General features: G+C 41.9%; 1 protein-coding gene across 1 annotated transcript; it reads right to left on the bottom strand.

Moving 5' to 3' along the window:
• Window positions 1–32,346: 32,346 nt before the first annotated feature.
• FBXW11 (F-box and WD repeat domain containing 11) lies at window positions 32,347–100,004 on the bottom strand. Its single transcript, XM_065409227.1, has 13 exons — window positions 99,961–100,004; window positions 95,602–95,664; window positions 92,683–92,908; window positions 66,620–66,806; window positions 65,477–65,567; window positions 48,644–48,781; window positions 47,884–48,002; window positions 46,601–46,850; window positions 45,215–45,333; window positions 44,387–44,497; window positions 43,007–43,085; window positions 41,229–41,417; window positions 32,347–32,401 (listed from the first exon to the last, which is right to left on the bottom strand). The coding sequence occupies exons 1-12, from the start codon at window positions 99,970–99,972 to the stop codon at window positions 41,256–41,258; spliced, it is 1,557 nt and encodes a 518-aa protein (XP_065265299.1). The 5' UTR covers window positions 99,973–100,004; the 3' UTR covers window positions 32,347–32,401; window positions 41,229–41,255.
• Window positions 100,005–144,179: the final 44,175 nt, after the last annotated feature.

The following is a 144,179-nucleotide window of genomic DNA, read 5'->3' as shown; positions in this document are numbered from 1 at the left end:
ACTTCTCAAAGACAGTACATGGCTCGCACAATGCTCACAATGGCTTCTTTCAAATCCCAACTCACTCGTTTGGAAGAGGGACTGAATTACTCTAACTTTTTAAAGACAGGCAGCCCTCAAGAATATTCCCCTTTGTAGCATCTGATGAACTGGCATGAATGAGGGGTTCAAGGACTCCAAATTAAATCGCCACTTCTTGCCATGGAGAGCAATGGGAAGTAGCCAGCCACCCACATTTGAGAACCTACACATTCCCCATGGTTTGAAACAGTAGCAAGTGATGCAAGCTTTAGAGATGAGCTAACTCAAGCACAAGTTGTTAGGCTGAATGTGGGACACTGAGCAAAATTCCATGACCTGTGTTATGCAGGAGGTCAAACTAGATGATTGCAGTGATCCCTCTTGGCCTTAATATCTATGAAATTTAAAGCACCCCACTGTTAAGAGGCACTCAGATCTGGCCCCACCAGATCCCACTTTGGCCCTCTGCTCTTCCTATCCAACTCTTTCAACAGAGAAAGCTTCCTTCATTATCAAATCGCAAAAGCAATAGAGAGCGAGTTTACGTTCAATTCCACCATAATGGGTAGTTCCAGCTCCTGTCTCAACAGAAGAATTATAGAAGGAATTCACTTTTCTTATGAGCATTATGTTCCAACAAATTAAAATAAATACCCCAAGCTTTCTCCAAAAAATAAAAAAAAATAAAAAAAATAAAATCTAAGACTGTGGAAAAAATAGACACAAGAGATACAGACGTCTCATTTTATTTGCACTACACTTTGCCAAGAAAAAGATGAAACTGCAATTCTTCTACGGGTTCAGACAAGAAAAGCTGTTTCTACTAAGAAACTTCCATCTGAAATCTGTCTGAAGATAAAAGGCCACCCAGTTAGTGGGCAGATTTACCATACTGGCTACTGCAAGGGATCAGAGGATAGTTTATGGAGCTTGGCAGGCAAGCCACCTTGTTTGCATTGCTGTATGAAAGGGAAGTTATTAATAGATTGATACATTTCACATGAACGTGCTGGAGCTAAGGAACTTCACCCACCTACTAGAAGAATCTATAAACAAGTAGTGGGAACATGTTTTACAGCTTGTTCTCCAAGTCCAGAAGGGAAAACCTTCTACATTCTCTCTGTCTTCTTCCCCTCATTGGCAAGGTCAGCCAATTCTTGAAGTCATTGCTATGGATGGGACCTTAAGATGGGCACCAAGGATAAGTTTCCAAGGATACACATCGCTTTCATTTCTCCTTCAAAATTACTGTTCATTGCTCTTCCAATGGCCATATGTCTGAATTCTTGGCACCAAGAACCTATACTCTCACTTAAAGAAGCTCTTTAAAGGTGAACTGAAAAGTTGATAAAATGCAAAGTAATGCACATTGGAAAACATAATCCCAAGTATACATATAAAACGATGGGGTCTAAATTAGCTGTTACCACTCAGGAGAGATCTTGGAGTCATTGTGGATAGTTCTCTGAAAACATCCACTCAATGTGCAGCAGCAGTCAAAAAAGCTACCAGAATGTTGGGAATCATCAAGAAAAGGATCGATAAGAAGACAGAAAATATCATATTGCCTCTATATAAATCCATGTTATGTCCACATCTTGAATACTGTGTGCAGATGTGGTCGGCCCACCACAAAAAAGATATATTGGAATTGGAAAAGGTTCAGAAAAGGGCAACAAAAATTATTAGGGTATGGAACAGCTTTCTTATGAGGAAAGATTAAAAAGATTGGGACTGTACAGCTTGGAAAAGATACAACTAACTAGGGATATGATAGAGGTCTATAAAATCATGACTGGTGTGGAGAAAGTAAATAAGGAAGTGTTATTTACTCCTCATAACACAAGAACTAGGTGGTCACCAAATGAAATTAATAGGCAGCAGGTTTAAAAACAAACAAAAGGAAGAATTTCTTCACACAATGCACAGTCAACCTGTGGAACTCCTTGCCAGAGGATGTTGTGAAGGCCAAGACTATAACAGGGTTAAAAAAAACAGGGTGGATAAAAATCAATAATTTTTTTTTAATGGATTTTTTTTATTTAAATCGGATTTTTTTGATAAAATGCTTTTTGAGGAAAAAACTATCTAAAGATACATTATAGCTCAAAGATATCTCATCATGGAATAGGGATTATAAATTATAATTCTATAGTATGAGACAATATATTCATATAATGTTTAAGAAAAGTTTTGTAAATGAGTTCCAATAGTTCATGGATTAGGGACACAATTTTATGGAGTTCCAGGGGCTTCTTTATAGATTATTTAGGTTAATCTTTCTATCTACCCAATGGGACTCAGTGCTCAGTCTAGAACAGGGATCGGCAACCTCAGGGAAATCCGCTGGCAGGCCGGGCCAGTCTGTTTACCTGCAGCGTCCGCAGATTCAGCCAATCGCAGCTCCCACTGGCCACGGTTCCCTGTTCCAGGCCAATGGGGGCTGCGGGAAGCAGCGCAGGACGAGGGATCGCAAAATGTGGATTTGTATCTCCAGAGATAACATGCTTGCTAACAGCAAAAATGTTTTTAAATAAATAAATATATAGAGGTGAGAAATAACAGACCGCAACCCTATTGTCCCTCTGCAGATTTGTGTACACAGAGTCAAACCCTTACTGCTCTCTAAAAGTGCAAAGTTTCAAAAAGTTCAATGAATAGAAGATTGTTGGGGGCGGAATAGATCTGGACAAGGAGAAAAAGTCTGGAGATAAATGTGAGAAGGGAGGGACAGGCAGTAGAAACAAAAGTGAAACTGTTTGAGCAGCCTATTCCAGAAGTCTTGAGGTCTTTCTGAGTGTAGCCTTCACTGATTTTGAGATCTACCATACCATTCATTCTCTCACTAGAAAGGAAAACCTGTAATGGCAGCAGGCGGTAAGAGAGACCCAGTTTGGGAATATTTTAATGAAGTTCCTCTACCTGTGGGTAAGACAGGCATGCGTGCAAAATGCAAACAGTGCAACAAAGAAATGCAAGGCCTGGTTGCCCGAATGAAACAACATCATGAGAAGTGTTCCTTCTCAGGAGGAAGCTGCGTTGAAGACAATGAAAGGAACATGTCTGAACATGCAGCATCTTCAGGTTGGTAAACTTTTTTATTTCATATTTCTTTCTTAAGGACTGCCCGTCTTCCTTCTGGACTATTCTTGAATTCTCATGTTTGAGCAAAAAATATAGTTGTTACTCTATGCATTTTAGATGCAGTTGTGATAAAAAAATAAATAGTTGAAATAGGCAGATCTTCCTTTTACAATTTCACCTTTAAAGTAGTACTGAGTGTCAGTAAATGCAATGAGTAATACTAAATGAGCAGTATGGTAATAATAATTAAATAATTGCATTGACTTGTTTTGTTTAGGAGAATCCATCCTCAACATACAGGATTCTGAAGACTATCCACCTTCAAGATCACCATCATTTTCTATAGTTTCAGAGTTATCTGCCAATGATAGCGTTTCAGTCACATCATGTATGTCACATAGCCACAGTAAATCACTTGTAGCAAAAAGAAAAAATATCTCTATCATCCAGAAACAACCATCGATAAATTTGTGATAAAAAACAGCAGATTACAAAAAGAGGTAATTGATGAAAAAACTGCCCGGTTTGTTTATGCAACTAACTCTCCTTTCCCTATGATTGAGAACCCACACTTCATTAACATGGTTCAGTCATTAAGACAAGGATACAGTCCACCCAACAGAGCAGATGTCGCAGGCACTTGGATTCAGAGACTGTTGAAGTGATAATCTCACTTTTAACAGCAGTAGCTTCATCTGCCGGTGTAGAAAGAATATTTTCTTCCTTTGGACTAATTCATTCCAAATTGAGAAATTGTTTGGGACCTGAAAAAGCAGGAATGCTTGTTTTTCTTTTCCAGATTATGAACAAACAGGAAAATGAAGGTGAAGACGACCGAGTTAGCTGCAGAAGCCAATATTTTAAGTTTCTCATGTTGACCTGGCTGACAATCGATTTAATTTTTGTTTTGTTTTTTAAAAAAATTTCATTTAACTAGTTTATTTTAAAACAATTTTAACCAAAAACAAACCTGATTTTAAAAAACTTGAATGTTTAACTAAATTCAAAAATTCATATGCTTGGTTTGTTAAAATATTATGTTTGCTGTTGAAGAAAAAAATCCAGAATACATAACGTTTTAGTTAAATAAAACAATTTAAATGTCTGTCTGGTGATGTTCTCGTCCTAATACAGCATGGCAAGAAAATCCTCCAAATATTAATGATTAACCTGTTGAATTGGAGATAGTTCATCTCCCAATGACTTCATAAATATCTGCTTCAATTACCTTTGGTAAATGAAATAACCAATCATTCATTTTCTGATATAGCTGTAAAACTAATCTGAAAAGTTTTCAAAATAAATCTCTTTAAAAATGTATAGTGTGTACCTTCTAAAAATGAAACCTGCATCTATCTCTGAATTGTGAAGAATATGTATTAAGGTTATAACAACCAACAAGAATGTACTTTTATGTAGAAATGCATGATTAAATTGAGTCTTCCTGACTAGTGATTTAAATCAATTTGATTTAAATCAAATCCACCCTGAAAAAGAACTAGATAAATTAATGGCAGATAGATCCATCAATGGCTATTAAGTAGGATGGGCAGGGATGGTGTCCCTAGCCTCTGTTTGCCAGAAGCTGGTAATTGGAGATAGGGGATGGATCTCTTGATGATCACCTGTTCTGTTAATTCCCTCTGAAGCACCTGGCATTGGCCACTGTCAGAAGACAGGATACTGGGCTAGATGGACCTTTGGTCTGGCCCAGTATGGCCGTTTTTATGTTGATGTTGCATAGGACTTTAATTTTGGGCAAGTTGAACCTGGGTTTGCTAGATCTAAAAAGCATTAACCTCTACTGCTTGAGCTAAACAACCAGACTCCTTACTTTCAAGGCTGTAGCAGACTTAAAAATCTCTAAGTACTCTAGCCAATTGAGGGAGACAAAGAGCCACATTTGGTTCAGAATACAGGATGTTTTTTAGGATTTCTGCTTGTATTGTATTTTTATTATTTAAAGAGATCTGATGGGTTGGGGGGAAAGGTTTGAAGAAGAATTTGCAGGAGTCTGAGGTGCAGGGCGCACAGAATCAGAGAGAAGATTCCAGGTGTGGTGACAGCATGAAGACACTTGTAGAAGAATAGAACTAAGGGTCATAGAAGGAGGTGGAATAGCCAGAGTGTAAGGTCCAAACAGGAAGTTGGCAAGAGATCAGTGCTAAGACACAAGCAGAGCTGCGCAGAGCCTTGGCTGCCATTGGTAATTTCTCCTCACTTTACCTCGTAGTCACTTATCAAGTTCAATATTCCTGTCTCTCCAATTCCTTGTCATCTCTTATTAATCCCTAGGTATGAATGGGTCAGTACAGTAAAATAGTGGTATGAACTCATATGCTCTGCCCATCAGCTGAGAAGAATGAATCATTGAGCATGCACCAGAGGTGGTGGAGGAAGTGCTTGCAAGTACTGTCAGAAGAGATCCTGGATACGATGAATAGTAGAGCCTGGCAAAATTCCTGTCATTCAGGAAATTCCAATATTTTGACTTCTTTTTGGTCCCAAACTGGGACAAAGTTGAAATATTGAACTATTCTGCAGAACTATAAGCTCTGAAAAAAATTGATTCCATTTCATTTTGGCTTAGTTCAGCATTAATCTGTGTCCCCTTGAGCTGCCACAAAGCCCCATTGGAGGTGTAGTTCAATTACCTCAAGCCCTCATTTTCTTCTATGAGTGAGGCTCCTCAGCCAGACTACATCTCCCAAAATGCACTGTGGTCACATGACTCCCATGAGCCACTGATGAGTTCAGCCAGAAAGGAGACTGTGGTGCATCATGGGAGATGTAGTCCAAGCAGGGAGTCCTGGTCATAGAGGAGAATGGGGCATGAGACAGCAGAGGAATCACAGTTCAAAGCAAAATATTCCATTTTGATTTTATCAACAGTCGAATTTTGGGCAAAACTGAAATTTTCCTGCAGAACATTTTGATACTGTGAAAACTGCATTTTCCACTGGAAAAAAGACAGAAAATTCCCCACCAGCTGTGACAAACAGGCAGTAGCCTCCATGTCCAGTCATTGTGTACAAACTTGCTGCAATACCCTCAAGCAAAGCAGGGACCAGAGCATTCCTGTTCTGGAGCTACATTGGCTTTTCTCAGCCCAGCTGCACTTCCCAGGTGTTTTCCATTAGATCCCTGAAATAGTTTCTAAAGCTTTCCCCACATCTCTTATAAAACTAACTGGCCTGTAATTTCCTGTTGGGGATCTGGCCCCTTTTTCAGAATAGTATCATTATGTCAGCCACTTAGCCATGCTTCGGGGTGAGCTCCTAAAGAGTGTGGATTTATGAGAATATGCCTGTCCATCTGTCACTCCATCCCCTTAGCACTCCTGCCTGTATTAGACAAAGCCATTTGCCTTGCCCAGTTGTCAAGAGTCCCCAATGGGGTAACAGTCAATTCCTATACTGTGCTTCCTTCCCAGACCTGAAGAGCTCTACAAAGCTCAAAACCTTGTACCTTCCACCCACAGAACTTGGTGCAGTAAAAGATCTTCACTCACCCACCTTGTGTCTCTCATATCCTGGGACCAACATGGCTACAGCAACACTTCCGACAATTCCTACATTGTCCTCTTCCACCCACAGCAAGCAAGCCACAAAATTCATGTTAATACCCACCCTTTGCATGGCCAAGAACTGGAATGGTTGCATCTCTTGTTGCTCACCCTTACCACTGAGACTGGAGGCAATCGAACTCTTCGTTTCCAATATTATTTGTTATAGATTAAGTTCTTTTGGGGGCTTGCAATTTCTTCATAAACTGATCCTGCTTTTCTTGTCACATTGACTACTTGTAGGTAGCTGCCAGGATTTAGAAGAAAAGTTTTCAGAACATGGGTCTCTTCACAAAATTGTTTGCTTTGATACAATGCCAGCCACTGCCTAAATCACCTGGTATTGCTTCTGTTCCCTAATTGGATGTCAGAAACATTTTAAAACAGACCAATAAAATGGCAAGTCACACACTCTCCAGTATGAATTGTTTCAGAGCAATAATTTTTGCCAAGTATTTGTGAGACAAAAGCTAAGTTAAGTTACTGTATGATGAAGAAAGGTGAACAGTCAAGGGGGGGCATGGCGGAAAGGGTTACAGGTTACAGCACCAGCAAGCAGTCGATTTGGCTGATGAGGGACAGGTCCTGATGGGTTTGGAACAGTACCATGACCATGAGGGGGAAGACAAGTGTTCAAAGGCCATGTAGAAGATGTGTGCATTGATGAGGAACTTGGAGATGAGTGTAGGAAAGGGGATCCACTGGGGTTCTCCAGAGCCTGAGGAGAATGACAGCCTCTCACTTCCCCTCCAAGCACCTCAGCAAATCAACAGGCCAAAAATCCTTTCAGCCGGTGGCAATTCCAGTCCCTTGGCTCATAGCTGACTGTCTCCTCAGGTTCTAGCGAGATAGAGAATCGGTAGCTTGAATCCAAAGTGGTTCAGTGATTGGGATGCAGCCTTTACAGCACAGGTCTCTTGGTCCTAGTCAATCACCACTGAATGCACAGATCTGTCACCAGCTTCTTTATACACCTCCCACTCTGGAGCTCTGATTGGCTCAGCTCTCAGATCGTGAATGTGTAGAACCTGCAGGACTGCTTGCGTTTAATGGAAACTTTCTGTATAGCTTGAGGAAAGGTACTCCGCATATCTTGCAACGGCCACACCCCTCCTCCTAGAACAGGGGTGGCCAACCTGAGCCTGAGAAGGAGCCAGAATTTACCAATGTACATTGCCAAAGAGCCACAGTAATACGTCAGCAGTCCCCAATCAGCTCCCCCACCCTGCTCCCAGTGCCTACCACCTACCGACAACCCTGCCAATCAGCGCCTCCTCCTCCCTCCCCGTACCTCCCCATCAGCTGTTTTGTGGCGTGCAAGAGGCTTGAGGGGAGGGGGAGAAGCGAGGGCATGGCAGACTCAGGGGAGGGCACGGAAAGGGGTGGAGCGGGGGCAGGGCCTGTGGCAGAGCAGGGAGCACTCCCCGGCACATTGGCAAGTTGGCACTTGTAGCTCCAGCCCCAGAGGCGGTGCCTATTCAAGGAGCTGCATATTAATTTCTGACGAGCCGCATGCGGCTCCGGAGCCACAGGTTGCCCACCCCTGTTCTAGAAGTCTCTGGGCCCTTCTTACTATGTTGCTGCACCCTGCTCTCTGCCTGCACATGTGCTGGGTAAGATTCAACTACATTCCATGTCTCCTCCCTACTGCTTCTTTCCTTTTCTTTCAGCTTAAAAACAAATTCAGTGCTGCAAGATAACATGTGGGTTATATCACCACGCAGCTTCCAAATTAGGGTTACCATCCGTCCGGGTTTCCCCGGACATGTCCGGCTTTTTCAGCTTTAAATGGCCGTCCGGGGGGGATTTCTAATAAAGTGGAAATGTCCGGGATTTCCCCCTTCCCCTCATGCAGAGTGCGGCGCGGCTGATTGGACGGCTGGGCCTGATTGAAAGCTGCTCGCAGCCACTGGGGCCTCTAGCAGCCAGAGTCCCTCCCCCTCCCCTGCTCCCTCCTCCCCCGCAGAGCAGCGCCTTATTTGTTTGGCTGTACATGGAGCCTGCAGCTCTCCCTCGGCCTGGTAGGGGGGGGGGGCAGGCAAGAGACAGGGAATGGGGGGGTTAGATTGGATGGGGGTTCTGGGGGGGGCCGTCAGGAGAAGGGGTGTAGAGCGCGGTTGGGGCAGGGAACAGGGGGGTTAGATTGGTCGGGGGTTCTGGGGGGGCTGTCGGGAGAAGGGGGTGTAGAGAGCGGTTGGGGCAGGCAGGGGACAGGGAACGGGGGGGTTAGATTGGTCAGGGGTTCTGGGGGGGCTGTCAGGAAAAGGGGTGTAGAGAGCGGTTGGGGGTAGTCAGGGGACAGGGAGCAGGGAGACTTAGATGGGGGTGAGGTCCTGGGGGCAGTTAGGGTCGGGGGGGACAGGTATGGGGTAGGGGGATTCTGAGGGGGGCGGGAAGTGGGAGGGGGCGGGGCTTGGGCAGCACCCCATGTCCTCTTTTTTGATTGTTGAAATATGGTAACCCTATTCCAAATGGTATTGACCACTCTTGGTCTCAACAAACCTGGAGTGGAGTAGCACACTCAAATCTAGAGCTAAAAGACTGCATCCCATTCTCAGTCCCCTGCACTGGAGTTGCCCAGGGAGTCTCACTCTTACCTTAACTTTATTCATCTTTAGGGCCGCCCCTTCATTTATTTTTGAAAATCCCAGTGATGCCTCTGAACGCATGTCATGGGCATGATTGTCAAGAGGATTAGAAAGAGACCATCCTGCCCTGGTATATGACTATGCTCCGACATCATACAGTCACCATGGCATCTCCACTAATATGCTCATTGCAAGACCAGTGGCTAATGAAGAGATGTGCATCCAGTTTCAGTGAACACCACAGCAGAGCCCTCCTTCGCCTCACCTCTGGGACATTTTATAAATTATTTTTTAATTCTAATGTGCAACTGTGAAGCACCTAGTTCTGGAACAGCCCTACTGTTCTCCTCTCCCACCTCCCTGTACCAGGAGGTTCTTTTATGAGGTACCAAACTAAGTCTGTTTCCTCACCCCATGTAGCAATGGAATGCATTTGTCAGTGTGAACACACTTACCCCGGTTTAAATATACTGCTTGGCTGTTTCTCATTAGCATTCCTTTTGCCCAAAGTGACACTGTACCTCCTGTCCAATCGATGCCATACTACAATCTTCTCCTCCAAGAATCTGTTGTCTGGGCCACTCCTTCCTCAGCACTGACGTGCAGCCTAGTAACACAACACTCTTAAAGGGAGGCACATGTAATAGTGGAGAGACATGCTGGACCATTATGACAGACATTGCACCATGCATTACTTCTCATGAACCCACAAGAGTCACCCTTCATCGAGCAGCTCACTATGTACCATTTTGGTTCTGAAGCACATACTAGAGGTTAGAGGTTGGGATACACCTCAGAGAAGCTGGTGGGTAGTTTAAGGTGGTAGAAACAGTTGAGCTCCTTTAAGGAATAATTGCGGTCTCCAATCCAAACCAAAAGGTGCAGGTCACTGCCCAAAACAAAGGCACGCTCAGGAACTTGAACTATGGGCTTGTCTACACTTAAAACGCTATGGCGACACAGCTATGCTGATGCTGCTGTAGTACTTCAGTGTAGACGTTACCCACACCAATGGAAGGGGTTTCTCCCATTGGCGTAGGTAATTCATTTCCCCAAGAGGTGATAGCTAAGTCTATGGCAGAATTTGTCCATCAACCTAACGCTATCTACATGGGGACTTAGGTCGTCTTAACAACGCCCAACATAGTTCAACTGACCTAATTTTCTAGTGTAGACAAGGCCTGTGCGTGAAAGAGGCTTGGAGAGGTGAGCAAGGAAACTCTCCTGTTTGATGCTTCCTGTGTTCAGGGAAACAGGACTTTGTACATTTTTTGTAAATAAAATTGCATGAAGGGTACACCTTCCTTCCTGACCAATTTCTCCTCCCAACTGGAACCCCCTGCTGCCCCCCCCCCCACACACACAAATACCTCCAACTTTGTAGCTAGCTGCTCAGGTCAAAAGAGGTAACACTTTTCTCTGGGGTTTCTTACGTTGTTGGCATAAGGGAGAAGACCATGCATGCCAGTGTCCCCTTTACTCCTGGCCCACCCTTAGCATTCCGATTGCCATATTTCAACTACTTTGTGCCTGAACAAGGGATCCAGAAGATTGTAGCCCAACAGAAACAACTGAGGTGAACTCAAACAGCGTTTGCCCCCTAACGTGAACCAATTGCAACAGGGATGAGATAAAGCTATGCTGACAAATACATGAAAAGCAACATACAGAGGAAGAGCATAGAGCAGCCTGGACGCAGCAGCTTGAGTTTCACACTTAGCGCTGCAAATCTGCGCTGCTTTCTTCCAAACCTTTCATTGTCTATGCAGCCTCCTCCTGTTTGCAGTACGAATGAAGGGCAGCTGGCTGAACTGGAATCCAGAGCACATGCTGGCAGGGAAAGAGGAAAGCACTTTGAAGAACCTGCCACCTGCATCAAGGTTTCTGGATAAACAGATAGGTATTGTCCCCAGAAGTGTCCTTATGCTAGACCAGGAGACAGCACCCCTCCTGCTACAGTCAGACTTGGCCACAGTGATCTGCCCATTCACAATCTCCAGGCTCCATCACTAATACACTGTACCTAGAAATTAAACCTTTGGAAAACAATCTCCAGTTGATTCAGAACCCAACAGCTGGCTTGCTGAGTAGCACAGGATGCCAAGACCACATCACCCCAGTGTTCTGCTCTCTTCACTGGCTTCCTGTGGAATACCGGGTCAGAGTCCAGGTTTCAGTCCTCATCTGCCAAGCTCTCCATGGGTTTTGCCCAAGTCACCCAAGGGACTGCTTCACTCACTGTGATCACAGCCTCCCACGATAGTCACAACCTGCCAGCCAGGAGAGAGGTAGGCTTGTGCAAGGAAGAGGCAGAACTGTGTAGGCGCAAATGAACTCAGAGTAATGATTGATAAAAAACAGACTACAACCCCTGCCTAGATATTCTCTTATTACTAACACATTCCAAAACTTTTACACTCTGTGTACAGGAGTTAAGGGAGTTCACATTTGCAAGTTACTGAAGGAAATTTGCTCTCAGCCTGACCCTATACATTTTCCTCTCGTCACAGCATTTCCAGAGCTAGGAGTAAAAGGACTGATCTCTGTTTACAAAGGGGGATAGGTTGACAGATAAAAGTCCTGTAGATCCTTTCAGCGCAGGAAGATTCTGTAATGTTTCCTGTAAGCTTGTTTGCATGCTTTTCTATGCAATTTAGGGAGGAAGAGACAAACAGGTTGTTCCAGATGCTTCCTTAATTTAGTACATGAAATGACTGAGATGTGCTTTTTTACTTTAAGCAGTGTTTGTTCATGAAAGATGGCAACTGCTTCTGAAGCCAGTTTGCTGTATCCAATCTACTTCAATTGGATTAGGGAACAGTTATTTTTACAGTATCATATTTGCCTCTGATAGGCTGGCTTGGTATGAATGTACGGTGAAAGCCAGATAAAGAATTGATTGATGCCTAAACAATGCTTCTATTTCAAGAGTATCTGCTATGAACAAGGAAGAAAGGAAGAATGAAAAGAACCATCAAGTTATGGCCAAATCTAGCAGTATTTACTCCAGCTGAACTCCCACCAATGTCCATGTGATTTTTATCTGCATAGTTGGGAAGTGCAGTTCAGTTAAAGATAAACAGGATATCCAGGAAAAGAGAAGTCAGCAAAGGGTTAACACATCTAAATGGGAAATGGTTAGCTGTAAATTCCTCTTCTCAAATAGCACATCTGGCTAGCAAGGCCTGCTAGGGAGAGGAAGGTCAGAAGAGCTAAGAAGCAGGTAGCACCTGCTACCTGTCTGCTTACACATATCCAGAATGGTACTTGCATGGTTGAAACACATTAAATAAATATTAACACAACCGCCTATGCACTAGAAACCAGAAAAGCTTTGTAACCACTGTCACGTTCTGGGGTGCAATCCAGATGAGCATGGGGTTGTGTCACCATCTGCCTTTTAGCCCTGGGTGTCTTAAATGCTCTGTGGCTGTGGCTCACAGCCTGAACACTGACGGCCCGCAGACACGCATGCACTGAGTGTCTGTGTATTAAGCAGCGCTGAGTCAGCAACTCTGACTCCAACCATTGACTTGTTACACCCCATTCAAACTCTGGCATACACCAGCCCTGGTTACATCTGGCAAGAGGACCCCAGTGCTCTTCCAGTCCCAGATTTCCCCCACATTGTCTGCCCTGATGTGTCCTGCCCTCTCCTGGAACACTCAGAGAAATAAGGTTTGTTTGCACCTCTAGAGCAGTAGTTCCCAACCTTTTCTCTGCTGCGGCACACCATAATACCTTTAATTATTTAAAGGCATGCCACCATCACCTGGATCGATCCGTCTTCAGCTGTCGTTAAGACTGCACCGATCACAACACATCTGCCATTCTTGCCTTTCTTCTCCACGTTCATCTGAAACGTTTTACAATGTCATCTTCCCACCTTCTTGGAGGCCGACCAGGTGGTCTTTTCTGTTCGCGCGGGTACCACTCAGTAATGATTGCGTCCACCTATTGTCCATGAACCGTGCTATGTGGCCCGCCCATCGTATCTTATTATATTTGCTTTCCACAACAATATCTTTCACACCACTGCGTTCTCTAATCGTTTCATTTGGGATACGATCCAGAAGGGAAATTCCCAACATAGCTCGTTCCATTGCCCTTTCAGCTACCGACAGCCGCATGCCACCATATTGTCTCCAAATGACCTCACATCCTCTTACTGCCTCAGTTTAAGCTGTTTACCACCCTTGCCATTCACAATTAATAACGCTGGTTTATCAATAACATTATTGTACAGACAGTAAGAAGTATTTTCAGTTGAATTACACATTCACACCAAGACACTAAATAAAAAATTGTTTTATTATTTGTTGTTTATTATGTAATACAAAGTTGTACCAATCAAGAAACATCAACTAACAACATTATTATGTATCAAGATTTATGGTATTACCTTTTCCTCTTTGAGGCATCGCTTCTTCTTTTTTTATGGCTTTGGAAGTGAGCAACATCAAATGCCAAACTCCACGTCAGGTATCCAAGCTTAGCACTATCTGACACAGAATGGAACTCCAAAATGCTGCCCTGAATTTGATGAACAGAGCAGTGCTGCACACCGTGAGTCACAGGCTGTGATGAATGATCACAAAGTATATTAAAAAAGTTAAAAATAAACAAAAAAAACCTGCAACGAAACATCTGAGCTTGTCTTGATGCACAGAGTCATTTAATCCTGGGAAGAAATGCTGACAGTGCCACTCTGAGCTTTCGCTTCACGATCCTCAGACACTCTGTTTGTTCTTGATGTAAGTCAGGCTTGAAAAAACTTAACTCACACAGGAATGTTGTTGAAAAGGGCAACAGAATGGAGAAAGCATGGTCAGAGATTAGAGATATCTGCCTCACACCTTCAACCCAAAAGAGTCCAACAGCGTATCATCAAGCTTTGTTTTCAAAGTGCCATCCATCCTTAATTCAGCAAGCTGGCCTGGAACAATTATTGTAACTTCTTAGCGCTTTGCATTGCAGAGGAACTTCAAAGATCCCAGACCCAGTCTAAATCTATATTAATTGAAGGAAAATATTAACTGAATTTTTCTTCCAGATTTTTTAAGTTCTCAGAACTGATTTAGACCAACATACTGCTAGCAGGATCTGCTGCATTTGCCAAGAGGACCATTTCTATTGTTCCTTTTGCTACTTTTTCACACCATAGGGGTAATTTAGACCTAAACCCGTGCAGTTTATCTGTGCTGGCGAGAACATACTCATTTCTACCTTGCATTTTCCTTTTCATTTCACTGATGTAGCAGAATATATCAGCCAGGTAAGCAAGCTTTGCGCACCATGTCATATCAGCAATGAAGTCTATGTACATGATTTCTCCAACGTTAGGAACATTTTGATCTCCTCTCTCAACTCATACAAGCATGAGATAACTTTTCCACAGGAAAGCCAGCATACTTCAGTGTGCAAAAGTAAACTCTGGTGCTCTGTTCCTGTTTCCTTATACAGAAAGGAAAAAAGGCGTGATTTTAAGAGCCATGATTTTATGAAGTTCACTATCTTTACTGCTCTAACACTAAAGACAGTTCATCTGGTAGTGTTTTGGCAACGAGAGCTTCATGGTGCAGCAAACAGTGGGTCACCAACATATCTGGGTTTTGTTCACTTACCTTGCTTACAAACCCCTCCATTTTGTCTTCAGCTGGCTAAAGAGAGGACCTCTCCACCCCCAAAGATATCTGAAAGAAACTGGAACAAAGGACAGTGATTGCAAGGGGTGTGAGTGATTGCTGGACCCAGCCTAAAAGGAGATTAGTCTGTAAAAGGAAGCATTCTGGAACTGGTGAGGATCTTATCTGTACTCAATTGTATTACTGTATTAGGCTTAGATTTGCGTGTTTCATTTTATTTCACTTGGTAATTCACTTTGTTCTGTCTGTTACTACTTGGAACCACTTAAATCCTACTTTCTGTATTTAATAAAATCACTTTTTACTTATTAATTAACCCAGAGTATGTGTTAATACCTGGGGGGGGGAGGGGAAACAGCTGTGCATCTCTCTCTATCCGTGTTATAGAGGATGAACAATTTATGAGTTTATCCTGTAAAAGCTTTATACAGTGTAAAATGGATTTGCTTCTTACTCTAGCAACACCATCAGAGGACCCAACCGCATCAGCCACACCATCAAGGGCTCATTCACCTGCACGTCTACTAATGTTATATATGCCATCATGTGCCAGCAATGCCCCTCTGCCATGTACCTTGGCCAAACCGGACAGTCCCTACATAAAAGAATAAATGGACACAAATTGGACATCAGGAACGGTAACATACAAAAGCCAGTAGGTGAACACTTCAATCTCCCTGGACATTCTATAACAGATTTAAAAGTCACTATTCTTGAACAAAAATACTTCAGAAACAGACTTCAAAGAGAAACAGCAGAACTAAAATGAATTTGCAAATTTAACACCATTAATTTGGGCTTGAATAGGGACTGGGAGTGGCTGGCTCATTACAAAAGCAGCTTTGTCTCTCCTGGAATTGACACGCCTCATCTATTATTGGGAGTGGACTACATCCACCCTGATTGAATTGGCCCTGTCAACACTGGTTCTCCACTTGTGAGGTAACTCCCTTCTCTTCATGTGTCATTATATAATGCCTGCATCTGTAACTTTCACTCCAGGCATCTGAAGAAGTGATTTTTTTACCCATGAAAGCTTATGCCCAAATAAATGTTAGTCTTTAAGGTGCCACCGGACTCCTTGTTGTTTTTGTGGATACAGACTAACACGGCTACCCCCGGATACTCCACAGTGTGACCTTGCATGCATCATACCTATGAGATCACACTGCGCAGAGGACACCATTTTTTCCTCCATTCGGTGTGACCTCACACGTATGGTGCGTGTGAGGTCACGTTGAGCAGAGGATGCCATTTTGCTCTTCAAAATGGGGTTCTCCATGCTGTCTAGGGTCTTGACAGGAAAGATTTCATTAAAATGGGGCCATACCAGCAAAACGTTTGGAAAACCCCTGCTCTAGCTACATTATACATCAGTGTCCTTAAGTGCCCCACTGATTCTTCAGCTCATACCCATCTCCAGCAACCTAATACACTACTCCACCCTGTAGAACAGGATTCTAGACATCCCACTGATTGAGAATGATAAAGTTAAACCACACAATTATATCTAATTGGGTGAGTAATTAGATCTAATTGGCACCCATTCCTAAAGTTAAACCCATTGATAGAGCTCTGGTTTGGAGAGGGTGACCAACCAAACCAAAATGGTGTGTGATTTAATCTGACCATAAACACAATCAACCTTTTTGTAGAGTGGCTGTTTTTCTAGCTATCGCACATGCTTATGCAGCTGAATTTTGCTTTGAATAACTTGTTTATGTTTACACACACATTAGTGCCTAAGTAGATGTTCCTACCCTCACTCTGCCTTTCCAACAAGCTAGTTACAATTCTTTATTTTTGGTTATTTCTCAGCACACGCTCTGTGCCAAAATATTCAAGACATGTTAGCATAAGGACTCTGAGCAAGCAGTTCTCATTCCATATTCCATGCCACCATGTGTCACCTTCACAAGACAACGGAGCTCCAATAAAGCAAGACCTGCAGCACCATCATGGTTCTAGGGGAGGGAGTCTCAAGTGCCTTGCCCTTCCCATGCTGTCAAATGAATGTGTGTGGGGAGGAGAGGGGCTGGTATGGAAAAGGTTGAGAAGCACCTATTTTAGGGTATAAGGAGGATTGTAATTAAATATGAGAAACAGATAGACCCAACAAAGCAGTTTCTTACGCGGCATTACATAGAATCAACGCTGGCTCAGAAGCCAATTTTCTGTTGCATATAAAATTTAGACCCTAATTCTCTACAAAACCTTGTTCATGTGCAGGCCATATCTACACTATGGAATTGTAGAAACAATCCACCTCAGTGCTACCATCTGTTCAGCGGGACTTCCCAGGAAAGACATATGGTGCAAGGAATCTAGTGAATTCTCCATCACTTGAAATGTTTAAATCAAGACAGGATGTGCTTGTAAAAAAAAAAAAAAAAACACCAGTTACCTACCTTTTGTAACTGTTGTACTTCGAGATGTGTTGCTCATGTCCATTCCATTCTAGGTGTGTGCACGCCCACATGCACAGTTGTCGGAGACTTTTGCCTTAGCAGTATCTGTAGGGTCGGCTGTGGTGCCCCCTTGTATGCCGCACTCATGTGTTGGTATATTAGGTGCCGCTGACCCTATGCCCTCTCAGTTCCTTATTGCCGGCAACTCCAACAGAGGGGTAAGAGGGCAGATAATGGAATGGACATGAGCAGCACATCTCAAAGAACAACAGTTATGAAAGGTAGGCAACCGTTTTTTCTTCTTCGAGGGCTTGCTCATGTCGATTCCATTCTAGGTGACTCACAAGCAGTATCCTCGGAGGTGGGCTCAGAGTTCACAGTTTAGTGGCTTGTAATATTGCCCTACTGAAACCAGCATTGTCCCTGCTGGGTAAGCGCGTAATGGGATGTAAAAGTGTGGACAGATGACCAGGTGGCCGCTCTACAGATGTCCTGGATAGGCACTTGGGCCAGAAAAGCTGCCTTAGGAGGCCTGGGCCCTGGTCGAGTGGGCCGTGACAATCGCTGGGGGTGGCACCTTTGCCTGATTATAGCAGTAGCAAATAAAGGCGGTGATCCAAAAAAAAATTTGAGCGAACACCGGACGACCTTTCATCCTGTCGGCCACCGCGACAAACAATTGTGTTGACTTGTAGAATGGCTTGGTCCTTTCAACGTAGAAGGCTAGTGCCCTCCTGATGTCTAGGGAATGCAGCCTACGCCCCTTCTCCGACTTACGTGGCTTTGGAAAAAAGACAGGTAAGAAAATGCCCTGACTTGTATGAAACTGAGAGACCACCTTGGACAGTTGGGTGCGGCCGCAGCTTGACCTTGTCTTTGTAAAAGACCATACACAGGGCGGTTCCGAGGTGAGCACCCTAATCTCAGAGACCCAGCGAGCGGATGTTACTGTGACCAGCAACACGACATTCCAGGACAGAAGAAGGAGACAGCAGGAAGCCAGAGGCTCGAAGGGGGGGGTTCCATGAGCCGCGACAGCACCAGATTCGGGTCCCACAGAGGAACAGGGTCCTTGACGTGCAGGTAGAGGCGCTCAAGGCCCTTGAGGAACCAGGCCATCATGTCCTGGGCAAAAACGGATACCCTCGAGTGGCGGATGAAAGGCCAAAATAGCAGCCAAGTGGACCTTGATAGATGAAAGGGACAGGCCTTGGAGCTTGAGATTCAGCAGGTAGTCCAGGATTAACTGCAGTGAGGCCCTCTCAGGCCAAATGCCTTTATCCAAGGTCCAGCAGGCGAACCACTTCCATTTGGCCAGGTAGGTCACTCTGGTAGAGGGCTTTCTGCTGCCCAACAGGACCTGTTGGACATCAGTCGAGCATTGCTGCTCCTGCTCATTCAACCATGCAGCAGTCAATCCATCAGGTGCAGCATTGCCAGGTTCAGATGCAGAAGACTGCCATGGTTTTGAGACAGCAGGTCCGGCCAGAGCAGGAGCTGTAACGGAGCAGCCACCGAGAGCTCCAGCAGTGTGCCAAACCAGTGCTGGTGCAGCCAAGCCGGCGCTATGAGGATCACCTTCGCCCTGTCCTACTTGATCTTCATGAGGACTCTGAATTAACAATACTGGGGGGAAGGCATAAAACAGAGCCGCCAACCACGGGAGCAGAAAAGCATCTGAGAGAGCCTCTGCTGATCCCCTGAATTGAGGGGAAAACGTGGCATTCCCTGTTCTGTCTGGACGCAAACAGGTCCACTTGGGGAGTTCCCCCACTTGTGGAAGATGAAGCTGACCACTTCCGGTTGGAGGGACCACTCGTGATGAGATGAGATGGTGCATGATCAGCTTGCCCTTAGATGCTGGGGTCTTAGCCAAGTCTGCTGCCTGGTGCGGTGCCGGTTGGCCTACTTGTTCTTTAGCTGCCAGGGCCGCTTCACACAATGAAGGCCCTTGGAGAGACCAGGATCCCTGGAGCCAGATCCCTGGTCAGGCTGGAGGAGTCTGGCGTCCGCGGTACCCCCGTGAAGCTCTGGGGCGGGCACATGGCCTGACATCAGTCCTTTGCCCAAAGCCCTTTTTCCTTCTGGTGCCAGGGAGCTCTTCTTTTGCTGCTTCTTAGGCACCAGCGAGGGGGAACAGTATCGGGTGGAGCCCGGTGCCAGTGGTGCACTCCGCACCAAAGCTGAAGTGCTTGGCATAGGGTCCAAGTGGGAGGGCTCCGATGGAGGACAAAACACAGCCTCCATGAGGGCGGCCCTCAAGCGGATATCCCGCTCCTTTTGGATTCTAGGTCGAAAGCTTTTATAGATTTGACACTTGTCCTTTCTATGGGAATACCCGCAAACACCTGCAGCTGTCATGGGGGTCACTGATGTCAAGCATAGTTTGAAGCCAGGAGAGCAGGGCTTGCCCAGCTCCAGGATTAAGTCCCAGTCGGGATTCTAACTACCAACTAACCTAACACTTAACTTAATGGCTGGCTAAGTACCTACAAACTATATACAAAGAAGATAAAGGCTGTAAAGAACCACTAATGCTCTGCAAGACAAAGTGCTCGTCATGGGCGGTAAGAAAGACCTGAGAAGGTGTAGGGTCAGCGGCGCCTAACATACCGACACATGAGCACAGCATTCAAGGGGGCACCATAGCTGACCCTACGGATACCGCTAAGACAAACGCCTCTGACAACTGTGCACATGGGCACACACATGCCTAGAATGGGATCGACTTGTGCAAGCACTCAAAGAAGAAAAATATAGCTCAAATAGAAGTTATGGGCAAAATTACTGGGTGATTACTCAGTGAATCCGTGGCTTATGGGATGCAGGTATGTGATCTCACTGGTCCTTTCTGGCCTCAAAATTTATGAATCTATACGAACACTTGAGATCTTCCATGTACATATGCAACACTAGACCAATTTATTAGACCTAGAAGAGTTTGAGGAGGCAGCCCTGGCTGTGGGTTCCCCCTCTGAAATTTATCATCTCCCAAAATCCCACATGCAGATGTAGCCTGAGTGCTGGCTTTAGTTTATTTAGTTCTGATAAGAAAGGGGGTCACATTAAATACATTGATCAAATTCTATACAAAGACTTGATGCTGTTTTAGCACAGATCAAACTGATGGGTTAGGGACAGGGCCATGTTAACGAGCAGGAAGGACTATCAGGCAGGCACTGAATAATTTACCCCTTCCCACTTTACAGTAAATATTCATACACAAGTTGCCCTGAACATCTCACTGGATCCCCAGCTCCTCTCCCACATGAAAATAAGCACTGTAAGTGACCTCCGGATGTGATGGATCTTTTCCTTTGTCTTTGGTCCCAGTAGAGCTTTCCTGGGAAATGGACAACATTCTGAGCGCTACATTTATACCCCCTGCCCTTTAAAAAAAACAAACAAACAAAAAAAAGTCACTGAGAGACCTGACCTATTTAAATCTGCATTGCCTACAGTTCCAATTCACAACCCCATCAGACTAGACACAGAGGGCACTATGTTTTCACCTGCAAGTTTCAAAAATTTCTTGGGTCGCAATACAATTTTAATATAATTCACATATACACAGCACCTTTCATCTCTAAATTCTTTACAAACTATGTACATAAACCGCCTCTGAATGCAGCCAATTCCAGGGTGCCTGTCTGCTGATCAGCAGATAAATTAGTGCACAGCACACTTGAGGTAGAAAAGAAGGAGAACAGGGAAACCCCCTTGGTCTTCAGGCATCAGAAGATCTTTAATATGTACACACAGCAGATGGGACTTTGTTTTCAAGATTAAACCCACACCATCATCCTAGAACTCTCACAGTAAACTGCACATTACCCATCTTTTCCCTTGTGGAACAATGGTGTTTCTTACATTGGACTAATCAGGAGCTCTGAAAAAACCTTCCAGCAAAGAACAGATGGATCTAACAGTGATCTAGTTATGAAAACAGATCAACAGTTGAGACAAAACGGTTACTTACCTTCTGTAACTGTTGTTCTTCGAGATGTGTTGTTCACATCCATTACACATTAGGTGTGCGCGCGCCGCGTGCACGAACGTCGGAAACTTTTTCCCTCAGCGGCTCCCGTCGGGCCGGCAGGGTCCCCCCTCCCGCCAGAGCGGCGCCCCGCTCTAGCGTATATATATCCCTGCGGGCCCGACCCTCCCTCGGTTCCTTCTTGCCGGTGACTCCGACAGAGGGGAAGGAGGGTGGGAAGTGTAATGGACATGAACAACACATCTCGAAGAACAACAGTTACAGAAGGTAAGTAACTGTTTTTTCTTCTTCGAGTGATTGTCCACGTCCATTACACATTAGGTGACTCACAAGCTTACCATTGGAGGTGGGTAGGAGTCAAGGAATAATTGATTGAAGCTCAGCCCTGCCGACCACCGCGTCCTCTCTGGTCTGATGATGGATCGCGTAGTGGGCTGTGAACGTATGCACCGACGACCAGGTGGCCGCTTTACAGATTTCCTGGAGTGGAACCTGTGCCAAGAAAGCCGCCAAGGACGCTTGGGCCCTAGTTGAGTGAGCCCTGATCTCCGGGGCTGGTACGTTGGCGAGCTCATAGCATGTGCGTATGCAAAGCACAAACCATGCTGACAAGCGTTGCGTCGAGATAGGTTGGCCTCTCATTCGCTCCGCAATGGCAATAAACAGTTGAGTCGATTTGCGGAATGGCCTGGTCCGTTCTAGATAAAATGCCAAGGCTCTACGGACATCGAGGGTATGCAGGCTGCAGTGGCTTGGGTCCGTATGGGGCTTAGGGAAGAACACCGGTAAACAAATGTCCTGTTCCATATGAAAATGCGTGACCACCTTTGGAAGGAACTTAGGGTGCGGCCTCAGTTGCACCTTATCTTTATAAAAAACTGTATAAGGAGGTTCCGAAGTGAGGGCTCTCAATTCCGATACCCTCCTAGCCGACGTGATGGCCACGAGAAACGCTACCTTCCATGAGAGGTGCATGAGGGAGCAAGAGGCTAGGGGTTCAAAGGGCGGCCCCGTGAGTTTAGTCAGGACCAGATTGAGATTCCACGCAGGGACCGGCGGGCGCGAGTAGGGAAACACCCTCTCCAGCCCCTTGACGAATCGAACTACTGTGGGGTTGGAGAACACCGAAACCCCCAACTCCCCAGGGTGGAACGCCGATATGGCAGCCAGATGCACTTTAATTGAGGCGGGGGCGAGCCCTTGATGCTTGAGGTATAGCAAGTAGTCCAGAATTGATGGGACTGAGGCCTGCAGAGGCTGTATGTGATGAGGCTCACACCAGTGGAAGAACCTTTTCCATTTGGCAAGGTAGGTCGCTCTTGTGGAGGGCTTCCTACTACCAAGGAGAATTTGCTGGACCTGGTGGGAGCACCTGTGCTCCGTATCGTTTAGCCAGAGAGATACCATGCCGTGAGATGTAGCGATGGTAGGTTCGGGTGGAGTAGGCGACCCCGATCTTGTGAGATGAGGTCGCGATGGAGGGGTAGGGCGATCGGGGTGGTCACGGACAGTTCCAGCAGGGTCGTGAACCAGTGCTGGCGTGGCCACGCCGGGGCGATGAGGATGACTGTCGCCTTGTCCCTGCGGGTCTTGAGGAGGACCCTGTGGATGAGCGGGAATGGAGGGAAGGCATACATCAGGCTCCCGCCCCAGGGAATCGCGAAGGCATCTGCCAACGAGCCCGGGCTGAGGTTCTGGAATGAACAAAACTGAGGGCATTGGCTGTTGCTCTTGTTGGCAAAGAGATCCACCTGGGGAAACCCCCACCTCTGGAAGATTAAATGCAGGACGTCCTGTCTCAACGTCCACTCGTGCATGTGGTAGGACTGGCTGAGGCGGTCTGCTAACCCGTTTTGGGCCCCCGGGAGATATGTCGTGAGTAGATGGACTGAATGGGCTATGCAGAAGTCCCATAGGAGGAGCGCCTCGTGACAGAGGGGAGAGGATCGGGACCCGCCCTGCTTGTTTATGTAGAACATGGCGGTAGTGTTGTCCATCAGAACTGACACGCTGTGGCCTTCTATGGTAGCGTGAAAGGTCTGGCAGGCGAGGCGAACCGCCCTTAACTCCTTCAGATTGATGTGAAGCAACTTTTCTTCCCTGGACCGTAAGCCCTGGGTCCGCAGGTCCCCCAGGTGCGCCCCGCAATCCAGGTCCGACGCGTCGTTAGTAACGTCAGAGTGGGTTGCGGGGTGGCGAAAGGGACCCCTTCGCAAACCTGCTGCCGATCGAGCCACCAGCGGAGGGAGTTCGACACCCGAGCTGGGATTGTCACCACCAGGTCTAAGGGGTCTCTGTTGGGGCGATATGTTTGGGCCAGCCACAACTGTAATGGCCTGAGTCTTAGGCGGGCATGTCCGACTACACGTGTGCAGGCCGCCATGTGCCCCAAGAGTTGCATGCAGCATCTGGCCGTGGTCGTGGGGAATTGTTGGATGGAGCTTACGGCCCTTTGAATGGCCAAGAACCGTGATACTGGAAGACTTGCCCGTGCCGCCACCGAGTCCAGGACTGCCCCTATGAAGTCCAGTCTCTGCGTGGGGATCAGTGATGACTTCGGCACATTGACCAGTAGACCGAGCCTGCGGAACACCTGTAGTGCCAGCGTCACGTGGGAGCGGACCTCGGCCTCCGACCTGCCCGCAAGGAGCCAGTCGTCCAAGTATGGGTATACGTGCATCTTTCTTTTCCGAAGAAAAGCTGCCACCACGGACATGCATTTTGTGAACACTCGCGGGGCCGTCGCCAGGCTGAAGGGCAAGACCGTAAATTGAAAATGGTGTTGGTTGATGGTGAAGCGCAGGAACCACCGGTGGGCCGGGCGGATGGCGATGTGAAAGTACGCATCTTTCATATCGAGGGCAGCATACCAATCCCCCGGATCCAGGGATGGGATAATAGCGCCAAGGGAGACCATACGGAAACGTGCCTTGACCAAAAATTTGTTTAGTCTGCGTAGGTCCAAAATGGGACGGAAGCCCCCTTTTGCTTTGGGAATGAGGAAGTATCTGGAGTAGAACCCTTTCCCCCTTAGGTCCGGAGGAACCTCTTCCACTGCTCCTACTGTGAGGAGGGTCCGCACCTCCTGCATAAGGAGTTGCTCGTGACAGGGGTCCCTGAAGAGGGATGGGGGTGGGGGATGGGAGGGAGGGGGCGAGGAGAACTGAAGGGTGTAGCCCGCCTCCACCGTGCGCAGGACCCAGCAGTCCGATGTTATATGTGACCAAGCACGGTAAAAATGGGACAGGCGGTCCCTGAAACACAGAGGGGGATCCGGAATAGAGTTTGGTACGCTGTCCTCGATCGCATCTTCAAAACCCTTGCTTGTTTCCCGGTTGCGGCTTGCCTTGGCCATGATTCTGGCCCTGGTTAGGCGTGTTGTTACGTCTACGCCTGTTATCCCTGCCCCTTCTGCGGTACGGTTCCTGTCTAGGACGAGGGTGGTACTGCCTCTGCGATGGTTGGGGCTTAAAGGGTTTCCTCTGTGTCACTGGGGTATGCATTCCCAACGACTTGAGGGTAGCTCAAGAGTCTTTGAGGCTATGTAGTCTGGCATCCGTCTGGTCCGAAAACAAGCCTGACCCCTCGAACGGAAGGTCTTGGAGGGTGTTTTGCACCTCTGGGGGAAGGCTGGAAGCCTATAGCCATGCCGAGCGTCTCATTACCACTCCTGACGCGATTGTCCTAGCAGCTGCGTCCGCGGAGTCAAGGGAGGCCTGTAGAGAGGTTTTGGCTACTGCCTTCCCTTCATCTACTATCGCCACAAACTCGGGTTGTGAGCCCTGAGGCAGGGATTCCTTAAACTTGGAGACTGATGCCCAAGAATTGAAGTTGTGTCTGTTCAGAATCGCTTGCTGGTTAGCGATCCTCAACTGGAGGCCCCCGGACGAGTAGACCTTTCTCCCAAATAAGTCCAAGCATTTTGCCTCCTTGGCCTTGGGGGCCGGGGCTTGCTGACCATGTCGCTCTCGTTCGTTGACCGCAGAGACGACCAGCAAACAGGGTGTTGGGTGAGAGAAGAGGAAGTCGAACCCTTTAGATGGGGCGAAGTATTTCCTCTCCACGCCTTTCGCAGCTGGTGCACTGGAGGCCGGTGTTTGCCATACTATTTTGTAGTTGGACTGGACCGTTTCTATGAGCGGGAGCGCGATCCTGGAGGGGCCCTCCGGGCTTAGAATGTCGACCATGGGGGAGGGCCGGACACTGTTGTGCCCGCCACAGCTTCGTTTGGCGAGGAGGAAGAGGTCAGGGCCTTTTGCGCATCTTCCTCCTCCTGCAACTCCTCATCGGCTGGGCGCTCCTCTGGAGTCCGCTCTATGACGTGGGTCTGAGACGGTGCCGGGCTCGGTGCCGAGTCCGCCCTTTCTCGTTCCGGCAGTCTGGAGACCGTGGCCTCCTTGCGAGAGAATCGCTTGCTGGTTAGCGATCCTCAACTGGAGGCCCCCGGACGAGTAGACCTTTCTCCCAAATAAGTCCAAGCATTTTGCCTCCTTGGCCTTGGGGGCCGGGGCTTGCTGGCCATGTCGCTCTCGTTCGTTGACCGCAGAGACGACCAGTGAACAGGGTGTTGGGTGAGAGAAGAGGAAGTCGAACCCTTTAGATGGGGCGAAGTATTTCCTCTCCACGCCTTTCGCAGTTGCCATACTGTTTTGTAGTTGGACTGGACCGTTTTTATGAGCGGGAGCGCGATCCTGGAGGGGCCCTCCGGGCTTAGAATGTCGACCATGGGGTCCTCCTGCTCTACCGTCTCCTCCGCCTGCAACCCCAGATTGAGGGCTACTCGGCGGAGCAGTTCCTGGTGCGCCCAATGGTCAATCGGGGGAGGGCCGGACACTGTTGTGCCCGCCACGGCTTCGTCTGGCGAGGAGGAAGAGGTCAGGGCCTTTTGCGCGTCTTCCTCCTCCTGCAACTCCTCATCGGCTGGGCGCTCCTCTGGAGTCCGCTCTATGACGTGGGTCTGAGACGGTGCCGGGCTCGGTGCCGAGTCCGCCCTTTCTCGTTCCGGCGGTCTGGAGACCGTGGCCTCCTTGCGAGAGAGTGGGCGCCACTGCGGAGAGCGGAACCGGTGTCCCGAGGGGCCAGATCTCGAGGTCCTGGACGGGGGGCCTTGCTGGTGGTAGGCCCAAGGGGTCCAGAATGGCCATTGTCCTGGCTGGCCCCATTGTGGGTGCCAAGTGGCTTCGTGTTCCCTACTGGCCTGTGCCCTTTGGGCATATCTGTTGGAGCGGCCCGAGTCTGCATCCGAAACGACGGACGGTGATCTGGAAGGCCACGGCGGTGCCGTGGAACGGTGCCGGTCCGGGGTCGGAGAGTAGTGCCTCCGTGACCGGGACCGGGAGTAGCGTCTTGCCGACCTGGACCTGGATCGGTACCGGTGACCTCGGGACCGGGAACGACTGTGGGTGGTCGGTCTCGGGGATCGCGTAACGGACACGTCCCGGTGCCAACTCGAGCAGGGCTGCTGGGTCGGTGCCGGGCACTTATTGGGGCCCGACGGCTGTGCGGCTCTCTGCGCGGAGGGAAGCCGGGAGTCGACCGGGACCGGTGCCGTGAACGGTGCCGAGATGGTGACCGTGATGGGCGCACCATTGCCGGCTTGCCTCTGGATGGCAGTCTCGGCGGATTGTCCTTAGCGTGGAGGGGGCCCTCAGCGAACAATTCAATGTGGTCCTTTGCTGCCTCAAATGTGTCCGGGGTGGAGGACTGTTCCAAAAGCTCCTCCAGCCCTTCCTCCTCACTCGACGCGTCTATCCCGGGGCTCGACGGGCCTTTCGGCGCCGTAGCCACTGTCACTGGGATCTGTGCTGGGGCCGCAATAGCCTTAGGCGCACTTGAGGTCTTCGCGGGCGCTACCCTCTTATGCGGGGAACGTCCTCGGGCCTTGGGTTGGCCCTTCGATTTTGCCGGCTAAGACGACCGGTGCCGGAGGCGTTCCCGCTGATTCGGTGCCGTGGGCTTAGGATGCCCCGCCGGCGTCGGATCACGGACCGATGCCGGGGCACTCCGCACCGAGGTTGACGGTGCCGTCGAAGTGGAGGGCTGTAACGCCGTCTCCCTGAGCAGCTGCTTAAGGTGAAAGTCTCTCTCTTTCTTAGTCCTGGGCTTGAAAGCCTTACAGATCTTGCAGCGCTCCTTTTGGTGTGCTTCCCCCAGGCAACGGAGACACGAGTCGTGTGGATTGCTTAATGGCATATAGGCTTGCGGCACGTGGCACAAGCCTTGAAGCCTTGGGTGTGCGGCATGCCCCGCCGCCCAGGGCCGGTGCCGGGGTTGACCAAACACCTAACACAAAGAAGTTTAAGTCTTTCTAAAGAACTGATAACTGCTAAGCTTAACACTAGCTACTAAAGAACTGATAACTGTAAAGATAACACTAATTAGTACGCTAAGGGACACTCTCAGACGAGAGATAGAGTTGTTCCAACGTCGCCACGGACGGTAAGAAGGAACTGAGGGAGGGTCGGGCCCGCAGGGATATATATACGCTAGAGCGGGGTGCCGCTCTGGCGGGAGGGGGGACCCTGCAGGCCCGACGGGAGCCGCTGAGGGAAAAAGTTTCCGATGTTCATGCACGCGGCGCGCGCACACCTAATGTGTAATGGACGTGAACAATCACTCGAAGAATTGTTTTTTCCCAGAGGTTATCAAGGGGCAACTATACACAGTGCCCAGTAACACTGAAATTTGACAAAGGAACAAGTGGGGAAGAAGCGGAGGGGGAAGAATTGAGACCACATCTACTATGAAGTGTTTGATTGTTTGTGTTTGTTTTAATATACAAGGCTATCTCAGACCTTGAAACTGGATTATATTCAGTCTCCTTTCCACCCATTTCCAGATGTTCCTCATTTTTGGCTGCAGGATGCCCTGTGCTCTGAGCCTGATATTTTGGGCCACTATTGCTGCATCATGCATAGCACAACATATCACTCTCAATTATGGTAAGAAAAAGAAATCAAGAGGAATCCTGAGATCATACAAGGGTGTGAGCACGCCAAGCAAAGATGATGTCTTGACTAATTTAGTACAAAATTCCACTGGGAACAAGGCAGAAATATCTGATGTTATTTTGTATCACAAATAGTGCTGACTGCAGAGAAAATCAAAGGCCACCCTAGTAAGAACAAGATATAAAACTTTTTGAAGTTTAGTCTGAGTGCATCTAGACCTAGAAAGTCTTACATTCTAGGATTTTTAAAAAACAAAACAAGAAATCTCACAAGCTTAAAAGGCTTAGTCAGATAAGGCGACTCATTGAGACTTTCAGACTGATTTAGAAAAATTAGTGTTTTGTAACCTTTTACTTAGAATCTCTAATCTAGAATGAGCTAAAAACATTCAAAATTATATACATAGGGATCACTTCCCTTTCATTGAAACACATCCATATTCAGAGTGAAAGTCAAGAGTTATTTTGAACAACATTATCCAATAGTCACCAGGATGAGACATGAAGAATCAAGTTACCCAACTGAAGTTATAGGGGGTAATTTAGGGAGATGGTATGTAATTAGCGAAACTGGGATCTAGCCAGGACACTAGTTTTAGGAAAAGGTTCATGGTACCTTTAATAACCACTGAGGTTATGGCTTCTCCTTTTCAGTCTTACCCAAAAAATGGCACCACCCGCAGAAAAGTGATCCCCAGTATAGGTAGGAAGCTTGTACAGAATTATGCCAACTGCACAGATAGTTAATTCACCACTGACAGAGGTGAATTAACTAACACCTAATATTGACCAGCCATACAGGTTACATTTCCAACTTTCCACAACTTTGTATATAATTTCTTCCAGGTTTCTCTTCTCTCCCCACACCTTCTCGCTCACACCAAACCGCACAGCTAATTTACAAGGTTCACAGCAGGACAAGGCTTCTGTGTTGTTTTTGGCCACAGTGCCACCACAATTGGACAATGTGAATTGGCAGTAAGCAAACTCCTCTCTCTACACTGATGTCATAGCTTTAGTAGAATGTGCTACAGATTAGAGTCCCTGATTGTCACCACGGATCCACCAACTGCTTGGAGGACCCATCAGAACTCAGTTGACAATTCTGTCAATCCATGAGGCAGAGTAGAATCTTAGTAAAGCAGATATGTTGAGTCACTTTTCTGATCATGAGCACACTTTAAGCGCTGCTTGTGAAACAGTTTGGGCAAGGAATAAACATGTTGAGCTAGGTAAGACTCTGATCTGTAGCTAGTAAACAACTAAAAGCAATTAAGACAAACATTTTAGAAATGTTTTACAACGTTCCAGGCCATGCAGTTGTGCCCCCCCCATACGCATGTTTCAAATTCTAAAGTATTTGGCCTTCGGTCTTATGCGTCACACCACTCCCAAACCAGCACTGAATTACTACACATTACTGTATTATTGGTTAGAAGCATTGATGTGCTAGAAAAGTTTTTATAAGATAATACAGTAAAGTATAGGAACATTGTATTAAGAGCATTAGCTTTGAATTAGCATTTGAAGGAACTGTGCATTAAGCTTGGATTAATTAATGCATAATACTGACATTGGGTTAGATGACGTTACTTAGCAATTTATTGGACAAATGAAGTTCAATTTTTTTTATTAAGCACATTCCACGGTACAAAGCTTTAGATCATGAACAATATCTGTACAATTTAACAGTTTCAATCAGCTGTTCATACACAAACTTTCCAAACGGGTCATTGGCAAACATAATTACAAGTTAGAATTAGACTATCCCAGTGCTTTGAAACATTAATATAGCAGTAATGTACAATTGCTCAATTATGGTTAGCAAAACAAAGTCCAGAGTGCAGCCAGGAGTCCCAGGAGCCAAGTTCCTTGGGTGCCAATCACAAAGTCCACTGCTATGTTACACAAAGCACAATCAAAGAAGGTGAGACTGCATGTTCAAACACCATAATCTCCCAAGGAAAAACATGAATTTAATCTTACACATGCATAAAAAAGGACTCCATTCTTCATAAACAAATAGCTGTTTCTTCAGGGCTGCAACTGATGTCTTTTTTTAAAAACAGTTTAATATTAAAGCTATTAGATGAAAAGGGTAAAGTAAGCCACTTTCACAAACTACTGTCAAGCTTACCAAAAGGTGATCTTACAGATGCTTATCGAAACATGATATCTTCTGTACTTCATGAGGTTTGATCATCTCGAAGAAATAAATATCTTTGTAGTAACAAGTTAAAGGGAATTTCCTAACAAACACTGATCCCAACACCTCTCTCTCAATGGAATCGAGGACTAACTGTAAGTTGCACTTTTCTAACATTTCAGTAACGTCTGATGTGCGCTTCATTCTGAATTTGCCCGACATGAAGGTGGATGACATCTAACCATAGCTGTTGCACTGGAAGTTTAGTATTAAATCACTGGTCATCTAAAGTGTTACCGACATTCTTTAACTCCCCTCGACCAAAAAAGGGAAAATCTGAAACCAAAAAGTGCTGCCAACAGAAGACGAAATATACAACAAATGACGACAGAGAAATGACTGGCTACATATCCGTGACAACATATTTCTCCCCCAGGACAATAGGTATATCTTACACACTCTTGGTTTTAGTGCATTTTCAAACTAAGCATTAAAGAAAACTACTGAAAACTGTAGTCATACATGGCAACTTAATAGGACAATACTATAAAGATGGTATTTATCTGGGTCTTGCTTTTACAAAGAAAAATATGATTAAATAAATGTGACTGTATAAATTAGAGACAGGAGAACCACAACAATGTAAGAAGGAACTACTAAGACATTTCCTAATAAGGACATGCTAACGAAGAGAACATTGACCATGGCATCACAACAAGGTCATAGTGTAACAGCTATGGGTAAGTGATCTTAAATTCAACTTTAAGTCTGGTCATCATAGTACTACCTTCATAGCCTCTACCCCGCCTCAATTGTTACAAGTTACATATTTAAATAAATGTAACTTTGGCTGATGGCATTTTTTCCATTGAGCAGCCAAACTAATGCTATGGAAGGACATTTGTAGGCATGTGTGGCAACCTACTAATTAAAAAAAATTGTTTTGTAAATACTGCGGCACAAAATATAAGATACAGAACATAAATTAAACTTTTTTTAATTTTTAAAAAGTTTAGAAATTACATTTTAAAATATGTAGTTCCCATTAAAAAAATCCTAATGAATACTGAAAACTTCCTTTTGCAGAGAAATATTTCTATGTAATTCATATTAATCCCTTCAGTGCCAGTAGTTAGAATGTCCTGCTGCCAAGTGCTAACACATTTTGTATTAGTGTGTAGTGTCAGGAGATCCTGACTTCTAGCACCTGGAGGTTAAACTGTTATGTACATTATATCGACATGCTTATACAGTATTTGAAATTATGAGGCAAGCACACATGGAAAAATTTTACTATACCAAACATTAGGAAGAGTAGGACGGTTGTATTACAGGGCACAGTTAAAGGAAAAGAAGACGGTGCTATACAACTAGTTTAGATAATCTAGCCTGATTTACAGGTAATGTTTAAATTAAAAGAAATTATTGGTGCAGAAACAAGTAAACTGTAATCCAAAAATATTACTGATCCATTCAGAAATATTTCTAAAAGTCCAACGTACACCCCTATCAAACAAAACAGGCTCTGAATTTGTCATGAAGTCTAAAGGAGCATGGTGACTTTGAAAGCAAAACTCTGTACATTCTGGGTATGTGTTTGGCACCCAAATTTCACTGGAGAATATTTTTCTTTAAAGTCAGACAAAAGTGCAAAGCAATATAAATTAGGCCAAGTCCTTTCTTGACTTCTGATTTATTTCTGGAAAACAAGCCATCATAGTTCAGTTTATATGGACAATTTACACATGAAGCTTTGGATTTTTCACTGCAGTGAAGGGCAGGCTTCTGATTTTCATCTACTTGAAGTCAGTGAATTTGTAGTAAATTCCTTAGAGGAGACCACTGGGGACTGAAGGGGAGCAGGAAAGATTAAGAGAGAGACAGAATTGCGCTGCTTTGCATCTACACAGCATCTATCACCAATTCTGACTTTAGCTGTGAATCAACATCTTCAGGCATGTAGTAGCCGGATATCCAGTAGTTCAAGATTGTGGAACCCTGAAAAAGATAAAGACAAGCTGAAACAATGGAAACTATAATCAGGCCAAGTATAATCTATTATTTGTAGACATATGGCAGAAGTTAGTTGGTATTCATCACAGAACACACCGCCCCCCCCCCCCCCATGCACTCTGAGCGCACATGAAGGCATTAGCCCGCTAAAATAAGGCGTCTAAATATGCCAATCAGTATAGCACAGACTCCTTAGAACAAAAGTGTTAAAGGAACCAGGGTTCCTTTAGAATGATGCGATCAGTACACGGTATGTCTACACTGCAATTAGACACCCACAGTCGGCCCATCGATCAGGGTCCCAGGCGCCTACATCACAATTAAAGAGACCCTTAGCCTGAGTCCTGCAAGCCAGAGTCAGCTGGCATGGCCAGACACAGGCGTCTAATTGCAAAGTAGACATATCCTTAGAGGCTCAAGAGGTGACAATACCACCACTATAGGGCATCATTTTAATTCTATTGATTGTGGAACCTGGACCATACTTTAAATCAGATTTGTATGCGGATTGGGATTTGCACCTTTTTAAGCTTTTGAAAATTCAGCCCTATAAACATAGCAACTTTGAATTAAACTGACCTTTTCCTTACATGTGATATAAAACAAAAGTCTTTGCTAGGTCTTTAGGGACGGACTGGCAGGGGAGGAGGAGGAAGTGTAGTAGTTGGCACAACAGGCTTCGTTCCAGGTTGAAACTTATCTAATGGAATTTCAACCTACTCTTAACACCCCTCAGGAAAAAACCCTCCTCTTCTACACACCACACAACACTACACAGAAGTGACCTAAATGTTATCCATTTTCATTAAAAATATGCATAGGTTATATCTGGTTGGACTGAATTTTTAATCATAGGTCTAAACAGTTGCATTGGGAAAATTGGCTTGTGAAACCATTCACCTTTTTGTTTAAATCAATCCTTTATTCTATTTTTAATAGGACTATTAAGTTCAGTTACTTGTTATATTTATATATGAAAATGAGACTTAATGATCTTGAGAAATGAGCCCACAAATCAGATAATTAGAATATTTCCACAAGAGCTACCTTTTCACACAGTTATATGATTACACTATTTGATTAAATAGCTTTTCCAAACTGAAAATTCTTACTGTAATTAAGCTTAAAATAATTAAATCTAAGGTTAAATTTCACTTTCCATGCCCCAGAAACATGCTGCAGACTTTGATGAACTGCTCTATTCATGAGACTTTCATAGTTGAAAGTTTAAAACATCTTTTTCCCCCCAGTGCTTAAATAGAAGAATATTAGACTATCATATGGTAACAATTTTTATCATGTTACAATAAACAAAAGGAATTCAACAGAAGGCAATAAAACTTTCTTATAACCCCCTGCCAGGTCTGTCAAAAATGATCCACTTTGAAGAGGCATATACATTCGGAGACTTGTAAAAATGGGTACAAAGCTTCTTTTGAGAATGCAGAGACGTACAGTGTTTGGGAGCATATACAATTGTTCCATTAAATATCATAATAAAATACTGGATATTTTACAGTGATATTTTATGTAGATTTATGTTTTTGAATTCTGATTATGAAAAAAATTCAGGAAAATGACTGTGTGGTTCCTTCTATCCAAGAAATAATTACATAACTACCAAGACCAGTTAACTACAAGGATATGCAGCTTTGCATGTTTTCAGTTCTCTGCATAATATGACAAGTCAGAAATATAAACTGCTCCAAACTGTGTCAAATGTATGGAATCTGCAAGGAAGTTGCTAAGTGCCAAAAAACATTTCATTTTGCACCAACAAATCTTAACATAATCAAAGTGAGTTTGCAAGTGAGGGGGCAAGAGAAAGAGTGAAAATAAGTCATGAGGCTGGTACACTGCTGACCAAATGGAGTAAAATGCCTAGGAGTGGATTGAAATAAACTAGAGTGGACTTTTAGATGCCTATGTAGTTATACTTCTGACTGGCATGAAAAATAGGATAATGCTTCCATGATTGGAAGGTAATACAATATAACCCTCCCAATCATATTTCTGCACAACCTTTAAGCCATTCAAAACTATCTATACCTTGTTGGGGGGAAAATATGTAATTGGTACATGTCAGCTGGTGGATTGTTTTATTTTGTCACTAAGAAAGTGTGGTTTTCCCACCAGGTGGCTTGATCTAAAGGCTTCAATCAATCAGAAAAAAGGAAATTGTTTGGGCAGGGTGTAAATCACATGGTTAGCATTTGCTGTCTCCCAAATACTGACCCATGAAACCTGTAATATGGAAGTTGCCCTGTTTATGGTGAATGCAATTCCTTTAGGCTTGATACAACTCCCATTAAAGCCAATGGTAGTCTTTATCCATTTTAATAGGCGTTGGATCACATCCTTAGAGGCACAACCAGTGGCAACTTTAGGTAGGCCAACACCATTACTGAAGACACTGCAGTAATATTGCAGCAATTCAAACAAATCTGAATTTTTAAACACCGTAAGCCACAGGTGGGCAGTGCTGAAGGAACTAGCTAATAGGGGCTCTGAAACTGTCCATTCTCCTGCCCAGGCTGACATTTCTTTTAAGCTTGTTGCCTACCTGGTATACATAATGAATTTAGCAGACAGAGAAAACTAAAAGTCATTTTCAGACCTCTGGTCTTCTCCTTTAAGGAGAGTGTAAACAGCCAATAAGGGAGTTTTATGCATGCCAACCTTTAACTGTCTTGCAGCAGAATTCTTAATTTCTCAAAGCTTGTTCATGAACTTCTATAGTTTCCTTTAACCCACACTTAACTTTTTCTATATTACAGTGTTTAGATGATGAATATTAATTTAGAGTGGAAGTTAATAGAAGATAGATGTACTCAAATTAATGAATGGTGTAGAAAAGGTAAATTAGGCACTCCCATTTAGAGACCGCATAATTAAAGACTGTGGCAAGCATAAAACTGACATTTCTTAATTCGAGTGTCTGATTTGCAACCTAATTTTCTAACCTTTTTAAAAAAAAATTTTGGTCATTTCTTTAGGGATTTGTGTTTTCTTTTTTTTTAAGAAAAAAGGTAAAAAATTAATAGCCATGCATAGTTAGCGGATTTGAACACTGAGCCTTCAGCATTGCAGCACACACTGCTATCACTTGAGCTACAGGTCTGTAACAGGAAGCAGGAGACGGCTGTTATCCTATGGGGATGGAATGCTGGGTCCTGGGTGTTGAGGAAGCCCAGCCTGCCATGGCCCTCTTTCTGTCCTTCCCCACTCAGGCGATTGAGAGAGCTCCAGACCAATGTGGTACCCCCAGAGGAAGGGAAATGGGTCACTGGGTTCAGATGGATGGAAGAAACCAGCCTCTCTCTCTTTGGCATGTTCATGAGATCTGTTATTAGTTTAATAAGCTGCCCACATTTTCCTGAGGCATGCAAGTGAGAACTGCAATTTATAATGATTTACTTCTCAACAAAAGCAAAATGGAATTTCATTAGGCAAAGAAAAGAGATTTCACTGACAAGAAGGCTACCCCCTAGAAAATATCAAAGGTCTTCTGCAAACAATGAAATAATTTGTGGAACTCACGGTTACAAAATATCGAGGCCATGAGCTTAACAAGACTTAAAGAAGAAATAGACATTTATATGGAATGCAGTGTTGTTGCAGTCGTGTTCGTCCCAGGATATTAGAGAAACAAGGTGGGTGAGGTAATTTTTTTTATTGGACCAACTTCTGTTGTGTAGCTTGAAAGCTTGTCTTTCTCATCAACAGAAGGTTGGTCCAATAAAAGTTATTATCTCACCCCCCTTGTCTCTCTCATTTATATGGACAATGAGACTATCCAGTTACATTTGATAGGAAAACACTTTTTAAGAGAGATAAAACCTCATGATTTTGGGCATAAGCCACACTACTACAAATTGCCTCTGGTAAGAAAAAAAAAAAAAATGTCCTATGGGCAAGCTTACTCCATAATTGTACTCTGTGAGGTGCCTGACCTTCCTCTAAAGTATCTGGTACTGGCCACTGTCAGAGACAGGATACTGGACTGTATGGGTTTCAGGTCTGACCCAGTAAGGCAACCTCTGTTTCCAAGTCTCAACATTCACTGCTATATATAGTATGAAGTGCAACTGTTGGCAACAACAAGAATGACATAAGAAAAAGACTCCACTGATGTAGCAAAAGGATCTACAGCAGAGTTTTTAGTTGTCTAAATATATATTGACTGTTGCAGAGAAATGGAAACAGTCAAACTTCATGTGAGTCTCTTCTGATGGCTTCAAACTCATTTTTCCTAACATGATGTATTTTTTCCTTTTGAAAACTTTTTTTGTTACTGATGGCTATCACAGGGAATTGTCATTTATGATGAACATTAGTCAAAATGGCATACATCTCAGTTTCCTGGAGACCGATGGGCAGTGCTGGCTAGTCCCAGAAACAGAAAGATAAAAGCCTCAATGAGGAGCACAATTTAACTGAACTCTAAAAGGCTCTTAATTAGTTTCATAGAAAGTTGTGGCCTGTTATGTGCAAGAATACTTTTTTCAATGTTACTGTAATTTACACGCATGCCTCCATTATATAACAATTTCCACATGAAGCATTTTAAAGTGCTATAGATCATTAAGGCTCACAGCACCCAAAGAAGGTAGAAGTATAAAGAAAATCTTGGCGTACAGGTCACTATTTTCTCTGACAAAGGGCCGATCTGCTCTGCAACAGATGTGCCCTGCTCAAAGGAAAATCTCTCATCTCCATACTACTAATGCAGAAAGGGGCATTATGCGACATGCCCAAATTCACACAGAGCCAGCAGAACAGCCCAGGACAGAATCTGAGGCTGGAATATTGAAAAGAGCTTCATGTTGGCCTTACGCTGCTCTCCATTGAAATCAATGGTTGAACTCGTAGCATCATCAGGACAGCTCTGAGCACTTCTGAAAGTCCCAACTCCCAGTGCCCTCTGTCTACTGGATCACAGGTTCCACACACACTACGTGATAAGCTTTAGGCTCTGAAAGAATCCTCCCATTCTAACCAGAAAATGCGTAGGTAGGAAGCACAGCATACTTGCCAAAAGTACCTAATTAATGGTCAAAACATTGGTTATTTTTAAATTGTACAAATTTTTAAATCTTGTGTCATTTTAGAACCTTTGGTTTAACAAACATTCTCAGCAGGGTGGATAAAAATCAATGATATTTTTAAAAAAGAAAAATAAATGGTTTTTTTTTTTTTTTGGATAAAATGCTTTTTAAGGCAAAAACCTATCTAAAGATAGTTTTAATTAAGATGCATTATAGCTCAAAGATATCTCATCATGGAATAGGGATTATAAATTCTAATTCTATAGTATGAGACAATATATTCATGTAATGTTTAAGAAAAGTTTTGTAAATGAGTTCCAATAGTTCAAGGATTAGGGACCCAATCTTATGGGGCTCCAGGGGCTTCTGTATAGATGATTTAGGTTAATGTTTCTATCTACCCAGTGGGACTCAGTGCTCAGTCAAGAAGATACCATCAGAGATGCTTAGTTTTGCAGTTCTCAAACTGTGGATTTGTCTCTCCAGAGATAACATGCTTGTTAACTGCAAAAAATATTTTTAAATAAATACATACATAGAGGTGAGAAATAACAGACCTCACCCTATTGTCCCTCTGTAAATTTGTGTACACAGAGTCAATCCCTTACCTCTCTCTAAAAGTGCAAAGTTTCAAAAAGTTCAATGAACAGAAGATTGTTGGGGGCGGAATACATCTGGACAAAGAGAAGAAGTCTGGAGATAAATGTGAGAAGGGAGGGACAGGCAGTAGAAACAAAAGTGAAACTGTTTGAGCAGCCTATTCCAGAAGTCTTGAGGTCTTTCTGAGTGTAGTCTTCATTGATTTGGGGTCTACCATACCATTCTCTCACTAGAAAGGAAAACCTATAATGGCAGCAGGCTGTAAAAGAAACCCAGTTTGGGAATATTTTAATGAAGTTCCTCTACCTGTGGGTAAGACAATCCAAACAATGCAACAAATGCGTGCAAAATGCAAACAGTGCAACAAAGAAATGTAAGGCCTGGTTGCCCGAATGAAACAACATCATGAGAAGTGTTCCTTCTCAGGAGGAAGCTGCGTTGAAGACAATGAAAGGAACATGTCTGAACATGCAGCATCTTCAGGTTGGTAAACTTTTTTATTTCATATTTCTTTCTTAAGGACTGCCCGTCTTCCTTCTGGACTATTCTTGAATTCTCATGTTTGAGCAAAAAATATAGTTGTTACTCTATAGTACTATCATTTTAGATGCAGTTGTGATAAAAAATAAATAGCTGAAATAGGCAGATCTTCCTTTTACAATTTCACCTTTAAAGTAGTACTGAGTGTCAGTGAATGCAATGAGTAATACTAAATGAGCAATATGGTAATAATTAAATAACTGCATTGACTTGTTTTGTTTAGGAGAATCCATCCTCAACATACAGGATTCTGAAGACTATCCACCTTCAAGATCACCATCATTTTCTATCGTTTCAGAGTTATCTGCCAGTGATAGCGTTTCAGTCACATCATGTATGTCACATAGCCCCAGTATATCACCTGCAGCAAAAAGGAAAAAAAATCTCCATCATCCAGAAACAACCATAGATAAGTTTGTGGTAAGAACCAGCAGATTACAAAAAATGGTAGCTGATGAAAAAATTGCCTGTTTTGTTTATGCAGCAAACTCTCCTTTCCGTACGATTGAGACCCCACACTTCATTAACATGGTTCAGTCATTAAGACCAGGATACAGTCCACCCAACAGAGCAGATGTTGCAGGCAAATTACTGGATAAAGTGTATGAAAGAGAAATTGAGCAGTGTGCAAAAGGTCTAGAGGGTAAAATTGTTAACCTGAGTCTTGATGGGTGGAGCAATGTCCACAATGATCCTGTTGTATGTTCTTGTGTGACAACAGAAGAAGGGAATGTCTTCCTTACAGAAACAATTGATACATCAGGAAATGCACACACAGCTGAATAGTAGTAGTAGAAGTAGTAGAAACAGCTATAACAAACTGAAAAAAAAAAATTCAAATGTCTAGTATGCAGTTGCGTCACAGAAAATGCTTCAAATGTATCCAAGATGAGAAGAAATTATTTAGAAGAGAGTCCCAAGCTAATAACATATGGTTGCAGTGCTCATTTGATGCTCCTCATAGCCAAAGACTTCAGTGTTCCAGAAATAAAGGCTAATGTTGTTGAAATGGAAACACATGCTGAGTTTCCTTGAAGCCTACTTCTGTAGTCCTGAACAAAATGCAGGGAAATAGCTGTTTTATTGCTGACGCTGTTGAAATTTGGAAGGAACAGAGAGATCTTAAAAAGAGAAATATGCAATGACCGAGTTAAATTACAAGCATTAAAAAAACAAATGGGACAAGCACTATCTCCAGCTCATTTTCTTGCAATTATTCTCAATACTCGGTACCAGGGTCAAACCTTAACTGCTGAAGAAGAGGAGTTGGCTATGACATGGACATCCAGCAATCATCCCTCCAAAATGCCAACTATAATAAACTTCAGACCTAAGGGTGAACCATTCAAGAAATATATGTTTGCTGATGCTGTTTTAAAGAAAGTCACACCAGTGAACTGGTGGAAGTCACTTAAGCACTTGGATTCAGAGACTGTTGAAGTGATAATCTCACTTAGCAGCAGCGGCTTCTTCTGCCGGTGTAGAAGGAATATTTTCTTCCTTTGGACTAATTCGTTCCAAATTGAGAAATCATTTGGGACCTGAAAAAGCAGGAAAGCTTGTTTTTCTTTTCCAGATTATGAACTAACAGGAAAATGAAGGTGAAGACGACCGAGTTAGCTGCAGAAGCCAATATTTTAAGTTTCTCATGTTGACCTGGCTGACAATCGATTTAATTTTTGTTTTGTTTTTTAAAAAAAATTCATTTAACTATTTTATTTAAAAACAATTTTAACCAAAAACAAACCTGATTTTAAAAAACTTGAATGTTTAACTAAATTCAAAAATTCATATGCGTGGTTTGTTAAAATATTATGTTTGCTGTTGAAGAAAAAAATCCAGAATACATAATGTTGTTTTAGTTAAATAAAACAATTTAAATGTCTGTCTGGTGATGTTCTCCTCCTAATACAGCATGGCAAGAAAATCCTCCAAATATTAATGATTAACCTGTTGAATTGGAGATAGTTCACCTCCCAGTGACTTCATAAATATCTGCTTCAATTACCTTTGGTAAATGAAATAACCAAACAATCATTCATTTTCTGATATAGCTGTAAAACTAATCTGAAAAGTTTTCAAAATAAATCACTTAAAAAATATATAGTGTGTACTACCTTCTAAAAATGAAACCTGCATCTATCTCTGAGTTGTGAAGAATATGTATTAAGGTTATAACTACTAACAAGAATGCACTTTTATGTAGAAATCCATGATTAAATCGAGTCTTCCTGACTAGTGATTTAAATCAAATCCACCCTGATTCTCAGTTTGAGATTTATAACAACTGAATATCTTTTTAAATGACCTAGTTATAAATTCTTACATTTCTCAATTGTAAATGTGTTGCAAAAATATAGTGGTTAGTACATCAACTACCTGATTAGAGGCAGGAGGAACAACAGCGAAGATGTAGAAGATGAGTTAGATACTATGATGTTTTAAGCGTTAAGAATCAAAGCCTGATACCGCACAAAGGCTTCCTGATCCAAACAGCAGCAGCATCAACAGCAGATACATTAGGAGAACTCAGTGACAGCTGATATATAAATTACCATGACCAGCACCAGGCAAATGACAGTGAATACACAAGTACAGAATACATTTAATATAATAGAGTTTACCTTATGAGGCTAGTAAAGTGCAGACTGTTATCTGGAGATGTAAGTGTATGTTCTGGATGGAGAGCGTGTCTCATTCTGGGCACTGGGTGGCACATTTAAGAAATCCCAAATCAGAATTGTGTCATCATGGGAACTACTAATGATCTGAAATTCATCAAACTGGAGTCTAAACACACGTCCTGAATGTTCCTATAAACATTAAGAGTTCAGTTAGTAGGCCAGGAGATGGATCATCTTTCACTAATTTCATACTCAAACACTCATTTGGACACAAAATTGGAGATGAAAGTTTTGACTTGCTGGTCAAGGTTCATACACAGGTCTGAGAAGAATTACTGCTATTTAAATATTGCAGCGAATACAGTGGCTTCAATATAAAGTTTGTGTAGGCCATGAATTTTACTATGAAGTTGAGAACCAGAGAGATAAAGGCTGAGAGAACTACAAGCCAGCTGGACAGACTGCCAACGGAGAGTAAGCAACTTAAACAAAAAAAGATTGGCTAGTGCTGACAAGCTGTCAGGGTTTATCTGCTGCACAAAATTTTTTTGTATGTTAAACACTGCTGCTACTTAAAGTATTGTGCAGTCCCCATAAGGCATTTCATTAGCCATTCCAGTCCCAATTATTTGTAAAAGTAGGCAGAGTTTCAATACGTGCTCTTGAGAAAGAATTTTAAAAGTGGCCCCTCTAGGAACTCTTCGCAGAAACAACAATACCAAAATGGCACCAGGACTTTGCACTAGCACAGGACCCTGCAAAGGTCTGTACTTGGCCCTGATGATCCACCATAGTAAGTGATGGCATTGTACCTTTTAAAAAATGTTTAAAGGACTGGCCAAAAGTGCCATACTGATAATCCAGTGACTGGAGTCTGAAGTCAACACATACAGTAATTGAATTATACTCAAAGAATAAGAGGTCAGTGGAGTCCCCCTGCCCATTCAATACTTGATCTCTATGCCAAGACTGCTAAGGGAGCCAATTACAGTTTTTGTGCTGCGGGCTCTTCTGCAGGAAGTGGACAAGCCAAGATCATTTCACATAAGCCATCAAATAGATACCATGTAAGCAATGACTTCTGGTCACTACTGACTCGGACAAGGTTCAAGCTTTGAATCTGGAGATGAAACGCTCTGTATAGTCAATGACCCATACGATGAGCTACCCAATGTCCCTACTATTGCCATAAATCAAAGCCTTTATTTAAAAAAAAAAAAAAAAAATCTAAGGTAGCCACTTAAAATATGGTAGTCTTCTTTGAAATGATTAGAGTTCCTATGGTAATCTCACCACAAGATCCCCTCCCTTCCTGCATCTATTCTTTCCATTTTTACAATTAGGTGAAAGGGTTAAGGAAGGCTGATAGTATTCCAAATTGTTTCCATTTAATAGAAGTCCATTTATTTAAAGCCAGTAGTACAATATTTATATGATATTAAAATACCACACCAGGGACCAGAATGATTTGGATGCAATGTCGTATCGATTACATTTTTAGACCATTTGAGAATACCAAGCCAGAAGAGCTTAACAGCTCAATTTTTCTTCTATGCTCAGAGTCAACAAGAATTCAGTGCACAATGCAGCATGCCCAATCCTCTTCGTTTGTTCCCAGCTCTGGGAACAGAGCAGAATTTGCAGAATGTGCTGAATTTTTTATCTACCCCAAGACACTCAATGCATTTGTAATAAAATTTAACATTAAAATGTTCACTTTTGCCAAATATAAAATAGTATTTTTGTGCAAAACCCCAAATGTATCAATGTTTACATACCACCAATGTACGCAAGCATAGTGTGCTGGCTGGGGCACGAGGGTCAAGAGCAGCTTGCAAGTCCCAAACTTTAATTTTGCTATAAAATGAAACAAGAATGTTGGTTATTTTATTATACTAGAAATGTTACTTCAATTATAAGCATTACAAAAACATTTGAATCAACAGAAAGCAAATGTTGGAATCTCCCCAACGCTAACCTATTAGCAATAAGACAATATTAGCACAGGACTAAAGAAATTCTAAGACTAAGTTCATTGGGGGTTGGGATTGTCTTGTGTGAGCACAGCAACTAGCACAAGGGGGCCTTGATCACTGATTGGGTGTCTAGGCACTGCTGCACACATATATACATAAACAGAATTATTCACTTCTGCATCTGGGGAATATTTTGCATATTGACTTAGAACTGAGAAGACCTCAAAGTCTAGCATACTGCTGATGAAATGCAGGGAGAACAGCCCCTGGGAATCTATTTAGGATTACAGATCCCAAGAGAGGGATAGAATCAAAATAACCAATTCAAGTTGAAAGGAGTTCCTGACTTGCCTTCAACAGCACTATGTTGTTCACTTGAACTACAATTCAGCCCAATACCAGAGGTGACAAGCTACCAAGGAGAATAAAAGCAATGGGATAATCCATGTCCCTGTACAGTTTCCTTGAATTCACTCAAGGTTAAGCCATTTTCCTTTACAGGTGGCTCCTGATGCCCTCATAGTAGCCCCACACCACTAACTTTAAGGCTCCTATCAGAGAACAGAAGATATTGCAGCCTCTCTGCTGGACTGTGCTGCTGCAATTTCAAAATTTTGTAAGCTCGTATTTATATAGCCTCAGAATACAAACAGTCTCAGTGCTGGTGTCTAGTAAAAAGGCAGCCAGACCTGTTGGGAAGCAGGGAGTTTCTCAAGGAGTGATGTTTACGGAGTGGAAACAAAGTGAAGTGTCTATTCAGACCAGACACTACTTAAGACAAGCTATTTGTCCATTCTAACCAGCTTGAGCTGTACAGCAAAGCCATATAAACTTGATTAGCAGATTACTTAATTCTGCAGGGAGCTAGAGCTACCTACCTACCCCAATGAACAGAGTTAAAGAGCCCTAAGAACAAGTTACTGGAAGGAGCTGCAGAATAAAACAGACCACATAATATTCAAAGGCTACATTCAGGATATAGGTAGTCTGCATTACTGAAATCTACAGGAAGTGGGCAACACCCAGGTTAAATGTAGATATGTCATAACCAGATCACTTAGACAACAGGATGCAAACCAAAAGAGAATCCTCATTGTGAGAGTTAAGGATGAGAACTTTCAAAAGTGTGCTTTACTAGGAGAGACATGAATAACTTTCTCAAAGTGTGTTTGAAGCACGTACCCATCATAGGCTCCACTAACAATTCTCTTGTTATCAAATCTGATGCATCGAACCAGTTCTTCATGGCCTTCTAGTACTCTTAAACAGGCACCACATTCAATATCCCATAACCTTAAGGAAACAGAAGAAATGGATCTTTGAGAAACGCTTGTGTGACAATAGCGCTCCAATCCACTTACTCATGCTGCAATTTCCATTACAATATAATCTTTATTGGGTCTCTGAAAACTAGAACCATACTACTTTGCAAGAAGGTACACCTGAGGCCCCTGTACGCAGTCCCCAGAAGGGAGTACACGGCAACTCAGACACATTCCTAGTCAGTCTGCCCCACGGAATTGGCTCGATCATTTTCCAAATTAAATGCATTTTAAAAGTAAAGGCTGGAAGCTTGTGACTATTTCAATATAAATGAGTTTATTGCTGAATCCATCTCCCGTTTTATTCTGCAGATAAAGCCATGTGTATCAGAGGTATATGTAGTATCTGAAATAACCTGGTGCTTTAATTGGACCCCCAATTTCTCCAGTGATCTTCAGATCAATAGACTGTATTAAGATGTGGGATTTGTAAATTACATTTTTAGATGCTGACATCAGCCCAACAGTTTGTGAGCTGCACTTGCTTGAGTATATGTTGTATGTTACCTGTTCCCTCCTCAGCAATGGTTGCCTGTTCTAATGCTGACAAGACGCATCAAAAGCTAAATGATTACTGTGCTATTAAACTGCAGGGCAGGTTCAAGAGACTTAGAAAAAAATCTCTTCTTTTTACATTTGCAAATGCACATTCTCTCCAATATGCTGTTAGCAACTGTCTTCAACCCACCTAATGGTGTTGTCTGATGATCCACTCACAACTAGTCGATCCCTGTACTGAAGGCATGCAATGCCACGCTTGTGCCCATTTAGAGTACGAACAAACTCACATGTGCTTGTACTCCAGACCTGTGGAAAAAATTAAAGACATTCAATTTTGAGAGAGCTCGAGGTTTTATAAGTTAAACAGAAATTATGTTCAAACTTCATTAAAAAAATCAGGACTCGGAAGAAGAACTTTGAGGGAAAAGCTGAACGAAAGCTTAGACTGTGGGCTCTTCCGGGGCTAGGACCATGGTATATTTTGTATTTGTACAATGTGCGTCACAATGGGGCTCCAAACCGAGCTGGGTCCTCCCAGCACTGCTATAATACATAAATCTGTTCAAATTGACTAAATCATCTTAAATTTAAAATATTAAAAATGTTTAAACTTTTTGTAAAGCAAGCAAGCATTGATTAAGTAATTTTAGAATTCTGATTGAATTTAAATGTTGGCTGGTTAGCAATCAGATCACAAAATAACAGGCTTCTAGACACAAAAGTCTAGTCTGAATATCATTAACCTATTTTTTACCATTGACATGGCCAACAATCTACTGCTTATTTAAGACAAGACCAGGGACACTTGACTTGAGGCGGAGAGAAGAATGTTTGGGGGTGGAAAGATGGGGGGGTCAATGTTAAATGAATTGTTTAGAATCTTTGTGCATTTTTTTTAAGAAGTTGTATTTAAAGTTGTAAAGGGTCTAATGGGTCATTTCCCATAAGAATACAGTACCTTTGGCAAGTGTCGGACATAACTTTGCCAGAAAAAAGCTCTTGGCACAGTCTAAACCAGCTGTGGGTCTAGGGAGGGAGGGATGGAAACAGCTTTGTTGTATAGTAAGTTTGGGGTAACTAAGATGATCTGGCGGTCTTCAAACACAGCATTTTAATCCCTCAAACATGGCAAAATTTTGTTTAGTTGCTGAGAAGGTATGGTGGGAAAAGGTGGCTGCCTATACATTTCATCTCTAGAATAGGATTGACAATTTATAGAAAACACAAATAATTTGGAAAAAAAGCACAGAAAAGTGCCATGCTTAATTTTCTAGCCAATTTCAAGACCTAATCGTGAGTAGATTTTAAGCTTTTTATAACTTTATGATAGAAGCCACAAAAAAATGTTACAAGTCAAGTTATTTTCATAAAGGCTTTAACATCTAACGGGAAGTGATAGATGAATGATAAAGAAATAGCCACGGAACTGCTCACATACACATTTGGGAATTGTTTTTTTAACCACACATTCAACAACTCTAAATTTTTCTGAAGTGGAATTTTTTTTACACATTAATCATTTTGATTTGTAGTTTCCTGAGTAAACAGAGCAGGGCTTTTTCTGCCAACTTACTTTAATGGTCCTGTCACCTGATGCAGAGACAATATACTTGTCATCAAAGTCTACAACATTAACAGCAGCACGATGGCCAACCAACACACGACGTAAGGTGATATCAGTAGGTGATGCCATATCCCAAACAGCAATGGACCTGTCCTTTGAACATGTCACCATTAAGCCATTACTGAAACGCAAATGAAGCACTGCCTCGTTGTGATGAATCAGCGTATTCAGAACTTCGCCTGTGTTTACATCCCAAACTCTGGGGGGGGGGAAAAATGAAATTTATCCTGAATTAACTGAGATGACTACACACATTACAAACAGGAAATGTATGCAATGAAGAGTGGTCTGCTAGTCTGAGGGACAGCCCTCCTCAACTATTTTATCTCTCTCGCTGCCCAAAGTTGCTAAGTCTCATGGCTTGCTTCCAGAAGTCATTTTAACAGAAAATGGGGCTTATGTATAAAAGCTACAAATCAAGCAGAGGCTGACAATGGATTACACCGAGGACTGGTAATGAGATATGAATCTTTTACCTATATGAAAGATGCCAGTTCAAGTTCAGGTCAGTAGCAACTGGAAGTTACTGCCATCCCATAGCTGTCCACTAGCTCATGTGAAACGAAGATGTGGTAATCTCCCCTCAATTCGTAGTGCAATGGCATCCACACCACAAAAGAGACCATAAATGGCTCTCTCAGAGATTAAGAACTCATTGGACATGGAGAATGAAGTCTCCTCCAGGCCAAGGCAACACAGAACACTCCAAAGAAACCTGCAATGACTGACTGTGCTGTACCTGGACAAGCATTGCCGTTTCCAGGGCTGACACTACAGCCCCTTTATTGAGCATTAAGATCACATAAAACTTTAAACCTAAGAATACAGGAATGGCCAGCGATCAAATGTCAGTATCCTATCATCAATGGTGGTCAGATTTTTCAGAGGAAGATGCAAGAAACCCTAAATTGGGCAATTATGGAATAACCCAACCCAGCAGAGAAGTTTCTTCCTATCCCAGTCGGATGTTGGCTTATGCTCTGAATCATGAGGGTTTATAGTCTTTCAAAACTTTTGAAATTCAAATCCTACAAGTATGCAACTCTAAAGCTTGGGGATGCTAGAAAATACTGCATATGGTCTTTTACTGTATCATGTGTCTAGCCCTTTAAGACACAGTACTATATTTGTTTTGTGGAGTGGTCCTTATGCTTTAGTACTTGCAGTGGATTATTTGTTTTGAGCGTCCCTACCCCAGACTTGAGTTCATTGGGCTAATACTTGAAGCTCACCTCACTGTAGAGTCCGAAGATCCAGTTACAATGACTCTCTCGTCATACTGCAGGCAGAGAACGGAGCCAGTGTGCCCTGTTAATATTTTCAAACATTCCAAGCTTGTCTTATCCCAAATCTGTCAAAAACAAAGATATGGGTTGAAATTTTGTCTTTCACTATTTGAAGAGAAGACCAGTGGTGGTAAAGAGAATCCATGAGCAATCCAGCATGCACATTCTCCTGCAATTTCCAGGTGTGGGCCTTGAGCCTTCACTTCTGTTTTTATGTTCTCCTGCCTTGCCAAGGAGACAAGCACATGCTGGACAGATCTATGAAACTGCCAACCATGAGACAGAAGTTTGTCGTCCATAAGGAAACATTTTGTTTCATAGGGAAAGAGCAGAAATTAGCAATAATCCAAACCATTAACAAAACCATAGGATGCAGCCAAGCAAGGGGACACAAGCCATCTGTTTACAGTAAACCTGATTTCACAGACGGTGTTGATTTTCAATCTGGTCAAAATTGCCATGACTGGCAGTCCCCATCACTCATGAGGCAAAACACAAGCAGGGATATGTTACCAGCTTCCCCTGAGAGAGCATGCAAAACATGCCATCCTCAGAAAGTGCTGCACAAACAACACTATCCCACAAAAAGACAGGAGAGATGGGCCCCAAGGAAACAAGCAGCACCTGACAGCCTCCTTTCCAAGTTTAAAGCCAAGACAGAGGCAGTGGCTCATCTTTCTAAATAAAGAGGAAGGAAGTGTATTACCTTGATGGAGTTATCCCGTAGGCCACTGATGATCTTTTCATCATCATACTGTAAACAGTAGACACCTTTGCTATTTTCAGAGCGGCACTGAATTCTTTGCAAGTTGTGTCGTCCACATCGCCAGTTAGATTCTATAGTCTAGAAAGAGAGAAAAACTATTTAAACCAAGTGATGAATAAAGCAGTGTATGTTTGTTAAAACCATGATTTCTTGGACAAAAATATGACTTGGATTTTCACCTCAAGTAAAATTCCTCCATGAGCACTGACATATTTGGTTCTTTTGGGGCTATGTACTTTTAAATCATGAGCATATTTCCAATAGCAAATATGTAAAATAGGACTAATCAGAATTATGACTTTTGCATTTTGTCAAGACAAAGCTACAACTTTTTTGTCATTGTTACAACCATCAATCTTGCACCAGGCTCTCTAATGCTTGAGTGAGGCAGATCTCTTTCTATAATGGGAAAAATTCAGTTTGATCATTTAATTAATCCCATCATCTGATATAGGTTATACAAAGCCTCTGTTTTTATAATTCAGGGACATCACACTACACTCAGTCTGATTTGGGAGGGTGAACAACAATACAAATTTGTTTAAAGTCCAAAATGGAGGTCACATCTGTTTTGAAAACTTCAGCTAACGTGTCAAATAGCAAAATATAGTAACTGATGCTGTTTTTCTTAGGAACCAACTTTGTGAAATGTTTTTGTTATACATCTCATTTTAAACCCTGATGAAAACCAAGAAAAAAATAAAATGAAAACATGAAATAGGGACTATTATAAAAATAAAAATTTACTATTGGGAAATTGCCTTTAAATTATTTATAAGATGTTTATCCACTATGTGTTCTTCCTAAAATTCTCTTTTAAATATGAAATAATTCAGCCTCTCACTTTGATTTTGTGGTGTATACTTTGCTGGGGAAATAGAAAATTCAAATCTGGTATATTTTAACAAATAGGCTGTAATCAATTTAACATTAAAAGCAGATTTACACACCATCTTTTAATCAACTTTACATTGGCGATAGGACACATGCTGAGCCATTTCAAAGAAATCAGGAATCCTGTTTAGAAGATTTATAATAGTAATCATAAAAGAATCAGTGCAGTGGAACAAACAAACAAAATTACAGCACAACATATGGAATCCCTAGATACACTGGGGATTTCTCATCCTCTGTTAACACACAAAAAAACAGGTAAGTCATATGATAGATTGCAATGTTTGAAAGAGAAAAAACAGGTGAATGGGAATTGAGCAGTTGATGAACTGAAGATTTGTTCTGGAGAGCTTACTTATTGATATCTTGATGCTATGCTCAATTTATAATCTCCACTCCCCCTTCTAGCCCTTCAGGGCACTCCTACTAAAGCATCTCATCTCTGAATCAGAGTTCTGAACTATGTTTTGTCCCTCCTTCTGGTTTCCCCCCAAAAACCTGCAAAAACACCCAAGAACATAAAACTGATTTTTCAAGGACAAATCAAGACACAAATTTGATTTAATTTTAAAAAAATGTTGCTGTCCAATGGTATCTCATAACACATTCTAGGGAGACCACATACCTATTTACCCCACCAACACTCTTCCTGAAGTGCCAGAAGGGTACAATTGGCTTACACGAGATAAGAGATGGTGGTAAGCAAAACAGCAAGCTATGCTGTCAAATCATCCACTTTTTTCCTGCCCTTTGGTGACATTTACAAGAAAATTAAGGCAGGAAGCCAGTTTTCATTTTCAGAGCAGCAATACTGGTCAGCCAATGCTTCCAAATTTTTCAAACTGTTGATCAGCAACTTGTACATTGAGCATTAAATAATTATGCTCTGCTTGTATGTATTGAGTTTTTGACCACCATGCCAGATTCAGCCCTGGGAGTCTATTGTAATGTGCCTGGCAGAGATCAGATTGCTCATTACAATATTTGATTAGGTTTGTTCGGTTTGGGTTTTTTTGCAGGGGGAAGAGGTAGCCATTTAATTTTTGGTTTACCGTATTTAGCTATGTTTGTTTATTTAAAAGGTGATATTAATCACCTGCCCTCTGCAGGGCAATATCATTTAATGTTCTGGGAACAGAAGAAAAGACATTCATTTTAATTCATTCACTGTTTCTATTTAGTTCAATGCTCAAAATTTCACCAATGGAAGCTACTTAATAAGGTTACCATATGTAAATGTTGGCTACAAATGAAGGAAACCGAAATATTATTTATACATTTGTCTGAGCACTATGAAGCAGTAAGTCATGTGCAGGTGTATATTTTAATTCTATGCGTCGATGTCATTTCATTTAGACATTATGTGGTGTGGCTACTGTGGGAAAATATTTCATGTTTTTGAGAACCTGTAAAATCCCCTTACACGGCATAAATTTTCAATATACTGGGAAAGTAGCCACCATACACAGAGAATATACAGCAGCATTACAATTTGCAATAGAGTGGAAACAGATGTGAGTATAGAGAAATAACATTTTAGATGACAAATACAGCTGAGTGGGTGGGCAACTTGGAAGACCCTCTACAAAGGAGCATGTTACATACAGTACTTGCAACCACAAAAGCTTCTTGCTATATGAAATTTCGGTTGTTACTCAAAGGTGAAGCTGACAAAGATTTCATCTGCAACCTCCTCAAGCAGATATTTTAAAATAAATTCTGTGTATGCAGGGTGGGTAGGTATTTGTATGGAAGGAGTTATTACATTTTATGCACTACAGCAAACGTTATGGAATTAATGCTACAGAAATCCAAGGTTCCTTCACACACTTAAATTACAAAACCTCTGCCACTTACCACCTGTAATTTTTATATACATCCCCTCAATAAAGCTTCAAATAAAATAATAATAAAAAAACCTCCTCTAAACTCAGTTCCCAGAACTACAAGCCAGACAAACTTAAATGCTGGAAAATACCAGTTTCCTACAGCATATACACACCCACAGTTTCACACACTTATAACCAAAGTCAAAAACAGGAGAATCAGTAGTTGAAAGTAGCTATCAAATACACTGTACTCTCACAGGATAATAAACTAGAGGAAACTCTCATCCAACCAGAGCAGATAATTTAAATCAAGGTAATTTGAAATCATTCATTTTAATCATGAAAAAGAATAAAACAAAATTTTGATTTGGTTTTGTTTCCTAGAAAAGTTATCTCCAAAAGTTATTTCCATCTTCATTTCTGGATATCTGGGATATGCTAGGAAAGAAGCCAGATCATCTCCGATGGCAGGTGTATGACTGGTCAGATAGAAGAACATGAAAAAGGGGATGGCTGAAAGAATCCATCTGTCCAACAGTACACAGAGAGAGAAAACTAATGGGCTTTAACATAGAGGATATGCGAAGAGTGGCCCAGAACAGACAGGGATGATAGAGCCTTGTTAGTGCTCTAAGCAACGTCTGACAGTAGGGAAAGGATTCAGATTCAGAAGTGTTCTTTTTCCTGGGTTAAGCATCACAATATTTATGTTATCCATGGGATGTGTTAAAAATATAGATTATCCACCTGCTAGGTTACTGTTCATTTGTTTGATAACACACACATTTGCCTTAATTATTTTTTGACCTTCGTATGTGTTATAGTAAAAAGTGCACTTGGTTCACCCTCACAGGCAGAGGTGAATTTGTATCTCCTGCAGCACAAATAGGAGTCACCCACTAGTGAAGGGCATGGGGCAGTACCATTTCCATGCTTCCCTGGGGGAACCATTTTAAGTTCCTTCAGTTTACTTGCTAAAACATTAGTAACAGAGAGATTTTCCTCCTGAAATATTACAAGCTTTTGTGGCAACAGCAGCCGAAGACCTGCCATCCCACCCACATTCCCCCTTCTGCTAACTGACTAATTAAAAATTAAATACCCACTAGAGACATCTATGGACATCACCTGGGTGAGAAACCCTGGCACACCTCAGAAAAGAAGAGCACATCCTGAAATTCTTACCAGCATGCTGGCCCTGTGCCCTGCTTGGGAACTTCATTTTTCACATGAGCTCCCTGCGATGGAAGAGAGCTTCCTCCATCTCTCATTCCACCCCATGTAAGTACGCAGGAAACAGGTTTGTCAAGAGACAGTACAGCACTTATTAACTGCACAAGCTTTCAATAGACAGTCTGCTCAAGCTTGTGGAGACATCCAGTTTACACTGGGCATGCACAGAGGTTTAACAGGCATAGCAGTTCCATATTAATAACTTGATATAGAATCATAGATGTGTAGGGCTGGAGAGAGGTCATCTAGTCGAGCCCCCTACTCTGAGGCAGGACCAAGTACTCCTAAAACCACCCCAACAGGTGTTTGCCTAATCTGGTCTTTAAAATCTCCAATGACAGGGATTCCACATTTTCCCCTGGAAGTCTATTCCAGTGCTTAACTATCCTTATAGTTGGAAAGTTTTTTCCTAATAATATCTAACCTAATTCTCCTTTGCTGAAAATTAAGCCCATTAATTCTTGTCCTACCTTCAGTGGACATGCAGAACAACTGATCAAATATGTTAAGGGCTGTTACAAAAAGAAAGTGAAGACCTAACAGATCCCCTGGCCCCCATAACTTCTTTTTTGAAGACTAAACATGCCCAGCTGTTTGTTTTTTTTAACCCTTCCTCACAGGTCAGGTTTTCTAAACCTATCATATTTGTAGCTCTTCTCTGGACTCTGTCCAATTTGTCCACATCTTTCCTAAAGTGCCATGCCCAGGCCTGGACACAGTACTTCAGTTAAGGCCTCACCAGTGCCAAGCACACTGGGACAATTACCTCCCATGTCTTACATACAACACTCCTGCTAAAACATAGAATCATAGACTATCAGGGTTGGAAGGGACCTCAGGAGGTCATCTAGTCCAACCCCCTGCTCAAAGCAGGACCAATCCCCAACTAAATCATCCTAGCGAGGGCTTTGTCAAGCCTGACCTTAAAAACCTCTAAGGAAGGAGATTCCACCACCTCCCTAGGTAACCCATTCCAGTGCTTCACCATCCTCCTAGTGAAATAGTGTTTCCTAATATCCAACCTAAACCTCCCCAACTGCAACTTGAGATCATTACTCCTTGTTCTGTCATCTGCTACCACTGAGAACAGTCTAGATCCATTTTCTTTGGAACCCCCTTTCAGGTAGTTGAAAGCAGCTATCAAATCCCCCCTCATTCTTCTCTTCTGAAGATTAAATAATCCCAGTTCCCTCTGCCTCTCCTCATAAGTCATGTGCTCCAGCCCCCTAATCATTTTTGTTGCCCTTCGCTGGACTCTTTCCAATTTTTCCACATTATTCTTGTAGTGTGGGGCCCAAAACTGGACACAGTACTCCAGATGAGGCCTCACCAATGCCGAATAGAGGAGAATGATCACGTCCCTCGATCTGCTGGCAATTTTCCTACTTATACAGCCCAAAATGCCATTAGCCTTCTTGGCAACAAGGGCTCACTGTTGACTCATATCCAGCTTCTCATCCACTGTAACCTCTAGGTCCTTTTCTGCAGAACTGGTCCCTAGTCTGTAGCAGTGCATGGGATTCTTCCATCCTAAGTGCAGGACTCTGCACTTGTCCTTGTTGAACCTCATCAGATTTCTTTTGGCCCATTCCTCTAATTTGTCTAGGTCCCTCTGTATCCTATCCCTACCCTACCCTCCAGCGTATCTACCCATCCTCCCAGTTTAGTGTAATCTGCAAGCTTGCTGAGGGTGCAATCCACACCATTCTCCAGATCATTAATGAAAATACTGAACAAAACCGGCCCCAGGACCAACCCTTGGGGCACTCTGCTTGATACCGGCTCCCAACTAGACATGGAGCCATTGATCACTACCCGTTGAGCCCGACGATCTAGCCAGCTTTCTATCCACCTTATAGTCCACCCCAGAATGACTTAGCCTTTTTTTTTTTTTTTGCATCACATTGTTGGCTCAGATTCAATTTATAATCCACTATAACTCCTTTTCAGCAGTATTATTGCCTAGCTAGTTATTCCACATTTTGCATTTGATTTTTCCTTTACTTTCCACTTGTCTTTATTGATTTTCATCTTGTTGATTTCAGACTCTCCAATCTGTCACAGACTTTTTCAATTCTAATCCTGTCCTCCAAAGTGCTTGTGATCTCTCCCACTGTGGCATCACCTGCAAATTTTATAAGCACACTCTCCACTCCATTAGCCAAGTCATTAATGCAAATATTGATCAGTACTGGACCCAGGACAGACCCCTGCAAGACACCACTACATACGTCCTCCCAGTTTGACAGCAAACCATTGATCATTACTCTGAATATAGTCTTTCAATAAGTTATGCACCCTATTTTATAGTAATTTCATCTAGACCACATTTTCTGAGTTTGCTTATGAGAATGTCAAGTGGGACTGTGTCAAAATCCTTACAAAAAAAAGATGCATCAAATCTACAGCTTCCTACTAGTCCAGTAACCCTCTCAAAGATGGAAATTAGATGCGTTTGGCATGATTTGTATCTTGATAAATTCATGTTGGCATTTGCGTATTACCCTATTGTCTTCTAGGTGCTTACAAACTGATTAATAATTTGTTCCAGTATGTTTCCAGGTATTGAAGTTAGACTGAGTGATCTATAATTCTCTGGGTCCTTTATGTTCCCCAAGCCTAGAGCCATAAGAACCTCGTGGCTGCTGGGAATCTTTCCACTACTCTACCCCAGCCTCAATTTTTTGGATCTTACTCCTGTGAGTAACTCTAGTGTCTCCCTCTCCTGTAGAATTTTCTATGTAACTGCAGAGTTAAATTTACATGATTCTTGCTGCATCACTGCCCCCAGGATTCTGAAGAGCAGACGAGAAAATGAGCAGAGTTGTCACTTTCACTCAGCTACTGCTTAGGAAAGGTAGAAGCAGCAGCTGTGTCACTGGAGCTGTATGCCTGCAGCCAGAGCTGTCCCTAGGGTACAGCAAATCAGGGAGCCTGCTCCAGGCCCCGTGCTTTAGGGGGCCCCCGCTTTGTGAGGATGCGGGTGAGCAAGGAGCCCCCCTACCAACTTCCCCCTCCCCTCAGCACCGCCTGCCCACCAGCGGGCCCCGCAGATCAGCGCCTCTCCCTCCCTCCCAGCACCTACTGCCAATCAGCTGTTTCACTGCATCTGGAGACGCTAGGGGGGAGAGGAGAGGAGCGAGGGTGCAGCATGCTCGGGGGAGGGGATAGAGCTGGGGAGAGGGAGGGGGAAGAGGCATGGCGGGAAGAGGGGGGCTTTGGGGGAAGGGGTGGAGTGAGGGCGGGGCCTGGGCAGAGCGAAGGGGAAGGGGGGTTTGCCAGATAGAAACTCAGCGCCTATGTCCCAGAACCTGCACCCTCCTAGGGACAGCCCTGCCTGCAGCCTCATTAAATGCATGCATCAGGTCACATTCATAAAGTTGTCTTCCACAAGCACAAGAGAATTTATTTAATTTTTAAATATAAGCTTATATTCTGTAGAAATTGATGGCTTAGGGTCTACTCACTAAGAAAGTTCCCAATTTATCATGGGTAAACCATTAACTGAAAATACAAGCGAGACTGTCAAGGAGGAAAGGGAAGGATTAGCTTAGAAAAATGACTGCAACCATTTTATCCTTATGAGTAATGAAAAGTTATTTTATCACAATTGCCTCCTTCGATAAAATAAATTGAAGAAATACATCTCCACTGGTATAAACGTTCAACAGGTAAATCTGTAGAACATAAGATTAAATTAAAAATAAAAAACAGTATGAAATCAGCTAGGTAGGCTGATGACTTTTACAGGAGCTAGAAACAACTAGCTTGGTAAAAAAACTTCATTAAGTGTCTTAGTAACGTTACCTAAAATGAATTTCTATTATTCTGTTTTTATGTCCTTATTTAGATGTATCATACATATAGATTCAGAATAAGTTTTAATAAAGACATAAAAAGGTCACCTTTGCTGAAAATGTACCAGAAAACATTCCCCGTGAATCAAAGGCTTCCTGTCTTGCTTTAATAATCATCTTGGACAGGATAATCAAGATATGCTTTCAAGAACTGTCTGCAATAAAGCAAGGCTAGCAATTAAGGCGATAATGCTGAAAGCCAAGCTAGATCTGAGTATGACATGTGCCTGGTTCAATTTTGGGTAAATCATGCTTACATTATAAATTCAAAGATCAGAAGAGGACAAAACATGGCAAAAGGTAAGGGAGTCTGAAAAATTCACTCATCAACTCACTAGAACAGTGAAAAAGCTTTACCTTGTGAGTATCAGGGCTGAAGTTATTAAATTCTGCAGAATTTAAGACCTAAATATTAAATCTGTTATCTGAAGGCTTGAAAAAATTACTACACAACTACAAGATAGCCTGTTAGCCAGAGAGAGAGAGAGAAAGAAATATGGGGGACTGCAGAACACCAGCAATGTATTGGTGAGTAGACCTACCCCCAGCCTCTGGGAAGAAGAAGAGTGCTAGAAATATCGAAGATGTATACACCTGCACGGAGACTGAGAAAGAAGTGGGAGGCAGACCTGTGGAAAGTCTCTGGATACAAGGAGTAAAAAAAGGGTGATGTCATGGTAGGCGTCTAATATAGACCACCTAACCAGGATGAAGAGGGGTATGAGGTTATTTTTTAAACAACTAACAAAATCATTCAAAACACAGGACTTGGTGGTTATGTGCCCTGCTGTATTATTTTCCCAACAGATATCTGGGTAGTTGACGTCTCCCATCACAATCATGCTGGAAGGGCATATTGAGTGGGGTCCTGCAGAGATCTGTCCTGGGTCTGGTTCTATACAATACCTTCATAAATGATTTAGATAATTGCATAGAGAATACACTTATAAAGTCTGCAGATAGATACCAAGCTGGGAGGGGTTGCAAGCACTTTGGAGGGTAGGATTAAAAATGACCAGACAAACTGGAGAAATGGTCTGAAATAAATAAGATGATATTTAATACAGACAAATGCAAAGTACTACACTTAGGAAGGAATAATCAACTACACAAACACAAAATGGGAAATGACTTCCCATGACTGTAGAAAAGGAACTGGGGGTTCTAGTGGATCACAAACTAAAGATGAGTCAACACGTAATACTGTTGCAAACAAAAAAGTGAACATCATTCTGGGACGTATTATCAGCAGTGTTGTAAGCAAGACACTCTACTTCACACTAACAAGGCCTCCACTGGAGTACTGTGTCCAGCTCTTGTCACCACACTTCTGGAAAGATGTGGACAAACTGGAGAAAGTCCAGAGGAGAGTAACAAAAATGATTAAAGGTCCAGAAAACATGACTTATGAGGAAAGATTGAAAAAACTGAATTTATTTAGTCTCGAGAAGATAGCAGTCTTCAAGTACGTAAAAGGCTGTTATAAAGAGAAGAGTGATAAATTGTTCTCCTTAACCACTGAGGACAAGACAAGAAGTAATGTGCTTTAATTGCAGTAAGGAAGATTTAGGTAAGACATTAGGAAAAACTTCCTAACTGTAAAGGTAGCTAAGCTCCAGAATAAATTACCTATGGAGGCTGTGGAATCTCTGTCATTGGAAGTTTAAGAACAGGTTAGACAAACAAACACCTGTCAGGGATGGTCTAGATAATACTTAGTCCTGCCTCAGTGCAGGGGACTGGACTAGTGACCCACTGAGGTCCCTTCCAGTCCTACATTTCTATGATTCTATGTATCTACCTTTCGTTGGTCTGTTTACATCACTGAACAGATAGCACAGGCAAAGCAGATTTCACTTTGCTTGGCTATCAATGTAAAAACTTTTACATAATTTAAATTACATCCAAATAAAGATAGCTGCTCAAATGATGCGATACTGTCCCTGGTAAGGACTGCAAACTGAAAAGACCACAAACTACCTTTTGGAAGAAGCAGATATCAAGGTAAGTATTTCCCAGCAAGGATTCTAGAAACCTTGTAACTCAAATACATGGAAATTAAATCAACATGACACCTTCCAGACATAAGAAGTCATGCCTTCTTGACAGTAGGGAGAGATCGATAGCTGATTTTTTTTTTTTTATTGGTAATGTGATACCTGAGCAACATAATTCAATCCCCTCCAGCTCTCCAGGGGAGATTTAAAAACAAAAACAAAAAAAAAACACACACCTTACAACCCAAGGGCAAGGAAAATGGGGAGGGAAAGCGTGTGAGTTACTGCAATGATATATGCACCAATAATAAACAGAACAGCTGACAGTACACCACTATCCAACAAAGGCTATATTACACATTTTGCTTTCCATTTGAGATTAACAACACTATTTAATAACTGACTGTGTAATACCATGAAAAATATAGTTAGAAATATATTGAACTAGATACTTATTTGGCCACCCTGGCTGTTGTCTGAGCACATCCTACATGCTTAAAAACACACTCAAGCATCCCCCTATTTGTCAATAGTTTCATTTAAGGAAACTTAACTACCCTTTAAAAAAACCTGCCACTAATGATAAGCTCTCAAACGAAGATAACTTGAAAAATCTGGCCAGCTGTATACATCCAAATTTTCAGTCATCTCACTCCAATACTGTAAATGTTACTATAAAAATGTACATCTCTACCCCGATATAACGCAACCCAATATAACACGAATTCGGATATAACACGGTAAAGCAGTGCTCGGGGGGGGGGGGGGGGCTGCGCACTCCGGTGGATCAAAGCAAGTTCGATATAACGCGGTTTCACCTATAACGCGGTAAGGTTTTTTGGCTCCCGAGGACAGCATTATATCAAGGTAGAGGTGTATTTCCTTTGAAATTACACAGTAGAGCTTTGGCAAAAAACAAAGATCTTTCCCCACCTAATCTTAGTAATGACTCCACTGAAGAGCCTCTTTCCTCTTCATGTTTTGTCTCTTATGTCCAAGATTTTAAAAGCTAGCTTGTATTTTTTTAAATATGAACTCCCTTAACTTTTGGAAGAACACATGGAGTCTATTTGATGGCCTGGCCACATTCTTTCGGGGAAATCTCATTTGATATTCTCATTGTAATTAAGCAGACTACAGTCTCCACAGAAGCAAGATGAAGGACCTTCCCTTGTATTTCAGGATATGAAGAACATGTACAAATAATCTTCTTGACAGACCATGAGGAATAGATTATATCTGTGCTAATTCTAAAGGGATATATTAGTCCAGCTTCATAGATCATATGGAAAAGGTCCAGGGATTTGGAGTTGTGGTATCAAAACGATAAAACTTACCCTATTATTTGGCAATTTGCCTATTACTGTAGTCCATTTAAAACAGTTTATCTGCACCACAATATTTGTGGACCGTTTCCAAGTACAGGGTTAACCGGACAAACTCAGATTATCTCCACACAAACAGATTTTGCAAACCCACATTTCGTTTTCCCAAACACCACACTAGTTTTCCCTTTAAGGGAGTTCCTAAAGTAATTAGCTTGGCTGTTCAGCAACAATTGATTTGGAAACACCTGAAATTACTGGACTACCTCTTATGAAATAAAACCTAATTAAATATTTGGCCTCATTTACTTTTCACAATAGAGGTGGAGAGAGTTGCATGCCTTTTTTCAGGAATTTGTTTCAGATCTCTAAAGTATCCCTTCTCATTCAATGATTGCAGAAGTGACAGTATATTCTAGAAATGTATTTGGCAGAGAACAGATATTGGCACTAATACATTTTCAGAGAGGCAAAGGAGCCTCAATTTGCCAAATCATAGGCTGTATTACCTTGCAGCTTTATCACCTTGTGGCTGCATGGACTTTTGACCCCAAATGCTAATAGAACCCAAGGGAAAGAATTAAATTAGCTCTTTATCCATCCCTCATTTTTGCTTCCAATTGTCAATTTGGTTTTTAGATTACTTTTTGAATTCTGTCATTCAGTCAATCCAATGGAGACAGACCATTTTTCTGCTGAACTTATCCTCACTTATGACCCAATTTAGTACCAGCTGCATAAATTAATGAAATCCCTTTTGTTGTTAAAATAGTTTAACAATGGGTTCTGGTTTATCCTTGTACCTTGCATGTGAAATATTGATAGTGAGAAGTAAGTCATAACATGTACATTTTGTTACACTAAACGTGGTCTTCAGGTAAATATCTTGTAAAAACATGTTTTTGCCTTCTGAGTGCTAATGTGATAGTCACCAGGAAAACAACTTAAGTGGTGTGCCAAAGATGGATACTGAATTTAGAGTTCCTGTGGAAAGATAGGGATCACAAAGCTTACACAGGATGATGTTACAGATAGATATTATAGAACAAGGTTTGAAGTAAGAGAACAACACTGCTTTTAAAAATCAGCAAGGATAGAAAATCCTTCAGACAATGAATGGCCCCTAAGATGAAGTCTGGTATTTTTACAGCAGTTTTCTGCATGATCTTTTGAAGAACTCAAGAACGGAGGGGATGAAATTAAATCAGGCTGTCCCCCTCTACCTCCACCCTTTTGTTATGTGACAAAGTTCCTCCTCTATCTTGGTGCGTCCTGTGCTTATTGGCGAATTTTCTTGCCTCAGAGATTCACCATGTGGGTTGGGGAACAGCCCAGAGACCTTCCCCTCTGGAAGAACCCACAGTCCAGGTCAATTGGGAGGTTTGGGGGGAACCCGGGCCCACCCTCTACTCCGGGTTCCAGCCAAGGGCCCTGTGGACTGCAGCTGTCTATAGTGCCTCCTGTAACAGCTGCATGACAGCTACAACTCCCTGGGCTACTTCCCCATGGCCTCCTCCAAACACCTTCCTTATTCTCACCACAGGACCTTCCTCCTGGTGTCTGATAACGCTTGTGCTCGTCAGTCCTCCAGCAGCACACCCTCTCACTCTCAGTTCCTTGCACCTCTTGCTCCCAGCTCCTCACACTCGCACCACAAACTAAAGTGAGCTCCTTTTAAAACCCTGGTGCCCTGATTAGCCTGCCTTAATTGATTCTAGCAGCTTCTTCTTAATTGGCTCCAGGTGTCCTAATTAGCCTGCCTGCCTTAACTGGTTCTAGCAGGTTCCTGATTACTCTAGTGCAGCCCCTGTACTGGTCATTCAGGGAACAGAAAACTACTCATCCAGTGACCAGTATATTTGCCCTCTACCAGACTCCTGTACCCCCACTGGTCTGGGTCTGTCACCGTTAGCAATACCTAGAGAAAAGGGGTCCAAGTGCTGTAGCTGGCTTTTTGTGTTGCAGACTTTCTGATTGAAGGACTGTGTCAACAACTTGTTCTGAGAGTCCACAGGGAGAGAGCCCTTATGAATCATACCTTACAGAGACATTTATTGGAAGAATTAGAAATGATGGGACCTTAGAAGAGAAAAAATTATCCGACCCTTGACTACTAGCTCAAGAAATTCAGGGTACTAAAAGCATCAACCCTAATCCAGGATGGAAACATCTGGAACATGTGAACATTTCCCAGGGCTTAAATTGAAAAGAAACATTCGAGCATAGAGAACAAGTCCCAAGTTGCACAACTCCTCAACCCATCTACAGTCTCCCCTCCAAATTAGCAACTTCATAGGACCAAGACTAGGAAAATTTTGCTGGTATAAGCTGAATGCTTCGGATTCTGGAAGTGAGAGTTGGCTTAACAAGAGAGACTTCATATCCTTAGAAGTCTGGACAAAGACATGTCTGTTTCCTGAATATGGACAAGCTAAGGCTTACACTGATTTTGGGTAGAGTGAATTCCAGAGTGAGAGCCTGTAACTGAAAGACCTGGCTTCCTTTGAGTAGTTAGCTTAGGTGTCCTGGACAAATAAAGATGGCATGTTAAGTAGGAGTGAGTGTCTGGTGCGGCCAACACCCATGTGGGGCTTGGTGGGTGGTAGCCAGCCCCTTGAATTCACCTGATGTCGCTGACAGCCAGTAAAGAGTACAGACTAGTGTTTTATAAATTTACAGATCTTAGGCCAGAAAGGACAGTTATGATCATCTAGTCTGACATCCTGAATAAACATTACGACTTAGTATTCCACCCAGTGATTCCTACATCAAGCCCGTAACTTGTGATTGAGATGGAGCATCTCTTTTAGAGAGACCTCTAATCTTGATTTAAAGATTTCAGGAGGTGGAGAAGCCACAAAATCCCTAAGAAAGCTGTTTCAATGGTTAATTGCCTTGACTGTTAAAAATTTATGCCTTATTTTTAAGTCTGACTCTGTCCAGCTTCGGCATCCAGACATCGGATCTTATCATCTCTTTGTCTGCTAACTTAAAAAGCCCTTGACTGATCAAGCTACCTCTTCAAAGCCCTAAGGAGTCCCAGAGAAAAGTTAATGTTATAATGGAATTATGGTTATAAGTTTGTATGAGTAATTTTGGGGAAAGACTTGATAGAATATTTTATTTTACAGACACCCAGCATTAGAAGGCCAGGACATTTTAAGTTAAGGATACCTGCAAAACACCAAAACGTTATGAAAGTATAGAAATGCAAGAGTTAAGGTTCTCTAAACCACCTTAACTCTGATCCTGTATGCTCACCTCCCTTCACGTGAGTTAAAGAGACAATCCATACCTTCTACAGGGCAAGGTTATATTCCATATTCAGCGTATGAATGTAAGTACCAGTTGCCGACTACAGAAATAGCATCTTCAAAGCCAGATTCTCCTCTGCCCTTTGACATACCAGCTACACCAACAGCTTCCCACTTACCATACACATATGCCCCTCAACGCAATGTGCCACACCCAACCAACTACTCAGTATAGTTAAGAGACTACAGGAGAAACATTACCTACCACATATCACTTTCACGTATCCTTGTTCCAACAGAATCCTCAGTCACAGACAGCCACCTTATCCCTGTACATTTTACAAGTACTACACAGATTCCAGAGGAACCTCATTTAATGAAAGATGTGACAGGCCAGGGCCAAATGTATTTTGAATGGCAGTTATGGGAGGAGAGTTACAGTTCAATAAAATACTTTGAGTCTACATTTCCAGATTTTGAAACACCTGGTATCTTTGCTTGTTGTGTTGGGGATTTTTTTGGCTTTGTTTTGTTTTGAAGATGTGAACTCTCAAAAATTTCCATGACATCAATTTTCTTTTAAATTTTTTTAGTACAGTGGGTCTAAGGTGGGTTTTTAAGATACTGTTTTGAATTTACAATCTTAAGTTTAATTTTCTTGGAAACTTGCACAGTTACAAGAAAATGTCTCCATCAGACTTATAGATTTCACTGATATCGCCCCCGCACTTTGTAAGATCACTTAAAACACGCAAGGCTGGATTTTTTTTTTATTATTATTTTTTATATTCAATCATAGATATCAGGGTAGGTTTTGGGGTTTTGGTTTTTTTTCAGCTTTTATGGCCATTCATTTCCTGTCAGTTAGGGTAATCAGTTTCAAAACTTTCATATCTCTAACTCTGGCCAATAACAAAGATGCACAAAGGATGCAAGTAGTAAAAGAATTTTTAGGCCCAAATACTGCTATTTTTGCTACTTACTTGAATGGGAACAAGATCTGGCCCATACTAATGGAGAAGGGGGCTCCAGCAAGAAATAAAACTGAAGCAATGGAGGGAAGCCTGCTGCCTAAGCCAGGTGACAATCACAGCAAAGCATGGGTTAACCAATACCAGAAGGATCTTATTTCAGGAAATCAACTTCAACCATGCTAAAAGAACTTGTATGCAGAAGAGAAAAGGATAAAACAAGCTATCTCACCACACAAGTATGTAAAGGTGTATGGTGCACAACCAACAAGTACTAATATCGTGGCTGATTTTATTTTGCTTAGGCTTTATTTTATGTTCAGATCTATAGTTGAAAAAAATCATTTGAATTGTTATCAGTAGCTTATTAAAATATATATTTGAAAATGAGAGTTAGAGTTGATTTGCGGGGTAGCTAAATTTTACAGACAGGTTGGAGTTTTGAGTAATTTTGTTCATGAAGTGCTAGCCATACAAGCTCACATTTGCCATAACAGAATGATTCCATTAGTTCACATCTGCCTTAACCAACAAACACATGTTTCTTCACTAATGAATTCTGGACCAATAACTTTTATGTCCATCACCTGGCTGAAATAAATGCATTACAGTTTTTGGTCTAAGGAACACATTTTTATGGCAGATACATAGCTAACTGGATAAGACTAAGCTTTTCTTCTAATATGTGAACACCAAGATGACCTTAATCTGTCAAAAACATATGTTGAAAAGTAAATAAGCCATAACTTTGTAGCTCTTTTACAAGGTAAGCAAAATATCACATTGTCAAACAAAAAGTCATTTCTGTCTCATCGGTTATAACATAAACGCACTTTATGTTATAACCGTATTGTAGATTCTTACTACAGTCATTCAAGAAAGACAACAAAATTCTGCACTCCTTGTAAGGACAGCTATATTTGTTATCTTGAGTCTCTTAAAATTAAGGGGGGAAATGAAAATATTAAATAGATCTTGGTATTTTAATGTTTAATATTAGAAGTTTAAATCTGAACTTTTAAAAAAGTTAGGATAATCAAATTATATAGAAAAACTGGTTATACAGTATGCATGTGATTGTCTTGGGGTGCACGAGACTATTAAATATTATAATTCTGTTAAGTCAGACTTCACAATTCATTTCTGAAAAGTCCCGAAGTCCTTCAGAAAAAGAAACATACTTCTAACATTGACATTACCAAGTTACCTTCATATTGTATTTACTCTATCCAATAAATTACTGCACATATTTACTGCATTTTCCTGGCAAATCAGAATTAGTACTAGAAATAGTGTAATCAATTACATAATGCATTATATTTAAAAACATACTGTTCAGGAATATATATCAGAGTAACAAACTATCAGGAAAATGTACTAGCTTGAAAAAGTTATTTGCATTGGAAAACATACCTCTATATCCTGTATTATCTTTGGGTATAATGACCTGTAAAATGAATTTGGGGGGCCATCTGTGGGTCTGTTTTTAAACAGGTACTGATCCCTAACAAAGAACAAACAAAAAAAGTTATATTTTCCAGTATGACATTAAACCAAAAATCCCTGCACAATGGATAACTCTGCACTAAGCTAAAACGCAGTATATACATTCTCAAACAATACTTTTGATACCTTAAAGTCAGTTAACCCATGCAAAAGAATGTCTAAAGGACTATACACCTCAATAACGGCTGTATTTAAAAATGTTTGAGGTTCAGAAAAGGATTGCTGGGTTTCCCACCTTTGACAGGTCTTGAGTCCGAGTCTGCAGTTTCATGGGCATGCTATTACAGAGCGCAGTAAAGCAAGATGCTAGAGAGGAAAAACACACAGAGGAACCTCCCTCTGGATTTGCAAAAGATGGAAAACCCCCGTTTTCCCAAATCTGGAACAAAGTATTACCAGGAAAGAAATAAAATTTTGAATTCTAATTAGCCATTTCGCAAAAGTTTAAGTGGCGATATTTCACTTGACAAAGTACCTAACAAGCATATTGAGTAGCTTTCTGTACTCAGTGTTGCACATTACAGTTCAGAGGTAATATGGATAAATATGCAAAAACTGCTACAGTGAGACTTTGCAGAGTAAAATTTACCATAAGAACTCAAAAAGTGAAAAGCAATGGGGTGGGCAGGGAAATCGAGCAAGATATCTGAAGAAAAAGGGAGCAGACTAAACAAATGCAGATTTTTAATACAACTTATGCCCCCCTCCCGTCTATCCTAACCACCCCCACACTTCTCCACAGAAGATTTACGAGGACTAAATCGTAGGGGAGGGATAGCTCAGTGGTTTGAGCGTTGGCCTGCTAAACCCAGGGTTGTGAGTTCAATCCTTGAGGGGGCCATTTGGGGATTTAGTTGGGGATTGATCCTGCTTTGAGCAGGGGGTTGGACTAGATGATCTCCTGAGGTCCTTTCCAACCCTAATAATCTATGATTCTATGACTAACAATACCATAAATTTACCTTTTGGCAGAACACTGGATTTGGGACATTTGTTACGAATAGCCTACAAAGCTGGGTGAATTCGTTTACATATTGCAGTAGTACTTACCAACCCCTTCTTTCAGAGAGCCCTTTCCACAGTGGATCAGTGCGCACCATTCTCTCAATCAATTTCTTCCATAGCATTCCCTCAGAGATGACTCTCTGCCATTCCTTACACACCAGCTCTGCTGCACAGAGCGATCTGGCATCAAGATAGGAAAGGATATTTTCTGCTATGTGATCTAAGCCTTGCTCTACAAAAAATAAGGACAATCAAAATGTCAGTCTTGACAGTAAACCACTAAATGATCTCAGCTTGTCTGGTACACTCAGGAAAAAGATAACGTGGTTCTACTTAAGGCACTAGAGCAGTACTAACACAAATATTTGTTTTATAGAAGGGCTTAGTGCTGTATCATTATGGATAAATTACCTAACACTACACAAGAAAATAAAGTGGCATTATGATCTAACAAATCAAACTTGAAAATAAAGTACTAATAACCTGAGAAAAACACACCAACTGCACTGAAAATTAAGCTTAGGAGTTAGATAAGAAAATACAACTACCAGTAAGGAAGCACTGAATTCAAACTGACACAAGAAGCAACATTTTGAACAAGTTAATAATTCTTTATTCTCTATTTCTAACATCTTTTGCATACCAGAATTCCACTCTATGAAAGCTGGGCTATGAAAGTAATCAAGAATTCACCACATTGCATTAATAGCACAACGATTATTCTGCAGCTTCTTTTCTGCTCCATATTAATTCCACCACAGATGCGGGGCAGGAATGCTGAACTCTTTTTCAGAATATTAGAGTTTGCTAAATGACAACACAAATGAAACATTTCATATTTCTCTTCTCTTACCATTCTTCCTTTTTATGATTAACTCCTACCCTGGCAATGTAGAGTAAATGAACACAGTATATGATCAGATTCCTCTTGAGCAAATGCAGACATATCCTTGTGAGATGGTCAGGAGAGGTATTGGAAAGGATGCTGTAGAGCAGTGTTTCTCAAATGTGGCCACCGTGGCCATCAGGGGGTTTTCTTGTGGCTACAGCCTCTTGGGCAGTGATTGGAGAGGAGGGGGGAGTGGCAAAGCATTCACCCCTTCCTGGGGGCCACCAGTAGGGGTTGGGCCCTGCCCCCCTTTGGAGCCACAAACACCAGAGGAGCAGACAGCCAGCATGAGTTCTCCCCTTTCCCAGGGGCAGTGGGGCTCAGGCTTCCGGCTTCAGCCCTGGGGCGTTGGGCAGCAGGCTCTGGCCAGGGGCTTTGGGCTCCGGCCCCAGGCTCAACCTCCCTCCCATCACCCATGGCCCCCCTTCTCCAGCCCTCCATTGCCCCTGGCCCCCCGCTGCCTCACTACCCACCTCTCTATTCAGAGCTTAATTTATCACCCAGCTTGCCAGGGCTGAGTAAGTCTGTAGATTTTTTTAATATCGCTTTTCACAGCAAATATCAGTTTTCACAGGAGCAGACTTACTAGCTAGCAAGTCAAAAAAAGAAAACAGCAACCAAAAAAACAAAAAAGAGAAGAACATGCAAAGCACCTTATTTTGTTTCTATTCTGTTTAGATCTAGTAAAGCAGAGAGACAACTGTACATTATTTTTAGTATCGAGTCTGAAAAAAAATCCTACATAAATTACAATGATTTGTACATGTGCATATTTATTTGTTTTTCCTAAAGTAAATTAAGTATTTTAGGAAAAATTGTCAGCGCAGCCACCAGTAAGAGTTGGTGGCTGCACTCTAAGGACACCAAAAAATTTCTTGTTTGAACCCCTGTAAGAACAGGAGTTCTCACAAGGGTTCTCCCACCTCACAAGAGTTCTCCACTTTCTAATGTCAAGGTTAAACACCTTTTCCATTAAGCTGTTACCACAACCTGAGAACATGCTGCATGACCACTCCTGAACTTACTTCAGAAACTAAGGGTTCTTAACTGTATACTAAAGAGAGCACACACTTTAAGCCTTGTCTTCACTACTGCGCTGCAGTGGCGCTGATGTACTGTGTCCAGTTCTGGGCATGACACTTTAGGAAAGAGGTGGATAAATTGGAGAGTCCATAAGAGGAGCAACAAAAATGGTAAAAGGTTTGGAAAACCTGACCTATGAGGAAAAGTTACAAAAAAACTGGGTGTGTTTAATCTTGAGGAAAGGTGGTATTGAGGGGTAGTTATCTTTTAAGTCTTCAGATTTGTTAAAGTCCGTTCTAAAGAGGATGGTGATAAATTGTTCTGCGTGTCCAATGAAGGTAGGACAAGAAGTAATAAATTTTAGATATTATGAAAAACTTTAAGTTTAAGGATAAACTTCCTTATTAGGCTTCCAAGGGAGGCTGTAGAATCCCCTCACTGGAAGTTTTTAAGAGCAGGTTGGACTAACACATGCCAAGGATGGTCCAGGGTTACTAGTCTTGCCTCAGCTCAGGAGGCTGGACTTGACCTCTGTCTGTCCCTTCCAGCCCCACATTTCTATGATTCTATATTTTATACAGAATAATTTGGATAAACCTAATTTGACTTGGTAGCTGCAAAATCTGCATCATCATCTTTAGAAAGTGCTTTGTTATTGATTCTTGATTGCATGGATATCATTTAAAACAGCTCAACAGCCATTTCTTCTGCAATTTCCTCTCTTCCCTTCACCATTCATTAATTTCCACAGGGCTTGCCTAACTAATATGCAGTTCAGTGAAGGACTCTATAGAAACATTCTTAAATAGATCTCTTCTTAAATTAATACTGTTTTCATTGCTAGGTTTAAACTAGGCCATCAAGAGGTACAGTAACAAGTGAAAAAAACTGTCACCCAGAAAATTTTACACTTAGTATATGTCAAGGATTTCTTTGCCATCTGCTACAATTTGACATATACTATCTGCTAAAACTAAGGCATCTACACCTCTACCTCGATATAATGCGACCCAATAGAACACGAATTCTGATATAAAGCGGTAAAGCAGTGCTCCAGGGGGGCGGGGCTGCGCACTCTGGCGGATCAAAGCAAGTTCGATATAACATGGTTTCACCTATAACGCGGTAAGATTTTTTGGCTCCCGAGGACAGCGTTATATTGGGGTAGAGGCGTATATTGGAATTCTCTGATTAGTGCTATTTTTAATATGGTAAAAAATCCAGGCTGAAATGAGTAATGGACCTAACAGTGATTTCCCAGTGGACGAGTGATGGACCTCGCTCAGTAGGCCTTTTCACCAATCCACCAATGAAGCTTAAGTGTGCATATTCTTCTGAAAGTTGGATCCTAATTCTTTTAAAGACTAATCTGAATATATATCCCTGACCTGCTGTCTAAATTGTTTCTACCTTTGTTCAACTTTAAATGAGCTCAAACTGCTTACTAGCTAGTACTCTTGATATAAATTAATATTTAGACTAAAGATAAGGTGTGCATGCAGCACCCCATATAAATAATCAAATATACTGATGTACTGGAAAACCATTGGGTGCATCTCCACTGACTTCAGTGGAGTTGTATGTATCACTGACATTACCCAAAACATCTAAAAGTTTAACGTTGTAGTCCAGCTGTAGAATAAAGATTACCTTATCTGATGGGTTCTGTTATGAGGGAACATGGTACAGAACAATGACCTGCATCTGCCTGAGCAGGTGGGCTAGATTCTGGATATTTGTGTGTTTGGACTTGGGCAAGAGAATGCAGTTGATCTACAAGGTGTATCCAAGCAGTGGTCTAAAAATGCAGCCATTTCAATATGCCTCTTCCAGTAATCAGAGTTTCAAGCTAGAAATTAATGTTCTCAGAATAGAATTACATCTGCTGCAGAGTGCATGACAGCAGCAAGTGTAATTAGAAAACAATGACCACCTGGAAGAATGTCTTGTCTCAATTGCTGAATAAATGCATTAACTTCCCTGGTCAAGCCAATATTTGAGTAACTGATCTGGAAACTTGGAACTCTAGGGAACAGACTGAGAAATACAGAAATAAACTTATTTTCTTGATATGGCTTCTGGCATCTCTTGCAGCCAAAGAAGGGAGCTCTGCCAATGGGCTCTCATTTGGTATAACTTTGCTTTACTTGTGAGTCTCTTTTGACTCCATTGTCACAAAAATGGCATTGCTAAAGTCTCTCTTTGGGCCCGGAAGTTTAGGTTTGTCAGAATCTGATGGTAAAGAATACGATTTAATCACAGAGTCTGAGACTTTAATGGGCCCAGTGACTTCTTTGGCTTCATCCCCCGCCGGAGTGGCTGAGGCCGGGGCTGGAGCTTCCCTCTCCCCCGCCGCTCATAGCTGTGGGCTGGCGCCAGAGCTGTGTTGTGTGTACTCCCCCCTCCCTCTCCAGCTGGGGCCTGGGCCTGGAGCTGTTCTTCCCCTCTTTCCCAATGGCCAGAGCTGTCCCCCCCAGCAGCCATGGCTGGAGTTGGAGCTGTCCTCCCCCCACCCAGCAGCAGCACGAACAGTCAGTTGTGTGTCATTCTCCCTCCAGCCCCCCAGCCCCCGCACTTGGGCTCTCAGTCAGGGCCCCCCAACGGTTATTTTTAGTAAAAGTCATGGACAGGTTGCCGGCTTCCATGAACTTCTATTTATTGCCTGTAACCTGTCCGTGACTTTTACTAAAAATAACTGACAAAATCATAACCTTACTAATGGAGTACCATTTTTGCCATTAGGAGCACTGGTGCAAGCTTATTGAACTATCTCTGAAGAGATGATGCTGGAATAGTATCTGTTCTCTCTGTGTAGTTAGAGGTATTTAAATTACAATATTACGCTGCCTTTATAAAGCCAAGATAAAGAGGGTTACCCAGTTCTGGGATTTATGATACAGTAGCTAAGGCAAAATGATTCTCTGGTGACATCCTGTGGATAGTTACCTGTATCCTTGGAGACAGGATGCTGAGGTTTCTCAACTGTTTCTCAAACTAAACAATCAAATTCCTCAACGTTGCATTTATTTTTGGTCCAATTAATCTTACTGCAACATTAGAGTTTAACTTAGTCTTAACACCACGGACTGCTTTTGCGTTTGGTCTAGCTGTAAAGATTTCTTATAAATATTGCTACTAGTGTAAATCATTCAATATTTGCTTTAAGATGACAGGCTCAAGACAATGAACCATGAGCTGTTATAATTGTCTTGTATTTAAAGAAGTCATTCAAATAAATGGAGTAGGATAACTAATTCTCATTTACCTTTTCTTAATTTACAAAGGACTTGTCTACACTACTGCTTAAGTCGATGTAACTTACATCGCTCGGGGGTGGTTTTTTCATCCACTAGGTCAGTAACCCTGTCAAAGAAGGCAATTAGGTTGGTTTGGCATGGATCTGTTCTTGACAAATCCATGTTGGCTATTCTTTATAACCCTATTAGCCTCTAGGCGCTTACAAATTGATTGTTTAATAATTTGTTCCAGTATCTTTCCAGATACACCTCTACCTCGATATAACGCTGTCCTCGGGAGCCAAAAAATCTTACCGCGTTATAGATGAAACCGCGCTATATCAAACTTGCTTTGATCCACCGGAGTGTGCAGCCCTCCGGAGCACTGCTTTACCACGTTATATCCAAATTCGTGTTATATCGGGTCGCATTATATCGGGGTAGAGGTGTATTGAAGTTCGGTTGACCAGTATGTAATTCCCTGGTTCGTCTTTGTTCTCCTTCAAAACAGGTACTATGTTTGCCCTGCATAAAATAAATGCTAAAACTTCCGAGATTGCTTCAGCTAGTTCCTTAAGTACCCTGCTGACTTGAATACATGTAACTTATCTAAATATTCTTTAACCTGGTCTTTCCCTATTTTGGTTTTCAATTCTTCCCCCTGGTTGTTAATATTAATTGTGTTGAGTATCTGGACACCATTAACTTTTTTAGTGAAGACTGATGCAAGAGAGGTATTAAACATCTTAGCCATCTTCATGTCATCAGTTATTAGCTCTCCTTCCCTGCTAAGTACAGGACCTACACTTTCCTTCATCTTTCTCTTGCTCCTCATGTATTTAAAGAACCTTTTATGTCCCTTGCTAGGTGTAACTCATTTGCCTGATTTTGTCACTATATGCTTGTGCTATTCTTTGTACTCCTCCTCAGCAATTCATCCATGTTTCCACTTTTTGTAGGATTCCTTTTTGATTTTCAGATCATTAAAGAATTCCTGATGCAGCCATACTGGCCTTTTACTATTCGTCCTATCTTTCCTATATCACCAAGTTCAAACAAGCAAGCCTTTTTCAGTCAGAGGTTCCCAACTTTCATTGCCTCCAAAATGGCAATTCCCTTTCTGATTATGGATCTTCACTGATCAATTATCAGGACTTTACCAATAGCACCTGCTATGTCAACATATTTAAGTAGACATTTGAGGTGTTCGATATAGCATGATCTTTATGGTAAACTTGTTCTTCTAACCTGCACCTGTCCCACTAATTCTAGTACATATTGTAATTCTGATTTTCTAAATCCTGCTTTTCTTTAGGACAATTTTGCAAAAAGAAAGTTATCTCATTTGATTGTGCTCTTATTTCATTAGTTTTTTTGAGAAAATTCAATCATGAAGTGGTCATTTAAAAAGTTATTTTAAAATAACCGATTTGATATAGTGAAATCAAATGTAGTAATTTGTGGCAAACAATAAGAACACCTTCACAGGCTAAAAATAAGGAAGGCAATAAAGCTGTACTGACTGCACTGTTTTCAGATTTTGATGCTGTGGGATGTGTAGGAGGAAAGGGGAAATACACTGTATCTTAGAAGGGAAACATTTAATATAGTTGTAATATATTTTTTTGAGATTTCAGTAGAAAACTGCTAAACATCGCTGCTTAAGTCGACTTTTTAACAAGTTTAAATCAATAGCCTTAACAGTACTTATACAGAACAACTACATCTAGTGTCCAATAAATTAATTAAATGCCATATTCTCAATGCAGGATACTAACCATCCCCAACACACAGGACAAGCAAATCAACATTTGACAAAGGAAAAATAAAATCCTTTTTACATTAGCATTAATAGCTCCCAAAGTGAATGGAGCACTGAATATGGCAATTAATCCTTTTACCCCGATACTGTAACATAGGGATTACTGGGTAAACAAAAAGGTTCCCAAGTTCCCATTCCGCTGTATCGCTTTCAGCTCAAAAGCCTCTATACCAGTGCTTCTCGTACCGGTCCGCAAGCCATCGGCTGCCGGTCCGCGGCGAGTTTCCTCATAAGAGCATCGAATAGGATAATAATATGGCACAGGTCCCTGGCACATTGGGGGGAAAAAATTGCCGGTCCCCCACATCAGATAGCTTGAGAAGCACTGCTCTATACAGCCCCTGCTCCAGGTCCCACTCACCGACCTGCTCTCCAATTACTTGCTTAGTTTTCTCTACCCCTGTAATTCTACAAAAATACAGGGTAAAGATGTTAACGCACCTAACAGTGTTGGTATTTAGATAAATGGTTAGGTAAGCAATGACTCCACATACAATTAAAAGGTGATATAGCTCTGTTTAGCTGATAATTTAGTTGTATCACACCCTGCAACAACACTAAATACAAAAACTTTGGGATTAACTGTAAAAACAAGTCTACAGAACATTCTTTGCAATAGATCACAAAGTGCATAACCTAGTGTTCTGAAGGAACTAAACTTAAATTATTATAATGCAAAAGTACATTAAACTGCTGGACCAGGAGGTAATCTTGCCTCTAGAAGTCATTTTTAAAATGAGCTAAATGATTCGGGTGTCCACATAATTAGCTTTTTACAGCATCAGCAGATCTGCAAATTCTGAATTTGTCAATCTGTACCTCCAAAACTCCAGTTATTTCCCAATGTAAACTATAGAAATGTTCTTTCCTTTTTACCATAAGGGTACTTTCTACCAACTGCAGCTTGCAAAAGAACAGAGGCACTGGAGCGGTCTGCAGACTCAGGAAAAAGATAATGCATCAGTTACACTAGGTTCACATTGGAAGGTTATCGTCACAACCACAAGAACTAGAACTTTTTTTAAAATGAAAGCTTTGATTCTGCAAAAGTTGATGCCTGACAAAGTTTCCTACTTGTCACTGACAAGTGGATTTTCCAAACCCTGGTTAATAAAGCTTACCGCAAAAGCTAAATGCTCCCTTTACCATTACAACCCCTCATTCTCAATCACGCAGCAATGGTACTGCACTCACCTACGAGAACAATTACTAACAGGTGAGTAAACAGAAAATCATGCAAGGCTGCGAAACGTGTCTAGGATGCAGTGCCGGCTCCACCTTTTTTGCCGCCCCAAGCGGCGGGGGGGGGGGGGGGAAAAGAACCACCCGATCGAGCTGCTGCCGAAGTGCCGCCGAGGAGCAAGACAGCGAGTGAAGGACCCGCCACCGAACTGCCACCGATCCGGAGCGGGCCAACTGGGCTGCCGCCGAAGTGCTGCCGCCACTCCGGACCTGTGCCGCCCCGACAGCGGACGCACTGCCGCCCCTTTCCATTGGCTGCCCCAAGGCACCTGCTTCCTTCGCTGGTGCCTGGAGCCGGCCCTGCTAGGATGCATAGTCCAGGTGATCAATGATTACCAGGTAAGAATAAGAGATTAAAATAAGTTACAGGGGACACTACTGGTTTAGCGGTAAAAAAGACACATTTTTTAAATTACATTTTTGCCCCGCAGAACACCACTTGTCTTGACTTCAACTCTTACGGTGGGGGGAGTTTGTAACCAAATCTACATGCAAGCAGGAACAGATATGGATCAGAGTTTCACTCCTGACTGAATGTTTAAGAAAAAAGGCAATACTTTGTAAGTTAACACAATAAAAAGGTAAAGGTTTACATATGTTCCATTTGAACACTGCATTTCTCTCTTTGGGATGCAGGGGTGTTAGTAACTTTATGATTAACCTTAAACTAACGTATAATTGAAGTTAATCCAGCAATTATTCAACCATATACCGCAGACATACTGCAGACATTGATTTACTTTGTTTTTGAGCAATGTAATCAAGTGCCAGTCTTTCAAACATGGCATGAAATGTATCTTCCTTCAAAATGTCAAACGTAGAGAAATAATTCCAAATGGAAAAAAGTGACAGGGCATATTACGAAAGTTCATATTAAATTAGCATAAAAGCTAAATCTTATAAATTTATCTCTTACTGCCATCTCCTGGTAATAAACGAAATAATTATCCTCCCTAAAATAAACTGGAATATTTGCCTTTGTTATTTTATGTTCTGTAGAGCTATAGTTAACTGTTTTAGCTACTGAAATAAATTACATTTTAATAGCATGAGCTCAGCAAATGTGAAAATGTTTTATTACTAGTCCAATGTGCTTATGCTATCTTGTACATGAAAACACTGAATAAATGTAAGTATGAATTAATTTTGAAGCCCCTTCTATGGTTAAGGGGCCAGTGCCTCTTTTGTTATTTTTTCAATGGCACAAACATTTTAAAACTGAGCTTGAACAAACTCAAAGAGACTTTTCCAAAAGGAAAAAACACGTTGGTTTTCAAAATCAGTTAAGGCTGTTAAATGCAAACAGTGGACTTATCACTCAAAAACTCAAAGCATATAAAAACCGAAAGCCTCAGATTTTACACTGCTCACATAATCATCCAGTATAAAAACTCATCTGAGAAAACTCTATATTTAAAGTTTATTGAACTGTTGATGAATCTCATATGTAACATATGCATATGTAATTTATATATAGAGTCATAGATTCTAGGACTGGAAGGGACCTCGAGAGGTCATTGAGTCCAGTCCCCTGCCCTCATGGCAGAACCAAATACTGTCTAGACCATCCCTGATAAACATTTATCTAACCTACTCTTAAATATCTCCAGAGATGGAGATTCCACAACCTCCCTAGGCAATTTATTCCAGTGTTTAACCACCCTGACAGTTAGGAACTTTTTCCTAATGTCCAACCTAAACCTCCCTTGCTGTAGTTTAAGCCCATTGCTTCTTGTTCTATCCTTAGAGGCTGAGATGAACAAGTTTTCTCCCTCCTCCTTATGACACCCTTTTAGATACCTGAAAACTGCTATCATGTCCCCTCCCAGTCTTCTCTTTTCCAAACTAAACAAACCCAATTCTTTCAGCCTTCCTTCATAGGTCATGTTCTCTAGACCTTTAATCATTCTTGTTGCTCTTCTCTGGACCCTTTCCAATTTCTCCACATCTTTCTTGAAATGCGGTGCCCAGAACTGGACACAATACTCATGTTGAGGCCTAACCAGCGCAGAGTAGAGCAGAAGAATGACTTCTCGTGTCTTGCTCACAACACACCTGTTAATGCATCCCAGAATCATGTTTGCTTTTTTTGCAACAGCATCACACTGTTGACTCATATTTAGCTTGTGGTCCACTATAACCTCTAGATACCTTTCTTATAAGAATATAAGAATGGCAATACTGGGCCAGACCAATGGTCCATCTGGCCCGGTATCCTGTCTTCCAGCAGTGGGTAGTGCCAGATGCTTCAGAGGGAATGAACAGAACAGGTCAATTTATTGAGTGATCCATCTCATCATCCAGTACGAGTTTCTAACAGTCAGAAGTTTAGAGACACCCAGAGAATGGGGTTGCGGAAGCATGTCAGGTTCTGAAAGCATATGCTTTCAGATGAATGTGTTGGGTTTAAATGTTGAGGTTAAAGATGGAACAGCATTTTGATCATAGGTGTTTGTTATGTAGTGATGAAATATGGATTTCCTTGTACTTTATTAGAATACATGTTTATTTATGTACATTATTTAGGTAGACATTTGTGAGGTCTTTAGACATTTCTTTTAATCACTTGGGGTTTTTAAGTGATGTCATATTTACATTATATTTAGCAATTTTAACTTTTTAAAAACAATGTTTTTGGTTTTGCAATTTCTTCTAATTGCATTTTCTTGTGAAAGCAAGACTTTTTAAAAAAAATTCAGTGTGATTAATAGATAATTAGATTATTAAATCAGAGTGAAGTGAGCTGATGAAACGGTAGTAAGGAAACCATCTTTCCATCTCTCTTCATTTTTAAATGTGTCAACTTGCATGATGGAAACTCATGCCTAGTTTTCAAATAATGGTGATTTAAAAAAATATGAACCTTTGAAAATTGTCACTTGTAAAAGTCAGTGTCCAAAGCTACTTAACGTTGCAAATTTGGTAGAGTAATGAGATTTCAATGGATAGAAAAAAAAAACACAAAATCATTATAAGCTTCATAAAAAATGTCTCCTTCCTGAAAATTTAAGTCTTAATCTCAAAAATTCTTAAATTATTCAAAAGTTTCAACACATTCCACTGGTCAAAGAAATAAGCCTAAAAATCAGACAGCCTGAAATATCTTGACTTTAGCAAAGCTTTTGATACCATCTTCCACAGTATTCTTGCCAGCAAGTTAAAGAAGTATGGATTGGATGAATGGACTATAAGGTGAACAGAAAGCTGGCTAGAATGTTGGGCTCAATGGGTAGTGATCAGTGGCTCGGTGTCTAGTTGGCAGCGGAGTGCCCCAGGTTGGTCCTGGAGGTGGTTTTGTTCAACATCTTTATTGATGATGGGATGAGTTGCACCATCAGCAAGTTCGCAGATGACACTAAACTGGGAGGAGAGGTAGTTATGCTGGAGGGTAGGGATAGGATCCAGAGTGACCTAGACAAACTGGAGGATTGGGCCAAAAGAAATCTGATGAGATTCAACAAGGACAAGTGCAGAGTCCTGCACTTAGAAAGGAAGAATCTCGTGCACCTCTATAGGCTGGGGACCGATTGGCTAAGCAGCAGTTCTGCAGAAAAGGACTGGGGATTACAGCGGACAAGAAGCTGGATATGAGTCAGCAGTGTGCCCTTGTTGCCAAGAAGGCCAACAGCATATTGGGCTGTATTAGTAGGAGCATTGCCAGCACATCTAAGGAAGTGATTATTCCCCTCTATTCGGCACAGGTGAGGCCACACCTGGAGTATAGTGTCGAGTTTTCGTCCCCCTACTACAGAAGGGATGTGGACAAATTGGAGAGTCTCCAGCGGAGGCCAACGAAAATGATTAGGGGGCTGGGGCACATGACTTACGAGGAGAGGCTGAGGGAATTGGGGTTATTTAGTCTGCAGAAGAGAAGAGTGAGGGGGTATTTGATAGCAGCCTTCAACTACCTGAAGGGGGGTTCCAAAGAGGATGGGGCTTGGCTGTTCTCAGTGGTGGCAGATGACAGAACAAGAAGCAATGGTCTCAAGTTGCAGTGGGGGATGTCTAGGTTGGATATTAGGAAACACTATTTCACTAGGAGGATGGTGAAGCACTGGAATGGGTTACCTAGGGAGGTGGTGGAATCTCCATCCTTAGAGGTTTTTAAGGCCCGGCTTGACAAAGCCCTGGCTCGGATGATTTAGTTGGTGTTGGTCCTGCTTTGAGCAGGGGATTGGACTAGATGACCTCCTGAGGTCTCTTCCAACCTTAATATTCTAGGATTTTAAATTTTGAACTACAAAAAAAACCCAACAGCCAGCCTTTTGATGGAACCTCTGGCTGCAACCTGGGCATGGGTGCACCAAGTTGGTGTTATCTTCTGCAACATTTAAGTTTCATTTTAAACAAATAAGTTTCTAGCCATTATAGCTTAGAGAGAACTTTCATACATGAATTGATTGTAAACCGTTGCAGTGATATCACCCCAAGCCCACAATGTTTCGTATACTGCAAAATGAACACTCAGGGGACGATGCTCTTGCATACAGCATGCAATCCTACTACCACTCAAGGCAGAGGCAAAAAACTTATTTATCTCAATAGAAGCAGGATCCAAACGATCCATAAATTTCTAATATTTTAGTCCAATCATAACTTTAGACAGCATGAGTTTTCATGAAGATTTGACTACACAAAGAGTTTGAAGGGGCAGTAACAAGTTATGTTGGAGCTAAGACACAAATGTTAGACAACTTTTTTTTTTAAATGACTAACTTGTACTTGAAAACACAGTTGGTTAATTTTATTCAGACTTAACAAGAATTGCTCTTTTGCAGAGTAGTTGTGGTATTAATTATATCAAAACTATTTTTCAATCCAAAGTTAAAGAAGTTAAAATAAGGTGTCAGAATGGAAGCTAGATCCAACCAGCTACCATCTCTCCAACAGCAGAATTAAGACACTGGTGCATCTTTCATGGTCCATTAATCCACATTTCAGGTGACTGAAAGCACACAGCTGCAACACACCAGAGGTGTGTATTAATAGACCAATACCAATAAAACATAGTGTTGTGAACTATGGATCTACTATTAAATTAAACTAGATACAAATAAGAGTTTACTGATTAACTATCACTGATGTTACAATTAAACTCAATTAACTCATATTAAGAAAAAATGCTCCTTTTTAAGAAGGGGAAAAGAACTGCAGTATTTCTTTGGTGTTATTGAAATACATCAAACTTTCACTCTGGAAAGCCACCTGTAGAGTGTAATTACCCAGAAATGTTTTGCCCAGTATGCCTTCTTGATTCTTCAATTTTCTACAGGTAATTAACATCATAAATGTGATTTCCACATTTACTTATATCAAATCAAACTAAAAATGTGGAAATGTGCACTTTATCCAAATGAATTCAGCAGTAACATGTTCAAAGCCTAGCTACTACGACAGGCCATTTATAAGTACCTCAGACACCAAGCAGGAATCTCTCACTCAACTCATTTTAAAAAAAATATATAGTTCAGATCCAGAATACCATCAAAAGGCTACAAATACACATTTTATCCTTCATGTCTGTTTATATATTTAAAAAACACACTTGGAACTGAAAGAAGCCATAAACTAAACATTTTCCTTAATAAGCATGTCTAGCATTTATTAGTATACTTTTCAGAGAAACAAAACAATAACATCACCCCCCTCAGAGAGTGTTCTGGTAGTTTTATATAAAACAGTGAAAAGGTACAGCTGCTGGTGATTATAGGTACCAGATGAAAGTTTGGTTTAATTTCAATAATAAATTAAAACAATTAAAATCCAGAGAGATTTCAAAGCTCAATGTGTAAATATCACTTTGTATGAAAATGAAACCCAAATGCGGGATGTCAATTCCATGCAACTGACTAAAGCTGGATATGAAACAGTAGCTTAGATCATGAGACTGCACAGATTTTTGTTATTTTAGAAACAAATTTCAAAGAACTTTGGCAGGATTTTACTTGCTCAATACAGTGTACAGCTTTTTTACATACAAAACAGCTGCAGAAGGGACCTTATTTTTCTAGGCAAAGGCAACATAAGATATTATTACAAAGGTCGAAGTTGCAAGCTGACAAAAAAATCCATGATTTGCATAAGAAAATGCAAAGTATTGTAAAATTCATTTAACTTTCATTTAACCTTTATTAATTAAGGCACAAAGGTGAAATCAATTACTCTTACAACTAAATTACCTTTTATTATAAATTAATGTCTACTTAGTACAAATAATATTTGACATACTAAAAGAAACATGGTCAGCATATTTAGAAGAATCCAAAGCTTTTCTTAATCAGTCTGAAAACTGTAAAAGGCAAGTAACATGGTATTTGCAACAAAACTGATTTGACAGTCTCTGGCAATATCCTATCACCTTTGTGAAGTAGTAAAGATCTGCCTTTAGTTTGAATGATATACCATTTTTCCTTTAATAACAGTACTTACTAACCACAACCTAACCCTGTAAGAAAAAACCCTGTAGACTAAACATTCTACCACTGCTTTTTGAAAAGCATACCATAATTATCACTTTTTCCACTGAAGAGAAAGGAAGCCAGAGACCGCAAACATTTTCCATTTTCCTTGCATTCGCACAGGTGTAAAATTCAGAATGGACAGTACCAAGCAAATACTACTTAAACTTCTCCCTTTGAAGTCTGAAAAAGGGAGCTTAATTCTTTCAAACAAGTTATTTTCAAAAACAGGTTATTTTTAAGAGTTATCTTTTAACACAGTTTTAGCCAAATATGGTATTAATTTATAACAGCTCAGAGCAAGCTGCCTGGAACTTTTATATGTGAGTTATTCATGCACTACATACTTAACTACATGTTTTCCTGATATTTCTAAATTTTCATCACTGAAGCAGCAGCACCACACATCAATCTCCCTGCCCTAATCACTCTTTACAGAGAAATTCATCAAGCCTTAACACAGTTTAGTTAAGATCCAGAAAGTAAACTAGCACTTTCTAATTTAACTGCATGATCCTGTCCGACATAATGCACATCCTTCAAGAGACAAAAGGTATACCTCAGACAGATCATTCTGTGCACCTGCATACAAATGAAATTTAAGACAATCTCAAAGTACTAAAAAGCCACTCTGCATACAGCAGGGGGTGTGAAGCACCAGCCTCTTCACAACAACGAAACTACAACAAATCTTCAGTTCTACAGAAAGGTGGATGGGAGATGGATAATCTTTTTGGATGTGTATTTTAAGCAGAACAATTACAAGTAATTGTCTTTTCTTTAAAGACACTCAACAAATGACAAAGCTCTAATGATTTCTCTATGAAACCACATGCAACATCAGTGAGAAATTGCAAGCAGTATAAAGTGTAAACAAAGTGTACGTACCATGGTTAGTAAAAATAAAGATGTGTGTGGGAGGGAGTTGAAGTATGGTTGTAGTAAATTTATTTTACACCAGAGTGGATGAAATTATTTACACTCCCTGGATGAAAATAGATTAGATTGTTGCCGTAGTTAAGACAGGCATGCAAGCATGAAAAAATATCAGCAGGAACTAATGCCACCTGAAGTGGTGTTCATAGCACTCAACAGCTTAGCATAAAGTTGGAGCCTGAAGCTCACTGAAAGTTTGTCACTATCACCTGGAAAAATGGTCGTCCATGTCCAAAAACTGAGTTCACAAGCACAATGGCCAAAATGTTGCTTCTATAAACTTTGTAAAGATTCCATCATCCCATTACAGATGGGTTCGTTTAGATTTCTTTTTAATTAACTAAACCTTTTGATATATTCATGCAAGGATAAGAGAGAGGACACTCAGTGAAGGATGCAGTGTAGTTGTAGCAGTGTCAGTCTCAGGATATGAGACAAACACGATGGGTCAACTTCTGACAGAGACCTGAAGAAGAGCTCTGTGTGGCTCAAAAGCTTCTCTTTCTCTCACCAACAAAAGTTGATCCAATAAAAGATATTACCTCACTCAGTGAAGGAATCTAACAGGATAAGAGATGAGGAATGTATTCAAGCAGTTTATCGGGGGCATGTAAAGTTATCCATTCATTTCCATTCGAATGTGTACATTCCACTTATAGACTCCTGTGCAGCAAGAACTCAAGACATCTTCTCAGAAACAAGCCTATAAGCTTTTAGTATCTCGGAAGCCATGCAAATAGGGAGAGCAATTCCAGGCTGGAATGTAGAAGTTCCCCAGTTCTGTGTGATCAAATATGGCTACACATGCATCTTGGTCAGCAGGAGACTAATGAGACTGCAGAACCCTTGTCTTCTGCTCAGCTTAGTCAGGACTCTTACAACTATAAGTAATGAAGCAAATGCATATGAGCTTCCCTCCCCAGTGGCTAGAGGTGTTTCTTGTCACTGCAGGACACCTGTAGTGTGTCCCCCATGTGACAATATGGCTCATTTATAAAACATAAAAAGTAGTTTCATGGGGGTTTATGCAATATCTCCTTCCTCTATGGATACCTCCTTCTAAAATGAGAAAATAGGGAAAAAGTTAAATACTCTACCAATTTGAATGTTATTTTTGCTAGCGTTCCCCCTCCACTCTTTCAAAGCAAGTTCTGTGAACTATCTGAGCCCCCATCTGACCCCTACTGATCTTTCAGTAGCGGTTTGTCAACCAGTAGTCAATTTGTAGATAAGAAAGTGAGTTAAATTCGGGATACTGAGCAGTTCCCAATTAAGAGACTGAAATGGCCACAATGCAGCTTGGCTCCTTAGGGTGAGGGGGCAGTTTAAAACTGCCACTTTCAACCTCTCATTCCTCCAACTCCAGCCACTCACTTCCCCACACATCTTTTCATCTCTATCCATTCAGAGTGAATTATCTTTTATAAATCACAACTGAGAGTTTTAAGAATTACAAATATTTTAATTAAACAGTGCAGGTCATGGCCTGCAATCTCTTCCATACTAAAGGATGATTTGTGGAAAGTAATCCACATTAGGACACAATATATTTGTTTAAAAACTCAAAAATTGCTTTAGTTTCTTCAGTATTATTTTCTATCTTTCCAATCTTGCTCAGAGAGGAAGCAGCTAAGGAAGGGGTGGGCAAACTATGGCCCAGGGGCCGCATCCGGCCCTCCAGAAGTTTTAATCCGGCCCTCGAGCTCCTACCAGGGAGCAGGGTCGGGGGCTTGCCCCGTTCCACGCGGTTCCTAGAAGCAATGGCATGTCTCCACTCCGGCTCCTATGCATAGGGGCAGCCAAGGGGCTCAGCACGCTCCCCTCCCTCCCCCCCCCCAAGTGCCACCCCTGCAGCTCCCATTGGCCAGGAACTGCAGCCAATGGGAGTGCAGGGGCGACACCTGCGGGCGGGGCAGTGCGCAGAGCTGCCTGGCCTCGCCTCTGCATAGGAGCCGGAGGGGAGACATGCTGCTGCTTCTGGGAGCTGCTTGAGGTAAGCGCCGTCCGGAGCCTGCACCCTGACCCCCTGCCCTGATCCTCCTCCGAACCCCTTGGTCCCAGCCCGGAGCACCCTCCTGTACCCCCAACCCCTCATCCCCAGCCCCACCCCAGAGCCCGCACCCCCTCCTGCACCCCAACCCCCAATTTCGTGATCATTCATGGCCCGCCATACAATTTCCATACCCAGATGTAGCCCTCGGAGCAAAAAGTTTGCCCACCCCTGAGCTAAGGAGCTACTGAGACCTGCTCACAGCCCGTGATAACCAAACAGTTAACACCCCTTGATAGAGAACAAGCAACTCTGGTTTTGACTGAAAAGGTGATTTCAAACAGGGCTATTTTTAAATTTTTATTTTTAAAGAGCATCACCTTTTCAGTCAAAACCAAAGGGTAGTTTGAGCTTTCCCACCAGTTTTAGTTTTCGCAATTGGCACCTACTTCCCATTTAGTAACATCCAGTTCCGGATGACTAAAACTTAGTTTTTACGGTAAGCATTTTGTTAACCCCGCCAACATCCCCAAAAAAGTTATACTGAACTGTAAGGGCATATACAGTGTTTCAGTTCAAGAACACCTGAGCAGAAAAGGGAGGAAAAGCAGTTGTAGATAAAAAATTGAGAGGGGAGACTGATCACAGGTTTAGGTAGCCTCTGCAGTTAGCAGCTGTAGAATTTTTAATATGCCTTCTTAAACTTCTCCCCACTTCAGTTTATCATTTTTGCATTTGCCCATTAAATATAATGGATATAGTGATACATGAGCAACAAGGTCCATGGCTCAGATTTCAAACAGGCGCAAACAGCCAACTGAAATCATAGAATCATAGGACTGGAAGGGACCTTCAGAGGTCATCTAATCCAGTCCCCTGCACTCATGGCAGGACTAAGTATTTTCTAGACCATCCCTGACAGGTGTTTGTCTAACCTGCTCTTAAAAATCTCCAATGAGGGAGATTCCTCAACCTTGCTAGGCAATTTGTTCCAGTGTTTAACCATCCTGACAGTTCGGAAGTTTTTCCTAACATCCAACCTAAACTCCCTTGCTGCAATTTAAACCCATTGCTTCTTGTCCTATCCTCAGAGGTTAGGAAGAACAATTTTTCTCCCTCCTCCTTGTAACAACCTTTTATGTACTTGAAAACTGTTATGTCCCTCTGTCTTCTGTTTTCCAGACTAAATGTATATGCCTAGTGATTTTCTAATGGCAGTTGGAGCACAATGAATTTCTACATTCTATTGCTGGACTGATGCAAGACGTCTCCTTGAGCCAACAGCTTTAGAATTTTGAACCTGGAGAATTTCTAACTTGGTCACATCCAAAAGCTGGGAGGGTATGATGGGTATCTTTACAGAAAACAAATACTGAGTGACAAGTAGAGGTAAAAACCCTTTGGGGGACTCTGAAAATATATCCATTTGTAACATGATCAACCAAATGTTCCTTATCCTAAGGGTAGCACAGCTTATTTGTAATGTCTGGTAAGCTTTCTAGTATAGATATGTTTTTCAAATGATTAAATCAGAACCCAAAAGCATTTGGCACAGAGGTTAAATTATTGTGCATCTTTGTTTAGCTTATTCTCATCTCTCCACAGCAGCAACATTCTGGATGCAAAGAATGTTTCTATAAGCAGACCATTCCACTCAACATGAACGGTCAGTTCCATCTTAGGCCTTAACTTTGTTAAATGTATTCATTTTAATCCAAACCCTAGTGCAAGAAAACCTTCCCTTACAAACATGGATGAGACAAGGGTGCACACTTGCCCTTTTTGATATGCTTAATTTTCAGTGAGCCTTTTGCTACAGCTCTTCCCAGAGATCAAAGGTTTACAAAAGATGCTGTGCACCGCAAACTATGTTCTGAAGATCTGAACATGCACATCACAGACCCAGAATAATTTTAATACTTATTTCGAGCTATTCACTCCTTATACTCCTTATACTCTTTCTCTAAATCCCTTATGCAATTCTGCCATTTTTAATCCATTTCCTGTACAACTGAAACCAAAATGGCAATGTTTGCAATTGATCTGATTAACTTCTATTATGAAAGTCATTCATAAGTGATTAGAAAGACTAAAAGTTTCAAAGAGGTTTGAACTTAGTTTGACTTGTTTGGGTAAAGTAAACAAGATAAAAATAAATATTTTGTATTTGTTATTTCTGATTTTTAGTCTACTACAAATTGCAAAAAGTTAAAGACTCTAATTGACAAGTATTCAGTATAGTAACTTCCTATTTTAAAATAATTACAGAAATAAAGGAATTAGTGTCTTAAATTCTTATGGAATTAATCTGTCTCCAAGAATGAGGATAAAAATAAAATTTGTCTTAAAGGAAAAGAAACATCATACAACATATGCCCTAGCATTGAACAATGCCATACAGTTTATATCTTGCAGAAAGTGTTAAAATGGTTAGAATCAATAGCTTTCACATACCACAGGTTCAGGTATGGCAAGATCTCATAATTGCAGCTCTCTAAGCCAACATCCTTACCTCTAACTATAAAGCATAAGGAATAGCAATGTAAAACGTTACAACTGGAACATTGCATAAAGAAGAATCTATATTTTAACATACACAGACTAATTAGCATATACGCTCTGATCCTGCAAGTTACAATGCACAAAACAAACCCTTGCGCTCCACGTGTTCCACAATTTCAGTGGAGATCTTTAATAATAAGCAATAACTAATCAATTTTAAAATGGCAAGTTGTTCTGAATGAATGAGTGGATAAGAATCTTCACACAGTGATACGACAATAAAGTATGTTTGCACAGATGCCAGACAAATACTATATACACCCAGGACACAATTTTTAAAATACCTCCAGAAAAAGCTGGGTAAAATAAAAATCACAATTCTAGGCATTTTCACAATACACAAGAGTAAAATAAACCTGCGTTTAAGTCGTGAAATTAAAAAAAAAACAAAAAAAAACCCCTCTTTCATTAGCTAGTAAAAACCCTTTACATATAGAGAATACATTTCTACATGACAAAGTTAAAAAACAGTCCTAAAAATTTAGGACCAGCTTTTTAAAGGTATTTAGGTGTGGTGCCTAAATATCATTAATAACCAGATCTTTAATGATTCATGATGTGGATTATGTCAAACTTGTCTTTTACAAAGCTAGAGGATGCCAACATTTGTGTCAATATATCTGGGGTGGGTATTCTCTATCATCATCTATGCCACCTCCATTAGATTCCTCTAAGTGGACATTTCCGCTCCGCCTCCATATATATTTAGTATAAAAACATTTCTTCTAGTATTCCCCAATATTTATTCTGATATCCTTTCAAAAAGGAAAGTTTGCTAGATTAAAAAGATAGTGTTTTCCTGTGCATGACAAAACACACTTTGTATAAGAAGCTTATAGTGAATGCAATATACAAAAATGATTTGACAGGATGAAAGGAAGGCCAAATTCAAGGTCAAGAAGGAAAACAACCCTATTTTTTCCCAATAAAGCTTTCAGTGTTTATGCTGTAGCTAAAAATAAATACATTAAAAAAAATGAGATTTTCTCCAATCACACTAAAAAAAAGCTAAAACCTAGGACAAGCCCAATTAATACTGTACCATAAAGCTGCTTCATTCAATGTCATGTCTGCATTACAGCTGTCAGAAACAATCATTTTTTGAACAAAAAAGCAACCATGCAAAGCTGACCACTGTGTGTGGAGACACTGAACTCCTTAGAGGAATGTTATCTTCAAACAGGACTTGAAGTTAGCATTTTATTAACATTTTTGAATGTAATTGCCACGTTTATTTTCTGAAAATGTCAAACATTTTCCAACAGAAGTCTGAATCCAAAATGTACATTAATTTTCATGCTCACATGGTCAATATTTGTCTGATAGGAAGATTTTTTTTTTAAGTACATTGTTTTATTGACAATAAAAGCTGCTGGCAGCAAACATTTTAAATCATCTTAATACAATCCAACAAACTAACTTACAGGATAACTTTGGCTGCAACTGACCAGAAAAATATAAGCATTGGGCCTTGGTATGCCATTTTTGGAAAGGTAGGAGAAAATGAGAAAAAGAAAGTCAAACACTGGAAGACATATTTTAATGTATTTAATATAATATATATAATAAATATAAATGTGTATATGTAAATATGAGGACTTATAGCACTCTTTTATATGAATAAGTGATCTGGATCATTACAAATCTTGGTAATAGGTATCTAGATTCTACACTGAAGTTCAAGATAAAGCAGCTGCAAACTCAAACTTGTGTTCAAAAATCCACTTTCTTAACTGAAGACCACACTGTATAAATGCCTTGACCAGGCAGGCCTGATTTTGAAGTTGCACACTTTTTAAATATCTCCCAGGAAAATATAAAGCAGATATCCACTTTAAAAAAGGAGACTGGGGCAGGAGATCTATAGTATCTAAAAGCTGAGCGGGGTCATTTCTGCAGAAAAAGCTAGGAAATTCACTGGAAAGAAGCAACCCACAATTAAATTAGATTGAAAAATCTTGTATAAAGCTAACTTCTCATAATATTGATCTCATCTTTCCCCCTTCCCTTCATATTCTACCTTTTTTCCTTCTGTATTTTTTTCTTGTCCAGTTTTTTAATTTCCCTTTTTTTCCTTCACTCCCACTTTGTCCGCAACTGCTGAAGCCCAGACCCTCACCTGGCCTGTTGGAATGGCATCCACTTTAAATATGAGCTGGCACCTCTGGGACAAGTAGAAAATTCTCTCTGCCCAGTGAAAAAAAATGTAGGCAACAGCAGAGTGAAACTGACATGTACCTGGTTGGTTTCACTGCTTTGATCCCCATTTGTAAAATGGGGATACTACTTTTTCCATCCCTGTTTGTCTTGTCTCAAGACTGCAAATGATTTAGGATAGGGACTGTTTCTTAATGTTGTGTATGTACAATGAGGCACCAATCTCAAATGGGACTGTTAGCCACTACTGTAATACAAACCACCACCACTTTGGTAGTGAACCCTTATATGAAGATTTGAAATAAGTGAATTATGTATAAGTAACTAAGTAAAATACCAACATGAATGTTTATAATCAAAACTAGATTCCATCTCATAATACATCATTGGCTCCTAGCATCTTTTCTCGTCTCCTTTCCTTTCAGTTTCTATGGTGTCCCTTACTAGGTTTTCAGGTTTCCCAGAGGTGCTGAGGTCTTAATAATATCCTGCATGCCTAGAGGGAAGCAGTTACAATTTTAGTTGGGAAAAGGATAGACAGAAGGAAAACAAGAATAGCGCTGCTTGAGTTCTTATGGTCATCCAGCTCTGACAGATTCGCCCCCTCAGCACTGCATCAATTCAATCAGCTGCCTGTCACTATCAGTTTCTCAGTAGCTCAGGCCTGTTTGATTCAAACATCAGAAAACCTGGTGTGTTGTGCTGGTGTCATCTGACAAATAACACTGGTCTACAATTTTTGAGAAGTCGTCTGCTTCAGAGATAAAATGTGCTATTTATTATGTATTTTGATGTGCTGAATTCAAATATGACAATTAAAACAACTGATTGGCTACTGTTTCTAAGATATTTAAGTTTTTACATTTTATGTCTATGTATATTGTGTAGATAGTAGAGTTTTAATCATAAATTTTAAACCTAGGTCTTTTCATGTGTTTATGGTTGCTTTACATGATAATATTTCACCTGTCCTGTTTATGTAACACTTTAAAAATCAGCAAAAGGGTTATATAAATAAAATTTATTATGAAACAAAAGGCAAAAAACTATTATGTACATAGTTTAGTCCTATTCAGTGTCTACTCGGCGCTTCTTGGCTTGTCTCTTGTATTCATTAAATGGAGCATCTCTTGTCACTGTCCAGCAATAGTCTGCAAGCATTGATGGGCTCCATTTGCCCTGATAGCGTTTCTCCATTGTTGCAATGTCCTGGTGAAATGGCTCGCCGTGCTCGTCGCTCACTGCTCCGCAGTTCGGTGGGAAAAAAATCTAGATGAGGGTGCAAAAAATGTATCTTTAGTGACATGTTGCAACCAAGGCTTTTGTATGCCTTGAGGAGGTTTTCCACCAACAACCTGTAGTTGTCTGCCTTGTTGTTTCCGAGAAAATTTATTGCCACTAACTGGAAGGCTTTCCATGCCGTCTTTTCCTTGCCATGCAGTGCATGGTCAAATGCACCATCTCGAAGAAGTTCACGAATCTGAGGACCAACAAAGACACCTTCCTTTATCTTAGCTTCACTTAACCTTGGAAATTTTCCACGGAGGTACTTGAAAGCTGCTTGTGTTTTGTCAATGGCCTTGACAAAGTTCTTCATCAGACCCAGCTTGATGTGTAAGGGTGGTAACAAAATCTTCCTTGAGGAAAAGTGTTCAGCATCCACCACTTGTTGAATCAAGGAAGATTTTGTTACCACCCTTACACCCGAGCACGGCGAGCGATTTCACCACGACATTGCAACAATGGAGAAACGCTATCAGGGCAAATGGAGCCCATCAATGCTTGCAGACTATTGCTGGACATAAAATGTAAAAACTTAAATATCTTAGAAACAGTAGCCAATCAGTTGTTTTAATTGTCATATTTGAATTCAGCACATCAAAATACATAATAAATAGCACATTTTATCTCTGAAGCAGACGACTTCTCAAAAATTGTAGACCAGTGTTATCTGCACAGTTCACACAAGTACGAGGCATCTCTGCTCACTTTGGCTAAACAGAAATGTGTTCCTTTGCAAAATCAAACACTGACAAATAAGAGAGCACGACACTGTATGATTTCTAGAGCTGATATAGGGCAATTTGTTCAGCAGAGTGATGTAAGCTTCGTTATGATTGCATCTTCCATGACTTCTAGGAATAACATGATGCAATTCATATCATGTATGACGCAATACCAGCTTCAGATTGCATCATTCATTGTTTTGCCTAAAAAGCAAGTACTGTCCAAACCCAGTCATAGATTTATTCATAGATCCAGTCAAAGATGTATTTTAGTCATTTCTGGTTTAAATTGAGATGCCTTCCCTTTATAACTCACTTATCCTCCGCCATTCCCAAGTCAAGGGTCGTATATACTGACCCAATAGCATATCTTGAAAACTAGAGCCAATCAACAATTTTAAGCATCATTTTCGTTCTCAGTGACCCAGAATTAGTAAAGTTTGACTACATTTATTTCAGAAGCATTTTGGCTGTAGAGCAGTGTAATAAGTACAATGATGTGCATAACAATCTGGTATTCTAGCTATTGTTTCTATGACTGCTCAATGCAGAGGACAGAACAACAGATGGTCAAAGCAAACAAGGGAGAGAGAATATACCAATACGGGAAGACAGGAGAATGTGAAAGGCTAGGAGAGGAGCAAGATTACAAAGAAAGAAAACTGACAGCTATTAGGTAGAGCAACTCCTAACCCTATACTAACAGAGCACTTGAAGCAAATTTATTTGACTGACTCGTGTCAATTTCATCATAACGGCCTGGATTTAAATTGGCAGCCTTTTCCAATGGCTGGGTAGACCAGGTTCTGGACAGTGTCTCAATGTTTCATTAACTACTGTTAAACACCATCAACTATTAGGGACCCCTCCATCAGGTGGTTTCTTGAATTCCTAAAAGACAAGTGGTTTTTCTCATATCCAACATATCCTGCAGTGGTTCTATTGTATCTACTTTTTTTATTTATTATTATTATTAATAATAATAAATCACCACATGCTGAATGTATATATATATTTTTTAAAAGTAGCTGACTCTCACTATCAGAAATCAGAACAAAATCCAGGAAACCAACCAATCCTTGTTGCTCTTGCTCAGGCAACTGTGAAATATAAGTTGCCTGCCAAGCAGAAAGAAGTCTAAAGCTAGAGGAATTATATGCACCTGGAACAGTAGTGCTCCATCCTCTTTGTGAACTTGCATAAAGTATGCACAGGTATGAACAGTCTGTTAATATACAAAATACTGAAGAAAGAACCAAACTTGAACTGTATAAAAATTTACAATTAATTTTTGATTAAGTCAGTAGCAAGAAAGCCCAGATGTCTAGACTAGTTTATCAAAGCAGACAGATTTAAGATTTCAGTTCACTTTTAAAAAATGTGTGAAAAACCTAGGACAAAACAAAAAAATGCAGTATAGGCTTCACAAATCAAAGCCATGAAGGCTAATGGTATTTTCTACATTAGAGGGTTTGGTATGGAAAAGAAATCTAGGATGAAGTTTGCAACTGAGAAGCAACTTTTACAATAATTCAGATCCAAGTAAAACACAGACTGCTCTTTAAAACATACTAGTTAAACTGTATTTATGTGGAACAACACTGGCATCCAGTGGCCAGTTCAATTAATCACAGAAATGGTTGACAAGTTATTCTAGTATGTATTTACCCAATAGGAGAAAATAAAAATATGGTGGCTGTCCAGAAAAATGTACACTATTTATAATCTAAATTTATCTATAGCAAAATATACACTTATCTCCCAATACTTATAGATATGTTTGTTACCTGGTAAAGCAGTGATGAAGTCCCGTTGTAACATGGGCTTCAAATAAGAGTTAATATGTCCATGCTGATAGTGACACATTCGTGAAATAAGGTGTTCCACAAATTCAACCTGATCTGATTCAGACCACTGGTCAAAATATTTAATACACAAGTCTTTTTCCTTTTCGTAGTTTCCTTCCGATGGTCGCTTCCTTGAGACTATCACGGATGAAGTTCCATTACTTATCTATTTTTAGAAAAGATAAAATAGTTAATACTTAAATATCAGCATGCAGAGTCAGGTAAGAGTAATTTGAACTCTGAAAAAGGGGCTGAGAATGCAAGAAAGTGCATCAAAGTCTATATTAAAAGCGATCATCTATGCAAAAAGATTAACTTCGACATTCTGCTTTCATAGATGAGATTACTGAAATTTTTTTTTCTTATATAATTATAAATGATCAATTACACTGAAAAACTAAAAATCTCTTCCCATTTACAATTATTTAAAGAAATACTGAAGTGCTCATTCAACATAGCGGGAAGGCTCTTATTCACATCATTACTTTCTACTGCTGTATTCCTTCCACAACTTCCATTGGTTTCAATGGATGTAATTATACAACACAAATCGGGAAAAAGGCAAAGTGCTGATAATAATTAGAAATATAAAATTAAAAGTTGCACTGCCCATTTCTTGCCCCACCATTGAAAACTGACAGGAATTTGTAAATTATAGATCCTTTCCTTAATGACAGTCCACTCCTGCCACCTGAGGGTGTGTAAATGCCAACACCTAGGACCATTAAATGGGACCTTGGTTTTTAATTTTCCACTTGGGTGCCGTAAGAGATCTCGCCATGGATGACACACCACTACAGAATACAGATGTTAAATTTTTCACTCAAGAGCAGAAGAAAGAGTTCAAGGCCATACTGCCTACTTCCATGATAGTTCTTGGTACCAAACATTCTCAATATTTGGTAAGAATTTCTAACCATCACTGTGCATACACCGCCACCTAGTGTTTGAATCACATAATAAGCACTATTATAGGATGACAAGACATCCTGGAGTTTAGGCAGGAAGTGTGATAGCAAGAAACAGGATAGCTCCACTAGGAACAACAGAATATTGACATCAGGCTAGGCTTCACTTGTACCATGAAAATGTGAGACTAGAGCTTCCAGATCTAAAACAGTTATGCATTAATCCACTATGCTATATGCAGACACTTAGGCCTTGTATACACTGCCACTTACAGCACTGAAACTTTCTTCGCTCAGGGGTGTGAAAAAACACCCCCCTGAGCAATGCAAGTTTCAGTGCTGTAAAGTGGCAGTGTAAATAGTGCTACAGCGCTCTGAGCCATGCTCCCAGCACTGGTAGCTATTCCCCTCACAGAGGTGGTTTTATTACAGCGCTGGGAAAGCTGTCTCCTGGCGCTAGTGGCTACACAGCCACATTGAAGTGTTGCCGCAGCTGCACTTTAATGTTGACTGCGTAGACATACCCTTAGATGTGCAAATTGATCCACAGAGCATTTCAAGGTAGGTCTGCAGAGTTTGTAGGAAAAGGAGTGATACTTACTGCTAATTTCAGTTTGCTCCAGGATTCCTTAAGTTTCCAAAAGCCTCTTGAAACTAAAGAATAAATACCACTTAAACGAGCAGAGTGGTTGTTTCATGCCTTTCTTTGCTGGGTATTGCTCTGGTGTACAAGTTGAGCAAACCTCAAATTTGCAAGACACCAAAATTGCACAGGTAGTAAACATAAGGGAGGAAAGAACTAAACAAGTAAGGGATTGCTTGCAGCCCCAAATGCTTTCAGAGAAGATTTGATACAAACATGGCTACAACCACCACCCAGAAAGGGAAAATAAAGAGAACAGAATTGAAGGGGAGTATGTAACCAAGCAGCCGCACATATCACAAAGATTTTCTTCCTCTTCCCTTTACTTTTCCACAGAAAAAAAGCATAAAGTTTCTGCACATGTGGTGTGTGACCAGGTCTAAAAGGTTAAGGTTTGAGCAGCAATGTCTCAAGAAGCATTTGTTACTGACATTCCATATTTTATTCATCTACTGCTTCTTTATACATGATAATAGTTATACACTACACCATCTTTTGGATTATTCCTCTTGTATAGGGAGTAAAGTTCATAGCTAGGGAGATGACCATTTAAATATAAAAACATCAGCACACAAGGAGAAGTTGCCCTATCATCTGTTTTTTTAAAAGGACAAGATTTTATGGACAGGTAATTTTGACTGTTTATTTTACTCTGAAATAAATCCATAGATTTACGGATTGCTGGTCTCTTAGGCCGAGACCATGTGACTGACTTTACACAAGACTTCCTCCTTGTTTTAGAGTCAACTCTAGTCTAAGCCGCATTCCATATAGCAGGTTGAACTTCTCAGGAGAGATGACTGATTACTATCTGGCAATAATTGATCAAATTAAATCCAGAGTCAGGAAGGAACTGTGTTTCAGAGCATAAAGGCAGTAAGCTTGGAATACACACTCACCTTCCTCTAGAGAACAATATCTGTTATGCATATTTCACCACAGCCAGTTTTCCTGCAGTGGTAGGGCAGTGCTAGACCTTGTTCTTTCCATTTATGGCCATTGCACTGTGTCTTTATTTTATGAATTTGTACTGTAATGCATGTTTTGATGATGAAATTGTCTCATGTCAAGGTAGAGTGAAGAAAGTTTTAAAAATCTGGAAAGAACAAGTCGTATAAATTGTCCATCACTGTCATCTTCTACCTGAGGACTCCACTCTGAGCTAAATATATGATGGCATCAAGTCTACTATGCATAAGCGGGACATTCAATTTGCAGGAGCAAGCTTTCTCAAAGGCAGAAATATTGAAAATAATGCCAACTATCTATATATCATTTACTGCCTTCCCTTGGGCACCTCAGTCGTACCTGCCATAGGGTATTTTTCTTTGGAGATTCATCTTCATTCTGATCCTCCATTACTGATGTGTTCTAGGAAAAAACAGAAATATTATTTGAATTTTCCTCTGCATGTGTTTAAATTTTGTGGCAATTCCATGCCTGTGCAAACATTTTGAAAAGCACATTATTTTCCTATCGAACATTACAAGAGATTTCTAGTCAGAAGTCTAGATACCATAAATGTTAAGATTTCCAATGAACTAGAGTATGTTCACTGATTCCATTTACAGTAAAGATAATTTCATTTCTGACCCCTCTTCAATTTCCATCAACAGGCTCTCATCTAGCCTTTTTAATGATCATCTCAATGGGAAATAAATCCATTAATGAATTAGAATTAAACTCCCTCAGGTGAACAGGAAAATTGCTGAAGTGATTAAACAAGCAGCTTCTGATGTGAAGTCAAAATACATACAGCTAGGGTGAAAAAACCAGTCAGTACGCCCTCTTATACACGTAATAGGACATAAAAGACCTATCAAGTCATCCAGCCCACTAAGTCAGTGCAGGATTGTTCTCTACAGACTATTTTGTAGCTGATTGCCATTTACAGTTCTTAATGTCCCAAGAGATTTGGCAACTGCCATTTCCCTTTACTTCTATTTTCCTTTCAAGAATTCTGATATATTTTTCCCTTCCATCTTTACCAGTATGTATCTCACTTCAAACTTCTCTTTCCCTTTTCACTTTCTCCTGTTTTCTTCCCTTCCATTTTTTTATGGAAAACCTGACATCCGCCTCCCTCGACATCCATGCTCCATTCTCCTCTCGAGCTTTCCTTTTCCCTCAGTTCACACCTTCTTTTCTCCACTACCTGCCCACATTCACTCAACTCGATTCTGCCACTAAAACTGAAACAGTCATGCATTCTCTCCACCAATCAAACTCATGAATCCCAACTTACTCAATGCTTCTCCTCATACCTCTGCAATCACTATTCACTGGACTCACCCTACACACCCATTCCCTCTCCTCCCCTTCATCACTCATACCTACAAGAAATTGGCCAATTGATAATGGATTGGCAAAGGGGCTGTCAGGGAAAGCTGTGTATTTTTAAAAAATGAAAATTACAGATATTTATACAGATGTGTATATTTTGATGTTATCCCTCTTTCCTTCTCCTTTATATATCACTTGTTCTGGGGGAAAAAGTAGAATTAAGATGAGTCTTATACCCACTCTTGCTTGTATGTTTTATCTTGCTTCCCTGCCCTTTTGGGGGGGGGTGGGGGGCAGGGTGGCTCTCTCCATTATGAGCTCACTCTGATAGAAACTGTACACGCAACTGCTTAGGAGCCACTCCCCCTTCCAGGGTACTAGCTGTGTTCTGAACTCACATTTACCACCCTTCCCTCCTCCTCCACACAGTTTTTGTCATGTGATAATAGTGAATCACAGAAAGCAGCTTTATTTCAAAAGAGGAAGCTTATTAGAAAAATAAAACAGCATTACCCATAAAGCTACACTCACTGACCCCCCGTTAACTGTAGAGCTTCCCTCTAAAACTTATTTGAGTCCCTCCTGCCTGGCTTCCTGTTACAGAGAAATGGCATATCACTTTTGAAGAATTACATTGTGAAAGTTCTGCACATTGCCAGCAAGAGGAATATGCCTGGAAGAAAAAAAGCAAACTCATCTGCTTATGATGTAAGCAGCAGAGACAAATACAGCAAAAAGTGGAGGAGGAGAGTCCAAATACAGACAAAGGCAGTTCTATTTATATTTGTTTAAAATTTTCACACACTTCTTTGAGGTGACTTATACATATGTTAAGCACAATTACACTTGAAAAAGCTACACACCTTTGCCTCATGTTTTAAAATTATCATCTGGTTGGGATTGTGTTATCTGGTTTTTAAACGCAGCAGCACTGTCACCAATGTAAACACCGCTTTTTATGCATGATTCTATTTGCTACTGCACAGCCATCCAGAAGGAGCACGAATTAATTGACAACAATTACTGGTACTCTGCCCATTCATACCAATAAGTGATACTGGAAGACTAACAAAATCCCAGTGAGTTGTCAAGGATAATGACACAAAGTCAAAAATATTCATGAAGTGAAAATTCTGCAGGAAGTACAGGTGCAAATGCCTAAGAACTACTAACAATGGAATAAATTAGTTGCACCTGTTTAAAGAAGAGCATAGATCAGGGGTCAGCAACCTTTCAGAAGTGGTGTGCCAAGTCTTCATTTAATCACTCTAATTTAAGGTTTCGCGTGCCAGTAATACATTTTAATGTTTTTAGAAGGTCTCTTTCTATAAGTCTATAATATATAACTAAACCAGGGATCGGCAACCCCATTGGCCTGGAGCGGCAAACCGCGGCCAGTGGGAGCCGCGATCGGCCGAACCTGCGGACGCAGCAGGTAAACAAACCAGCCCGGCCCGCCAGGGGGCTTATACTGAACTTGCCGATTCCTGAACTAAACTATTGTTGTATGTAAAGTAAATAAGGTTTTTTTAAATGTTTAAGAAGCTTCATTTAAAATTAAATTAAAATGCAGAGCCCCCCAGACTGGTGGCCAGGACCCAGGCAGTGTGAGTGCCACTGAAAATCAGCTTGCGTGCCGCCTTCGGCACGCATGCCATAGGTTGCCTACCCTTGGTATAAATCATCTCTCTTTAAAGGTGAAATATAAATGTAAAAAAAGAACGGTTCGTTTCACATGATAAGATAGTAAAAAAAACTCACTGGTAACAGACCACAAACAACTGAAATGAAAAGGAGGTTGAATGCTCTTTGAATCTGATGACTTGGGGTTGGTGTATTCAGCAGACCAACCCAGGTGAAAGATAAAATGTTGCCACTCCCCTCAAAAAGTCCAGCATATTTGAATCAGTCTTGTTTCCCCAAATAATTCAATTCTGAGCTGCCATCCCACCTGGACTTGACTCCCACTACTTTTCTGCTTCTTGCTCCCTCCCCATCTCAACACAAATGGCTGAGAGGTCATTTTTCCTCACTCCCCTTTACCACCAAGAAAAATGAGCAGTGACTAAGGGCTTGGCTACACTTGCAGCTGTAGAGCGCTTTGGGTTAAACCAGCCTTCGGAGAGCACACTAGGGAAAGCGCTCCAGTCTGTCCACACTGACAGCTGCAAGCGCACTGGCGTGGCCACATTTGCGGCAGCATTGGGAGCAGTGGATTATGGGCAGCTATCCCAGTGTTCAAGTGGCTGCAACGTGCTTTTCAAATGAGGGGGGAGTGTGTTGTTTGTATGTGGGGGGGGAGAAAGTGGGTTTTTGCATTGCTGAGAGAGTGTCAGCACGCTGTCTTGTAAGTTCAGATCCCCCTAGCCCCCCTGCCTCTCTCTCACTCACTCAGTAAACGCCGTTGCAGATAACTCCTCGTTCACACCGGCCCTGAGGCGTCTCAGCCAATACACAACAGTCGTGCAGGTGGAGTACCAGGAGCGCTCCAGCCAGGGCGTCAGAGCGCTCTACGTGCCTTGCCAGTGTGGACGGGGAGAAAGGTAGAGTGCTCTGGGAGGCTTTATTGAGGTATAAAATGCCAGGGTAGCCAAGCCCTAAAAGGCTGCTCTGCTCACTTACTCCTTGTCTTCCATAAAAAAAGGACCAGTAGCTCTACAGCGCCATTTAATCAAGAAATAAAATTAGTATAGTTATAATAGATCTTCTAGACTCTACACTCCCCAGAGCAGAGACTGTCTTGACACCTGTCTCTTGTATAGTGTGGAGCATGCTGTAGGTGATGTCCTTGTAAAGGATCTGCAAATTAAATATACTGCCATCTTCAAAACAATTAGTTTGTAATACAGTCTTAAAGAAAGATAAATTTGTTTCTCTCTCCCTGGCTTTGTATTTTCACTTGGCTAACATTTAGCCTTTCCCCACTTCAATGGCGCACTACCAGTTTGTTTACTTTTCAGCCTATTCACCATAAGAGAGTTTATCTAGGACAAAAGGGTGTATGTGATGGGAATGTTAGTTAACATGTAATAAACTTTAGTAGGGCCCAGGGAGAGTATACTTTTAATATGTGATAGCTGATTACATGGACATTTCTAGGATCCAACTCAATCAGCTAGTAGGTGTTAAAAATAAACAGTGCGTGGTCTATTAGGATAGAAGTTTAGAATGCACTGGCTAATACGTTATGTCCATAGAAGTTTGCTATTGGAATGTGTTAACTAATTGGACTAATAGGCAGTGGTAATGATACAACTGAGTTCCTTTGGAATCTAGAGAATATCCCAGTATTAATATAGGCATAATATTGTCTATGAAACTTTTAGTTAAATTACTAGAATGCGGGTGGAATTGTCACAATAGGGAGTTAAAGCATATACTTACATCCTCCCTCATAATCCTGATCTTCCTTGCCCTGCTCCGACTCCTAGTTTTCCAATCTATCCCTTTAATTCCTATAGTCTTCAATCCTTACAGAAACTTTGTGGAGCCTTGAGATCTCAGATGGATCCCATGGCCCCTAATGCAGAAACTGCAACAGCATGCAAGTATCCTAGGGCATGTCTTGACTGTTTAGGTTCTGGGCTCCACACAGCTAAGCATTAAGGATCAAACTGTACAAATGAACAAGAGAGACAGGTGAAATGGAAGTGTTATTGAGTTGGAAGGCAAAACTTTGATGTCTCATGGGTGTGCGAACTCCACAGAATATTATATGGAAAGGAAGAGGAGGAACATAAATAATGAGAGAAAAGCACAGGAAACATTGAAATGAACATGCTTTAGAAAATTTTGACAAATTCTATGAAATTTACCATGAACATTTTAAATACTTCCCTTCCCACAAAGCTGACAACCTAAATAGCATTAATAAAAACTTACCAATAAAATCTACAACTCCTAGATAAGTGGCAAGAATTTTGTACAGGTGGGTTAGACCACTGCCCATCAAGCCAGAAATTCCGACTGTGGGAATAGTAGATGCTTCACAAACTGGTGAAATCCCCATAATGCATGTAACCAATTGAACAATGTTTTGAGTATAGGTGGATACAAGAGTCGTCGTCAGCCCCATGCAGCAATTAATTTATGCCCTGAAACATGCAACTGAGTGCCCTTGGTATAACTACAAGAGGATGCCATAAAATTACAAAGTTAACCAACTGGAGTTGTTTATAGATGAGAGAGGAAAAAAGGGAAATTATACAGAGAAGGGGAAGAAAACAGAAAAAGGAGAAAGAAAAACCAATGCAGATGAAAAGCACAGTAATGAATTATACTATAAACCTACTATAGCATAAAACTGAATTTTAGTTAAATATAGAACTTTTGGAATGTGCCAAAATTTTAAAGCCAATTCACTTCCCAGGTACATTTGGAAAAATTTCACGTCTGTAACAATGTGATAGGAAATCTTAATACAGGGGGTTTCTGCCATCCCCCTTACAATCAATTGGACTAATACTAACCATGTTGCATAGATTAACAGAAAAAGCAATCATTACACGTAATCAGGATTTCAGAACATCTTCCATTTTCTTTTATATACCCTGGGTATATAAATCATCCCAACCATAATCAATCATTGTTGGTGACAAAAGTAATTATATGAGTAGGCATAACATAAGTACCTATTACATAAGAAAATACTATTTTCTAGTGTATATTGTACAACATATGTAAAAGTTGCATATAGATTTCCAACCTGTTTTCCCCGAGATTAACACACTAAGACGAATTTTTTTAAAATAATTAGAAATGAAAGTGTTCCAAAATCTTAATTATGTTTAACCATTGCTTTTTCTGTTCATCTAAACCACATGGTTAGTATTAGTCCAATTTATTGTAAGAGGGATAGCAGAAACCCCTGTATTAAGGGTTCCTGACACTTTATATTACAGACATACTTGTGACATTTTTGAAGAGCTCCACCACCACCAGAACTCTGAAATGTACAGAAAGATACACCTGGGGTAAAGGAAATGCCATTTTGGGCAACGTGCCACACATATTCTATAGCACTGCTGGCGTACCTCACTTCAGCATTTCAGATAGCACTCACTCCATGCAGGACACAGACAAAACAGATCCTAATGTTGCTACACCCCATCAAAATATTCTTTGGCCTGCACTGGAAACCAGAAGACCATGAGTTCTAGGCTCACTTCTTCTGACTAGAGCTAATAATTCTGAACCCTCACAATCCTTTTTGAGGAAGACCTCATACCCCACTGAGAAGTTATGCAAGACAGAACTAGAACCCAGATCTCCAATATGACAGACCCAAATCCAACTCACCTATCCACGCTGCCTCTCAAACAACCTCTCTCTCAATCATCAGCTGTGTTGCCTGTAAAATGGGGCTGCTCATGCACAGGCAAATCCACTGTTTATTTCAAATCATGCTGACACATGATGTGTATGGCAGCTGAACATAATCAAATTTATGCCTTTTCCTTTTTAGACACCTAGCAAGTTTCATACCTGGAAGTTCAGAAATCTCAGAATTAAGGTTGTCCATGAAACCTTAATTCAGCTCCGTTGTGTGTATGCATTATGAAAATCTTTTATTATTTGTTTTTTTCTCCCACCAGACCCCTGCCTCATTCATTATACAAGCCGCACAGGCTCAGCGAATGAATTAGGGTTGTTGGGCGAACCTGGCTACTGTCCGTAGGACACCTGCCTCAAATGGTCTGGAAGTTGGAAGGAGAGAAGAGAATGGGGCAGGAGACTACAAGAAGAGAAAGGATAGTCTTGTGATTAAGGCAGTCAGATGCCATCCAGAAATGATCCTTACCCTGTCAGACTTCTTATGTGATGCTAAGCAAAGACACACAGATCAACATTTTCTCAGGTGGCCATTGTTTCTTCATTTCCTGGGTACTCAACTTGACATACCTGGGATCTGATTTTCAGAAGTGCTGGAACTCAACTGTCCCTGTCTCTAAAACAAGGGTAACGATATTGCATTCAGATACCCCAGTGATGAGCACCACAGAAAAGCTCATGAGGAAATTAATAATTGTGTATGTTGCAAGGCTTCAATGGTGTACAATAAAGAGTGCATGGTGTCACACAAGGGATAAAGTAGATAAATATTGTACAATCACTATATTTCCTAAGCACCGTCCATCCCATGCACAGATGGAGACAGGGGAACCTGTAGACAAAAACCTAGAGTGCAATCATGTAATTAAAGATTATGATAACATACACAAGGGGACAGAAAAAAGGTGTTTCAAAACATAATTCTGGCATTTCCTAACTACTGAGTGTGTGACTTTGCAACCTTAACATTCTTTTAACATAGCTTTGTGTATGTAATTACAGATTGTGCTGATAGCAATGCCTAAATTTAAGGTTGCCTACTACTTCCAATCACAAAATCCTGTTTTCAATTGTTCGTAATTTTGCCAAAATAACTGTTCTGGCTAAAAAGTTTTTAAAGTCAGGTGTCTTTGTCTGAAGTTTTATGGAAAGTCTCCAAAAAAATGATTCAGCTATTTCCTAGAATGAGGTTAGGAAAGAAGATGATTTGCCCATGTTAAAAAAAACACAACAGTTTAAACTGAGTAGCTTTAACACCTCCATGCTTTAGAGCAGGAATCTGAAATTTAGCAGGGGGCCAACCCTAGTGTCCTAGACATGCATTCTGGCGTCATGAAAATCCTCTGAAATTTGGCCGTTATGAGACCCTGAAAAATTGCAGTTTTTAACATGATCAGCAGAGGCTTAGAGGCGCCAAAGATTCCATCTGCACTGAGCATGCTCCATCCCCACACAGCTCCTACATGCCAACTGGACTGCATATGATTCATCCTCAGGTAGTGACTGAGCATGCTCCATCCCTGAGCTACATGGACTGAACACCATTTTCCCTTCAGTTGAACCTCTTGTCTGCCAGGGGCTGCTGCAGTACCAGGCCAGACCAGGCTGAAAGTGGACTCACTAGACTCAGGCAGCATGGAAGAAAGAAGCAGCCTGACTCAAATGCAAAGAGGTGGGCAGGGAGGGAGGGTGGAAGGTGCCATGTGTGTAAGTAAGTCGATGTACTTAGATCTACTTACCGTGGTGTCTTCACTGTGGTAAGTCGACGGCTAACGCTCCCCCGTCGACTCCGCCTGCGCCTCTCGCCCTGGTGGAGTGCCGGAGTCGACAGGAGAGTGCTCGGCGGTCGATTTAGCGTGTCTAGACTAGACACGATAAATCGACCCCCGCTGGATCGATCGCTGCCCATTGATCCAGCCAGTAACGTAGACAAGCCCATAGTGGATAAGAGCTAGTACTGCTACCAGTAACTCCATTGGCCCGATGTCTGGGCTGTCAATTTAAAGATCCCAACCAGGTGTGACCCATATGAGAGTCAATATGGTTCCAGAAAACGGGATTTTTTTTTTCAATTTACTGTTTTTTTAAAAATGAAGAAATTACATTTAAACCATTGTGTTAAAAGAGCAGTAAGATTACAATGTTAGTGCAAAGGATGGACACAGGACTGTGTACTGTATTGGGCTGTTGCCTGTAGGAATCCTGCGTCATTTGCTGCAGAAGTTAGAAGGTGTAATGTGAACAGGGCAGGGGAAATGCTGGAAAAGAAAGGATAGTCTTCTGGTTAAGGCAGTTAAATTCTACCCCAAGAACTGGATTGTAACCCTGCCTCTGCCACAGCACTTCTGTAAGATGCTGGAAAAGTTACCAATAAAACCTTTTACAGGTTCTAATTTAACCTTAGTCTCTGTGCCTCAGGTCTCCATCTGTAAAATGGGGATTATCCCACCTTACTTCAAAGGCCACCTTACTTCTGGCATTTCTTAACTTCTGAGCACTTGACTTCAACTTTAATGTTGGCTTTTTCTAGGAAAGAACACAACAGCAAAATAATTTTTTTCAAGCCAGAGATGCAGAGCCCATCACTACAGTTCTGCATATTCATAGCTTCTGCTGCTGTTGCTTTAAGTATAGGAGAAATGGTTCAAATAACCTAGTGGACTGACAGTTGTGCCAACCACCAACAGTAGGCTGGTTCAAATATTCATTTAGAATATTATGCCGGCATAAATATCTATGCCGGATGAAAAGTTTATTTCTACAAAATGTTTTGCATTTATAAATTCACTCACCGATTTAGTATGGTCTTTTATCTTTCAGTAAAAAAACAAAATCAAGCTCTTTAGGAGTGTTTGCTGAGTAACCCCAACTCATCTAAGATCACAGAAATGAACTCCCATCAGGCACAGGAAAATAGGCCCACAAGGCCCTAGACGTTTGTTTTTTAGATGACTAAAGCACAAGTCGTAATTCAAGTGTATGAAAACAAGGGAAGAGGAAATGTCCTTTTTTTGTGTGTGTTTGTTTGTTTTGTTACTATACTTCCTTAAGCCACCGCCACTGCCTGAGGGAGCTAAATTTGCATAGCACTCACTGCTTTGGATGGGTCCCATTCAGCAAAACACACATCTAAGCTACTGGGCAAAAGAAAGCTCTTGGAACTCCTACCAGTTGTTCCTAGACCGTGCTTGGTAAAGACTCCAATTTTTATATATAACTGCATTTAGGTGTCTGAAATTAGAAGCTCCACCTCCAGCCTATTCCCCTTTGATTGCTGGAAGGGAGAACAAACATTCTGTTCCCCACCTACTCCCAGCCCAGAGCATCCTGCAAAAGTGAGAGGAGGCTCCTTCTGTACTTTTCTCCAACCTCAATTTTTGGGTATTCCTCCCCAATAAAAACTCCTGTGCTTACCGCCTCTGGCGCTCATTTTCCCCAGGCAACAGCAGAGTGAAATTGACCGGAATATCATCAGTTTCATTGTTTCTAAGCTTCTGAACAACAGCAGTGAATGTTGACAAGACTGATCAGTTTTTACTCAGCTGCAGCTAGACAACTAATGAAAGAGCTGCACTAACTCAACCTGAATGAGAATCAACCCATGAAGACAAACCAGTAAGTGGGAGATTCTTAGAATGGTATACTGTCCAGGGAAGCTAATTCCAATTAGAGTTAAAACGTCAACTTTGTAATTTCTCTCTCCAGACCAAACCAGAAAAGTTATTCTACAGAAAGCTAGTTAAGTCCCCCCCACACCCCTAATGCAATGAAAATTGTACTAAAAATATGTCAAAGTCCTTCCATGGCTTTTTGTTTTAATGTATTGAAAGAGGGGAAAAAACCTGTGGATGGATTCAAACAACCTTGAAAATTAATAATGTAAGTCTGTTTCAAAAGCAGTGGCCAGAACTTGTTAATTTGCTAAGCAGGGTTCAGGCATGACATCCTGATAGGAACACAGATGTTACATGATCATGAATGGGAGACAGTCTTGCAACTGTGAGGGAGGTGTCCATGAGACATTAGTAAGATGCACTATAAAAAGTTGAAGAACCACTAGTTTTACACTACACAAGGAGATATTAAATCAACTCACTTTTCTTACAACAAATAATGTTTAGAGTAATTGCCCGCATCAAAGTCCACAGATGCCACTGTGCAGAGAAATGCTACTATTGCAGTAGCTCCAACCTCAAGGTTAGAAAGAGGTAACTATTGGCACAAATGTAGATCTGCCAGTATTTGTTTATACCAATCAATGAGTGATTCACCTGCTCTCTTGGCAGAAAGAATTTTACTCCTGCATTTGATGGCAGGCTACAGTGGAAGGAAGTAGGCAGAGATTCCATCCTGGTTACAGTTGGAGGGTGGGGAAAGAGATGAGGAATTATCCAATTAGCAGTAATCAGTAATTAAGTTATAAGGCTCTATCTTCACTGCCAAAAAAGGTGTGTTTACAGCAAAATAACTAATGCACACTAGCTATCTTGCTGTAAAATTCTAGAGGAGATGAGGTGCAGGCAGTGTTTACAGCAACGTAGCTAGATTAGGTCAATGTGGGGGGGGGGGGCGAAAGAGGGTGTGCTGATCTCTCCTAGGCCATGCTGCAGTAAAAACTCCCTGAGCCTGTATCTCCACTACTTTTTTTTTCAGCGCGATAATTAACATGGGTTACTTATCTTGTAGTAAACACACAACCCTCTTTGGACAGTGAAGACTAAGGGCTTGTCTACACTGGCAATTAACAGCGCTGCAACTTTCTCGCTCAGAGGTGTGAAAAAACACACCCCTGAGGGCAGCAAGTTGCAGCCCTGTAAAACCCCAGTGTAAACAATGCCCCAGCGCTGGGAGCTACACCCCTTGTTGAGGTGGGTTTTTTTAGAGCGCTTTAGCGTTGCCAGTGTAAACTAGCCCTTAGATAAGACTCCCTCATTGAGAAGGGGAAAATATAAGGTGTAAAATAAGTCAAGGACAATTGTTTTTAAATTTTGTTTCTATCCATTCATTTAATGTTTGTAGTTAGTGTCTATAGGACACTTTGAAGACAAAGTACTAAACTTCATTGGGTTAATATCAGGGTGGATTTGATTTAAATCATGATTTAAATCACTAGTCAGGAAGACTCAATTTAATCATGGATTTCTACATAAAGTGCATTCTTGTTGGTTGTTATACCCTTAATACATATTCTTCACAGGTAGAGGAACTTCATTAAAATATTCCTAAACTGGGTCTCTTTTACAGCCTGTGCCATTATAGGTTTTCCCTTCTAGTGAGAATGGTATGGTAGATCTCAAATCAATGAAGGCTATACTCAGAAAGACCTCAAGACTTCTGGAATAGGCTGCTCAAACAGTTTCACTTTTGTTTCTACTGCCTGTCTCTCCTTTCTCACATTTATCTCCAGACTTCTTCTCCTTGTCCAGATCTGTTCCACCCCCAACAATCTTCTATTCATTGAACTTTTTGAAATTTTGCTCTTTTAGAGAGAGGTACGGGATTAACTCTGTGTACACAAATCTGCAGAGGGACAATAGGGCTGAGGTCTGTTATTTCTCACCTCTATATATTATTTATTTATTTTAAAACATTTTTGCTGTTAACAAGCATGTTATCTCTGGAGAGAGAAATCCACAGTTTGAGAACTGCAAAACTAAGCATCTCTGATGGTATCTTCTAGACCAGGGGTCAGCAACCTTTCATAAGTGGTGTGCCGAATCTTCATTTATTCACTCTAATTTAAGGTTTCGCGTGCCAGTCATAGGGTTACCATATTTCAACACTGAAAAAAAGAGGACACTCCATGGGGGCCCTGGCCCCGCCCCAACTCCGCCCCTTCCCTGCCCCCATTCCCCAAAGTCCCTGCCCCAGCTCTGCCCCCTCCTCTGAGCACCCTGCATTCCCCCTCCTCCCTCCCGCTCTGATCTTGGTTGGGGGTTGCTAAGTGCTTCCCTGCTCCCCTCTCACCTGCAGCCCCTGCACCCCCCCCGCCGCCTCTGTGACCCCTGCTCCCCACTCACCCTGCAGCCTCTGCACCCCCCCTTGCCCTGCAGCCTCTGTGACCCCTGCTCCCCACTCGCCCTGCACCCCCCCCACCCCTGCAGCCTCTGTGACCCCTGCTCCCCCCCGCCTGCCCTGCCCCTGCGCTCCCCTGCCTCTGCAGCCTCTATGCCCCTACCTGCCCTGCTCCTCCTCGCCCTACAGCCTCTGCACCCCCCCGCCTGCCCTGCTCCCCCGCTCACCTGGCAGCCTCTGCCTGGCGGGGGCTTCGGAGGCTCAGCGGCGACCGGGGCAGCGCGGGTCCCTGCAGCCCCGGCACATGCCGCACTCCCCGCCGCCTCGCACGTTCCCCAGCCTGTCCCCGCTGGAACAGCTCCCGTGGCACCGGGTTCCGAGCCGCGCGGGGCGATGGGGCCGCAGGAAGGGTCCCCCAGTGGCCGGGGGTCCCTGCCCGCGAGGGAAGCCCGAGCCGCTGGCTGGGCCCAGCCTCCCCGTGGTCCTGCGGGCTCGTCTGGGGGCGCGTGGTCTGCCCGGCCTGCGGGGGCAGCAGCAGCCCCCGCCCGAGCTCGCTACAATGTAGCCGGGGCGACTGGGCTGCGCTGCGGACCCGGCGGATCGTGCTGGGGCCGGGCGGACCCTGGCTTATGCCTCCCTATTTCCCCAGACATGTCCGGCTTTTTGAAAATTCCCCCCGGACGGGGATTTGAGCACCAAAAAGCCGGACATGTCCGGGGAAATCCGGACGTATGGTAACCCTAGCCAGTCATACATTTTAATGTTTTTAGAAGGTCTCTTTGTATAAGTCTATAATATATAACTAAACTATTGTTGTATGTAAAGTAAATAAGGTTTTTAAAATGTTTAAGAAGTTTCATTTAAAATTAAATTAAAATGCAGAGCCCCCCGGACCGGTGGCCAGGACCCAGGCAGTGTGAGTGCCACTGAAAATCAGCTCACGTGCAGCCTTCGGCACGCATGCCATAGGTTGCCTACCCCGTTCTAGACTGAGCACTGAGTCCCATTGGGTAGATAGAAAGATTAACCTAAATCATCTATACAGAAGCCTGTGGAACCCCATAAGATTGGTTCCCTAATCCATGAACTATTGGAACTCATTTACAAAACTTTTCTTAAACATTACATGAATATATTGTCTCATACTATAGAATTAGAATTTATTATCCCTATTCCATGATCAGATCTTTGAGCTATAATGATTGTTAATGAAAACTATCTTTAGATAGGTTTTTTCCTCAAAAAGCATTTTATCAAAAAAATCTGATTTAAATACAAAAAAAATTGTTTTTTTTTTAAATCATTGATTTTTATCCACCCTGGTTAATATCTTTCACTTAAATTAGTTGCCAATTTAACCTAAACTGAGATGAGCAAATGCTAAATGGGTTTAAGTGTGCATTAGGGGTTTACACTGGTTTCATTGGATCAATTTTTGAATTTCTTGTATAATTGGTTAAATTCTCTCTCAGACAAGGCCCAAGTCCCGGGCTAAATAAAGGATACAGTCAGAGTTAAAGATCATTATCAAATTGTACTGAAATACACTCTGAGCTCTTTCTCCCTTGCCCCTATACCTCCCAACCCTCTGAAAAAAATACCCCCTCTTTCCACACCCCTTCTCTCACCCTAATGCTGCATGGCAATATCTAGTCCCAGTGCTGCAATAGGTCCTTTTTGTTTACATTATATTTTAAAATCTTTCCCTCCACTCTTTCCCTTTTCTCTCCCCTTCTCCCCCAACTCATCACCAAATCAAAGTTATTTTAAACCTCACTGGCGAAAATAGGATACTAGACTACCTCTCTCTATCAGAGGCTAATGAAACCAAATAAGGAAGTGGGAGAGTTGAACAATCATTTTTTAAAAGTTATATTGGGTGATAGAGGAAGACATCCTTCCTCAGAGCAATGAACAGCAAGAATGTGAGAAGTTTATACTCCGGGGGGAATTCTGTGCCACTGCGTGTGCGCAGAACTCACCCCCTCCCCCCCCCCCCCCAGATTTCTTTACTTCCCTGCAGAAAAATGACTTTCTGATAGGGAAGCCGCAAGAGTGGTCATGCACCTCTCCCCAAGAATGCAGGTGCATCGTTTCAGGCACCCAGAGCAGCCAGCAGAAAAGTAAATCACTGCAGGGGAGTGGGGGATGCTCCGGCCGGTGGCTCCTACTCTGCGCCAGGCTCAGCTGCTAGTCCTGCCTGGGCTAGGGGAGGCCAGGACTTGCTCTTCCCCTGAAAGGAGCAGCCGGGGCAAAGTCACATCCACCCCCAGAAACCTCCCGCAGCTGCAGGAAGCTCTGCACCCTCCCTGTCATCGCTCCTCAGCTGCTGGTAAAAGCATCACCATGCAGGGAGATGCTCCCCCCTCCACCTAATCTCGCACATCCAGACCCCAACTTGCCAAGCTTTCATCCCCACCCCCTGCAGCCATAACCCACCCCACCAAGCCCCCTGCACCCAAACCTCCACTCCACTGAGCCTTACCCCTGCATCCAGAGACCCCCCTTTCACACAGACACTCCTGCCAAGCACCCCCCCCCACACTTGGACCCACGCGCCAAGGCCTGCCCCCCCCCACATCCAGACCCTCACCCCTGCACCCAGACACCCTCCGACAAGCCCCCCACACACCCAGACTCCCCCACTGAGCCCCAGCCACCTTCACCTGAACTCCCCTGCAGAGTCCCATTGCCCCTGCACGTGGAACCCCTCAACAAGCCCCTGTGCATCCAGATTCCTCCCACACGTGGATCCCCCACTGAGCTGTCCACACACAGAACCCTCTCATCCCACACCTGGATCCCCCCCCCATTTGGATCCTGCTGGGCTGAGCCTGCCCGCACCTAGTGCAGAGGGGCAGGGCCCTGAGGGGTTTCTGGGGAAAGCCTGGCCCTTGCGCTGTGTCAGGGCCAGGTGCTTCCTCACTGCTGAGTCTGTGTCCTTGGGAGGCGGTGTCCGGGGAGTGGGGGGGGGGGGAGGAGGGGCGACTGCAGGGTGATCTCCCACCTCCGTGCAGCCAGTAGCCTGTGCTCCCCACTGCCATGCTGGAGCCTCCACATTTATTCATTGACAAATAAAATTTGCAGAATTTTAAAATATTGTGTGCAGAATTTTTATTTTTATTTTTTGGCGCAGAATTTTTAATGTTTTGGCAAAGAATTTCGTCGGGAGTGAATGTATAACATCCTGTAGCATTGGTTGGCAGTCTATTCTATTTCAGTATAGTTATCAGCTCCTTAACTTTCAGCAATCATACAATTTGTCCCAAAGGCAGGCTAGGGAAAAGTTATACTTCAGACTGGCAATTTGTCTTTCATACCAGAAAGGAGAAGGTATGTGACACTACAGGGCTCTTTAATCTAAGACATAAGGACATAGCAAGATCCAATGGCTGGAAGTGAAAGCTAGAAAAACAAACTGAAAATAAAGCACAATTTTAATCTTATTTTATGTTTTCAACAGAGTAACTGACCACTGAAACAGCTTACCAAGGTATGGTATAGATTCTCTGTCACATGACATTTTAAATCAGAACTGGATGCCTTTCTGAAAGCAATACTCTAATTCAGTGGTTGGTTTTCAAACCTTTTTCATTTGTGGACCATCCCTAAAATATTTCAAATAGAGGTTGTGACACTGCACCCCATATTCTTCATAGTGATATTATATGATTATGACATAATTATGATGGATTTTATACAAGATAGGTCATGTGAAATATCATTGAAAAGGTTATGATTTACTGAAAATGATTATCCTACTTGTATGCATGTATCATTTTTGTATCTGAAGTTAAGACTATTGTCTATGTATCTATTACAAATGTGTTTACACATAGGGAATGTCCACTAGGCAGAATGCTCTCAGTCTAGAGAAAACAAAAGGCCGTAGAAAGCAGCTTATCGCCCACGGGGGGGGGGAGGGGGGAAGAGAGTACGACACAACACGACTCTTCCTGAGGATGCTGCAAACAGCCCCCGAGTTATGGCTACAGGGACATGTGATTAGATCACCTGGTGCGGGACTCCATCTTGAGATACCAATGTTTTTCCACTGACTGGTGTGGAAACCAAGCTTTGAAACAAAGGGTTCCCGCCATATGCAAAAGCTATTTAAGGAAGGGGAGTGACATCATTATGGTTCTTCACTGACTCCCCAACCAAAGAGACTCTTGGAAACACCTAAGGATCAGAGAGACTCAACTGGGGGATATGCTGGACCCAGGCTAAAGGGATTTTTAGCCTGTGAATGGAACACCTGGGGATTTTAAGCTGTAAGCAAGTGTAGCTGGCCCCTTAAGAATCTTCAGCCTGCTTGTACCATCACTTAGGATTAGAATTTGCAATTCATATCCTATCTGTGTAGTATTTTAGGCTTAGCTTGCGTGTTTTGTTTATTTGCTAGGTAATCTGCTTTGATCTGTTTGCTATCCCTTATAATCACTTAAAATCTCTCTTTTGTGGTTAATAAACTTGTTTTTGCTTTGTCTAAAACCAGTGTCTGTCCTCTGGTGTCCATGCCTTGTCGTGGCAAGACAACTTGCATGCTCTAACAATCCCCAGAGTCTGTGTTGGTGAGGGCTTTTTGCTCCTGGTAGGTTCAACCATGCCGGATTGGTCTGTGGGGGAGGGGCCAGACAAAACAGACACCCTAGTCCTTCAGGTTGGGGGTTAGGCACAGGGCTAAACAACAACAAAAATGTGTTACAGAAACAGCGACAGAGAAATTGACCATGACTGTGTGTGACGGCCTTCAGGAGTCAATGACCCGTATGACTGCCAGTGGTGAAAGCCAAAAGGAAGCCACTGGCATGAAGACTGAAGTGTTCAACACCAAGACGAAAACCAAACTTGGTTTTTGGAACATATAGACAAAGTACAAAGCAGGGAAGCTAGCTCAGGTCACAGCAGAGATGAGACACTACAGCTTACACATCCTGGATGTCAGCAAGAGCAGATGGATGGGATCAGGAAGATTAACAACAGCCTCGGGAGAAACTTTGCTGTTTTCTGGACGGGATGATGGACAACATAAAGTGTTGCCATCCTTTTGAAGAAGGGAGTGGAGCATTCCCTGCTTGAATGGAAATCCATCAGCAGCAGACTTATGAGAGCCAGACTGAAAGGGAAACAATATCACCCTGGTTTAGTGCTATGCTCTGACAAATGACAGTGATGAAGAAGTAAAGGATAAATTCTACCCTGCACTACAGGCAGAGTTAGAGAGAGTACCATGCCATGACTAACTGTCGTCATGGGAGACCTGAATGTCAAGGTCCATAAGGACAATACAAACAAGGACAGAGCAATGGGAACACACGGGTGTGGCGATATGAACGAAAACAGAGAAAGGCTTGTTGATTTCTATAATATGAATGACCCAGTCATCGGCAGAACCCTATTTGAACATCGTGAAATTCACAAGCTGACATGGTGTTCTCCAAATGGCAGAGATAAGAACCAGATTGACCATATCATGATCAATGGCAAATGGCGACGCTCACTGACAGATATGAAAGTGAGAACGGGTGCAAATGTTGGCAGTAGCCACCACCTTATGACAGCCTCCATCAAGCTAAAATTGAGAAGTATGGGTCCACCAAACAAGGTACAGTAACTCCTCGCTTAACGTTGTAGTTATGTCCCTGAAAAATGCGACTTTAAGCGAAACGATGTTAAGTGAATCCAATTTCCCCATAAGAATTAATGTAAATGGAGGGGTTAGGTTCCAGGGAATTTTTTTTCACCAGACAAAAAACTATATATATAGATATACACACAGTATACGTTTTAAACAAACAATTTAATACTGTTCACAGCTCTGATGATTGTGAAGCTTGGTTGAGGTGGTGAAATTAGAGGCTGGAAGAGGGAGGGATATTTCCCAGGGAATGCCTTACTGCTAAATAATGAACTAGCACTCGGCTGAGCCTTCAAGGGTTAATGTAGCCTCTCACACAAGGCAACACAAACACTAGGGAGGGGAGACAGCATAGCAGACAGAGACACAGTGTGTGTGTGTGAGTGTGAGAGAGATGCATACTGCCCCTTTAAGTAAGCTGACCCACTCTTAAGTGCATTGTCTTTTTAAGTGGATCAGGAAGTTAAGACAGGAGCTGCTGCCCCAAGCGCTCTGTCTCTCTCCATCCGTGTCCCCTCCCTGCTCTATATGGAGAAGGGGTAAGTGGGGTGCAGGAGCAGGGGGGGAGGGGGACACCCTGACATTAGCCCCCCCCCTTCCCCTCCTGCACAGCAAGCAGGAGTCTCTGCCTTGGAGCTGCTCCCAGAGGGCAGGAGCAGCACATGGCAGTGGGGGGAGGGACAGCTGAACTGCTGATTGATAGCCTGCTGGGCGGCTGCAGCACAGGGAATTTAGGGGAGGGGGAGCTGATAGGGGGCTGCCAGTCCACCCTGGTTCCAAGCCCCCACCAGCTAGCTCCAACGGGCTGCTCTTCCTGCAAGCAGTGGACAAAGCAGGCGGCTGCTAAACGACGTTAGAAGGGAGCATTGCGCAACTTTAAACAAGCGCGTTCCCTAATTGATCAGCAACGTAACAATGAAACAACGTTAACCGGGACAACTTTAAGTGAGGCGTTACTGTACATAAACATGATGATACTGACATGCTGAAGTTCCTTGTAATACAGAAAGCCTTCATTCTGCAGTTAAAGAACAGGTTGGTAGGACAAAGTAACAGCAATTTATAAACAGAGTCGTGAAACCTATCTAGGCTACAGGCAGAAGAGAAGGAAGGAGTGAATTACACCCAGCACATGGAACGCCACAGAAACCAGACAAGCCCTGAAGAAAAAAGTTTTAGACGCAAAATCCCAGAAGCTAAAGGACAAATACCACAAGCAGTATAGGAAGGCACACCAGGAGGTCAAATGTCTTGTGAGAGTAGACAAACTGTATTAATATTGATAATCTGGCAACACAAGCAGAGGATGCAGCTGCTCGTGAACAAGGGACCGTCTACAAAATGATGCGACTTATCAGTGGTAAACGGCAGACACCAACAAACACTCATGAGGAACAAACAAGGACACCTACTAACAACCGAAAAAGAACAAGAAACGCGCTGGACAAAGCATTTCAAAGAATTGCTTAACAGGGAGCCACCTAAAAAGGAAGCCAGGAGGCAGAAGATCTTGATATCAACACAGACACCCCAACTAAGGAAGAGATCATTCAAGCCATCAAATCCTTTGAAAATGGGAAAGCTCCTGGCAAGGATAACTTGAATGCAGAATTGTTCAAGGTAAATCCTAAATTAGCAGCATCTATCCTGGCCTCTCTATTTACATCAGTCTGGGAAAGGGAAAAAGTGCCAGATGAGGGGACCAATGAGATTATAGTGAAGATACCAAAGAAAGGAACTCTCAATGATTGTAATAACTGGCGTGGTATCACACTTATCTGTGCCAAGCAAAGTATTGTGTAAGATCATAGTCCAGCGTATATCAGAGGCAATTGATAGTGTTCTCAGAAAAGAGCACATCTTCACTCAACGAAACATAATAGAACAGTGCTTAGAATGGCAACAGCAACTCTACATCAATTTCATAGACTTTGAGAAAGCTTTTGATAGCATTCACAGGACCAGCCTATGGCACATGGAATTCCTTTTTGCATAATCAAAGTCATCAAAAGCTTCTATTTCAACTTTACATGCAGTGTTGATCACAATGAGCTCAATTTTGAAGTAAAAACAGAAGTTCATCAGGAGGGTGTCATATCTGCAATCCTTTTCAACATTGCCATTGACTGCGTAAAGCGGCATACAACAAAAGACGTGCCAAGAGACATTAAATGGACACTCTTCTCATCCCTTGAAGACCTGGCCTTCGCAGAGGATGAAGCTCTCCTATCACATACCCAACACCATATACAAGAAAAAACAACTCGACTCAACGGATTCAGACAGCAAATTGGACTGAAAATCAACCGCAATAAGACAGATATCATAACCTTTAATATTGCCTCACCATCACCAGTACGGATAGAGGATTATGTTCTCACCAATGCAGAAACATTCACATACTTGGGCAGCACCATCAGCCAGGACGGCGGAACAAGCCAGGACATCCAGAACAAAATCAGTAAAGCCAGAAACAACTTCAGGAGCTTAAAAACAGTCTGGAAATCATCAAAATACAACACCAAAAACACACACAAGATTTATCAGAGCTACGTACTTTCAACACTACTTTATAGTGCAGAATGCTGGGAAATGAGAAAGTATGACATGTCCAAACTCTCTTCATTCCATACAACCTGCCTCAGAAAAATCCTCCGTATCTTTTGGCCCAGAACAATCTCAAACCAAGATCTATTGACACAGTGCAGCCAAGAGGATCTGAGCACCATCATTGCCAGGAGGCATTGGAAATGGATCGGTCATGTGCTTTGGATGGAAATTAATTCCATCATCAGAGTAGCAATAAGATGGACCCCTGAAGGCAAGTGAAAACGAGACCGCCCGAAAACAACATGGCGAAGAGCTGTGGAAGCCAAGCTGAAAGACCTGGCGCACAGCTGGGGAACCATTGAAAGACTTGCCAGAAACAGACAGGAGTGAAGGAGCTTCGTCACTCCCCTAAATGCCAGAGGCGTAATAGGAACATGATGATGATGATGAAAACCAGTGTGTGTGGAAATCATAACTCGGTGCAGAAAGTTGTCTCTCTCTCTCCACATTGAGGGAGGAGGCAAATTTCATAAGCTTACGCTGTACAGTTCCCTGTGCGGTGCAAGACAGTATAATTTTGGGTTTACACTCCAAAAACGGGGGTGTGCCTGAGTAGCTGGGAAGTTCCTTAGCTGGAGCCTCCCCATGCAGAGCTGAGCACAGCATCTGCATGTAACTGCAGCTGGGTGTGTCCTTACCTGTATGTGTGCTGTTGAAAGTGCAGGCTGGAGCCTGGGAGAGGGCTTGGCAGGCTGGTCACAGCACTACAGTGGAAGGGAGCCCAGGCTGGTGGGTCGGGGGGGGGGGGCTCAGTGGTACCCCAGTTCCAGGTGGAACTGGTCACAGAAGTGCAGACTGCTTTGGAAATCTTAGTCATAGTCTACGGCCCCCCAAGGGTCTGCGGACCACAGACTGAAAACCACTGCTCTAATTCAACCACAAGTTGTGGGCTCAGTGCACGAGGTATTAGGTGATCATTTTACAGTCTGTGTAACGCAAGTTAGACTAAGTGATCATAACAGTCCCTTCTGGCCTTAACTATCAATGCTAATAAGTTGTTTAAAATCTGGTAACATTGGTGAAGATTTTCAGAAATGATTAGTGATTTGGGGTGCCCAACTTGAGACATCTTAACAGGGCCTGATTTTGCTGAGCAGTCGCCCTCCAAAAATCAGACCTTTTTAGGAAGTCTCAAAAGTTGGGCACCCATACATTGACTCAAAATCAACAGGCACTTCAAAATATTGGCCATTATGTTTCTCTGCTTTGAAAAAGTCATTTATCTTTCTGAACTGAGCTCAGCTGAGTCTGGTATATGCAAGCCTTCTCTCCACCCTAACATACCCAAAGTCAAAGGGATGTGTGCAGGTATTTTACACATTTTTACACGTTAACAAGTTATCTGTTTAATTTCACTGTGATTTGATATCTTGTAATTAGCACTGTATGTTTTAACTTTGTTTCTAGGATACCAGCACTTGCCGTATGTCACTAACAATTTAATATGCATAATTTCTGTAAATATTTGAATTTGCAGATCTGATTCAATATTTAGTAAGCCTGATGCCTCACTTTCCATTTCAGAAGTCCTATAAACAGGTCACTGCATTTTCCCCCCCACCTGTCCCTTTTTAGAAGAATTGTTGCTGCCAGCAATAGACTCAAAAATGCCAAATAGAATTTATTAAAAACCTTTTAAAACATACTTGATCATTTCTTGCCACGTGTAAGTTTCAGTTACAGTACTAATCAACAGGTAAATTTAGTGCTTTAAAAATCTGAGTGGAAAGCTTTCAAATATTGCCCCCCAGTTAGTTTCAGACATACTGGAGCAAGAGTTCCCCTTAGCTCAGTGGTTCCCAAACTTTAGCAACCTGTGAACCCCTTTCACTAAAATGTCAAGTTTCGCGAACCCACTTCTAACAATGAATATTTCCAGGGATTTTCTCCTTTACCTGAGTATAAATTATAAAAGCAGTGATCTTGGAAATATAACATTTGTTTTTATGACATGCTTATTCCACACTATTATTATCTATCATTACAGTATTTTTATTACATTATGAAAACGGCAACACTCTTCCAAGATCTCACTTTCATAGCTTGTATCACTTTGAATAAGCCTGTTATAAGAAAAGGCTCCTATGTTTCATCAAGGAGTATAAGATGTGAAACAGCATGAAGGTATTTAAGAAGCCAACTCAAAGAGTTCCTCCTTCCACAAGCATTCAGGTCTTGAGCAGTGCACGCAACAAACGCACGTTACAACAAAGCTTAAACTTGTTATTCATAATAATTTTAATTAATAATACTAGCTGCCTATTTAATTATAAAATCAGCAAAAAATATCCACCTCCCTTTCCATTTCTTATAAGGAGTCTTGAAGTTTAAATCTCCTCAGTGTGATAGATATGCTTGCTTTGATCTGCTTAGCTCTTGGAAGCTCAGGGGCTCCAGGCTGCTGGCCCCATGCTGCCCGGGGTTCCTAGGGACAGCTCTGTCCGCCATTAGGGAATTTTTTCCCAATAACCCCCTATAACATTTTGCGAACCCCCAAGGGTTCACGAACCCCAGTTTGGGAACCACTGCCTTAGCTGATGACTGCAGAAATTTTTGGTGGTAAAAAGGCACAACTGTGTTTTTGTTTTGTTTTATTTTATTTTTAAAGATGCATCCATAGGCTAGTCATGAACCTCTATTGCTGCGTTCACTTAAACTAAGAATTCTCTAAAGGTGTTCGTTCCATTTCCGGACTGGAAACTTTCGCACAAAAGTTTAGACACCTCATTCTCTGTGTCCTACTTAAAGCCACAACAGAAGTAACCTCTAGATTTTGGAGTATGAATTTTAAAAGCTAAAAAGCATGCTAACCTGTAAAGTAACATTTTTAATGATAAGATGAACTTTACTGCTTATAGAACTTCAGAAATGGGACGCATATCAAAATGCAGACAGACCCTTAGACTAGAGCAGGGTCGGCAACCTTCGGCACTCGGCCCATCAGGGTAATCTGGTGGCGGGCCACAAGACATTTTGTTTACATTTTCTGTCAGCAGGCACAGCCCCCCGCAGCTCCCAGTGGCGGCTATTCGCTGTTCCCAGCCAACGGGAGCTGCGGGAAGCGGTGCGGGCCGCAGGGACATGCTGGCCTCCGCTTCCCGCAGCTCCCATTGGCCGGAAACGGCAAACCACAGCCACTGGGAGATGCAGGGGGCTGTGCCTGCTGACAGTCAACGTAAACAAAATGTCTTGTGGCCTGCCAGCGGATTACCCTGACAGGCCGCATGCCCAAGGTTGCCGACCCCTGGACTAGAGTAATAGAGTAAGTAAATGGCTTTAAAACAGGGGCACGGTCAACTATTGTTTCAAGTGTTAAGACAGAGACTGGACAAGATGACCTATCGAGGTCCTTTCCAGTCCCACATTTTGACAATTCTATGATTACTTTAACACTAGAGAATTTTTTTTAACATTGCGCTTTTTACAGCACTTTATATAGTCAGTTTCACTCTTTCCCCTATATATTCAGTTAGTTTCTAGCTTGCCTGCATTTTTCACTCAGTAGCGAGGGGGAGAGAGAGCATTTAAAAAAATAGGGAAACGTGGGTATTAAAACCACAGGAGATAGCAGGTGGTTCCAAAAGCAGGTATAGTTCCTGAAATTACTTTTTAATTTTTTTTAAAAATTCAGAATTCAAGTTGACACTGTTCTTTTAAATCAGATTTTAAATGGTCTCCTAATTACTTCCCATAGGAGATCTGTCTGAGTAAGAACTGCAGGATCAAGCCTAACACATTCAATATATAACAGTATTTTAGATATACAAGAATTGTGGTTTAACACACATGATATTCAGGGTGGCTGGAGTAGAGAGATCAGGGCTCAAACTGCTTGTTTCTATCACATTAATATGGTGTTATCTTGCACAAGGACAATCAGTACTGTACTATATAACTTTAGCAGTTGATGAGTCATCCCTGCACCATTCTGATTACTGAACCATGAAGACCTGCAAAACTTGTAGACTACATACACTTTGGTATACTGCCCACATTTGACCACAAATTTACCTTTTAAAATGCATTTTTCCATCCCTGCCTCTCAAAACAAAGCATTACAGTTTCATGCAGAATCACCTTATTCCCAAAGGGAAAATTATTTTAAAATCTACCAGATATCTAAGGTTAATTTTTTTAAGCTCAGTTCTAACATTTTTCATAGTGCCTGCTGCCCAGCTCAAACTGAAGGTTAAAAAGAGCTGACAACACAGAAAACTCAAATACTAATAGCATCCAGCTGTAAATGGCCAGTCTATGAAACTCACTAACAATACTGTACCAGAATCTCAGGTCAAATTTGCTTCGCATCAGCAGCTACCACAGCAGTTTCTTTCCAGTATAACTCTAAGCAATAATTCTCTGTTATCAAATTCATAGACACTCTCATTGTTTCTTATGTGACTAAAGCCTAAAAAATACAGAACACACATACTTCCAAGCAAAGATAAAGATTATTTTCTAATCAGCTATCCAAACAAGACATTTAATCATAACCTCACCCTGTGAAAGCTTTGCTACTATTGTCTAATGATCGACAGTCAAGCTCTCTCTGGAATTCAATTCCTTAGATATATGGACACCACAAAATTATCTAGAAAGGTTTCCGTAAAAGGATATGCAAATTAATAATAATAATAATAATAATAATAATTCCCCATTGTTGCCTAGAATGGAAAAATGTATCATACTCCACAAAAAATAAAGTGTTCTAAAGCAAAGCATTAGCTTCACAATTGAGAGTAAATACCAAGGGTACCTAAGATTAATGGAATATTTAGTTATGAAATTGATTTTCTACCTTTACACATCACGCAACTACATTTCAGAAGGGGAGAGGATAGGACATCACAATTTACAAAAATCAAGGTTATTTCAAGATTTAGTTCCCTGAATTATTTTTATTGAATTCAAAATACTATTCCCAGTTCTCCCGTGTGAAACAGATCTGATAACCTGTCTTCCTGTGGTTCACCCAATTAATTTTTCCATACAATTTCCAATAAACTTTAGAAACAGAAAATACGGGCCTTCTAAGTATTAAGCAAAGCACTACGGTGGAAAACAATCTTTCCATTAGATGCATGTGGCAATTTAGTTTCAGGAAAGACTTTAAATCCACCAGCTGCATAAAGGATTAATTCAAACTAGTGTAGTAAATGGGACTTGAGTTGTGGATTGCCAATTATGCCTCCTTTCCATAAGCACACGTTTCCTCCTCCTAGTTTCAGGCCCATTTATATACACCTATTTAAAATATTGGCTTGAAATTAAAATGCATTCTGTAGGATGAGAGTAAGATTTAAAAATTAAATTGAAGTTTTTAACACTAGTATTTTATAATAAATGCTTTCTGAATAGCAAGAGGAAGTGTGTTTAAGAGTTTTCAGCAATCTTTTAATTTCCCTATAAACAAATAAAGAGCAGAGTAGAAATCTGATGGGAAAGTACTAGTTTAGTTTAAAAGGTGATTATACTTATTGGTTGTTTACCAATAAATGTGGCAAAAGTAACATCAATCTTTGGAGGAGGTTCACATGGATTTATAGATATACTCTATTACAGAGATTATTTTGTTTTTCAAAAGTCTTCTGTATTAAGTCTAAATTCTATTAGAACTTCCATACTAAGGCATATCTAAATCCAAGGAGGCAGAAAGAACAGGCAGTCCCTCCTAGGCAATATGTAAATCTGTTGAAGCAGAGTGCAGTTCAACATCCTCCTAATACTCTCTTGGAGGCAGACAGGCAAGTAACTAAGTCCTCGAATTTAGGAAATATATTGGTCGGGATCAAGGGTAAATATATTTGCAAGCTAAAGAGCCTTAGCTGAAGATGTGAGCAGTTTCAAAGGTCCTTCTGGGGGATGCAGGCTGAATCCATGGTTCAGGTTATATATGAAAATGAGTTTAGCGATCTCATTTTAAACTCCACTTGTCCACAAAACCACCAGTCTTGCCAACTGGAAGAAAATACACAATCAAGAATGGTCCAGGATAGAACAAAGGTGTGCTTACGAATGCTGTGTAAGGAAGACTGAACAGTGGTTGCCTGTATTAAGGTGGTGCTATAAATTCCCAATTACACAGGCACCAAATTCACCAAAGTAAAAAAAAAAAAAAAAAATATTCCAGATCACTATTAAACAGTTCCTTCTTCCCAATTTATGGGATGCTCTTAATCTCTGTATACCTACTATTAAAATATTTTTGATCATATTCTTCCATTTTATAAAATTTACTAAAAGCCAGGATCTCTGAAGCAGTTTTATTATTCTGCCCATGAACAAAATGGTGCTGTAGGGGAGAAAAATACAAATAAAAGAGAAGTACAAGCATATACTAAGCAAATTAATTGAGTGACAAGTATATACACTGCATTCAGAAAAAAAGATAATTTAAGTGATTCACAGTCACATCAAAACTACCACGTCTGCAGTGTCAAAATTCCGCTGCACTATTTAATACTCCTGGATTGAAATGTCAAAAAAGCTAGAGTTTTAACTATATATTCAAGATTGTTTTCTTTACAGACACCCCAATTTGTTCTTCCCAGTTTTCAGGCTCAGATATTTGCACTCCTTTCCTCCACAACCCCTCTCGATCTCCCTATGAAGCATAATTGCATCCGTTGATATTTGTTCTTGTTCCTTCCCCCTCCTCCCAGTAATTGGCAGTTTTAATTGGTAATGTAAAGAGATAAGACAATCTAATTACTTTATCCAACCTTTCAGGTGTACTGTGGAAATTGGGGAAACCAATACAATCAACCAAATTCCAGAATGCAAATCCTCTTTGCTAGCCCTCATTTTAATTTGTTCATTTAAAAATTTTATTTTGTTAGAGTAAACAAGTGTGGGAATGGAAATGGACAGGAGAGTCTATATCAGGGGTCGGCAACGTTTGGCATGCGGCTCGCCAGGGTAAGCACCCTAGCGGGCCGGGCCAGTTTATTTACCTGCTGACGCGGCAGGTTCGGCCGATCATGGCCCCCACTCGCTGCGGTTCGCCATCCCGGGCCAATGGGGGCGGCGGGAAGCTGCGGCCAGCACATCCCTCGCCCGCGCCGCTTCCCGCCGCCCCCATTGGCCCGGGACAGCGAACCGCGGCCAGTGGGGGCCGCGATCGGCCGAACCTGCCACGTCAGCAGGTAAATAAACTGGCCCGGCCCGCTAGGGTGTTTACCCTGGCGAGCGGCGTGCCAAACGTTGCCGACCCCTGGTCTATATAAAGATGCAACAGTATCAAGAGTGAAATATGAATAATGCACAATGAAGAAGACTAGAAACAGTTGGCTGTTCCAAAAATAGGGTCATATCTCCTATAAATCCCATTTGTCTCTAAAGACCCCTTTAGACTTAAGCTTCATGTCCATCATGGTTCTTTGGATTCTTGTAATAAGGTTAGAACAAATATTCTTTCCGCATTTTATGCCTTTTTATGTTAGTCTATTATAGATTTGACAGCTCACTCATTGAGTTGTACCAGTCCATGATATTCCTCTTAGCCACAACCTTCTGGCCAGTCACCAATGTAAGTGTACTTTTGTAGTCATGGCTAGTTGGGCATCCAAAAACATTGCGAATTCCTAAAGGACTTTAAACCCGTGGACTGACAATTTAAGGACAGATGCCAACAGTGGGAGATGTTACAGAGGCTCCTAATTCTTCAGAGCGCTTTTTTCAACCTTGCTTGAGTTCAGCTTTAGCTAGTTTTTCTTCATTCAAATGAAGATTTTTGCTAGGTATTAAAGCTGGATGACTGGACTCTTTAGATTTAATACAAACTAGATGAAGGGGGTCCACATACTGCAGGCCTTTCTGCCCTAGTCAGCTCACCAAGTCTCCCATCAGTTTCAGACAGATGTTGAAGAATAGGGGGAAAAGTAAGCACTGAGAAACTCTGGAGATGAAGACTTTGGAGGTCGAGGAACCATTAGCCAATCTCTGGGTTCAGTCTGAATCATTTCAAGGAGCTTGTGTTTATCACAGAGCTTTTTGGAGACAATCGTATCAAATACCACAGAGGTCCAACAAGATGAAGAGGGATACAGTTCTCTTGTCTGTGAACAGGAGGATGTCATTTAGATCAACAACTGCTGTTTGCTGCCATGTCCTGATCTGGAGTGTGACAGAGATCCAAAATAACAGCTGCTAATAGGCTGCAATCGAGCATTTTTGCCAGCTTCTTCATTAACAAACTTAGAAAAGGGAGAATAATGACTGCAGGGTGGTCTGCAAAAGTCTCATGTTGAATGACTGGACTGCATATTTAAGAGTGAATGGCAACTTTCATAGGATGTACTGACTACCTGGTTAGGAGTTCCAGGTATTGTCTATACTTTTACCATCCAGGGATGACAGGGCCAGAAGTCACAGGTGGCTGTCCCAATTGTGTCATTGTTTCCATAACTGCTACGTTTGTGAATAGAGCAGCTTTTTGGCAGGATTGATAGTCCTGCTCTTAGCTTATTCTTGATGGACCAGGAGATCATTCCTGATCCGGGGGATGATCTTCTGTGAAATAGGGTTATTCCATTCAGTAAGCGGTGCTGTGCTCTGGGATTGAATAGATGCAGCTTGGATTTACAGAGTGATTTACAGTTTGGAAAAGTTCTGTGGGGCATGGCTTTGTCGTCTCTGACACTTTTACAGCCATGACAAAGGTATGGAGAAACTGTGTTCAAATATCAGATCGAATTGTTGATGCATTCACTTGAGCTTAATGTCCTGCATGGTTCTTTGCATTCTGGTGATGTTACAGAAATATCCTTCCATGATTTTATTCATTTTTCACTCCTGCTGTCGCTCATCTCTTCAACAGATTGTTATATGCTGGAGACAGAGGGTATGATTTTCCCACTTGTGTGCACAACTGCGCATGCAATTACCACAGTCATACACACAAATGACAAGCTATTTGGATTTGGCCCATTGTCTCACTAGTTTTGTTCTTCAACTAGAATAGGCCTTTAAGTAATATCTGCTGAACATCTTATAAAACCAGAGAACCAAAATCCACTGTTATTCATTAACAAATATTTTCTGCAATGAGTTCCATGAAATATTCTCAAAGGAAACCACCTAAGAATAATTAAACCTTAATTTTCTATGATATAAGCAATCTTTAGAATTTAATTTTTCTCTCCAATTAAATTTTCAGTTAAAAACAGGGTCCCTAACCCACTCCACATACTGATGTTCTGATACTCTAAAGTTGTCAATTAGGACTAATTCTAGATGATCTATATAAATGCATTAATCTCCAACCTTAATACCGCTACCATGACAGAATCGTACAATTAAAGATTCCACAGCCATGTCAAAAGTAGGGAAGGTCAGGTCCATTTCTTTAAACTTTACGTATTAGTCCTCATTAATAAAATCTGTGTTCAGTATCCTAACCAAAGTGCAACACGTAATTTTTCCCCTCAACACAGAGATCATATTCCCTATAGACACGTTAGATTATCTCATTATTTATTAACTAAATAAAAAGGCCTTGATTTTAAAGAGTAGAATGATTTTTTTTTCCTTATTGACTTCATTTTTACTCACTGTTTCCTCCTCTACAAGCACCTGACTAGATAAGGAACTCTTTAAAGGGCATTTCTCAGCAGACATGTTCTTCTATTATTTTTATTAGTAGGTCTGACTGCATTAACATGTTTTTCCAAAACGTGTAAACTTACAGCTAGAAAAACACTTCATAAGAAATCTAAAGAAAAAAACATGAATTTATACAAAGTATTTCTAAAATGCCTATCATGACAGCATCAAACAGTAATGGAATGTATTGCTTTTAAAGTAACTGAAGAAAGGATATACATGTGAAACTCAATTATTTCCGCTCCTCTCAAATATCTATTGAAAATTAAAAATTCTTCAACACAGGCAATCACACAAGTTCTACAGTGGGATTTTATTAACAGTGTACACTAAATATATTTTTCCTCTTTCAGGGAGGCATGTCCCCTAACCCTACTCCATAAAAAAAGCAAGCTCCATAGCCCTCCAGACTGATATCACAGTGATTGGCCAGATCATGTCCACTAGCATAGGGATCTAGTTACCTCTGCAGGAATTTTAATCCTTGCTATGCGCTAAGTAAGCATACACTGGGATGGGAATAGAAGGAACGCCTGTAAAGGCCACAGAGATACAAGCTGGCCCAATGGAGAATTCCTAGACAGTCACTAGAAACAGGATGAGATGCAGATCACAACCTCTCTTGCACTGAGAAACATATGTGCTTGCATTAAGACAATGATCATGTCTGTCCAGGCTCTGAGATGGAAAATTGCAAGGGTCTGGGTTGACTTTTATTAGAAAGCAACTATTTTCTAAAGTGTGGATCATGTCCCCATTTACACACTTCTCCTTTCCTCAGCCAGGGGAGGTTTAACATCTAACCACTTCTTAGGAAGACCACTAGGGCAATGAGGTCTTTTATATAGAAGTTTTGGAATAAGAAATAATCCAAAAGATACAGCCCTGCCCTGAAATGCTTTTTCCTGAAGGCATATGGCAGAAAGCTAAAATGGGTATGCACAGAGACTACAGACTCCTGTCCAATGGCCACCAGGATAGTCTGGAGTGTTTCCATCTTGCATTTCAAGGTTTTGGGACATGCTTGTTCAGAAATGTGAGGGAACGAACTGCTCTACTGATCACTAGGGCACTAAAACAGGATGTGATGCAGACTACAGCCTATCTATGAAGAATCTGAAGGTGGTGTGAAGGAAGCTGATGCACATCTGTGGGGTTTTTTGTTTTTTTTAGGATGGAGACAGGAACAAATTTATGTTAAGGGTCCTGACCAAATCTATTAAATCTTTTTGGATTGTTTCTAAAACTCACTTGCCTGATGTGGTGAGAGGCCATTTCTTTTCCATGAGGAACAGGTTGTTCTCCCATTTTGTAGTGAAAACTTTGGGACTGTCTAGTTATGAAAGTACTCTGTCCCGAAAATTCACATCTGGAGCAACCTTCCTCTGCTGTATCAGTTTTATCACACTTGGCTGATGGGTTTCCACAACAGTCTGTTCAGTTGTCTGTTATATTCTATTAGGTTGAGAGAGATCTCTGAACTTATTGAAGGATTCCACCACCAGTTTGTCAAGCAGCTCCCCAAAGACCTCTCCACTTTAATATACTTGATACAGCTAGGAGTTATTGAGTGCAGTTGACTCCTTCCCAGGATCTTAATCACTCATACAGGATAGCGCTACATGGCAAGGCCTTCCCAAGAACCGCAGTGCATCCAGTAAGTTGAGAAAAACTTTGGACCAGACTACCTGTTAAGTCCTTTGAGTTTTCTTAGCTTTACAATGTAGGGCATCCAAAAAAGCATCTGTCCATCCAAGAATGGCCCCAGAACAGCAAGCTGACGCTATTAATACTTGTAGGGCCATCAAGGCTGCTTCCTAGTTTCTCCCAAGTGAGCATTCCATCCTTCTGTCATGGGTTCTGTCATGGGTAGGACATCCGCCAGTGTGTATGCAGGGTAATGTATGAGTCCAATTTCAAATCCTAAGGGAATTTCTTCTTTCGTTGTTTCACTGCCTTATCTTCCTGCTCCTTCTTGATTTCTCCTGTGGAAGTGACAGACCAGCAATAACGCTCTCGGGCAGAGCAGTCTCAAAATACACCTGCAAACAGTCGGTTCTGCATTTCTTCCTTCTCCATGACAGAGCTGTACTTCCTCTCAGGATGAGTACACATTTTTCCTAGTGCTTTTACTTTTGGTTTTCCTTTCTGTGACCTGCACAGCAGTTTGTCACAAGAAGGCCCCAAAGAACAATGATAACCTACTTCGGATTTTATAAATTGCACTCTCCCCTTTGGCTAATGCCTCAGTTTTAGTTATCCCAGTCAGACTGTGGAATGCCAGTGTTGAAACAGTATTCTACCAATTTTCTCTGGCAACTGGCCCTGTAATTATTTCTACTATTTTGGGGTGCCTGCAGATTCTTTTTCTGGATTCATAAAGGGAGAGAAATGCAAGATACACTAATTTTTCCTCAATGGAGTCAGAAGATTTAGGTGGGTAGTCCTTTAAAATCTCTGATCTGACCTCTTCATACACCAGAGAAAAAGATGCCTCTGGATTACTGGGGAGGATCTCAAAAACAAGGCGCTTTACCTAAGAGAGAAAATCTCATGGTAACACCACTGAATATGAGGCTAGACCAGATAGTAAGAACCTCCTTCTTCTAGTAAATCTTGATTCAGGATGGGGAGGGTGTGAATTTGAATGTCTGGCTGAGAGGATCCTAAGCAATACAGTGACTGGCACACTACTGGCTGAGAGTTGACGGGCCTGAAAGGCCTCTTCCCCACTAGCTGTTAAGTGTATTGGGCTAGTTTTGCTTTGTAATAACTACTTCTTTTGGGGGACGGGACGGGTTTTTTCTGGAACTGATCTGCTGGAGCTGCAATGGCTCATTACGGGAGTTTGTGTTGCTTTTGAAGAACTACCCATGGATCACTGATCTGTCCTTGAGAAAGTAACTGTGGTACATTTTTCTGTAGAGGCTAACTTCTTCAGATTCAGTGGCATGTCCTTTCCAGGCTGAGAGAAGGTGAAAGCCCTGGGTCTTAGTAGCAAGAAAGTGGACAGAACCCCATTCTATGAAAGGGGATAAGCTGTAGGAGCCGATCTTTGGTTTATTTTTATTCTTCTGTTTGGCCTGGCACATTGAAAAATGGCTGGTGCAGAAAGGAGAAGTTCAGTGAAGTTTCTCAGTAGGGAGTCAAAGAAACAGTCTTGCCCTACGCACACAACTCTACACAAAGCAGCCCTACATGCAAAGAGATGACAAAACAACTATTGAATTGGTAAATGAATTTTCTAAAAATTTTAAAGAATTCAAAGGCAGCAAAGAGGTCTCTGTCTGTACACTCACAGCTGCAAAGGCAGTGCAAACTGGCAGGCTGTTTAGAGGGAGACAACTAAGTCCTTGACAGGACTGGGTTGGCTCTCAAAGCTGCAAGCAGGTTGAAGATCCACTGAAAGATCCTTGGTTCTGCCTGTGCAAGTGTTATTCTTAGTAAATTTACAATTACTTACATCAGGTGAGATAGGTAGACTTTGCCCAGAAATTTACAAATTAGCAGTTTGCCAGGCAACCAAAAACCCCACCCCCTAACAAAAGCAATTGCAATTACCACCACCTGTAAGATGGTTGTATGGTGAAGACTACACATCATCCGGAAATGCTCATATTTATATATGAACAACCTAGCCACATCTCATGTCCCAGTGTGCTGTCTCTACCTGCTGCACCTGCATACTACAGAGGATGATGAATGCAATCTGCTCCATTTGATACAAATTAGGTGGGATTTTCAGCTGCCTAACGAGTTACTGACGCAGTCCCCTCAAATGGTCAAAATTTGGCCATTGTCCCAGTAAGAATATTTGTAAACTTAAAGAGCATTGGGGAAAACACTGAGATATAAAATTTATACAAGTGTTAATGCAAAAGGCTTCCTAACTTTAAAACAAAAATCACAGAACAGCACCTCTGCTCTGTTGGTCAGGAATTATACTGAAGAGGATGCTTTAGTTCACAGTAGGATGCTAGGGCAGAAGGACACACTAGGTACATGTTAAGACAAGTAGAGCAAATAACCACTCTCCTCTACTTAAAAATAAACAGATTTATTTATTTTAAGTCCTAAGTGAAAAGAATCACAAATGTTTAAAGAATCACTGAAGGAAGTGCTTTGACAACACTTAGTATGATCTTCTGTCTGAAACCCAGGGCAAAGGAAGAGTATGGGCTTGTTAGTCCTACATTATATATTTGTTTATTAAATAAGTATCAACACACAGTAACAGATTAGGCTCAAGAGACAATTTCACAACACATCAGGAAGCACTTCCCCTCTCACCCCCAACCCACCCCGCCCAAAGAGGTTGCAAAGGTAACAGAAAATTGCAAGGGCTGCAATTAGACTACTTCAACATTTTTATAGTAAAAAAAAGTTGGTGTCAGAAGATGCAAAATTACAACATATGTTCTATTACAGAAACCCTAGCCCCATAATAATCTGATGTTTAGTCACTTGTATTTTCTCCAGCTCCACACACATACACTAAAAGTCAATTGTCCAATTACAAGAAAATGGAGTCAGCACTGTGTACATTATAAAGAGAGTTTCTGGGTACATAATATACGCAGATATTCTTAAACTTCAAACTTGACTGCTTTTGAAAATTCCAAAGATACAGCATATTTTTAGATTTTCATAAAGCATTTGATACTATCTCATTAAATCTTACATGCAAAATTAGTTTGAGTTCACTGGCACAAACATACTCATGAACTGTAAACTGACTGAAGGTCTATAAACAGAGAGCAATAGTAAATGGCAATATACCAAATCTGGGGGAGTTGTCTAGTATTTTATCAGAGATCATTGAGAGATCCAAACTTATTTAATATCTTCAGCAACAATTTAAAAGATGGAATGTATGTTAATGAAATCTGTATTACAAACATGAGGAGGACAGACATAGTACAATAGAGGACAAGTGCAGAGTCCTGCACTTACGACGGAAGAATCCCATTCACTGTTACAGACTAGGGACCAAATGGCTAGGAAGCAGTTCTGCAAAAAAGGACCTAGGGGTTACAGTGGACGAGAAGCTGGATATGAATCAACAGCGTGCCCTTGTTGCCAAGAAGGCTAACGGCATTTTGGGCTGTATAAGTAAGGGCATTGCCAGCCGATCGAGGGACGTGATCATTCCCCTCTATTCGACATTGGTGAGGCCTCATCTGGAGTACTGTGTCCAGTTTTGGGCCCCACACTACAAAAAGGATGTGGAAAAATTGGAAAGAGTTCAGTGGAGGGCAACAAAAATGATTAGGGGGCTGGAGCACATGACTTATGAGGAGAGGCTGAGGGAACTGGGATTGTTTAGTCTCCAGAAGAGAAGAATGAGGGGGGATTTGATAGCTGCTTTCAACTACCTGAAAGGGGGTTCCAAAGACGATGGATCTAGACTGTTCTCAGTGGTACCTGATGACAGAACAAGGAGTAATGGGCTAAAGTTGCAGTTGGGGAGGTTTAGGTTGGATATTAGGGAAAACTTTTTCACTAGGAGGGTGGTGAAGCACTGGAATGGGTTACCTAGGGAGGTGGTGCAATCTCCTTCCTTAGAGATTTTTAAGGTCAGGCTTGACAAAGCCCTGGCTGGGATGATTTAGTTGGGAATTGGTCCTGCTTTGAGCAGGGGGTTGGACTAGATGACCTCCTGAGGTCCCTGCCAACCCTGATATTCTATGATTCTATGATAGGCCTACTGAGATCAGAAATACAGGTAACAAAACAAAACAAAAAAAAGATTCTGCTCCGAATACGGTAAGCAAATCCGGATTTGCTTACCGTATTCGGTAAGCAATACCGAATTGCTTACCGTATTCGGAGCAGAATCGGGGGGGGTCAACAAACAGCTACAGCTGGGAATAAGAACTGGGAAGTAATAATGCTGAAGAACTTGGAAACAACAGTGGACTAATTAGACATGAGCTTGCAACCTGATCTAGCCAAAAATAGGCCAAAGCAATTTGGAGCCATATAAACAAAGGCATGTCACAGGGCATGGAAGTAAATAGTCTCTATACACAACTCTGGTGATACTGCATCTTCATTACATTTCGTTCTGGATATCTCTGTCCCAGAACGATGCAGACAAATTAGATGGAGTTCAAAACAAAGGACTAAAAGGGAACTGAGGCAGAAAGATTAAGAGAACTACTTAGATCTTGGCTAAACAATTATTATGGGATAGGGATATAGCCAATTTATTTGAAGAGTGTATACTCTAAGAAGGAAGATTTAAATCAGGACAAGGCGAAACTAAAAGAAATTCTGAATTTCAACTGAACATAAATAGATATCCTTATAGTGAGATATTAGACTGTTGAACAGTCTCTCAAGAGAAATGGTGGATGCACTATTGGGCAAAGCACTAGAAAATGTACTAAAGACGCATGTATCATCTAATTCCACGTGCTGTTCCTACAGTTTAACTACAATCATAAAATGGTTCTCATAGGAAGACCCGTGATTAAATCAATTACAATTTCTGAGAAAACTGTAGACTATGTTCACTAATTTGCTCCTTTTTTCACCTAATGGACTGACAGCTACTATAACAGTAGTCTCTACTTCCTTGAGGAAGACCATCAAAAGCAGTTTTTCAAAGATTGGCTGGAAGGGCAATATGTCTGAAATCCAAGCCCAGTATAATCACTATAATCACCGAGACCTTAACTTTTTCCACACTGTTCTGGATAGGAGAGCGAATGGAATAAAGCATAAAGCAGTGCTGTTGGGCCAGCATTGCGAAAAGATATACAGAGCTACCGCCTCCTTTGTTCTTGTTCATGGAGTAGAACCTGTGAATCATGATGGACTGCTTGGATGTGAACAGGTACATAACTGAGCACTCAGAATTCCTAGGTTAGCAATTTAAAATGTCACTAGGGAAGGCTCAGGTGGTTCCACCTCCTGCCTACTTAATCATCTGTAGAACTGAGCTTTTCTTCCATGTGTAAGAAAAATCTTTTAGCTCATTTGAGCAGGAAAACTGCTTTCTTGTGCAGACAAGAGGATCTGATGCCCTCATTGATTCAAAGGCCATAAGAAAGGATTGCCCATTATCATCAAAAGATGGTGATGTTTCAAGTGATCTTTCAGGGAATGCCAGACAGATAGCCCCAAGCTCCAGGACATCTATATTCCAGGATGCCTCTTGCTAAAGCCAGCAGCCCTGCAGCATAAATTAAGAGAAATGAACTCCCCATTCAAACGTGCTGGCCAGGTGCAACCAGATTCGCGTTAAAAGTCCTGACTTGAAAAGGTCCTTCGAAGATCTCAGGAGATAACTGCAGGTCAAATCAGATCTTGCTTTGCGAATGTAAAGAGGTGTCTTCAAAGATTTCTACTGCCCACTATAGTAAAGATCATCTGTGGACTTTGATCTATGTTAATGTTGTCAATACACCTCCTCCTCAATTATTGGGAGTGGACCACATCCACCCTGATTGAATTGGCCCTGTCAACACTGGCTCTCCACTTGTAACGTAACTCCCTTCTCTTCGTGTGTCAGTATATTTATGCCTGCATCTGTAATTTTCAGTCCATGCATCTGAAGAAGTATTTTTTTTTACCCACAAAAGCTTATGCCCAAATAAAACTTAGTCTTTAAGGTACCACCGGACTCCTCGTTGTTTTTGTGGATACAGACTAACACGGCTACCCCTCTGATACTTTCCCTTACATTGATAGGTGTTTGATTATATGTCCTAAGAGACAGTATCCATTCCAGAATTTCAGTCTTCCCATTCTAAATTTTAGTTTCCTGCAATATTTGTTCATTGGCTTCAGGACCATAACTGCTCAATTCTGCCAGACTGCCTGGGCAGCAAAAGAAAGATGAGTAAGTCCCTTGGTAGCATTCCCTCTTCAAGATTGATGAATTTAAACCCATTTGGAAGTATTTATCTGGGAAGACGGGAAACGGAACAGGTTTGTTTTGTAGATCTTTGAAATTTTATGGGAAATGGCCAGCAAAGGCTGTACATTTCCCATCTTACCAAAAAGGTGAAGGCACAGTTTCTGAATATCAGAAGAATCTGTTTCAGAAAGGCCCCAAGTCCTCTGAAAGATGGAGGGCATTACTCACTGTTTTTGTTGCAAAATGGTTGTCTGTTGAAGCTAGTTCTGCCACCTGTCCTGGTCTACTGTCCTCAGGAACAGCACCTATGATCTGTGGAATTTTGAAACATAGCCTTAGAAGGGCTGCTTACTTCTGTAAGATCTAAATTCTCCCCTGTTGCCTGGAAAATGGGACAGATCTTCATCTGCCACCTCAAAACACTACTTTGTCAAGGAGTTCCCCGGTAATCCTATCCTCAGCCTATTTAAAAAAAAAAAAAAAAAAATTCTGTCTTGATGCATGCCTATCAGGACCTAATCTCAGAGCTATTTTCTGGCTGCTTCATTAACTGCTCTTGGTCTGGAAGTGAAACAGAGTCTAGGAATAAGTTGGATACAGAGGCAGCAGCTGAAAAAAAAAATCTAATGCAGTGGTGCCTTCAGGTCTGAATCTTACTGATAGGTAAGTGTTTAAATACTTTCCATCCAGGCTCAGATGGACAGTAGGTAGATGCAAGAGAGGTGCTATAGTCACAAAATCTAATAATCTGCCCTTTGAAGAAATAACTGTCTCTAACGAGGCAACATCTACATCAACTTTAGGAGGGTCATGCAGCTTTGCTTTAGTTTTTGGCCTTGTAATTGAGATTTATATTTGAACATTCTAGTCAGACTTGATTACATCTTCCTGCTATCAATATTAAACAACGATAATCAGCATTTCAATATTAATTCTCACAAAACCCTCAAGATGTGTAAAATGAATGATAATTCTTACCTATCAAAATGAAAAACAAATATTTTATGATCTGCTCGAGGCCCTGGAGGGAATCATTAGCAGAGTCAAAATTACTACTCACTAGTGCTTGGCTTCTAACCCCATATTCAACCCACCTGATTAAGTATCAGAGGGGTAGCCGTGTTAGTCTGGATCTGTAAAAGCAGCAAAGAGTCCTGTGGCACCTTATAGACTAACAGACGTATTGGAGCATAAGCATGTCATGCATCCGACGAAGTGGGTGTTCACTCACGAAAGCTCATGCTGCAATACGTGTTAGTCTATAAGGTGCCACAGGAATCTTTGCTGCCACCTGATTAAGTTGCTTTTTTTAGATTTGGTTTGTTGCTGCTACAAGACTGGTTCTAATTAAACTAGGATCAGAAGATGATGCCAGGATATATAATGCTGAGTGACTACATGGATTGAACTTTATGTCCTAATTCAATATCTAAACATGAAACTGCCTCTGGTAGTTTTTAATAAGTTTTCCTTCAGTTGTCTGGATGTTCATAGAAACCTATTTCTTAAAACTGCACAACCACAAAAATAATACTTCAGAAAAGGCACACAAACTGAGCTGTGAGACCACCAATTATCACTTTCCAACTTGTGATATTAAGCATGGAAGGAGGGTTTGTAGTGAAGCAGCCTAATGACACAGTAAGGGACTGAGGCCTGGTCTACACTAGGCTTTTATGTCGAATTTAGCGCCGTTACATCGAATTAACCCTGCACCCGTCCACACCACGAAGCTATTTAGTTCGACATAGAGCTCTCTTAAATTCGACTTCTGTACTCCTCCCCAACGAGAGGAGTAGCGCTAAATTCGAAATGGCCATATCGAATTAGGCTAGGTGTGGATGGAAATCGACGGTAATAGCTCCGGGAGCTATCCCAAAGTGCACCACTCTGTTGACGCTCTGGACAGCAGTCCGAGCTCGGATGCTCTGACCAGCCACACAGGAAAAGCCCCGGGAAAATTTGAATTCCTTTTCCTGTCTGGGCAGTTTGAATCTCAGTTCCTGTTTGGACATCGTGGCGAGCTCAGCAGCACTGGCAACGATGCAGAGCTCTCCAGCAGAGATGGCCGTGCAATCTAATAGAAGGAGGGCCCCAGCATGGACTGATAGGGAAGTCTTGGATCTGATCGCTGTGTGGGGCGATGAGTCCGTGCTTTCAGAGCTGCGCTCCAAAAGACGGAATGCAAAGATCTACGAGAAGATCTCTAAAGCCATGGCAGAGAGAGGATACAGCCGGGATGCAACGCAGTGCCGCGTGAAAATCAAGGAGCTGAGACAAGGCTACCAAAAAACCAAAGAGGCAAACGGACGCTCCGGATCCCATTCCCACACATCCCGTTTCTACGAGGCACTGCATTCCATCCTAGGTGCGTCCGCCACCACTACCCCACCACTGACCGTGGACTCTGAGGATGGGATATTGTCCGCGGCAGGTTCCTCGTCGGACATGTTAGCGGACGGGGAAGATGAAGAAGGAGATGAGGAGGACGAGGCAGTCGACAGCGCTGGCACCGCTGATTTCCCCGACAGCCAGGAGCTCTTCATCACCCTTACCGAGATCCCCTACCAACCGTCCCCATCCCTTACCCCGGAGACAGAATCAGGGGAAGGATCAAGCAGTAAGTGCTTTAAATATCTAAACATTTATTTTTACAAGAACTGAAATATTTATAATATTAACAATGGCTTTTTCCTAAAGTGCTTAAACATGTAAACAATAATCTGCAAAAAAACTGGAATATTTACAATAGTAAGAAAGGGTTTTTCATGATTTGTCTGCCTTAGGCTCTTCACAATTTAGTCCCAAGTATTTAAAAAATGTTTTACAATGTCCGGTAAGTCATGATTCTGCTGCCCAAGACGCTCCACTCTTTAGTCCCAGTGCATCTACGCGAAAATCCGGTCAATATGGCCGGGGATAGAGGCGAAATCCTCATAGGAGAACTCCTCGTAGGTCTCATGAAGGTACATTTCCACCCTGTTCATCAGGTTCCTGGGTAGGGCGATCTTATTGGGCCCTCCGTGGTAGGACACGTTTCCGCGCCACGACACCATCAGGTACTCTGGTATCATTGCCCTGCAGAGCATGGCGGCAAACGGCCCTGGTTTCTGAAGGCTTTCTCGAAGCATCCTTTCCCTCTGGGACTCCGAGATCCTCAGCAGGGTGATGTCGCTCATGACGCCCTGCTTTGAATTAGGGAGGGGAATGTTAGTATTGGGACTGCTTTACAGCCACGCAGTGGAGGGAGAGGGGCAGCATACAGGGATCTTTCCCTGGGACAGCCGCGAGGGGGTGGGACAGGGGCATAGTTCATGCTGTCCTGATTGCTGGCAGCAGAGACTGGCATTGCTTTCAATGTGAAAGGAGGCCAGTGCTACTAGTACAGTGTTAAGCAGCCAGAAGTCTACGGCTTACCATGATTGCACGCTACAGAAGTTCAGGTGTCCTGCCACGCTTCTCAGATAACTGCAAGACCACAGGCACTGAAGACGAGGGCCGAAAATTCGACCTTGTCCTGAGTGCGCATGTGAGAGGTGCAGTGCATGGTCTTGTTCACAGAGAAAGACTAGGTTCTTTGTACACAACTTCATTTATCTGTCTCAGGAATTCACTCCATTTTTCCCATTCACACAGACACATCTGCGACTGTCTCCCAACCCAGCCTGTCAGCACACTCCCAGAGGCTAGCGCGTATTAGGAGGAGGAAGAAGACGACGCGGGAGGACATGTTCTCAGAACTAATGAGCTGCTCCCGAGCCCAGGCAGCCCAGCAGACACAGTGGAGGGAGAACTTGTCACAAATGCACCGAGCAGTCATGGAACGGGAGGAGAGGTGGCGTCAGGAGGACCAGCAGGCTACTGAAAAGCTGCTTGGACTAATGAGGGAGCAAACGGACACGCTCCGGCGCCTTGTGGATGTTCTGCAAGACCGGAGGCAGGAGGACAGAGCCCCGCTGCAGTCTATCTCTAACCGCCCTCCCCCGCCACCAAGTCCCACACCCCCCTCACCCAAAGTACAAAGAAGAAGGGGCGGCAAGGGCCGTTAAAACTTTCAGTCAACCCCTGCAGACTGCTCTAGCACTAGAAGGCTATCATTCCCCAAAATTTCAAAAGTCCTTTCCTACACACCTCACAGAAGCCCCCGTGCAAGTTTCAACCCCCACGTTTCCTGTGTGGTTCATAATAAAATATTCGTTTCTGTTCATTACTGTTTCCATGATTTTCTTTTGGAGGACAGTCTGTCTGAAGGAGGGGAAGGGGCTTGGTAATTGGACAGGACAGTCACCTTTACCAGGGTACAGAGGCGGGGTAAGGTCCAGCATCAGGACACATACCCAGTGCAGTGACTAGTGACCCTGGTCAATCTGGGAGGTGGTTTTCATGTTCTGGGGGGGGGGGGGTTGCTCTGTGACTTTGTGGCGGGGGAGGGCAGTTACAGATCAAATGCATCACAGAGCCGCGCAGCAGGGGAGCTGTAACCCTCCTCCCCCGCCAGACAGTCACATAGCCGACACATACACGCTGTCCCGCCCAGGAGGGCTGGCAGGCTCTGTTGAAACAACCAGTCCACCACTGCGGAACCTGTCATTCCTGGAGTTTAGAAGCATCATTTGCATCACAACACTAAACCCGCACCCCGCCACAGTCTGCGTCCCAGGTTTAAAACATTCCCGCGAAAACAGTAATAAAGACAACGGTGTTCATTAACAAAACAGAACAGATTTTATTTTTTGGGAAGGGGGTGAAGGGGGTATGTAACTGGAGAGGATAGTCAACGGTAACTGGGTAAAGAAACGGTGGCAAGTTCAGCTTCTGTGTCCACAAACTTAAAATTCACTGGTGACCCTGCTCAGTCTGGAAACTGTCTTTCAAAGCCTCCCGGATGCACAGTGCGTCCCGCTGGGCTCTTCTAATCTCCCGGCTGTCTGGCTGGGAGTAATCAGCAGCCAGGCGATTTGCCTCAACCTCCCACCCCGCCATAAAGGTCTCCCCCTTGCTCTCACAGAGATTGTGGAGCACACAGCAAGCTGCAATAACAATGGGGATATTGGTTTCGCTGAGATCACAGCGAGTCAGTAAGCTTCTCCATCTCCCCTTGAGATGGCCAAAAGCACACTCCACCACCATTCTGCACTTGCTCAGCCGGTAGTTGAACAGTTCTTTTTCTGTGTCCAGGGCGCCAGTATAGGGCTTCATGAGCCAGGGCATTAGCGGGTATGCTGGGTCCCCGAGGATCACTGTAGGCATCTCCACATCCCCAAGAGTTATTTTGTGGTCCGGGAAGTAAATACCTTCCTGCAGCCGTCTAAACAGACCAGAGTTCCTGAACACGCGAGCGTCATGAACCTTGCCCGGCCATCCAACGTTGAGGTTAGTAAAACGTCCCTTATGGTCCACCAGTGCTTGCAGCACCATCGAAAAGTAGCCCTTTCGGTTGATGTACTGGCTGGCCTGGTGGTCCGGTCCCAGGATAGGGATGTGAGTCCCATCTATAGCCCCACCGCAGTTTGGGAATCCCATCGCGGCGAAGCCATCTATGATGGCCTGCGCGTTTCCCAGGGTCACTACCTTTGACAGCAGTACCTTCACGATTGCCTTGGCTACTTGCATGACAACAACCCCCACGGTAGATTTGCCCACGCCAAACTGGTTCGCGACTGACCGGTAGCTGTCCGGCGTTGCAAGCTTCCAGAGGGCTATGGCCACTCGCTTCTGGACAGTCAGGGCTGCTCGCATCCGGGTGTCATTGCGCTTCAGGGCAGGGGACAGCAACTCACAAAGTTCAAGGAAAGTCCCCTTCCGCATGCGAAAGTTTCGCAGCCACTGGGATTCATCCCAGACCTGAAGCACTATGCGGTCCCACCAGTCCGTGCTTGTTTCACGGGCCCAGAATCGCCGTTCCACAGTATCCACAAGACCCATTGCCACCGTGATGTCCTCGGCACTGGGTGTCGTGGTTTCAGACAGGCGTGTGCTACTCTCGGAGTTCAGGTCCTCACCCCGCTGCCGTAGCCTCCTCGCCTCATTTCTCTCTATCTGCCTCTGGGAAAGGTCGATGATGAGCTGCGATGCGTTGACAACGGCCACAACTGCAGCGATGGTCGCAGTGGGATCCATGCTCGCAGTGCTGTGGCGTCCGCGCTGTCACTGAACAGAAAAGTGCGCGAACTGATTTCCCGCCGGCGCTTTCAGGGAGGGAGGGAGGGCGGTAGTGACGGACGGATGAGGACAGTTACCCAGAAGCACCCTCGACAAATTTTTTTACCCAGAAGGCAATGGCGGCTCGACCCAGAATTCCAATGGGCAGCGGGGACTGCGGGAACTGTGGGATAGCTGCCCACAGTGCACTGCTTCCAATGTCGACGCTTGCCCCGTTAGTGTGGACTGACAAAGTCGAATTACTGTCCTTAGTGTGGACACACACGTTCGACTTTGTAATATCGATTCCACATATTCGATTTAACTAAAATCGAACTACTCTCGTACTGTAGACATACCCTGAGTCAAGAGCGCTGGTTTCTGTTCCCCACCTACCACTAACTCACTGTGTATCTTTAGGCAAGCCACATAACCTCTCTGTGCCTCAGCTGGTCTGTCTAAAATCGGTTTGATAACATATCTCTAGCTCAGAGGTATGTTGTAAGAGTTAATGTTCATAAAACTTTGTCAGCCACAAATGAAAAGCTCAGTATTTCGTTTTTAACTGAAAGAATATTTGTTATGATTAATGTATGAAAAGTTCCATTATTTGTACTAACATTTGGCGTTTGCATAACAGACCCAAATACCACATTATTATTTTGGGAAGCTATTTTTGTTATGAAATACCACCAAAAGGGAGCTTAGGTAAGTGAATACTAAATTGCATTTTGTTGTTTAACAAAAAAGCAGACTCTCTCTACTTTGTTTTAAGAGTGATGGTGCTGAATTTTCACACTACTAAACTTTCATTTGCTTTACAAAATACTCTATATGTATTAAATACAAAAAATCCAAATTGCTCAGGGCAAGTAGGAAGCTTTACCAGGAAAGTATCAACTGCTACACAATTTAAGAGTTCATTTAGCTTTCTAGACCTTACTACTTTGAAGAAAACGTCCAAATGTGAACTGAGTGTAAATCAATATAGTGTCATCTTCCTAACAATACACCTAAATTTCTCCATTACCCCTGCTGCTGCTCGTAACTTTCCAGTGGGCCTTGCCAGTGTTCATGGATATTCAGAACACCCTTGGACAGCAATGAAACCAACAAGAATTGAGTCAGTTTTATTCTGCTGCTGCTTGGGAAAGCTTTAATAGCAGAGAACATAAAACAGATCTGATATGGCAAACCAATGCTCCATCTAGCCCTGTCTCTGATATTGGTCAGTCCCAGAGCTTTAAAGGGGAGTATACAAAACAGGGCAATTTTGGAGAGATTCACCAGTCTTCCCCTCCTGGCTTTGTCAGTCAGAGGTTTAGAGTCGCCCCCGAACATGGCGTTACATCCCTGACCATCATGGCTAATAGCCATTGATAGACCTATCCTCCATGAACTATAGTTCTTTTTTGAACCCAACTATATTTTTGGCCATCACACCATCCCGTGGTAATGAGTCCCACAGATTGTGAGGCAATTAATTGTGAGGCAGACAATTAAGCCATTGTCAGGGGTGGAAAACCCAAAAATTAAGGTATGGGGAGGGGTACTGTATTGGAGATCCCCTGTTGGAAGGGATGGAGGCTGATATAAAACTTGGAGCACCTGCGCAGGATCCACACCAAGTCCCCAGATAGGATCCTACCACCCTCCCCTTTCTGGAATCTTGGAGAGGCAAGCTGGCTTTTCACATGGGCATTGGCCCTCCTTGGATTCCTTATCTGCTCATGGTTAGTAAGTTTAGCCCTCTGAAGCATCTGTTTAAGTTTCCAAGCTTTGTATGTGGATGCACGGTGAGCATAGGCGTGGGAAGGAATACTGATCGGATAGTTAAGTACTTTTTGTGTTATTTGACCAGCTCTTGCTAATCTACAAATATATTTCTTGAAATTTGAATACTTATGAGGTCTTGTTGCTGTTGTACTAGCCCTTGTAAAGTTAGATTATTTTAAAATAATGAAATAGTTACAATTAAATACAGTACACAATATTTTACCCTTTACAATTCAGGAGCATGGCTTTGGAGAAGGCATCAGGTAAAATTTTCAAGACTAAGATAAATTCCCCAAATTCTGGATGTTCTTACATTAACTACTATGTTATACAACCAGAAATAGAACTAGTGGCTCAACACAAGTAGGTCAAGTGTACTGATCTCTCATTTAGGTCCTGAATTCTGCAATCAGATCCATGCCAGAGGAACAACTGAAGTCAAAACTGAAGTTTTGCACAGGTGCAAGAGTCCACCTGTGTGGATTCAATTCCAGGATAACACTTCTAGATGGTAAGCATTTTGGGTGCATGGACAGGCTATTTTAAGCTTGTAAAGTGGCCAAGAAAATGGGGCCCCAATATTTATAACGGACAAGCAAGTACGTACATAAGGCATTTCTAATATACCCATCTTAATAATAAGCATCAGATGACAATATTTCAGTTAGTAAATGTGACTGAAAATCTCCAAATGATTTTAAATGTTTTGAGCAATAGAGTAGCATGGTACAGAACTCAGCTTGCAGAAATGCAAAATAATGCATGTTGGCAAAATATAATTTTTTCCCATATACACTGATTGTGGATTTTCCAAGTTGAATCAATGACAGACTGAAGGTGCCTGACTAGCATGTCGCAGCAATTAAAAACAAGAAATTTGCCTGCATGAAAAAAGCACAGCAAATAGATTAACAATGGTCAGCTCTCATTTGGAGAATAATATCCAATTCACTGGCTTCAGAGGACATTTGGTCAAATCCTATGGCTGGATTTGAAGAGGGTCTGGTTAATTTTATGAATGCTAATGACATTTTTCATTATGCAAACTAAGGTCAGAGTAAATCTAATCTCAGGATTCATCTTTTAAGCTGATCATACTTTACTCTTGAAGCGTTACACAATTTGAAAAGGTCAAAGATTCAACGAGGGCTCACTGAAGTCATTCTTAAATCCCAAGCCACTGAGTATTCACGTCTTCCGCATTCTGGTCTATTCTCTCATCAATGCAGGAGGTTTTTGTGCACATAATGCAAATAGGAGTTACCTGTGTAAATCCTATGTACATCAGTGAATGAAGGAACCTTTTAGTTCTCCTTCTGAAAGTGCAGCTAGTCATTGCCCTACTTTTATTTGTCCTATGGGGACATGAAGCACTGCTAGTGTACATACTCTATTCTTTTTACCTGAACACTGATTTTTAAAACAACTTAGACATCTAGCCTTTAGAAAAAGGGAAGGACAATTAATGCATCTGCTATCATCTAAGAATGAACAAAAAGTCAGTTTCACTTTCAGATTCCCAGTGTGGCAGTATTTGGGTTGCAGACATCAAAGGGGAATTACTTGTTTAAAAGCAAATGTCCATGGTTTTTGTTTTTTTAAATTGTGGGTGCATACCACTGGTCATGGTTTTGTAAAAGCTGGCTTTTCCAGAAATTTATGTTTTGGGTCAAATATGAATGGTCTGTGATCCTTAAACAGGACCGTGCCAAATCTTATGCTATTTACAGCTCCCACTAAACTATACCACACACTTTCTACACAAACTGTCAACAGAGCTCATCCAGAACAGAAAGATACTGAGTGAATGCTCAAACTCAGAAGTTGCAACATACAGGACTAATGCCAGGGAGGAATTTCTACAGAGTAGATCTCCAGAGTTGAAACAGGAATCAGGCACTGTAAAAACATTTCTATCCCTACATACAATGCTGAACCCACTCTGGACAACTTCACAATAATCCTATCAGTGGAGATGGAATCTGAACATTCACACATTATTGAATCTTATTAGTGCCATCTGCTAAGACTAACTGATACTTAACACACCCTGTGCATGGTGCGCTCTGACACAAACATTTCACTGCAGTTACATGTAATGACTATTTGACATGGCAGCTAAAATTAAAACAAACTCAGATGAGAGCTCACAAACACAAAGTATCACAAATTGAGAAATGTTTTAAGTGCTTCATGATGCATGTCCAGACATCACAGATTCACTAGCTAGTATCTTGCAGAATTATAGCACATCACATCAACGATATAGCACAGATTTCCAGATTCCAATGTGGCAATATACTGTATTTCTTAACATGCTCCTTTAGTGGTGAACTATAGCATAAAAAGAAACATGGCCAAAGTGAGTGTCCAATATAATGAATGTACTGCGCACAAGCTAATAGAAATTTAGACTAGAGGAGAATGTGTATCTGTAGACTTTATAGAGCACCATACCATCTAGATGTCAGATGACACTAAGAAAGGTTATCTAGTAATAGCTCTGATTTTGTATATCTTTTGTATATTTATTAGTAATGATATCCACTGGACATCTCATTTGCATTCTTGTATTGATATTGTGAATTGCTTTAATAAAAAATTATGGGGAACACTACA

The sequence above is a fragment of the Emys orbicularis genome, chromosome 8, assembly GCF_028017835.1.
Source record: "Emys orbicularis isolate rEmyOrb1 chromosome 8, rEmyOrb1.hap1, whole genome shotgun sequence".
NCBI classification, from domain to species: domain Eukaryota; kingdom Metazoa; phylum Chordata; order Testudines; family Emydidae; genus Emys; species Emys orbicularis.
The sequence above is the reverse complement of the archived record's forward strand: the minus strand, read 5'-3'. Positions and strand labels throughout refer to the sequence as shown.

Excerpts from the sequence above, each read along its gene's own strand:
- FBXW11 (XM_065409227.1), bottom strand. Across the intron at positions 92,909-95,601 it reads AGAAAAATACCCTATGGCAG|ATAAGTAATGGAACTTCATC; the intron begins GTACGACTGAGG and ends TTCTAAAAATAG. Across the intron at positions 43,086-44,386 it reads GTTAGTGGAGCCTATGATGG|CAAAATTAAAGTTTGGGACT; the intron begins GTACGTGCTTCA and ends TTCATTTTATAG.